This window comes from Acanthopagrus latus, chromosome 18, assembly GCF_904848185.1.
Source record: "Acanthopagrus latus isolate v.2019 chromosome 18, fAcaLat1.1, whole genome shotgun sequence".
Classification (NCBI taxonomy): domain Eukaryota; kingdom Metazoa; phylum Chordata; class Actinopteri; order Spariformes; family Sparidae; genus Acanthopagrus; species Acanthopagrus latus.
This window is the reverse complement of record NC_051056.1, coordinates 1,072,538-1,215,633: the sequence shown is the minus strand read 5'-3', so window position 1 is coordinate 1,215,633 and position 143,096 is coordinate 1,072,538. Positions and strand designations below refer to the sequence as shown.

General features: G+C 43.4%; 6 protein-coding genes across 13 annotated transcripts; 3 read left to right on the top strand and 3 right to left on the bottom strand.

Moving 5' to 3' along the window:
* Positions 1–12,750: 12,750 nt before the first annotated feature.
* Positions 12,751–27,218, top strand: matr3l1.1 (matrin 3-like 1.1). Of its 5 annotated transcripts, none has more exons than XM_037076332.1 (24): positions 12,751–12,902; positions 13,255–13,468; positions 14,510–15,468; positions 15,680–15,741; positions 16,818–16,856; positions 16,978–17,054; positions 17,138–17,169; positions 17,278–17,400; positions 17,581–17,706; positions 18,564–18,680; positions 19,835–19,959; positions 20,039–20,218; positions 20,273–20,538; positions 20,896–20,992; positions 21,120–21,247; positions 22,439–22,578; positions 22,826–22,904; positions 24,581–24,606; positions 24,688–24,813; positions 25,188–25,318; positions 25,940–26,525; positions 26,605–26,686; positions 26,779–26,900; positions 26,975–27,218. In XM_037076332.1, exons 3-24 carry the CDS (start codon positions 14,539–14,541, stop codon positions 27,005–27,007), a joined length of 3,627 nt encoding a protein of 1,208 aa, XP_036932227.1. In that variant the 5' UTR covers positions 12,751–12,902; positions 13,255–13,468; positions 14,510–14,538; the 3' UTR covers positions 27,008–27,218. The 5 variants fall into 5 exon arrangements, with proteins under 5 accessions (XP_036932227.1, XP_036932225.1, XP_036932228.1 ...); XM_037076333.1 differs by having other exon boundaries at positions 12,752–12,902; positions 14,510–15,151; positions 15,254–15,468; positions 20,039–20,538; XM_037076330.1 differs by having other exon boundaries at positions 13,255–13,386; positions 20,039–20,538.
* Positions 27,219–27,286: 68 nt separating this feature from the next.
* matr3l1.2 (matrin 3-like 1.2) lies at positions 27,287–47,447 on the bottom strand. Of its 2 annotated transcripts, none has more exons than XM_037076334.1 (22): positions 47,190–47,447; positions 45,302–46,239; positions 44,195–44,256; positions 44,052–44,090; positions 43,186–43,283; positions 43,035–43,081; positions 42,815–42,931; positions 42,554–42,679; positions 42,291–42,470; positions 41,943–42,067; positions 39,601–39,970; positions 37,470–37,661; positions 37,155–37,251; positions 37,013–37,029; positions 36,775–36,897; positions 36,502–36,630; positions 31,943–32,071; positions 31,721–31,851; positions 31,349–31,631; positions 30,905–31,046; positions 28,466–28,581; positions 27,287–28,388 (listed from the first exon to the last, which is right to left on the bottom strand). In XM_037076334.1, the coding sequence occupies exons 2-22, from the start codon at positions 46,079–46,081 to the stop codon at positions 28,326–28,328; spliced, it is 3,366 nt and encodes a 1,121-aa protein (XP_036932229.1). In that variant the 5' UTR covers positions 46,082–46,239; positions 47,190–47,447; the 3' UTR covers positions 27,287–28,325. The 2 variants fall into 2 exon arrangements, with proteins under 2 accessions (XP_036932229.1, XP_036932230.1); XM_037076335.1 differs by having other exon boundaries at positions 45,302–46,236.
* A 25,758-nt stretch (positions 47,448–73,205) lies between these two features.
* On the top strand, positions 73,206–118,911 carry abca1b (ATP-binding cassette, sub-family A (ABC1), member 1B). 2 transcript variants are annotated; one of them, XM_037076834.1, is made up of 50 exons: positions 73,206–73,394; positions 76,563–76,719; positions 79,741–79,883; positions 80,733–80,826; positions 85,673–85,814; positions 86,366–86,484; positions 88,770–88,891; positions 88,998–89,201; positions 91,120–91,209; positions 93,146–93,386; positions 93,489–93,628; positions 93,711–93,827; positions 94,095–94,289; positions 94,401–94,606; positions 94,776–94,952; positions 95,139–95,361; positions 95,663–95,884; positions 95,979–96,183; positions 96,460–96,576; positions 97,554–97,728; positions 97,833–97,964; positions 98,063–98,340; positions 98,426–98,646; positions 98,892–98,967; positions 99,049–99,299; positions 99,570–99,621; positions 99,727–99,849; positions 100,086–100,234; positions 100,319–100,443; positions 100,562–100,660; positions 100,828–101,017; positions 101,254–101,348; positions 101,497–101,529; positions 101,636–101,741; positions 101,837–101,911; positions 102,091–102,260; positions 104,419–104,596; positions 105,059–105,174; positions 112,869–113,013; positions 113,090–113,213; positions 113,556–113,685; positions 113,901–114,027; positions 114,111–114,173; positions 114,254–114,360; positions 115,654–115,795; positions 115,904–116,038; positions 116,793–116,896; positions 117,003–117,095; positions 117,682–117,925; positions 118,016–118,165. In XM_037076834.1, the coding sequence occupies exons 3-50, from the start codon at positions 79,818–79,820 to the stop codon at positions 118,163–118,165; spliced, it is 6,888 nt and encodes a 2,295-aa protein (XP_036932729.1). In that variant the 5' UTR covers positions 73,206–73,394; positions 76,563–76,719; positions 79,741–79,817. The 2 variants fall into 2 exon arrangements, with proteins under 2 accessions (XP_036932729.1, XP_036932730.1); XM_037076835.1 differs by lacking the exon at positions 73,206–73,394 and having other exon boundaries at positions 76,287–76,719; positions 118,016–118,911.
* A 59-nt stretch (positions 118,912–118,970) lies between these two features.
* nipsnap3a (nipsnap homolog 3A (C. elegans)) lies at positions 118,971–121,437 on the bottom strand. Its single transcript, XM_037076840.1, has 6 exons — positions 121,279–121,437; positions 120,094–120,301; positions 119,808–119,969; positions 119,583–119,732; positions 119,407–119,493; positions 118,971–119,297 (listed from the first exon to the last, which is right to left on the bottom strand). The coding sequence occupies exons 1-6, from the start codon at positions 121,339–121,341 to the stop codon at positions 119,221–119,223; spliced, it is 747 nt and encodes a 248-aa protein (XP_036932735.1). The 5' UTR covers positions 121,342–121,437; the 3' UTR covers positions 118,971–119,220.
* Positions 121,438–121,804: 367 nt separating this feature from the next.
* On the top strand, positions 121,805–133,255 carry noa1 (nitric oxide associated 1). Of its 2 annotated transcripts, XM_037076838.1 has the most exons (10): positions 121,805–122,131; positions 123,002–123,952; positions 129,842–130,006; positions 130,096–130,209; positions 130,563–130,654; positions 130,745–130,876; positions 131,418–131,534; positions 131,743–131,860; positions 132,110–132,365; positions 132,447–133,255. In XM_037076838.1, the coding sequence occupies exons 1-9, from the start codon at positions 121,918–121,920 to the stop codon at positions 132,343–132,345; spliced, it is 2,139 nt and encodes a 712-aa protein (XP_036932733.1). In that variant the 5' UTR covers positions 121,805–121,917; the 3' UTR covers positions 132,346–132,365; positions 132,447–133,255. The 2 variants fall into 2 exon arrangements, with proteins under 2 accessions (XP_036932733.1, XP_036932732.1); XM_037076837.1 differs by having other exon boundaries at positions 121,806–122,131; positions 132,110–133,255.
* Positions 133,256–133,953: 698 nt separating this feature from the next.
* Positions 133,954–142,788, bottom strand: rest (RE1-silencing transcription factor). The gene is made up of 6 exons (XM_037076836.1): positions 142,633–142,788; positions 140,744–141,016; positions 139,856–140,440; positions 139,610–139,770; positions 138,175–138,258; positions 133,954–136,224 (listed from the first exon to the last, which is right to left on the bottom strand). The coding sequence occupies exons 2-6, from the start codon at positions 140,995–140,997 to the stop codon at positions 134,384–134,386; spliced, it is 2,925 nt and encodes a 974-aa protein (XP_036932731.1). The 5' UTR covers positions 140,998–141,016; positions 142,633–142,788; the 3' UTR covers positions 133,954–134,383.
* Positions 142,789–143,096: the final 308 nt, after the last annotated feature.

The following is a 143,096-nucleotide window of genomic DNA, read 5'->3' as shown; positions in this document are numbered from 1 at the left end:
TATGTGATTACAATATCGTGTTACAAGTATAAAGTAAGTACAAAACTTTACAAAGTAACACCAACACTGTGCAGGAACATTGTTATATTCTCCTCAGCTGCAGAACACCTGAAGCTGAATCACATGTTTCAGCTTGATGATATCTGATCAGTAGTGGAATTAATGCTTCCAAACTTCTCTACGAGGTGACGGTGTGAACTCTGTGGAGAAATGTCACAACGATGTGTCCAAACTTCTGATAACAACCAACAATGTCTACATTAACATCATCTGGTTCAATAGAGCCTGAATGATGAATGAAACATTCTTATAAAACCGTGATAATATTGATTGTTGTTTGACTAAGAACTGTCAGAACCATCATCAATCAGTTTTCTTAGTTGGACCCAATTAGAAATAAAATCAGTTCTTAGGACTTTTTCCTTCTCGAGGCCAAACGTGTTTCATAGTTGTGAAAATGTGAGTGAACCGAAGTTTGTGTCGCAATGAAGCTTAGCTGTGGACGTGACGCGCTGCTGCATATGTTCACCTCATTACAGAGACTTAAGAGAGGCGTTAATAATAATAATAATAATAATAATAATAATAATAATAATAATAATAATAATAATAATAATAATAATAACACATCACAGTTCGGTTCATCAGTCTTCTTTGTTGCCTCATGCCAAATGTTCTGCCTGCTTTCCTCTGTTGTTCTGACCTCTGTTGTTCTGACCTTGTGGGTTCTGTCTCAGGATGTCATCAGAGTCTGTGTAGAGGATCAACACTCTGACAGACGAGCATCAATGAGACCCGTTTGTCAGCTGATCTGAGAGCAGGTGAACATAATAGTTGTCCTAATGAGGGCTGATTTTATAAATAAGTGATCTTTCCTATAAGTCCTCTGCAGTTTCTGTCCTGTCGGAGTGGCTCAGATGTCGTCTTGCTGTGCGTCACGCTGCAAACAGGATAATGCTGAGCTCTTTTCACGGCAGCTCAATGTGTTTTATGTTCCGTGTGTCTGTGTGCTGAACGTGTGAGTTCACTGTGGCCAACACTCTGCGTGGATAATTGACTTTGTTGATGAAGATGAGAGACAATTCCTTGAGTTGTTTGTCGCTGATGAGACATGAGGCTGAAAACTGAGGAAACGTTTAGACTCTGAGAAGCTTCTGGATCAATACTGATGCAAACATATGGTCTCAGCTTGTTCAGTGGATAAACTCTGTAGTCTTCATCATTCATGATCACTGCAGGGCGACTGAGAGCTGCCGCTGACCTTTGACCTCTGCTCTGGGTGTCTGACGGAGGAAGCTGACCTCATCAATACTTTTACTTTTACATTTACAGATATTTACCCTCCATCTTGCCGTTTTTATATATTTATTCAACTCATTTGCAGCAGCTCAGTGGGACCTGGATCATCTGCTCGTTCAGACCACTGTACTCTTCAGATAAATCTAAAAAATGTAACATCTCAACAGGAAGTCAGACATTTTGAATTTATTTTGAAATTTTGTTGTTTTGGTCTTGTGGTTTCTTTAACTTTAACAAACTTCTCTGAAACATTCATCCAATCGCGTCACACCGGCTCATGTTTTATAAACCCGCCTCACAGCGACAAGATGTCAGAGGAATGTGGAGGTGACATCACAAACAAATAAGCATTTTTCATTTCGTAGAGCTGAACAGTTCCAGTCTGAAGGTATCCACATGCCAATACTCAGTTTAGGTCACAGCGCCATCAGCCTGTATGAGGCGTACTGGATTGACCAGAACCACATTAGATGCGGTCACAATGATTTTTAATGATGCTTATAACAGGTGTTATTGCGATGCTGATGTGGAAGATTCTGATTGATGCAGAGACGGCTCATCATCCAGACTCTGCAGCTCATGTGGATTATTGATTGTCCGTTGTCGGCTGGGCATCGGCAGAGATCAGCTGCGAGTGATTAAAGAACTCACCCAGTATTTTTTTTAAACGGACATCTTGGGCCACATGTCAGATTTGATTAACTTGCTGTGAAGCACAAACTGGAGGAGATGAGAAAAGACGCCATTTGTAGAAATACAGATCACTGAGGATGAGAATATTGTGACTGTTGAGATGTGACAGACTATTTTTACTTCATATACATAAACGGACCAAGATGAAAAGATTCAGATCAGGCTGTGATCCCTGCTTTATTTCCAGACTGTAAAACTGTCTAGTTAAAGTCTAGTTAAACGTCTGAATTGAATAACGAGCTAAGTTTAGGATTATCCTTTTGATATTTATATATTTTTTTTTGCTATATTAGAACCCTTTGTCATCACCCGTTGACGTAACACAAAACATCTTTTTCTTTTCATTTCTTTTTGTTTTAGGGAGAAAACAGAGAGCTTCATCGCTGTCAACGACCAGTTGTTCACAGGGGCGAAACATTCAAAGCAATAATGAGAATAATAAATAGTCAGTAATTATTTGTCAGTCCTGATGTCACTTTTTGTAAATCTTTGCATCCCTGTGTTAATGTGAGCTTGTGTTTACCTTTTCTCTTGCTTCTCTCTGTGTTCAGAATAGTTCTGAAAACAATGGGCCTGCAGAGGAAGGTCGAGGTCCAGTGCCTTAGGATTGTTATTATGCAGGGACAGGCGAGGGGGTCAACGGGAGGCCCAGCGCTGCTACTGGGTCCTGGTGTGTCCTCATGGATGAGGTGTTAGGACAGAGGCCTTTCAGGAGGAGGGAGGATGAAGGAGGACATGAGACTGCAGAGAGGATGGAGAGGCTCTTCTCTGCTCCAGAGGACAATCCTTACATTATATCTGTTGTTATTTAGTTCATTTATGAGTTCCTTTTAAATTATTTGTTCATAATTGTTCATTTTATAGAATCCATAAATAAAACATTGTTCTATTGTTACACAGTGTCAATTCCATTTAGTATTTACAACGTAAGTGCAATTTATTACAGCACACAGCATCAAGTGCTATTTTTCGGGGACAACAAGGGATTGAGTGTTTACTTTTATTAATAAAGGTCCCATATTATACTGTTTTTCAGCAATTTCACTCAGCTGTCTAACAGCTCTGTATTCGATATGCATTTCCCCAAACCTATCCGTGGTCCTGAATTTCAGCTGTCTACTAGTCACTCTACAGAGCTCTATTCAGAGCAGTCTGTTTCTGTGCCTGCACCTGTAAATGTTGATGAGCTCCGTTTGTCAACGCCTGCTTGAAGAGCTCTTCCTGCTAGTCACTCTCAGGGAGGGGAAGCCCATTGCGCTACTTGTAGAATGCACTAATGTTTACGGTGGATGTATCGCTACGGCTCGCAGAGATTTTTTTGTTCAACCATACCAGTTGGACCCAGAACTGGACCCAGAATGAGAGGCTCCTGAAGAAGTACAGACTCTGTGGCTGCAACAGGATGTTTCAGAATGGTTAGTGTGTCTGAATAATGTTAGTTTGTTCGTATGTGTTGTAACAGTTACTGCCATGAAGCTAATGGCTAACAGCTAACGAAAGCTGTGTTTGTCTCCAGCTCAGTCTCCAATCTCTTGGACACTGTTCGCATCATCTCTGTCTCCAGTCTGCACGTTTCCAGACTTTTTACTGTGACAACCAAGCTCCCTCATAATATTATTAACAATAAACTTGCTTCAAACTCCACTACATAGCAGACCGAAGCGGAGCTAACTAGTTTGCTGATTTCCAGCTGACTTCACCATACTCGTAGGCAACTGTAAATACTATTAAATACTATGTCACTTTTCACTGGTTGAGGTGCAGTTGCTGCGTGTTCAGTGTTGAGGCAAAACCAGCTTTAGACTGACCCACATTACTGAAGCAGTCTGATGTGAAGTGGTTAGCACACATATACAAGCTAACACGAACCGCAGCCGGCACATTGTCTTAAAATATGAAATGCAACCACTGTTCTGTAGCTGGGACAGAATATAGGCACTGATGTTGATTTTTATAACCAACAACAGAACAATTTGCGTGTCTAGCTCTGAGTGACGACATTGTGAAACACTGCTGTCTCACTGCTGGACACACCAAACTTCACTTTGGGGATGAACGCCCCCTCTCGGATATCTCCTATCACCATGCAGAGGAGGTCGGCCTATGATAATGACTCCTTTCATTACGTAACAAAAGGAGCAGAATCTTAACAGCCTATAGGAGCACTGTTTTACCAGTGGGTGGGCTGCAGAGACCATGCAGGAATTGCTTGTTTTCCTCATTCTGGGAGTTGGAGTGAGACATCATCTGGGTCGGTAATCAGGGTGTTTGGGGGTCCAGTCTCCTCTGTCCACCACGTCCACATCCATCAACTGGGTTTGCAGTTCTGACTCGACAGATGGTTGCCATGTCATTAAGAATTTGTTAAGAAGGAGGCAAGAATTATAATTTCATAATAATCTTATATTATTACAACAAACACAACTACCTACCAAACACTTTAAATAGTAATAACACCTTTAAAATAAAAATAAATCCATATGTTGCGATCAACAGTTTATATGTCTAGCATTAACGTTATGTATTGGTATGTAAATGACCTCAAACTGTATAATGATAATAATGATAAAATTACTGTGGGTTCAATAACAGGTTTACCTCGCCACGGTCCTCTCAGCCTGAGATAAACCAGAGCCGCTTCTCCTCTTCCTCCACATAGAGGAAGGAGGAATTCCTGCAGCTCAAACATATTTGACAGTCAAACTTTTACTCTTCTTGTCACTATCACGGACCTGAGCTGCAGAAATAGTGATGTACGGGTAAGGGCAGGAACAGCCTTTGCGGGCTGTGAAGGCCGGGCCCTTCGAAGGTTGCAGACCCTGAATTGAGACACAGCCACTGAGTCACCTTCTGGAAACAGGAAGTAGGATAGGTCTGACATCATCACCCAGTTTTGTCGTATATCTGGTGGTTCTCTAATCTGCTGGACCCAGGTCCTGATATTGCACAGTGAAAGGATCCTGATGATGACTGAAAGACATTATGAAGATTAAGAGTGGGAGAGACACACAGCAAAGGGCTCCACGCCAGGAGACAAACCCAGGTTTCCTGCAGTGAGGACAAAGCCTCTGTACATGAGATGCCTGCTCTACCAACTGAGCTAAACAGCACCCCTTTATGAAGCTTTTAAAGTGATGTAATGACCACAGAAACTCAGGAATCAACAGACTCACAAATCTTTACTGAATTCTAACAGATATTAAAATCATATGTCTGCTGTTGGTCTGAATGTGTCAGCAGGTTCAGTGATGTCTGCTTCTGATCAACACGTGATCAGATACGATGACTGTGAACACATCTCAACAAGAGACACTGCTGATAACATATAGATAATACTGACGCATTAGTTTTTAACAAGACTTAAGATATACTTTTCTTACAAAGTGGATCTTTGAAAGTCCAAAAATTACCCAAAAATCTCAGCAGAACTCTTGACACATTAACGTTTGTGGTGACAGTTGCAGTTCTGTTAACTTATGGTCAACGTAGATTTTTGTCTCCAGGCTGAAGGTTCTGTGTTTGTTGGATTCTGCCTGTTTGAAGGTCAAATGACTTTTAAAGCTTGAAGTGAAGGTTTGGTGTTTCTGGACAATGTAGAGTTGCAGATTCAAAGTCTAATTAATGAGGTGACTGTACTGACTGTGTCACAGTGGAAGTGAACTAACAAACGCCTCACAGCGTCCAGACTAAAAGACGAGCAGGTGACAAAGACTGTGTTTGATATTTGCTATTCACTGTTGAATTTGAGTTAAAACATTGAACTCAGGTGATGATTTCTCTGCGTTGACATTCACACTGACGTCATCAAATCAAATCAAATCAATTTTATTTATATAGCCCAAATCACAATCAGTCAATCACTTTGCCTCAATCCTCAATGGGCTTTACAATCGGTACAGTGAACAACATCCTCTGTCCATAGACCCTCTGTTTGAGTGAGGAGAAACTTCACATGTTGATGAAAAAAAAAAACCCTTTTAACAGGGTTAAAAAAAAAAAAAAAAAAAAAAACAATGGAAGAACGCTCAGGAAGAGCCACAGAGGAGGGATCCCTCTTCCAGGATGGACAGACATGCAATAGATGTCGCGTGTACAGAAAAGTGCAACAAATCACAGTTTACAAGTTACATTAACAGAAAGTCTGATACAAGTTATATGTAAAGTGAGTGGATCCAGGAGACAACTGAGCAGGACGAGGCATCACCAAGTGATGCCCGAGCCACAGAAGAGGGCAAGCCACACAAGATAATTAGTAAATAGACAGAGAGAGGCATCAAGATTTACAGAAATATTGATATGAGGAGATAGTAAAGCAGAGGAGAGCAATGATCCAGCAGAGCCCAGGGTGTGACGATCTAGATCAGTCAGTTATGACGGTCACGTTGCTGATATCCAGATGTTTTTGACATCGACAAACACGTCTGCTGGTACTGAGATGGGACAGGAAGGAGCTGGCATGAGGAAAGTGAGCGAGGGAGTTTTTAGCAGTTTGTGACGAGATTCTTCTCAGTCTGATTCCGGTTCAGGAGCAGCTCTGGACTGAGTCGTTGTATGCAAAGTGTTACATGAATATAAATTAAGTAATGAATATTTAACTTTAATTTCACTTAGCAGCACTGTCTTTGAGAAGGGGACAGGATGCGATGTCTGCCGTGCTAACATTTTAATGACAAAACAAACTGCCGCTCAGACAAAACACCAGATTTAAACTTTAATGCTGCTACAGATGTATATCCAGGAGGAGGAGGAGGAGGAGGGCCGGGAAATGGGGCAGAAACCTGAAGGAGGAGCTCATCAAGTTCACAAAGACTAAGTGCTCGGATGAACATCGTCCCAACAAAACAGCCATACATAATGCAGAGACATCCATTTGTCATCTGTGAGTGTGTGTGTGACAGACAGCATACACACTCACACTCACACACACATGCACACACACATCAGCCCATCAGTCAGAGGTGAAATCTGAAGGGAAGTCAGATTTTAGGAGGATTATTCCTTTAAGTAAATCCCTCACCTGCTGGTCTCACAGCAGCGTGAGAGGTGCAGTTAATAAATGCAGTTAGAGATGAGTCACATTAACTCTGCAGCAGCAGCAGCTTCTTAATTATCCCCTCAGGACCACGTTGGACACCCATCAGCTGATTAAAGACAGAAACAACTTTTAATCACTTGATGGACGAGTGTCTGAATCCATATCAGACGCTTCGCTCTGAAGGTTTGTCCCGTCCAGATCCGTCCGTCCGTCCCTCCATCCGTCCCTTCGTCTTTTCATCTGAGAAGTTCTGGGGGACTTCAGGTTGTCTTCTCTGTCACTCGAACTGTTCTGGTTCATTTTAGTTAAGTCCTGTAACAAAATACCAACAAAACAGAAAAATGAGCTAACATCTCGTCAACAAGCAACGCCACAGAGATTCATGACGTAACTAGCTGCTGTAAAAACATCATGATGTGTTGAAATGATTCTACAATAATAATCACATCTTCTGTAAAGAAAAGGACATAAAACATAAGAAAATAATTAAAAATAATTATGGTACTACTGTAACTGAACTTTTGACAGATCAAGATGTTGACCTGATTGTTACAACAGGTAGGATGTTAGCTTGAGAAAATGATGTGTCAGGACCAAAATAAAAATATTCTAATTATATGAGTTAAAATCTTATACCTCATATCATACGTTTTCAACAAACAGAAAAGGTGTGACAGTAGCTCATATATGTATCCAAATTGAATGGAACATCTACATTTTGTTTAGAAAACAGTTTATGGGAGAAAATTTTGATACACAGCTAGTAAAACACAAAGCTAATGAAACATTAGCGTGGCTCAGTTTAGTTTTCTGACTTTTTCAAAAAGACCAAAATGTAAAATTTTCAAATTAAAAAAAAAACTTTCAAAAATAAAAACTCTTTAGAATATTTCATATCACAAGACGGATATTTAAAATCTAATAGAGCTAAGCTATCAGAGCTAATTGCAGCATTATGTTAAAACCTACCTTTTTCCGAAAAAAATGTAGGAACACAGAAAGCTTGTGAAACACAAAGCCAACGAAAAATTAGCATGGCTAGGTTTACTTTTTTGACCTTGGAGCTTTATCACAGGTTCATTCATCTGCTTCTGACAAGGCTAAGCTAACAGGGATTGTACGCTAGCAAACACTAAGATTTCAGAAACAAACAGATGCTATGTAAGCTTTAGGTATCCAAATTCAGCAGAACATTATATAGAGAAATGTTTGAGAAAACAAAACTGTTGTGACTGGAAATGCTAACGGAGCACAAATATAAACCAGGACCCAGCTCCAGGTGATCCAACATCAGCTAACAGAGCACAGCGCTAACGTTAGTTTAATGTCAGCTGGAGATACAAGACATTGTGTGTGAGGACGACACAGCTGATCTGTCTGTTACACTCAGGCCTCTTTACATCAGCAGCCCGTTCTCTGAAGCGTTTACTGGTTTTAACCATCAGCAGGGCTCTGATGGAGCCTGTGGGACCAGATCCCCATCCAGAGCCCGCCAGAACAAACCATACGTCCAAAATTAAACTTTCAGCCACCTCGACTCTGACATGAAACACAAAGTACGCTCAGGCCAACAGATCCAGATTCAGCTGATGTCATGATTCATCAGCAGACATGTGGCTCAACGGACTCACATGTTTAACTGCAGGTAGATAACAAGTTAATAACACACGAGGCTGCGCATCACTGAACAGACAACATGATTTTGCTTTAACTCCTAAATAAGCAAAAGATAAAGTAACTCTACTGAAATAAAAACAATAACATAAATTGTGATTTATTACAAAACAACCAAGAGAATTTATTTTAGCTCTTCTAAATTTCAGATTTTGGAAAATAAGTCAAAATGATCAACCTGCATGTTTTCTGTCATATTTTACTCTGTCGACTGTTTTTAAGATCATCACATTTAATGTGTGTTTTATTAACAACACGTGGCTCGAACATGTCATGTGGCGTTCAGGTGACGCACCTGTCCGACTGACTCTCACTGGCAACTCACTTCATGAGTCTGGAGACATTTTATTTATTATTTACATATATATTTTCTTCATTTTTCATATTTAACATGATTGTTTGTGTGAAGCTGAGTTATAAACATGAAGATTGTGTTTGAGAGATAAATTAAACTGAATATGTTTCTGTCTCAAGTGATGATAATGTAAAATACATTTTGTTGAACAATGATTATTATTCTCCTTGTTTCCATTCACACTATAGTGTACAGTAAATCTGGACACATGTGATTTAGGTGACGTTTTTACTAAAAGTATTTTTAGTTTCCGTGCAATTAAATTAATTCAGTCAAATTTAAATCAGCTGATTTTTTCGTTTCATGATTCTATTTTTTTTATTTTTTATAATTTCTCTTCCACAGACTTTATGGCTTTGTTTTAAATTATCTGTCTCAGTCAGGACACCTGTGATTTATTGATTTGATTTGATTTGATTTGATTTGATTTGATTTGATTTGATTTGATTTGATTTGATTTGATTTATTGTTCAATCATTTCTGCAGCAGGTTATGGACGTTTCTACACTTTCTGTCATCTTCATATTTTATTTGACTGTTTTAAAGCTATAATTATATTATCAGTGTTTGTGTTACAATAAACTGGATGTGGTTCTGTATTTTCCTCAAACGCAAGCACGGTTTTTATTTGAATCATGTTTTATTTTTGTAATTTTATTTAAATGAGGCTGAAAAATGCGCATCAGAGCGCCTGTCGTTGGATTCAACAAAGACAGAATAAATATTCTTTTCAACAATAAAAACATGATGAACTGTTTCAGACTGAGCAGAATTTATGTAAAATATCATAAACCGTATTTTATCATCTTATTTCCACAAACTCATCAGAGTGAAATAGACGGACGCTGACCTGTTTACCGTGTGGTCTGTGGCGCCGCCTGCTGCTTCACCACCACCAACACCACCTACCTGCTGACGTTTGAGTGCAGGGCGGAAACAGCACGGACAGTGAAAGAGAAACGTTTGATTCAGTTACATGTTGATGTTGTTACTTTATGTTTTTACGTGTCTCCTCATTTGTTCTTCTCTTTGTTAAATGCATCCTGTGTTTTATCTGAGTGTATTTCTGAAGCATGTCATCGAGGATTTAAGGCCAACGTGAACGAGAAGACTCTAAAATGTCATGATAAAGTCCAGGCGACAGTACAGAAAGCCTGTCAATTGACGGTGACATGAGATCAACAGCTATATTTCTAATAATTTATTTTGACCGGATGGATAAACTTCTTATTTTCATCTAATCATAATATAAAAAAAAAAAATCGCATTGAAAGTCAAATCAACTCAATCATTAAAAGTCATATCAAACAATCTTTGTTAAAAATTGTTTTACATTAAATGTTTTCATCTGTAAAACTATCTCTATAAAATTACGCACAATAAAGTGAACATGAAGACCATCTGAGATATATATAATACAGGGTTATATAATAATATAGACTGTTGATGCTGGAAGCTTTGGTTTTGTTCTAGAGGCCAGAAAGAGAAAACTAAAAGTCATTTTGTGCATGGAAATTGACTTTAAGCGAACAGTTTGATTATTATAAAGTTGCGTGGAGCAGTGAAGCGGTCGTGCTGGATGTGTCTGAGTCCTGCTGATTTCTGTTTTCATTCGGCAGATTTGAATCACTGGCTGATGAAGGAGATGAGGTCAGTGTGTCTGCAACTATGGACGGTGTTTGGTTTGAAAACTGTCCTACAGCGCATCCCTACGGTCAAAACATCATATGACATGAGACACTCAGGCCCCTGTCTGAGAAATATACATATATATATATATATATATATATATATATATATATATATATATATATATATATATATATATATATATATATATATATATATACAATGTCTACCACATAAGTATGTAAAGTTAATTGTATGTATTTCTTTATCTATCTTTGTCAGACAACCGTTAGATATAGATACTTAAATATAAACCTTGATTTATTCATGTTTTCTGTATCTTATCTATTCATATTTTATTTATTTTATTTTGTTTATTTTAATTGGTATTAATTTTTTCATGGTTTTCTTTTATTATTTATTTATTTTATTATTTAATTAACATGTCATTTGTTTTTACAGTTTTTTTTGGATTGCATAAACACTAAAATCAAAAGTCGTACACAATTATAAAAAACTTACACTCAAGGAGCAAAACTCCAGACCAGATCAGCACAGCTATAAGCACAATGTCAGCTTCACACTGTTTGCAAATGACTGCACACAGTAAAATTGCAAAACACTAAACACACTTGTATACATTAGACACAGATGCATATCATGATGTCACTTCCTTGCAAATTCCAAAGCGATGACTTTCAAATGACCACACTCATTATCTAATTGGTTAAACACAACACTCAGGTGCACCAACACATGATTGCGTAATTGTAGACACACAAATCAGGTTCAAGCACTACAAAAAGGCAGCAGGTGAGTTCACCTGTCTTCTACCACAATGGAACGAGTGAGATGAGGAAGAGTCAGAATGAGAGGAGGAATTCAAAGAGAAGGAGAAGGAGGTGAAGGCAGAGGCCATGCCAGAGGTCAAGGCGGAGGTGGAGGTAGAGGAAGAGGAAGAGGACGAGGACGAGGCAGAGGAAGACCGGAAGCAGGAATACATGCCCTAAGAAGGAGAGGACCAAAATGAAATTTGGGCAACATTAGTTGACCATGTGGTGAACCACGGACTGACGCTGAGGGAGGCTGGACTGAGAGTTCAGCCAAATCTTAGCAGAGATACAGTGGCATCTGTGATCAGGACATTTAGACAAGAAAACAGGTTAGGTTAACAAATCTTTCTACAAAAGTTATCAACTGCATAGTATTTACCATATCAGCACTGTTCATGCTGGTTCCTGTGAGATCCTATGTATTTCTTTCCACATAGGATTCAGGTTCGAGAGCAACAAGGAGGGAGGGGGCCTGTTTTCACACAAGAACAAGAAAGAGCAATCACAAACATGATTCTGGCCAATAATGCAATCTCAGAGAAATGCACGGCGGTTCTTCCCTCGTCGTCTTGCTAATGAAGATATCGCCTGTGATGACGATGAAATTCTCTGGCCTGATCCAGCTTGGCGAAGAGATAATCCCTAATATTTTCCCTGCTGGATTTTCTTTTCTTTTCTTTTCTTTTTTTTTTTGATTGGGTGTGTATTTTATTTTTTGGTGTTATGCACAGTACCGTTGTAGCATGAACATCTTTTGTTGAAATTTTGACTGATTTAGATAAATAACGTATATTTTCATCACTCTTCAGCATTGGTCTTGTGTTGTATTTGGTGAATTTTTAGTATTGTATATTTGCACTTTCTCTGTGTACTTCACTTACATTACTCAAATAACTAATGAGTAGAATTGCTAAAAGTGTTTTTAGGTTAAGCGCAGCAGTGTGTAACTGGTTCAGACAGAATTAAGTCATATGAAACGTGTGTGTTTTCATATGGTAAGAAAATATCATTTTTATAAAGTAGTGTATAGTTTTTACAAGAGCGTTTCATTTTGCAAGGTGTTCTGCTAATTGTGTGTATGGTTGTGCTAATTGTGTGTCGTGTTTTGAAAAACCGAGCCCTCTATTCGAAATCGTGCCTAAGCAATTGAAAAAATCGCAGTGAGTTGTCCACAGCAGCAGGGGGTGGTGGTTCAGCCTAGTTTGGTCTGAAGACCGTCATAGTCGTAGAAGAAGAATCCCTCTAGCCTGTAAGTTTGCTAGCTATTAGCTGTTAGCTCCTTTTTAATGCAACTGTCTGCAGTTAAAACAAAGTCGTCCCTTGTTGCTTCCTGTCTTAATGAACGACTCGGAGCTGTGTTAAGGAGTCCGGTGTTTCTCTTGAGGTAAGCTCGCTGCTCAGCTCATCTCTGTTGTAAGATAACCGTGATGATGCTCGGAAAGCTAACGCTGTTAGCATGTTGAAATAACGTCTGGTCTCATACAGATGAATGTAAACTGAATCCACACATAAGCTCTGAGACTCAACAGGACGCTGACCAACATGTCATTCACCAGCTTGGCTATTATCTTCAGTAGCATTAGCTTATAAACAGTTATATTCACACGAAAGTGGCTACGTATCTCTGAATGTTCTGTGTTTCTGTTCTGATGAGTCTTCATGTTCTGCTATAACTACTCTGTCTGCTGGTACGGTTCTGTAGTGGTTCTGAACAACTCTTATCTCTTCTGCCTCAGGTTCACTGGCTCCTCCTCTTTTCGTCACAAACAGCTGGGAGAACACTTTCAGTCCTAAGCATGATGAATGCATAGTGGTATACAGTAAAACACAGAAGAGCCTCACAGTAGAGACTCTGACACCAGTGTTCGGTATTATTGACTTCTTATTGATCAGATCAGATAATCCATCGTTGATCCCAGAGCAGGAAACTCACGTGTTACAGCAGCACAGGTACACAAAGATGTAGAACCTATATAACAGTTAAAGCAACACTTTGTCATTGTTTCACCTTAAAGCAGCTCTGCATAGTTTTGTAGATCACCTCATTAGTATTAATGGAGTATTAGATATAAACCTATTTCTACAAGAAAAGAAGGCCCCAGAACAGTGTGAAGCTAGAAAGGTGGCAGGGTGGCATTTCTGCATAATGTTGCTTTAAACGTATTGTATGTAAAATAATAGACTAAACAAGAGCAACAAAGCTCAAAGTTACACACAGTAGCAGTAGACATTACCAACAGTTGGTGTACTGTGAGTAATACTGCAGTAGTGTTGAGATTCATAGCAGTACAGAATCTGTCAGATGTAACCGGGTACACCAGTGTTTTACAGGATGTTACATCATACTTCTGAGTTAGTGTCTAATCAGAGCTTTGTTTGTTTGTTTTATTCAAACACTGGACCCTGCACGTTAATTAACATGAGCACTAAAGTCTTCATCCTGGCGATGTGTCATTAAAATGACAGCAGGTTTGGTTTGTCTGCAGATGGAAGGAGACGTATGATTGGCTGCAGATAATAAAGTAAACGCAGTTTCATCAGTCTGTAAGAACATCCAGATATGTTTCTGATGATAAATACTGTAACATACATGGATTTGACATATTTTTAGAACAAGACATATTTTCTGTGGCAGAAACACATGAGATCTTTTTTAATGAATATCTTTTACATGTATATACAACAAGAAAGTGTTTCCTGTGAGAATTTGAAAGATCTTTCTCCTGAGAGTGAAACACATTTGTTACTCTGCAGCAACAAATCATCTGAAGCTGTGAATTAGTTGCTGAGCCCAGCGCCTGCAGATGGAGCGCCATCTGTTTCTGTATCTGAGCCTTGTTTCATGTACATCAGTCCTCAGGTGTCTGCTCTGAGATCTGAACTGCTCATCTTGCTCAGTGAATTGCTTTCAGGATGAACAGTCTTCAACCTTTCCGTCACTGTAAGTCACATTTGACATCTCCTGTCTTCCCTGACACCTTCTGTCTGCAGGAAACGCCGCAAGCGTTTCTTCTCCCATCATGTCTCACAACTACCCATACAGACGACCGCCACTCGACTCTGATCTCAGACCTGGGCCCTACAGTTCGTCTGACCGCCGTCATGCCCCGCCAGACCACGACTTTTACAGGCCACCTCAGGAGTCCTGCTCCTCGTCCTTCCCGTCCTCCTCCTCCTCATCCTCCAGAGGAGTTCAGTGGTCACAGGACGGCGCCCTCAGCATCCTGAGCAGCTGTGGTCTGGAGCCTGCTGACCTGGCTCTGCTCGCCAAGCTGCCCGAAGATGTCCTCAACGTCGAGTCTCTTCCTCATGTCCTCCAACAGATCAAAGGGAAGAGGGGTCCAATCGCACCTCTCGCTCCCAGTGTTCTTTCCTCCTCCTCCTCATCTTGCTCCTCTTATCCTCGCAGCTCTGCAGGTCTACCAGCCGTAAACTTATCTGCCACTGACTGGGATCATCACCACAGCCCGCCGCTCCAGTGCCTGTTGGACCAGGTCACCAGTCCTCTTTCATCTGACCTGGATCGCTGGGGCAACCCCAGGACCACTGGCTCTGTCAGGCTCCATCCACCATCATCCTCCTCCTCTGGCTCCGTGGTGGACTACCACCACAGACTGGGACCCTCTGAGTATGGTAAGGTGGGCAGAGGTGCCAGTCCGGGTCCCTCTCAGGACCTAAACGCTTTCAGCTCGGCAGGAGCCAAAAGAACTCAAGCTTCCCGTTTCTCTGGGTCAGGATCAGCTGATCACAGGTCAGCTCCTCCGCTTGAGCAGCTCCATCAGAAACCCCGTGGGGGACGCCACCAGTCTGAGACCTCTTCCATGAGAAGTAGCAGTCGACCAGCTGCCAACATGCCCTCAGAACTGGAAGCTCTAGACTTCCAGGGGACGACTCCTCCGTGGTACCCGTACTCGTGCTCTCTGTGTGACATCACTGTGATGTCAGAGAGGGTAAGTACTCCTCCTCCTCCTGTGTGGCCGGTTAGTGTTGTAAAAGTACTGCTGTAGACATGTTTGAATAAAGGAGGTTAAAGGTCAGAGTTTTCCTCGACTCTCTCTGTCTGATGGGTTGGGGGGTGATTATCAGACCTCTTGCTGCAGAGCATGATGGGCCATCAGGTGGAGACAGTGATGATTTGTTTTTCTGCTTTTTGTGTTCCAGGTGTGGATCAAACACATAAACGGCGCTCAGCATGCAGACGGACAGCTCGGTCTGCTGCAGCGGTCAGTCTTTTAAACGTCTGTCCTCTGATGTCATGTAGAACAGTCATGTCACTGCATGTCGGGATGTTCCAGGTGTTTTTTTTTACTGTTTTTTTATTTCCTGGAGACTTACCTGAACCAGGACATCTGTCATGATGATTTGTTGTCCACTTGCTTTAGCCGTTCTTCAGGTGTGTCCTGTGGTAGGAAAGTGACTGATGACTGTGGTTTGTATTCCCTCACCTTCTCCCATGTAGCAGGTTCCTTCACTTTGTGCTGAGCATCATAACTCCAGGCTCAGTTACTATGACAGCTCATGCTTGAAATTGACCCAGTCCGTAGCCTCTGCCCGTCAGTCTGAACCTGAGCTGTTTCTCTAACACTTACCTGACAGAAAAGCAAAGACTTTTCCAGTGAGCACCAGTCAGAAAAATTCATGTTTTTAGTCAATCGAGTCAAATAAAGACAATGAGTTAAATAATGATACAATGATACATGTAATGGTGTGTGTTGGGGGTAGGACGGCGACATGAGGCCATACGATAAAATGAACTGTGTAAACATCTTTTAACGTTCAGTGTTGATGTCCAGTGACGGCCTCAGATGTTCGCCTGTAGAATCATTGAACAGGTGAACCTACGTCCCCGCTGACAGCTCAGTCTCAGTACACTGGATCAGACTCAGCTGAGCTGCCCAAAGTACAGTTTCACAGTTGAAGTTAGTTCCTGTTCACAAAGTCAGTCTGTCAGCCTTTCTACACTTTTGTCAATTTACAATTTTGTCTCTGGCAGCTGTGTTCATTTGTTGTTTTGTGTTCATTTTGTGATTAGATGTTTTAATTCTTTGGAGGTTTCCAGAAGTGAGCACCACTGTTTGGCACAGTGGATCAGTTTGATGAGTGTTCGACTTCATGGTCTGATGTACCTTTATGGCTTTTGTACATAGGACAGCTCTGATTGGATAAAAGTTTTAGGTCACACAGGATTAGTTGAATGTGTGTTAATTGTAGTGCTCGTGACTCCCTGGAGGGATGGACTGTGTGTGAATTAAACATCTAAAGTTTAAACTTAATTTCTAACTGTTGTGTCTATCTGCAGTTTTCCTAACTGGGACTGTCGCATGGAGACAGTCGGCAGGTCAGTGTCACGCGTCAGCAATCAATACTCTGGGTTCATGTCTGTAAGGACCCTGGACATTATTTAGTTATCAGGTTTAATTAGGAGAAACTCACGTTACAAACTTGTCCTCTTATTTAAGGACCGACAACCAATCAGAGAAGAGGAAGGATGAAGACAAACCAGGCCAGCAGCCTCAGACAGCCAATCAGGACTCCAGTAAATGATCCTTACTGTTTCTTACATGTTGGTCGCGTCCCCTCATCGCCAAGCTCACATCTGTTGTTTTCTGTGTTTGACAGAGCTGCCGGCCGATAAGAAGTCTCAGAAAAAGGTAGAGACTCTAAAGACGCTTTGCAGTCAAGCTGCACCTGTATGAAGTCATCAGTAATAATTAACACGGTGTGTGTGTGTGTGTGTGTGTGTGTGTGTACACTGTCAGACTTCTGACAAAGGTAAAGTGGTGTGTGTGAAGTTTCCAGCCAACTCCGTGGACGAGGCGTACCTGAGGAAACTGACCGAGCCGTTCGGGAAGATCATCAAGATCATCATGTTTCCATCTTTAGTGAGTTCACGAGCTTCATCACACTCAGGATGAACAAAGCAGGAGTGATCATCTGGCTCTTCTCTCCTGCAGCCAGACATTTAAGGATGCTAAATGAAATAAATGACGTTACAGTGTTGACAAATCCACATGTTGTAGACTTCAGCAGAACCACTTAAGTATTATGTTGGACCTCTGCAGGCGTTCGTGGAGCTTGGCTCCATCGATCAGGCTAAAGACTTGGTGAAGTTCCACGTCAGCTATCCTCCAACTGTGAACGGACAGCAGATGGAGTTCAGGATCAGCAACACCTTCACCTTCCTCCAGGTAGATAATCATCCAAACAGCAGCTCCCACTGAAGGAACACCGAGGGTTGCTGCTTTCCATCTCTCTGTCTGTCTGTTAGGTGTTGAGAGCAGAGAGAGGTTTCAATCCTTGCAGGTGACTGATGGAGCTGCTGACAAAACTAATGATGATTGAATTGATTAGTTGTTACAGTGTCGGCTGTCTGATGTCACCTTGTTAAATGTGAATACTTTCTGGTTTCTTTCCTCTGACAGTAAACTGAAGATCAGAACAAGACAATTCATGAAGTCAGTAATTAGCAATTAAAACAATCCTTGCAGCCTTTGACCATATTTGAGGAGAGATACAGTAAAATTAAATCAGATATTTTATTTATTATTGTTAGTCAGCTGCTTCTGCCTGCAGGTTGGTGTTTGAGTGTTCACAACACGACTGAAGAAACGTCTCAACGTGTGACTGGCTAAGCCTGTATTTATTATTTATTATTTATTATTATTTATTATCACCATGTACTTTAACGTGGAAAATCCTCATCGGGTATCTGACTGAAGTTTATAAAGAGCTCTCACTCTCGTGATCACAAACATTGATCTGGAGTCCTGAGGCTCTTCTGTAAAAAGTTTTATAATTAACAAAACAACACTTAAGTCCAGCCCACTGCAGTCTGCCTGCTCTATTCAAATCATGCCGCAGTGTAAAACTGCTACTTTGGTTCCTGAAAGTCACATCAACATATTTTTCTAGGACACACCTGTAAATGTGGAAACGTGCGCTCATTGCAGCTGTAACTTGATTTCCATCTGACACACAGCAGTCGAGCTGCCCGCTGAACAACCAGATGAAGTGTTGGATGTTTGACTTGATTGTGTCTCTTCAGAGCTCTCGAGTGGTGAGTTTTGCTCCGGCTCCGACAGAAGAGAATGGCCAATCAGATCTGATGAGTGTGGTCAAACGCTTCGGCCCACCGCTATACACTCTGTTCCTGCCGTCCATGGTGAGACTCGTCAGTCTGTTCTGCTTCTCTTCATGAAATGTGAATGTCCTGATGAGGTCGACTGACGTGAGGACAGAGAAAGACAAGTTTTTTTCTGATTGTTGTATTCAGATGCTCAGCCACACGTTACAGTCCTGCTGGACCCAAATATTCAGCTATCAGGACACAGCTTTCAGTTTTTAGGCTGGTTGATTAAAAAGTATTTTTATTCGAACAAACAACAACGTGTCCGACCAGTTATTCCCACTCTGAGTCCCTGAACTCTAGAGTGAAGGAAAAGATAGTAGGACAGTCGTACTTTACAGGAAATCTACTAAATGCAGAATCTTCCAGCTTGTTTGCCATTATTTCTGATGTCTCCACGGCAGCGATAGTTGGGACCAGAGGCATGAGGTTTTGTGGTTGTCTGTTTGTACATATTTCTGTGAACGCATCTCAGTGAAATGACTCCAGGATTTTAAAGAACCAGACTGATCAGATTTTGGTGGTCACAGGTTACTGTGACCTCGCAAAACATGGTTTTGTCCTTAATTCAAGAGTTCATACAATAATTATGACAACAGACTTTATAAACTGATGAAGTGATGACACTTATATACAAAAGGTTAAAGGTCTACCTCATCCTGTTAGTCAGCACTGTAAGAGGACAGACTGTGAGCAGAGTTCATATTTGGTCCAAACTAAATAAGTGAGACATTTCTGCCAGAATCGGACTGAATGACATGTCACGCCTGCAGATACCTGTGTGGACATGTGTGTACCTAAACTGGAACCCCCTCTTTCTAGTTTAATTGAGATTTGATATTATGATCATTTAAATGTATTAATTAATTCATTTAGGCAAAAAGGACGAGGGCTGTCTCTGGCCTGTTCCAGTCGAGTCAGCTGGTTGTGTAAAGTCACTCCTTTTATTTATCATTTAATAATCATTTCACATCTCGTGGGATGATGAGAAAAATCAGCTCACAATAAAAAAAACAAATCAGAATCAATAGTCATCAGAAATCAACTGAAAGAGAAACAAGCAGCTTTTATTAATGACACACCAGTCTGACAAACACCTGATTTAAATGTTTGAGTATCAGTATGTATCAGTAGTATCAGTACCACACAGTTCTGCAGTACTTTACTGTAACATCAGTTATGTTTTTCAGGCATTTGTGGAGATGAAAAACACCCCTGACGCTCAGAAACTAGTGGATTATTATTCCTCCAACACTCTGAGGATCAACAACGACAGCATCAAAGTCTCCTTCTCTGGAGAATACAAGAGCCTCATGTGAGTACCACACCTGACAGAACCATCAGCTCATTCTGATCCACTGATTATTGATCAGAATTGATTCTTAATCCTGCAGGCGGGTGGCATCGGCTAAAAGGTACGAAGAGGAAACGACAAAGAGGACGAGGAGCTCGAGCCGAGAGAAAGAGGACAAGATTACAGAGAGAAAGAAGAGGAGGACTACAGACCAGGAGGAGTCCAGCACCAGATCCAGAGAAAGGTCCACAAAAGAGAAAAGGTCCAGATCCAGAGAAAGGTCCACAAAAGAGAAAAGGTCCAGATCCAGAGAAAGGTCCACAAAAGAGAAAAGGTCCAGATCCAGAGAAAGGTCCACTAGAGAAGAAAATTCCAGATCCAGAAAGAGGAAAACCAGAACCAGGTCCCCAGAAAAGTCTACTGAAGAGAAAAGGTCCAGATCCAGAGAAAGGCCCACTAAAAAGGAAACAGAAAGTTCCAGGTCCACAGATAAATCCAGCAGAGACGAGAGGACCAGAACAAGGTCTAAGTCCAGAGAAAAGTCCAGTAGCGAGAAGAGGTCCGGGTCGTCTGTGGTCACGGTGAAGACTGAGCTAACTGGTGAGAAAACGCTTTAACTGAAAAGATACATCAGAATGTTTTCACACATCAGGATCTGAGGAGAGTTGAAGTTTCAGTTAAGTCCTGCTGGTTACTATGACAACCCTGTAATGTACACTATGTAATCTATGAAGAAGGACTCCAGTCAGTGTTTTCATATTATTGAATTAATAATTGAATTATAACCTTTATTTAAACATCATAACATAAAGTTCTACAGTTCTTTTCAGTCGAACCCGGATTCAAACAGGATCCGAACACCTGGAGCGATGAGCGATGTGCTACAGCAGGGACATGATGGACAGTGGCATCTAAACCATCAGCTGACATGATGATTCACTTATTTACTCTTCACAGTCACTGAGTCCAGGACCGACCCAGATCCGGACCTTCATCCTGTCAGAGAGTCCAAACCTGAGGCTGAGGAGAAGCAGCAGACTGAGGAGGAGGCGGAGTGAGTGTCTCCTGTCTTTAACATCACAACTAACGTCAATGTTGTTGTACAGTCAGTGAGTCTTGAATAAAAGAGTGAAAGTTTTAATCTTGAAAAGAAACTAAAGCAGGAAGTGAACATGTTGCAGGTCTTCTGCAGAGGAGAGCGACCTCGAGGGGATGGAGGTGATCGGAGAGGACGATGTGGAAACTCTGGATGATGCTGAATTAGAGGATGAAGATGATGAAGCTGCAGAGAAAAACTCACCTGACGAAGGTAGGAACCACGGAAGCTCTGAGGGGCAAGTGAGAAAAGATTTTTTCCTGGTGATTCATTTTCAAAGTCTGAATTGTTTTCTCTCATGTTTGTCATGTACGGCATTCAGGAGGTGACACGGATGTGCTTAAAAAACAAACATGCACATGATTCACTCGTATTTCTCTTGAGGGTGATGCTTCAGCTCTTCAGTCAGCTCTCGCCAGTTGACTGCATTTTGGAGTTTCAGGAGGAAGAAGAAGGAAGTTAACGTGTTGTTTGTCTCTTATTCTTTCCAAAATTAAAACAAGAACAAATAATCAGATGGTCTTGATCCACGATACCAGGCCGGTGTTAACTGACTGCCACTGTTTTTATTTCCCACGCACAGATGTTCAGTTTTTGGGCACATGTGTTATATGAGTTTTTCACTGGTCAAAATCCCACTTAAACTCGCTAAACTGTGCCACGCAGAGTGATGACATGTTATTAATATCAAGTGGTGACACACAAATAAAGAAGGAATTTTGGAAGTGGTCTGTTGGAGATATTTCATCACTGGACACAGTGTTGGAGGTGGAGCCCGATTCAGTCCTATGAAGCTGCTCAGTGATGTTCTAAAGACAAAAAAGCTCAACTTCCCAACTGTGAAAACATCTAGATCACCATCTGAGCCTGTTACTTCCTGTTTAATGCCCAGCTAAGTTGAATAGAGATAAAATAATACAGTCTGTTCTGTAACAATGTGACATCACTGATGTAGAATGTGATGATTTACCTGCTACAGGTGGGAATGAGGTCACGTTGGCCCGCATTTAAAAAAGTTGTAGAAATTAAATACAAACAAATGACATGTGTTAACAAAAATACATCCATGTCACCTCACAGGCTGTATAGACTTGTGATCTGGTGGGAAAAAAGTTTTGTCTCGAAACACAACAAATAAGGAGAAAACATTTGTGTGAATTTTCTTTGAGATTGTCTATTTTCTGTGTGTAGAACTGATTTCTGAAATTCAAGAGGAGAAAGTTCCATGTGGGAAAAAGTAAAAAGATAAAAATCTATTTTAGGAGAACTTAATAATACTTTATCATGGCACCAGATCAGAAGTCAAAAAATAAATTAAATCAGATTCATAAAATCCCCATGTCTCTCAAGGCTTCTGTGATGAACACAAGCTGTGACGGATTTAAAGAAACTCTTGTTTTTCAGATGAAGAGGAGAAGGTGAAGGATGAGGAGGAGAAAGAGGGTGATGAGGAGATGGTAGAGAAACAGGAAGCCATCAGTGAAAGGGGCCGAGAGGAGGAGCAGACATCAGAGACTGCAGAGACTCAGCTAGAGGACGATGAGGTGGAGTTGTTTTTGGTTTTAATATAAATTTCTGGTTTTGATCATAATTGTATTTTGAACCAGTTTGATCCTGAATGATTGATCATTGTTACGTGAGCACAGCAGCAGACTGGCATTCGATCAGTCAAAGCACTTTTGGCCCAAAGTTCAGTGCGAGTTTTGTTTCTCCAAACTGAATCTCTGATATCAGGTCAATAAACACAAGATCTTTGTCTAACTGGACTCTGTCCTGTGTGTTGGTCTGCAGGAGGAACCAGACCTCCCAGTGAACCTAAAGAACTGCATCACTCTGGATGAAGTGGGACAAGAGCAGACTGAAAACCGAGGTGAACCCAGAGCTGAAACTTATGAAACATACTGATTCTGCTTGACTGCCAGTAGCATTTCCGTATTACGTGTTACGTGTTTACTCCCATGTGCCGAGTGTGTAAGTTTTCAATTTGGATTCATCTGGTTTTAAGTTTTTCTGAGAAACAGTGACACAGCGCAAAAATTTGTTTAAGTCAGGACAGAATACTCCTGACTCCCGACATCAATTCGCTAACGTTAGCGAACAGCCACCCAGCTAGCCACAGGTAGCTGTGGGAGCTGCTTACCAGACACCGAATCTCCTCACCGGCTGCAGGCATGCTGGCGGTGTGTGAATCCTGCCTCCCCACCCTCTCAAAACTGAGGAACAGCGTCTCTGGTCTTAAGGCTGACCTCAAACAGAAGGACAGAATCCTTATGGATTTCTCCACTATCGCAACGAACCAGGCGAAGCTGATCTCCCGCCTGAGGACATCCGGCGCTGGTGACCGGAGCATGACGACCATGGCACTGGGGCTCATCGATCAATTTGACATCCTAAGCTTGCAGGACCTGCCCATCCAACTGGTCGTGGCTCTCACCAGCCCAGGATCCGGGGTCCACCAGTCCAGCTCGATCCCTCCCCTCCATCTCGGCCAGGAGAAACCGCAGCCCGGCGCCATAAACCTGAACCTCAGGCTCCATCCAGCGTCGCCCCATCCCGCCGCACCTCCAGGCAGCCAGTGGAGCGGTGCACCCCCTCTGTGCTGGTTGTCGGGACCTCCATGGTCAGGCACGTGCCAGCTCAGTGCCACCCTGAAGCCAGCGTAAATGAGGTCGCATCCTCTGCCCTCACGCTGAGCGCACAGCACAGTGCGGCCTCCACGCTGGTCCTGGAGGCCGGCATCAACAACCTCAAAATCCAGCAGTCAGAGGTACTAAAACGGGATTACGTCTCCTTCGTGGATCCCCTTCTGGACACGGGGAAGTGGCTAATTATCGCCGGCCCGCCCCCCCACCTCGGTATGGTGACGTCACGTCAGCTGTGGCTTCAGGGGTACTGCCTGACAAAAAGTATCCTGTTTGTTGACACTTTTGCAGTGTTTTTAAACGTACAGCACAGACATTAAAAAGCCTGTGCTGAGCGCACGCTCTCTTTTAAACAAATCACTTATCATAAATGATGTAATTTTAGACAATAATTTAGACAGCATTCTCCTTACAGAGACATGGCTTGGCACTGATGCACCTGTTGTTCTCTCTGACGCTTCCCCACCAAATTTTAACTTTTTATTTTCTACAAGAGGGGGACAAGTGGCCTTGGACTGGGATCTCTCCCAGTGTGCTTGGCCCCCCAAAGGTAGCTTCCTCCACGCAACAGGTCTCGCTGCCCAGCCATGTCTCTTTAATGACAGCTACTGTATGTGTGAGTGTGAGTGTGTGTGTCTGTGTGTCTGCGTGCGTGTGTGAGTGTGTGTATGAGTGTGTATGTCTCTGTGCATGTCTGTAGGGGTTGGAGGGTTGTGTTCTTTTGATTTTTGATATTTCTTGTCTTGATTTTATTTTGCTGTTTCTCATTTTCTGCTGTTGTTTGTAAATTTCTGAGGTACTCTGAGATACTTTTTTGAAAAGCGCCATATAAATAAAGATTGATTTGAGTTGATTCATGTTTTAAGTCCTTCAGTTTGAGCTGAATGTTGTTTGTTTGTTGCAGATGAAGACGACCCAGATGAACCCAAGGTAAGGAGGAATTATTTAAGACTGTTAATCAACAGTTGAGTCATTCAGACCTGTTGTTGATCATATTTTGTTGGTTTCCAGTCTCTGTCCAACCGAGTGATCTACTTCAGAAACCTCCCGCAGCATCCCTACACTGACCAGGAGTTCCTGAACCTGGTCAAAGATTTTGGGACACCGGTGCGGTACTTCCACAGGACCCAATGTGACGTGAGTTCATCTGCTTCATTTCTTCTTTTCCCAGTTCATCCTGAAGCTTGTTAAAATCCTCCAACTGAAATCGAATTGCCTTATCTGCAGTCAATCATGTCAATGATTGTATCATCACCATCATATTCAACCAAGTGAAGAATGGTGGAGGTATTCGTGTTTGAAAATGACTTCCTGTTATTAATGTGAGGATTGTGAAGTTCTGGTCTCTGTGATGTTTGGGTAATCAGAGTACAGCTGGAGGATTTTATACCTGTATATAATAATATATATATAAAATCATGTTCTGTCTGGAGGTGAGTTGGTTCTGCAGTAGATGTTGGTAAATTTAGCCTCTCGTCACTTCATCTGCATTGTTTGTTTGTGTGTTTCAGGGTTTCATCGAGATGTTGACGTCTACAGAGGCTCAAAGAGCCGTCAAGGAGCTGGGCATCAAACATGTGACATTAAAGGGCTCCAAACTCGTCGTCCAGATGTCCACCAAATACAAAAGACTCAGCTACGAGTCAGTGTCTCCAAACTGTCTCCATTCAGTCCTGTTCACTCATCACACATCTGTGGTCACTAGCCCCTTTTAGATTAGAAAATGTGGTACATTTGCAGCAAGGTACAGGCTGCAATGTGCCACCTTGACTATTCTTTTCTTTTCCAAAAAGCCGCCACTGGGGTAGGCGTAAACACGTGACATGTATCACAAAGTTGGCCCTGAATAGTGAAGTAGGTCGGATTTGTCTTCAAAGTAAGAGCTTTACATTGTACCTCATTGGAGTTTAGAACTGGGTTCTTAGCGGGGGTCTTTTAGTTAGAAAGTAGCAACCGTTAGTCACTTGCCGCTACAACAACAAGCGGACAACGAAGACAGCTACAGAGACCGAGGAGACGCTGCATCTCCTGGATCTCAGCAGCTGTCCAGTTGCTCATCTTGATGTCCGCAGATGAAGTGATGGACTGACTGCTGTGATCAGCTGTTTCCTGGTTTTAAAACTCACCAGCTATGGGTCGCACAACAGTGCAGGTCATCGACACCTCCGCCCATCTCACGCAGAGGCCGGCACATCCACGGCTCGGATTTAGGTAGCTGGTTTTACTATTACTAACTGAATCCCTGTCCATCCTGTTCTCACAGATTTTCTGACGCTCTGGTGGTCGAGGAGAAGGGCGAGCGCAGGAGTTGGAGCAGTGGGAGGAGCGAGAGACTAAACAAGGACGAGTCCAACAGGAAGTCTGAGGGGAGGGAGGAGTGCTCAAAGAAAGAGTCAACACCCGAGAAGACTCCAGAGAAAGAGTCAAAATCTAAAAAGAATCAAAAGAAGAAGTCCAAAACGGCAAGTAAGAATTCTTCAGAGTCCAGAAGATCTCCAGAAAAGGAATCAATTTGCAAATACACATCCGAAGAGACCTCTAGAGCTCCAGAAAACAAGTCGGCCAATAAAGAGACTTCAGAGGAAGAGTCAGTATTCAGAAAAAGTCCAGAGGAGGAGTCACATGACTCATCAGAAAAATCCTGCAGAACAAAGACAGAAGAGAAGGACTTGACAGCTGAAAAGACTCCAGAAACTGAGTCATTCGCTGAAACAAGTGAAGAAAACAAGATGTCAGAGAGAAAGACTGATGAGAACAACTCTGTGCCTGGGGACAATGAGGAGAGTCACAAGACAGAAGATAAGATGGAGATTGAGGAGGAGGAGACACCAGGACCACAAACTGACCAGGTACACACACTTGAATGTTGAATGTTGGAAGCTCTGGAACACAATCAGAGCTCACTAATGATCAGAGGTCTGTTTTTAGGAACCTGCTGCAGATCGGCCACAACAACAGTCTGAATCTGCAGGGGGTGCTGCGGAGCTGCAGGAACTAACCAAACCTGTTGGTGAGGAAATACACTTCAACTGTTTGTGATTGGACCAGCAGCAGTGACGTATTCACAGTCACCTCATCATGTTGTTTTTTTCTCTCCTGCAGGAACCGAGTTTGTTCGACCGGTCGTCGGTTACTTCTGTAACTTGTGTCAGGTGATCTATGCTGACGAGGAGGAAGCCAAACAGCAGCACTGCAGCAGCCTGACGCACTACAGGAAGTACCAGGTGAGTGTTCAGTTTCCTGTCGGCCCGCTTAGCCGTCTGCTGCCGATTGTTAACAGAACGTTTGTGTTTTCCAGGAGAAGACGGGTAAAGACCCATGGACGAGCTGAACCCAACGAGAACCACCTTGTTCTTGGATTTTTATTTTACTCACATCTAGAGGAGGAATAGTAGAAGGATCAAAACTTGAAACAAGCTTCTGTTGGTTTCATTTTATTTCTATGGTTCAAAACCTGATGTTGTTGAGTGACTGTCGACTGTAAAATGAGCTGGAACTGAAAAGTTGTAAATTCTACAATAAAACTGTGACTTTGTACTTAACAATGTTGAGTTTTCTTCTTTTATGGTTAAAAAAATAAAATCACATTTCAGTTGTGTAAAATCCTTCATCATATTTGAGGAAACTTGTTTATTTTAGAAAACATCGTTAACAGAAACATTCAGGCATAAAAACAAGGAACACATTCAGTTTGTTCTCCGTGACGATCAGAAGACTACATCAGAAACAAAAACAACTTTAAATCTGGTCATTAATTTAACTTAAAAGAAACAAATGTTAAAACCAGTCTGTGGGTTTTGGAACTCATGTATCCATCCGCCCAGCACTTCTTGTCACTTGGCAGATGGAATCACTGTTTGTCATGAAATAGTTCCAGGATTTCAGACAGACTGACACCACAAATTCGTTCAGTCATACAAAACCAGGCTAGCTGTTTCCCCTCTATATCCAGTCTTTATGCTAACCTAGGCTAACCAGACTAAATTCAGACTGGATCCTGAAATGCTGAACTATTCCTTTAATCCAACACGCACATGTCTGTCCCAAACATCATGACTACTGAATGCAGTGTTTCAGCTTCAGATTGATGATTTCCTGAATATTAATACTTGATTCACCTGTTTGTCGCTTACTTGACTGATCATTTCTCCCAAACACAATGTTACATCATCAGATGAGCTTCATCCGTCCAAAATCAAAACATGTTTAGTTTCAAGTTTCAATAAATCAAATATTTAAAGCAACAGAACAAAAACTCAAATATTCCCAATCATTTCTTTTGTTGTCATTTTAAGACTTTTTCACAAAGTTCTGATGATTATGGACCCATATGATTCATGAAAATAATTCTGAGTTGAAGCTCGCTTACAGCTAACGTCCATCCAAAAACACAAACCGTTTCCATGGAAACAGACATGCAAGAGTTGGACGGTGACCAGAGTCTTGTTCAACGTTTCCATTTATTTTGTTTTCACAGTCCGGCTGCTGCAGCTAGTCATTCACATCGCAGACCGACGCGCTTCACCACCATCTGAGTCGTCACCATGGCAACAGTTCACATTGTCTACGTCAGATTTTAACAAACTAAAATCAAAATCAAATTTTAAAAGATCCCACTCGTCTTCCTGTGCTGGATGAAATCAGTGTTCTCACGCCGTTGTCTTCTTCCCCTTCTTCTTTTCTGCTTTGGTCTGCTCCTTCTCAAGATATTTCTGAAACAAGGAAACGATGGGTTACTTTCACTTGTCTGTGGCAGGTGTGGTGCCGTGTGGGTGGAGCCGAGTCTCACCTGCAGCTTGTCATAGTGCGCCTGGCTGCTGCAGTGTGTCTTCTTCGCTGTCTCTTCGTTGGAGTAAAACAGGAAGCAGACACGGCAGTAATAACCCATCTTCACATGTTCAACACCTGCACAAACACAATGTTAATAAAGTGTTTCCTGATGACGAAGATTATTTGTTTATTCTTCAGGTTTTCACACAGACAGAAGACAAAACAAAAAAAAACTCGTAAAGCTAAAATCAAGTAACTAAAAAGAGAAACTCACAGCAGTGAATTATTCTAACTGCTGAAAAGTTTATTTTTTTCTGTTCAGAACTTCTGATGTAAAGAACTTTAGTGACTTTTATGATCACTTGTTGAAGTGAAACTCTCACCAAAATGCAACCTAGGCTTTTTTTGTTAATGTATATGAGTCAAACCTTATTTGAAAAGCATAATTACGATGAAGGAGGCACTTTTAAGATTTACCCTATTTTAATTTTGGGTCACACTTGCTATTTTTAAAACACTGAGAAGGCTCGAGACAACACGAAACTTGTGGTATCACCAGGGTCTTTACACATGAACACGAGCACTGACAACATTGTTTGTGTACACAGAGTTTACTGAAAAGACAGTTTTTGGACAACTCACCTTAGTAGATGTTAATCTTAACTGTCCTCCAGGTTACGTCGCATTCGGAGATCGATACTTCTCGGCTGCCATGATGGCGGCTAGCGGAACAAGCAGCTGCTAAAGTTCAAAAACTTTCTTTTTAGCAAACTGTGTACGCAATGTTCTCAATGCTCATGTTCATGTGTAGAGACCCTGGTGATACTATGAGCAAAGTTTTATGTTGTGTCGAGCCTTAGTGTTTTAAAAATAGTGATTTTGATGCTATCGCCAATTTGCCCCTAGCACTCCCATTTAAAAGGTGTTTGACCTGAAAAGGATAATACAGTAAATCTTAAAGTCTGTGTAAAGCAAATTCAGCCATTTTCTTCTAAACACATTAAATAGGTCATAAATGTATTTCCTTAAAACATGTAAAATGCCATTCAGCCATTTAGAATTTAATTTTGGAGCTAGGCTCAAACTGTGTCTCATGAGTTCTGTATTCAGGATTTATTAATGATGCCATGATTTGCATAAACCCGGCCCTGCTGCAGAGGCCGTGTAAATACATTCGGGCATTAGCTTCGGAGTTTTTCCGCTTGCTCTCCAGTCTTGGATAGCATCTCTTAGAATAGTTTGCAGCTAGCTAACCAGTCAGCTAAACAGTCATGTCTCCTCCACATCGCTCCTGCATCTTGCCTGGATGCCACAGTGTGCAGAGTTACGGCGCCGTTAGCTTATTTAAGTTTACTAAGGACGACAATGTAAGGAAACGGTGGATCAATTTTGTGAAGAGGAGCTACTGTGGAGAGTTCAAAATCACCACCAACAGTATAATCACTCGTCTCTGCAGTGTCCACCTTACACCAACTGTCACCAGGTAAAGTCTGGGTATCTGTAGAGTCCGTTGATGCTGGTCAGTGGGGCCAAACCAACCCGTCCCCGGCTTGCATCCTCCCGTCCCGCCGACAGCGCATGCTCTCATCTCCGCCAGCATTATGTGCCCGCCTGCGACCGTCCCGCCAACAACAGGTGCTCTCACCCCCAACCTGAACCGGACCACGGGCCGGGTCGGGCCGATATCTCCCGTCAATATCCTTGTAATGTTAGCAAGTGTTATTGCATTCAATCATGACATGATTTGGCCTCATTCACTGAGCGGAGTCCATCTGACAGTACAATGATAATCCACAGGTAATATTTTATGTGCACCAATATAGCTATGACAAGGAATTATATGTAGACTGGGGTGTTATGTTTGTGTGTAATGTTAAACATGGACTGTGAGGAACGAGGCTGAGCACTATCAGTGTCTGACTCAGAGTCAGTTTCTGGCTCTGATGGCTCAAACAGGTCGGGCTGGGTCCATCCGATGCTGCTGCTAGCTTACATTGTAACTGTAGGTTATGTCCTTGTACAGTACACGGAGGCTCCCCTCCTGCGCGTGGGCATGGTTCCAGCGCCTCTATCTGACACGCCCCCAGCGTTTCACAGCAGAGAGAAGTGCTTGTTTTTCCATGATTTTGAGACCTAATTTTACATACTTGGCAATTTTTTTAATCTTTCAAATTTGGCTCAGTGGTCAATGACACATGTTTCTGTGGTATGACAAACTCATTACAAACTTATTTCTGCTTTACACGGACTTTAAAAGTGCCCCTTTCATCGTAATTACACTTTTACATAAAGGTTTGACTCATACATTGACAATAAAAGCCTAAATTGCGTTTCGGTGCGAGATTCACTTTAATACGACTCCTGAATGCTGAATGAGTTAATAAAGTTATTAAATTGGCTTTGTCTCCTCCTCAGACTTAAAACAGATCAGAGACATGTATGTCAGATGTTTTCTCACCGATGGGGCTGTCGGGGTCAAAGGGCGGCAGCGGCAGAGACGCCACGCTGGGCTTGTTGTCAGCCAGTGGGGGAGCTTCCATCTGTCCGTTGTGAGTGCTCAATATCTCCATGAAATTGAGCTGCTCCTCCTGTTTCACCTCCTGAAATCCAGAGAAGCAGAAATCAGCTGACTCTAGATCAGTTGGAATCATTTCAGCGCTACACATTTGGCCTCATCTGTTTAATGTGAGCATGCTAATGCCCTAAAATAAGATGTTAGCCTCACACTGCTGCTAACATGACCATCAGCTCTGTTATAAAGTAAGCTGAATGAGCTGTTAGCAACTTCTGTCTGTAGTGTACTCATGGATGTAATGGATTACTTTGAAACATGAAGACTGTCAGGAGAGGGCGGCTGTGGATCAGAGGTAAAGCCTCGTTAGGAAGTGATCATGTGACTCACCTCCTGGCATCTCTTCAGGTTCTGATCACAATCTTCAGGAATCTTCTCTATTTTCTCTTCTCTCTTCTCATAGATGCCGCTCACATCAGAACTCTGCACCTCTTCCTCTTTCTTCTTCTCCCCCTCCTCTTTCTCTTCTTCCTCCTTTAGTTTGACCTCTTCTCCTCCCTCCTCCTCCACTTCTTCCTCTTTGGGTTTCTTGGCTGGAGGTTCTTCGGGGTGTGTGGAGGGTTTCGGTGACATGCAGCTGGTCTCTCTCTTGGCAGTGGTCAGACAGCGATGCCTGAACAAACAACACCAACAGTTTCATACGTGCATAACTCTGAAAAAGTAGGACTCTGAAAAGAGCTCACCACAGAAAAAGAAACCCACCCGTGTTTGAGCTGTCGGTACTTCCTGCTGACGTAGACGGTCAGACGTTTCCCATTTAACTTTGGTGGATTTCCTTTACAGTGTTCGGCCATTTTCTCTGCTTCCTCTGCGTTCTCCATCTCTATGAAACACTGGAGGCAGAAAACATGAGTCTGACACAACACGCACAGTGCAGTCCTGGTTCTGTTTGGTACTCAGTTAGTCCTGGTTCTTGTTCTGTACCTCTCTCTTCAGCCTGTTGGTGAAATACTTCTTGACTCTCCCGAACGGCTCAGCCAGTTTCAGGATGGCGTCATCTGAGAATTTACTGGTGGGGATCTGCCCGACGTAGACCACCTTACTGGACCCGCACTGAACCACAAACAGAGAGGAGATGTCAGGACAGACTGAGACCATCATCTCACCATCGATGACTTTCTGGACACATCGATCAGTTATTTAAATGTTCTGATTTGCCCTCAACTCAAAGATCTTGGCTTTAGGCCGGCCTTTAAGCTGGCTTTAGGAGTCTTTGTGTTGAGCGAAAAGCTGCAAACTTTTATTAATTAATTGTCAGATGTCAAATTTATCACCGACTGTTCTGATAACTGATCTGATCAATGAGTATTTTTTTTTCTAATAACATGGCTCCTGTTAGTTTATCTTATATCTTAAGGGGGGTACACACATAATGATAATTGGGCTGATTTTGCTCCGATTTTACCCCTTCCTGACCACGGAAGATTATCTTCTGTCTTATAAGATTATCCTATACGATTATCCTGTGGTCTGTGGTGTTTTAAGAGTCAATTTGTCCTGATAATTTGTTCAGAAACGGATCGCGGCTGACAATCGTAAATGTTAAACTTGTTCAATATTTATGACGAAAAATCTTTGTGTGTGGGGAAAGCCGACGACTCCTGAGTCACTACTCCGTGAAATGGGATGAGAAACGCATTGTATTCTGTGGCAGATTGCACTATTAAAGTTGTGCTGTTGTGCATTTCATGAGAGAAGTTGTAATTTGAACATGTATAGATAGATACTTTATTATACATTCATACTGTCTTGTAACTCTGCTTGATGTTACAGTCCATCACTTCATCTGCAGACATCAAGATGAGCAACTGGACAGCCACTGAGACCGAGGAGATGCTATTTGGCCTCTGTAGCTGTCTTTGTTGTCCGCTTGTTGTTGTAGCGGCAAGCTACGAATGGTCGCTACTTTCAAATTAAAAGCCCCCCACTAAGAACCCAGTTCTAAACTCAAATGGGGGACCACGACCTGCCAGTGACCCTTACGGCTAACCTGTGGGCTTTACTGGAGAAAATAATCACTGTTCTGGCACCATTTGAAGAACTAACCAGACAGATTATCTCCTCCACTTCATCTGCAGCTGAATTCATCCCCTCGATCACAGTGCTGAAACGCCTGCTTGCTCTGGAGAACAAGGTGGACATGGGTATCAAAACCATGAAAACAACCCTTCTTGAGGCTGTCCAGAAAAGATTCAAGACCATCGAGAATGAGTCCCTGTACGTAGTTGCCACTATTTTTTAGCTTGGTCGACTATTTGGTGGCAGCCCTAGTAGCCACCACAGTCACGTGCGCACCAGAGCCAATCACTGCAGAGCTCACTTCTATGACATACCTTAAGAAACAAGCGGATTTATACCTGCAGCCACGTGACCTGGACCGGGATTTTGCCGTCTGTCCCGTTCTGTGCATCTAAACTGACTGTTGTGGATTAATGAGCCTAAACGAGTCCGGACAACAAAGTGGAATCGGAATCTGTGGATGTTCGTGTGTAGCTAGTTGCTAGCCCAACCCCACGGCCCACCTCCCGAGTCAACGGACGCACCGGCAGGTCCAAAACCAGACTTGGGGTAAATAATGTCCGCCATGCTTTTTCACAAACATTGCCGTCTTGTTTGCTGTGGGTCTGGTGCAGGAAGAAACGGTAAAAACGGGCTTTTGTCGCGAAAGCGTCCACAAGCAGCAAGTTTGGTTGCTGAGGAACTGGGGAAGTTATGTGAGGGACGCCGGCGGTAATACAGACAGCGACAGAGATGGCGAGTTTTGAGAGTTGAGAGATTTGTGACATATAGCGTGTTTGGAGTGTACAGTATGTTATATAGTGTTCAGTGTAGTATGTTTAGTGTGCAGTGTAGTCGTTTTTTGTGCTGTGAGTCAAAACAAGGAGGAGACTGCTGAATGTCGAACAGGCAGTAATGAACTGAGGAGCCCTGAGCCGGCATTGCCTGCATTTAAACAGTTACATATAACTTTGTAAATTTCAAAACCTTACGCACAAATTTCGCAAACAATTTATATTTGCATTACTAAGGCACTTGGTTCAATGAACATATTTGTGGTATTCACAGTAAAAAATCACTTTTTCCTACTCTGATTTTATGTTATTTTGGGTTAGGGTTTTGATTTTAGGTCCATGGTGTTAATATAGCATGTCAAAATGAACAAATAAATGTACACTCAGTCATGTGAGGTTGTGGTGAAAATAATGACACCAAACAAGGTAAGGTAAATAGTTAAGGTGAAATATATTGGTAAAATCAAAAGTAGTCAAAAACAGCCAATTATATCCCTGACGTCCCACCTTCAAACACAACCTCATTTGGCCATGCATGAAAAAGCTACTTGCCCTCCCACTTTTCTACAGGAATACATGCTTCCTACGGGCAATGCACAATTACTGCAAAACCACTGCCCCCAAACTCTGACCATAATACTGTCCAGTTAATCCCAATATACAAGACTGTTTTTAAAAGGAGTAAACCAAACTAAGTCAGTGACAGTGTGGGATAAGGACAGCATAGAAACAATCAAAGGATCCTTCCTCTGCACAGACTGAGACATATTCTCTAATCTGGAGATGATGAGGCTACAGAAATAATAACAGACTACATAGGGTTGTGTCAGCTCCCCAATCCTTTTTACACTTTATACTAATGATTGTATAAACAGCCACCCAGGGAACCTTGTTTTTAAATTTTCTGATGATACTGCCATCCTCAGTCTACTACACAAAGATTCTAGCACCTCAGCCTATTTTTTCTGAAAAAGAAAACTTTGTGCAATGGTGTGATGCTCCCCACCTCATTATTAATGTTAAAAAAAACTAAAGAGATGGTCTTAGACCCAAGATCAGTAGGGGACCATAATCCTGTTGTCATACATGACTCACCCAATGAGCAGGTCAGCTCATACAAGTATCTCGGAGTTCACTTAGATGACACTTTTAATTGGTATGTGCATGTTGAAAGTTTGTGCTCTCATTTAATCTAGTATCTTGTTTTTAATATTACAGTATCATTGCATGTGGCCTGACCGACTTCAATACATGGACCTTTGAGTCATTGAAAAAAATTTTTTGTGGCCCTTTAAGATTTGTATTTGAGTACCCCTCGTCTAGGCTATAAGAAGATTGCCAACACCCTGAAACTGAGCTGCAGCGTGGTGGCCAAGAACATAAAGCAGTTTAACAGGACAGGTTCCACTCAGAACAGGCCACGCCACAGACCAAAGAAGCTGAGTGCATGTGCTCAACGTCATATCCAGAGGTTGTTAAAAACAGACGTATGAGTGCTGCCAGCATTGCTGCAGAGGTTAAAGGGGTAGGGGGGCAGCCTGTCAGTGCTCAGACCATACGCCGCACACTGCATCAAATTGGTCTGCATGGCTGTCTTAACAGAAGGAAGCCTCTTCTAAAGATTGATGCACAAGAAAGCCCGCAAACAGTTTGCTGAAGACAAGCAGACTAAGGTCATGGATTACGAGAATGATGTCCTGTGGTCTGATGAGACCAAGACAAGATTATCTGGTTTAGATGGTATCAAGAGTGTGTGGCGGAAATGAGGTGAGGAATACGGAGATTAGTGTGTCTTGCCTACAGTCAAGCATGGTGGTGGGGGTGTCATGGTCTGGGACTGCACGAGTGCTTCCGGTACTGGGGAGCTACAGTTCATTGATGGAACCATGAATGCCAACATGTACTGTGACATACAGAGCATGATCCCCTCCCTTCGGAAACTGGGCCGTAGGGCAGCATTCCAACATGATAACGACGCCAAACACACCTCCAAGACGACCACTGCCTTGCTAAAGAAGCTGAGGGTAAAGGTGATGGACGGGCCAAGCACGTCTCCAGACCTAAACCTTATTGAACATCTGTAGGGAATCCTCAAATGGAATGTGGATGAGGATTCCAGTAGCAACCTGTGAAGCTCTGGTGAACTCCATGCCAGAGAGGGTTAAGGCAGTGCTGGAAAATAATGGTGGCCACACAAATATTGACACTTTGGGCACAATTTGGACATTTTCACTAGGGGTGTACTAACTTTTGTTGCCAGCAATTTAGACATTAATGGCTGTATGTTGAGTTAATTTGAGGGGACAGCAAATGTACACTGTTATACAAGCTGTACAGTCACTACTTTACATTGTATCAAAGTTTCATTTCTTCAGTGTTGCACTATGAAACGATATAACCACACCACCACATATTTGCAGAGATATGAGGGGTGTACTCACTTTTGTGAGATACTGCATTTACTGTCAGTGTCAGTCAGAAGGTCGTCGGCCATTTCTCTACTTCAATATAATTTCTGTGCCATGTGTATGAAATGTGATAGCTTTGTTTGACACTTCTGAAAGCACAGAAGCTGGAAACTTCTGATTTGTATGAAGTTTATAACCTTCAGACGGTAGAATAAAACCTGCTACCATCAGAGAGAGTCGTCACATGAGTTCTGATCTGAAGTCAGTGAGCTGGTGTTTTCACCTGGATGGTGGGGTAGCTCATGGAGTGACTGATCCTGACTGGGCGGCCGCACACAGATGCCGTGATGTTATTGCTGTAAAACTTGGCCATCGCTTGTGCTTCTTCTTCTGTCTCGAACTGAAGGTACGCCTGCTCAGGAGGAGAGACAGGTGAACATGACAGATTCATGTCAGACAACAAATAACTCAGAAAGTTGTTTGTGAGCAGTTCTGCCTCCACCCTGCAGCAGGTGGTGCCCCTGATGGAGGATATTAATCCTACAGTCCTGTGTACCTCAGGTCTCAGGTCCAGCACCAGGTGTTTGACCACCTTCCCAAAAGGTTTAGCGAGTCCCAGCAGCTCGTTCAGGAAGTTGTAACCTCGTCTGAACCCGACGATGTTGATCACCCTCATCCCCTGAAAACAACAACGCACTCAGTTTCTCTCCATCACTCACAGCCTTTAATGACAAACAGTCCACTCAGTCAGGACTCTGAGTATTTTAAAGAACAGTCATGTGATGGTTACTTACCCCTTTCCTGGTGTTGTCTGCACAGAACCAGAGACACAAATACATAATGTTTTATCTGAAGTATCACCACAAGCCAAAAACAAGATTTAAATGTTAAACAAATTCATGCTGAAAGAAAAAATCACTTCAGTAATATAGGTACCGATGATGTCCGACTGTCCACCTGCTTCATCCTCGTCCTCAGCCAGTTCGTCCAGCGTTACAAAGTCCTCCATGTTCTCCAGGAAGTCCTGATCAAACTGCACGATAACAGACATCATCATTAACATCCAGAGGTGTTCAGCTGGACAGAATCATGACAGGAAGCAACAAAAATACAACATCCTTAAAAACAAAGCTTAAAAACATATAAATCTAATGTGGAGCTTTAAACCATCAAAGACATAAACTGTATAAGCTCAAGAGACGTTGGAGCCTTCATGTCATCAGTAAACTGTTTTTATATATTAAAGCTCACCTCGTCTGCAGGCGGATCTCCCTCCACAGCCTCTGAACTCTCTCCTGGTTCTGCGTTCGGTTCTTCTTTTTTCTCATGTTGTTCAGTCTCTGTCGGTTCTGTTTGTCCCTCTGACTCCGCCCCCTCCATGACCCCATCATCTGCCCCACCCACAGCTCCAGGAATGTTGTCAGTGACATCATCATGAGGAACCTGTGTATACATGCAAAATATGTTCAGTATATTTAATAGAAAAACACATCAGAAACAGTCAGAGGAGGCATTAAGGCAGGCCCGCATTAACCCCATTTGGTGCCCCAGCTTCACTCACACACACTGTGATGTCTTCTCCCAGAAGGATTGGGAATATTTTGTCTTGTTGGAGGGTGAGGAAGTCAGGGATTTTTTCATCAAATTTGGGAAATAGTTCTTCTCTAATTTCTTTGTATTTGTGACAATTTATGAGAAAGTCCATTTCTGGGTCTACTTCTCCAGTGTCACAGTGGACACAGGTTAATTTTGTTCTTTCTAGCCATTCTCCTTTATGGCAAGTTTATGGTCACCGGGTTAAATATTGGGCTAATTGGAATTCTCTGCCTAGTAAATTGTAACATTCTAATTTATTGATTGAGTTTCTGTTTACCATTGTTTGCAATATTTTTGTTTACTATCTTTGTCTATTTGTTTTATTTGTGAGTATGGAATCATTTTGTAGTGTCATTCTGACTTGTCAATCTGATTTCCTCATGATTATTATTGTTATTTTTTTAAATTAATGTTCATAAATGATTAATGTATGGTCTTTCAACAATTTCCAGTGAATAACATAAAAATTTACATAAAACATTTTTGAAGCTTGTATCATGAGGTGCTGGTTGTCAATGGCTGGTATGCCTGGGCACTTGCCCAATCCAGTCTATGGACAATACAGCCTTGCATTAAGGACACGTTAAAGGATCATTTCACCCAAAAAAATGAACATTAAGTCATTATCTGCTGACCCATGATCACAGTCTCCAGAATCTGCACTCCTGCAGACTGTGATCACAGCAGGCGAGCTGTATGGAGACATCTGATATTTCTTTGGTCGTTTATCTGTTTTAAATTAAGTCTCCAGTTACTTCAGGTGCGTAGCAGGCAGAGGTGGGGGACTCGAGTCACATGACTTGACTCGAGTCGGACCCGAGTCGCAAATCTGAGGACTTTACTTGACTAACACTGATGAAAGACTCGACATTCATAACTTGAGACTTAGACTTGACACAGATGACTCGAAAGTCTTGGCTTTTCTTTCTTTCTTTTTTTTGCGCATATTGAGCCCTCAGCCACTGTATGACGCAGTGCGTGCAAGCCTGGGTGATTTTGGCCGTCGTCTTGGTTAAAGCGTGTGTGTGTTTCAGATATAGCATCTTCAGTACGCACAAAGCCATTATTTTAAATGTAGACACACATTATGTACGCTCACAACCCAACACGACGCTGTACTGGCACACATTCGGTGCGACACACTTGTTTTTTCATGCACGTCCGTGGCGGACCTGCTTCTCCCTCAGGTGTTGTGTCTGTGTCTCTCCTGCTGTTTCTCACAGAGCTCTGCCCCGTTTGAAAGGAGAAGGGGCCGTATGTGTAAAGACGTCGCCTGACAGTGACAAAAGCATGCGCTGGTGTACTGATTTATTTTGTCCAGTGGGGCGCGCAGAGCTCAGCCAGAGACTTTGGCTCAGCTAACATTTCAGTGAAGTCCCTCCCCCTCTCTACACCACAAAACCTCCTGACCACCTGACCAGTCAGCCGATCAGCCAGCGGACTTTTCCTCCTTTTCCACAAGCCACGGTAAATTAGTTCATGAAATAAGTAACTGTAAACATTAAAACGTCATGGAACAACAATTATAGGCCACATTTCATTGCCCCTTTTCAAAAGTGTCCCTGGCCAAGATCTCCCATGTAATTAATAACTTGCATATCAGCTATCGGTGATTGCAACCCCTCTAATATCGGCTATCGTTATAGGGCCAAAAAATCCCACCGGTCGGACACTACTATTAAATCATGCTTTGCGCTTTTAATCAAAAACTTATATCTATGTAATGTAATTCTTATTTTGATTATTTCTAACTTTAGGAGTAACAATATATTTCCATGTTTCTCACCTCCGCCTGCGTGATGTCCTCAGACTCCACCATCTCCTTCATAGACTCTGCTCTCTCTGCCCCCCCCGCTTCTGCATCTCTGTCATCTCCCTGCTCCTCCCCCACCTCCTCTCCTCTGTCCTCCCCCTCCATCACTCCTGAGACCTCCTCCTCCTCCTCCTCCTCCTCCACTGCAGGCTTTACTTTGATCTCCTCCTCCTTCTTCTTCTCCTCTCTGCTCCTGGAGCCAGACGAGGATTTGGACGAGGAGGCTCTGACGGAGCTGGAGAAGGTCCTGGCTCCAGAGCCGGAGGAGGAGGAGGTTGTGTTCGCTCCCCGATTCCTGGAGGCTCGACTGTCTCCAGCAGCACCGGCCTGTCTGCGGTTCACACTGAAACCCAGCCAGGAGAATTTAATGTGAGCAAGGTTTCTGCAGCTGGATGTCAGAATGTTTGAGCTCATTTTAAAACAAGTATGAATGATTCAACTTAGATGAACATAAACATGCATCATGTAGACGTCATATCTACATGATGCATGTTTATGTTTCTCTGTTAGCTGCAAAGTTTGTTTGTGTTTCTGTAAAGACAGCAGATTGACCCATTTATTTCAGCATCTCAAGCAGATGCAGGCATCACAGTGGGACGCTTGTTGTTCACCAAGAGATGTACAAGACCGCAGCAGCCCACAAACACCCGCTATAAAGCAGGCAACATTAGCGAAATCATTTAATCATTGTGTCTCGTATGAGAAGAAAGGGTCCCGGTGGACAGCTTTTACGGATGCAGGCACGGTGCATATTGCTAAAGATATAGTGTCCGTATTTACAGTGGAAAAGACAGAGGTTCATCCACATGCTGAAACTTTCAACCCCAAGTTTGTGCTATGAAGCCACAACGGGGCATGCCTCAAGCCAGAGGTAGTAGACAGGCTCATCTTCCTGGCCAAAAATGTGTAAAATAGACAGTAAGCACACACCTCATGTCCTGTACATCTACCTACATGTGATGTTCACTATGCAGCATGCAGATGTTTAATTTAGTTTACATATCTTCAGGGATATAAAATACTGTTTGTAAACAAAGAACGTATTAAAAAAATGTATCTGATCAAAGTTATGTTCACTATCAGTCCCAATAGGGAAACTAATCTGTTTTTATAAAACCATGCAATAAGACATGTTAAATGTATGTTTCCAAAAGCATTTTATCCAAAAAGGACACATTTTTTTCAAGTGAGTTTGAAGGTGCACTGTTTAAAATGGCAGGGCAATTTTGTTTAAAATAAAACAGTCCCTCCAGAAAAACATGATTATGCAATCACATAACTCAATGCATAATCAGCCAAGTCCGCATATTTATGCAGGGGCCACATTTTTTTCAAATACACCGCATTAATTGCAGATTTCCGCGCAAAATATGCGGGCTTGCACGATTTCATAATCCCTGCATTTTTGTTGCAAAAAAGTCACATATATCTTAGCAGAAAGTTGAAAAATGTTGCGTTTACTTCACACAAGAGCAGCCATTTTCCCCTGTTGCCATGGGAACGTTATGAAGTGATGTAATTACGTGACATGAACATCATCAAAAAGCTGCAAACCCCACAATGAAGCCATGATGAAGCTCGCAAATCTGTCTGATTTGCCAACAAACAAATCACAATAGTTTCAAAAACCTTACAGTTGTTACACAGTTATGTAAATTTACGTTTCAGTAGAGACTGCACTTTGTGCATTGGTAGCACTTATTTTAACAGAAGATGTCTGTTTTGTATAACTACCTCTGTAAAACAAAAAGCACATTATTTATTTTTACAGAAGTGGTAGCATATTCCTTTTGTAAAACTACAGAACTTGACTCATCAATGTCTTGTAAGTTTGAATGTTTTGTAAGAATTTATTAAGGTCTGAAATAAAACAAGATGAGAAATTAAAAATTCCCAGCACTCTCTGCGATGTAGTATGCTTGCTTATCATAGGAAGTAATAAGAAATTACTCTATACATTAAGGTAGTAGCCTAGTGAGAACAGGGTGTTTAGGGAATCACTTTTTTTTCTCTTTTTCATCAAACCGCAGTTTTTGAAAGTTCCAGCAATTTTTCATCACATAAAATTGCATAAATACCCTGCATATTCCATCGCATTTTTAAAGAAAATGTGCAGCATAATCAAGGATTTTTGCCGGCAACAATCACAAAAAAACTCCACATTTTTCTGGAATGACTGATAAAAGCATTAAAATAAAAATAATGCTTTTAAATAAATAAATAAATATACATATATACGTACGTACATACATACATACATACATATATAAAAATAACCAGGTGACTGGAGGTGTGGCCTGACACTCTGTACTCACTTCAAGGTCTTGTACTTTGTGCAGATGTTGAGGCGGATCGGTCGTCCTTTGATGTTGAGCGGGTTCACACTGTAATACTTTACCAGCATCTCAGCATCCTCTGGAGTCCCCAGCTGGACGAACGCCTGGACAGACGGAGACAGACAGACAGACAGACAGACAGACAAACTCAGCAGCGTGTTCAAATCCATCATTCTGAGAAAAACTACTGGAAAAACAAAAAGTGAACATCCCCCAACTGTTAAAAACTCTCCAGATCAACACGAGTCACCTGGCTGACATTAAAATCTGCCCATTTTTACTCAGATGAGAAACAGGAAGTGTCTGATTAAAGGTCTCCCAGCTCACCTGGTCTGTTAAGAAGAGGTGTTTCTCCACGATGCCGAAGCGTCCAGCAATGGTCAGCAGCTCCTTCTTCTTCTCTTCTTCTCTGGGCAGGTTGGAGAAGAAAACCACCTGGCTGCCTTGACCTTTGACAGGTCTGTCCATTGATCTGTCCATCGGCCTGTCTGTCAACCGATCATCTTTCTGAAGGTCAAACATAAAGACTATCAGTGTCAGAGGCTGGTGACGTGGTCACACAGCGAGAGGATGATGGTGGCGGCTGTTACCTCGATGACTAGCAGTCTCTTGGACAGGTAGAAGGTGAGTGGTTTGCTGTACAGAGATGCTGGGTGCTGCTCGTAGTAGGTGACCATGTCCAGAGCTTCCTCGTGACTGTTCATCTCTAGGAAGGCCTGACAGAGACAAATAGGTTGGGATATTATCAGTGAACTTTGTCAATTTGAACTTTGACTACCAGTGATGAACATGAAGACTTGACAACAAAGTGAGGTTGTAGCTCAGCTGTGGATGTTAAACCTGTTCTCCACCTTGTTCTTGAGGACCAGGTGCTCTCTAAGGCAGCCAAACGGCTCAGTAAAGGCGAACAGAGTCTTGTTGCTCAGGGGCTTTCTGTCATACTTCACCACCACCACTCTGCTCCTCATCTGAGGGGACAAGATGTTCAATTTGAGGACAAACACATGACAGCTCAGATATTAAGACATGTAATAACTGTGCTTTGACCTGAAGATAGGACAACAAACTAACCTGATTATGTCCAGACTGGTTCTTTCCTGACAGACCAGGACCTCCAACTGACACACAAACACACTTAACATCACACACTGTACAGAGAAGCTAATGTTATAAATACATGCTGAGGAGGAGGATATGAAGAGGAGTGTGTGTAGTGTCTCACCCCAGCTGGAGGACATCCCACCTGATGTCTGGACTGAAGACAAGGGGGCTGGTCCCAGCAGCCCGGCAGACAGGTTGGGGGTGTCCAGAAGACCTCCACTGAAACAGAGACCAGCTGACAGTCAGACAACAAACAGCTGCTTCAAACCAAACTGACAACATTGAGGACTAATGTGTAACAAAGCTGATGAGTCACTTCACTGTAATGTCAACCAACACTAGAGCTGCAATATATCGTTTGAGCATTGTCATTGCGATGTACATGTGCGCAATAGTCACATCGCAGGGCCTGAGATGTAGGAGGAAAATGAACTCATCTAATTTCAAGGGTACCTGACACACACTGAGCATGCAGACTCCACTGCGATCCACCAATCACATTAGTTGTTAATCAGTGTGCCGAAGCAGAGCACACCCCTGCACATGGAGTAAGTGGCTGGTAACAACATTGAAAAATGAGCAACAAACAAGATAAAATCGTGAGAACAAAGACTTGGTGCCAAAAAGAAAAGTAACATCAGTTATCTGGAATAATTTCGGCCACAAGAAGGATGATATTGACCAAACACGTGTTCTGTGTCGACAGCGTCTTGCATCTGTTGCCACCATGAGAGGTAACAAAACTAATCTGTTTGACCATTGATGTCAGTACCACACAGCTCGGTATGACAAAAAGAGGTGAGATCAGTGCAGGTTTATTGTCCACAAGATAGCAGCAGTGCAACCTAACAAAGTGCTATTCAGGTCATCTGATGAAAATTCCTATATTTTTTCATATCGCAGGGTTAAAAAAAATAAATCACAATGTCAGTTTTTTCCACTATTGTGCAGCCCTAACTAACACAATCAATCACATCTTAAACTCACCCTCTGCCTGAGGACATCCCAGGCTCCCACTCTGGATACCTGAAACATTTACACAACATTACATTTCCAACAGGTACCCCGTGTGTGTGTGTGTGTGTGTGTGTGTGTGTGTGTGTGTGTGTGTGTGTGTGTTTCTGACTCACATGTTGAGCAGTAGCCGTCTGTTCTCAGCATGCTTAAGTCCATTTAGGTGTTGGTTCCACTCCTACAGATTCAGACAGTAATTGACGTTCAACAAACTCATCCTCTCACGTTAAAGGGACAGTTCACCCAAATATTAAGGCATTAGTCGCAACCTTCATTATGCTCACACAGAATGTAAGACCTGAATTGAAAGTCTGATTGTTACAGTATAATCAGCTTTATCACAACTGCAGGAAAGAATCAGAGAAACTAATGTGGAGATGATCGGATCGATCTTTAACTGCTGGATGTGACTTCCACTGTAAACATGCACTCCATTGAAAATTAGCTTGCCCAAAAACGATAAATCTTAGAAGCGCCACTTTTGTCGTAATTATGCTTTTTCACAAAGGTTTGACTCATGCTCAATCACAAATTAAGCCTCGGTTGCATTTTGGCGAGCATTTCACTTTAAGCTGTTTGGTCTCTAAAATGTTAGATAATGGTGAAAAAAAGGTGGCTCAGTGTCTGTTCTTCAAATGTCTCACAGATACTCAGTTTACCTTTATAGAGGAAAAGGAAAAGAAACCAGATAATATTCACATTTCACAAGCTGACAGCAGAGAATGAGACAGTTTTATTACAAAATTACTCAAATCAATTAATTGGTTTTTAAAATTGTTGGCATTTAAATAAAAGATTGACAACTAAGCAATTAATCACTGCTGCTCGACACATCATATCCGTTAAGATTAGCTTATTCTGATGAAGATGAGCTGGTTCCATTTTTGAGTGAGTGTGTGTGTCTGTGTGTGTGTTATGCTATGACATATCTGCGTCACACAGGTAGAAATGCGTCATAAATTAATTATTTAGCTGAGGGATGCTGAGACAAGGGTGAACAGATAAGAGAATTGATGACTGAAGAGAACCTGACTGACGCTGCAGAGCTCCAGCTGTAAGATCATGAGGACATGAGACATGCTGTAAGGTGATTTAAACAAGGAAACTGGTGCTCCAGTTTGACTGAAGTGGAGCAAAGACCTGAGTCAAGCTCAGTTTTCCTGAACTGAAACATTTAACGTTAGTCCGAGAGGAAAAGAGGAAGGAGGCTGGACGGTACTCACCATGGTGGAGTGAACATCAAAGTCACAAAGAGAGCACACGTGGGGGAACATGGAGGGCATGACTCCCAAGAAGTCTTGGACTTTTCCGTTGGATGGGGAACCCATCTTCCTCTGCATAAAGACGGTGTCGGAGGTGGGCGGCCCCATGCTCAGCCCGCTGTAGGAGTCATGGTGGGAGAGCTCAGAGTACGGCCTCTCTCTGCCTCCTCTGCCACTGCTGCCGCTGTTGTAATTTAAACCATATCCCCCGCTGGAAGAGACGTGCTGCATAGAACTTAACCCAAAGTCTGCAGAGGGCTGACCCCGGGCCGAACCCTGACCCAGAGAAGGACCGCCCATCCTGCCTACAGGCATGTCATCCCAGCTGTCCCTTCCACCTCGGTACGCAGCTTCAGAGGACATGGAGGATGCCAACCGCCGCTCTCCCGTGTCTCCCTTGCGGCTCTTGAGCTGCCTGATGATGTGCGGCAGCGTATCCACGCTGATGTCTTCTTCAGGGATCTCTGCCAGAGCATCCAGGTCAGAGGGCGACAGCCCCAAACTGGCAAAAAGCTTCATGGTGCTGCCAAGATTGCCGCTGCCACGCCGGGACATCTGGGAGGCCCCATCCTGACCCTCCATGCCACCACCACCACCCACCCCCACACTTGAGGACACACCCCCCATCTGCCGGCTGGATCGCTGTTCATTCATGCTGAAGTTCAAGGTCTCTGCGGCGGCGAGGAGCCCCCGACCCACGGCAAAGTGTTTCTGAGCATCTGACTGCGGCTTCTGAGACATGACGTCACAAAGAGGAGCTGCTCTCCGGCTTCAAATGTCTCAAGACAAGAATGAAGCAGGTGGCAAAACAATGTCTGTGTTTGAAGGACGGGGGAAGTTTATGTCAGTTAATGCCTTGTGCTAAAGTGAAGGGGACTCCTCTTCTCTGTCTGATTCTGCTGAAACACAATGAGGCAGAGACATTCTTGAGACGCTGCCTCCACTAAGAAACAGGAACCAGTGGAGAGGAGCATGAACAGCAGAGGAAGAACATGACTGAGTGATTAGCAGCCACCTAAGCAGATGAAAGCTGTGAGGCAGTTAAAGAAGGCTAGGAAAGGAGGCAGAACAGACTATAAAGACTCAAATTCACCTCAGACCAGGAGGGAGGAAATGACCTGATGTGAACAGAGTGATGGAAACATCCTCATTGAGAGCCAGTGTCAAATATCACAGAGGTGTGATTAATAAAAAGCCTCTAGAGGAATATAAACGTTCTGTTTGAAACGTAAAGGAATAAAGAGTCTCCAATTACAACGAAAGAAAGGGAAGAACTGCATCCAAACATAACGATATTTTACCTCGTAGCTCTCATAACCAGACATAGGGAATCAACTACATGAGCATTTTAACAGTTTAACTCTCTGACCAGTGAACATCTGAGGAGGCTGCAGTCGAGTGAAACCTGGTGACACAAGTTTTAGTGGATGACAGAGCGAGGAGCTACTGTAAGCTAATGGGGCTAACTGGCTAAAACTGCAACCTCTATTAAGTTATCGTTCCAATTTACAAAATACTGACGTGTTTTGTCTTCTTTTTTTTAAAATTTCAGGGTCACTTATGTATAAATCAATACATGAAGGAATGACTGAATACGATGGCAAGAAAACATAAATAATAATAATTACTTAAAGGGACACATGAAGCTAAAGGCCGTCCCGCACAGTGGAAGCTAAGTTTTCTATACATCCATTGCTAACATCATTACCCTGCGTTGGGCTAGTTTGCTCCTGCTAATACTAGCGGTTAGTCAGCTAATGAAAGTATAGTTTATAACTTAACTCAAGATTCAATTTTCTCGTGTACAAGTTTTACATACGGCTCTGTTAATAAATATATACACCCTTACCTTAACGTTTTCTTACATGCGATGTTAGCTGATAGCTAGCTAGCTCGCGCTGCCTGCGCAAACAGAAGCGTCAGACCCGTATATTATGTCTAGGGTCAGACCTCCCTCTTTACTTGTTTCACGGCGGCCATCTTAGTAATGCGCGACCGCCATCCTCTGCTCCGGAGTATGAACAACACCATAGACATATAAAGAGTAGACGCCTCGTCGAACGCTGCTGCCTGTTGGCGCTGATGAGAATTGGGGCGGCCATCTTGGGGGGGTCACCCGTTCCACTCAGTGTAATCTGTTCAGCAGGCGCGATTAGGTGTCAGCGCATTTAATCAATCGCAACTCTGATATAGAAACTGATTTTCACGCGGTTTTTTTTTGCTGTAAACGTCATACATTATAGGTATGACACAGGACACATGGGCCGGCGTATTTTATTCATTATAAATGGATTAACAGTAATAGAATATTCTGATGTATGATATATGTTATGTATGATAGGTATTTTGCAAACACTATAAACACAACAGAAATCATATAGGCTCTCTCTCTCTCTATACACACATATATATATATATATATCTATATATATATATATATATATATATATATAGATATAGATATAGATATTTACACACACACACACACACACATATTATAGATACTTTTATATATCAGAGAAAATTAAAAATATATAAATCATGTAGAGTATCAATATGTTCATATATATATTATATATACATTTATATATCAGAGAATATGAAAAAATATATAAATCATATATATCTATCCATATATGTAATAGATACATTTATATATCAGATAAAATGAAAAATATATAAATCATGTAGAGTATCAATATGATTCATATATAATATATTATATATATACATTTATATATCAGAGAAAATTAAAAATAGATAAATCATGTAGAGTATCAATATGATTCATATATATATATATATATATATATATATATATATATATATATATATATATATATATATTATATATATATATATGTACATTTATATATCAGAGAATATGAAAAAAATATCAATCATATATATCTATCCATATATGTAATAGATACATTTATATATCAGAGAAAATGAAAAATATATAAATCATGTAGAGTATCAATATGATTCATATATATTATATATATATATATATATATATATATATATATATATATGTACATTTATATATCAGAGAATATGAAAAAAATATCAATCATATATATCTATCCATATATGTAATAGATACATTTATATGTCAGAGAAAATGAAAAATATATAAATCATGTAGAGTATCAATATGATTCATATATAATATATTATATATATACATTTATATATCAGAGAAAATTAAAAATAGATAAATCATGTAGAGTATCAATATGATTCATATATATAATATATATATATATATATATATATATATATATATATATATATATATATATATATTATCTATCTATCTATCTATCTAGATAGATAGATACATTTATATATCAGAGAATATGAAAATATATATAAATCATATATAGAGTATCAATATAACTCATATCAGGTCAATGAGTGAGAAATGAGAGAGAGAGAATCATGAGTGACTAAAACAAAACCTGGATAACAAATGGGGATGGGAAGGAAGTGGAATGCCTCTTTCTTCGTTCTTCTTAGTAGCCTACATTCATTCAACTCGGAGTAGAATGACCGCCCCAAGATGGCCGCCGCATTTCTCCCTGCCCGGCAGCCGTTGCGGCGTCTACTCTTTATATGTCTATGAACAACACTCCACACACAAGCTGGCGGCTGCATTGACACAATATACGTTGACGCCTCATAGACTGACGCTGCCTATTGGAGCTGACGTAGCAGCGCGGCCGCCATGTTGGATGGATCTCCAATGCGACCCCCTTACATTTATTTTTACTGAGGAAGGTGTATCCACAACGAAAATAATCATAACCACTGTCACGGACCTGAGCTGCAGAAATAGTGAGGAGACCCAACCAAGATAGCGGCGACGCGGGATTACGTTCCAGCACGCCATTAGACGTCTACATATATTATGTCTATGCTCCTCACTGTAGGCTAGCACCAAAGTCAACTGGAATCAGAGTCAATTGGACCGTATTTTGTGAAGTTTATGGTTGCAATAACCAGCGCAGTATTGCTACCAGATCTTGGGGGATTACCTTTTGACAAGTACGATTTTTTTAAAATAATTTTTGTGACAGCGCCCTGTATCATAACTAAATCTCTGCCGTTTGTAACCGTGTGAAAATCCGGTAAAAATTCGGGAGGTTGTGATTATTGTAGTTGTGGATACACCTTCCTCAGTAGAAATGAATGCAGGGGGTGACATTGGAGACCCATCCAAGATTGTGGCCGCACTGATACATTAGCTCCAATAGGCAGCGTCAGTCTATGAGGCGTCTACGTATATTTTGTCTATGGTGAGGAGACCCAACCAAGAAGGCAGGGTAGCAGGATTACATTCCAGCACGCTATGAGGCGTCTACGTATATTATGTCTATGGCTGGCTATGTCCCAAGTCAGGGTCTGCACACTTCAAGGACCCGCCCTTTGCGGTCTTCCCGAAGGTGTGTACTTTGGTGCACCCTTCAGGCCGCATCAACCATTGTTAAATGGGACAGTCTACCCTTCGGAGCATTTCCTGATAATATATAGATAATATGTTTGAGCTGCAGGAATTCCTAATTTCCTTGTCAATCAACCTCCATGTGGAGGTTGAAAGAGGAAAGGCGGCTCTAGTTTATCTAGGGCTGAGAGGACTGTGGAGCGGTACACCTGTTATTGCTGTGGATCAGTGGGTAGAGCAGGTTGACTAGTGATTGGGAGGTTGCTGGTTCATATCCCGGGAAGGGCTTAGCTATGGGCATAGAATACTGAATAAAACATTCGCGTGCGCAAATTAAACATCTGTGAGGCACGTTTTTCCCCTGAGCCTTTTCCATGCACTTGCGAGCTATTTTTTATCCGCAATATTGTGGCCTGCCAGGAGAAAAACAGCTCGAGCGTGTGCAGAGTCCGCTCGCAATACTTTCCCCTGCTTGCGCGCGCAGACTGCTCGCTTGCGAAAGCCTCCTCTCCTCGCTCTGTAAACTGAGAACAGGTGCGAGTGATTTTTTTTAGTGGGCGGTTTTTGTCAGTAAGGGGGCGGATCTGGGGGCATGCCAATCACCACTGTATCCCCGAATATAATTGTTTGAACGTATTCGCCAATCGGACAGCAGGGTTCATTCAACACCACTAGGACAAACCACACAGCCCTGAATGCCTGAATGACATGTATTTTGATTTGGTGTCTTGACTTGAATGTTTGCAAAATGCCACACAGAGCAATGAACTTCAGTATGTTTGTCTGAGTGCTGTCTTTTCTTTCCTCCATAATTGACATTAATCTGATAAAATGCTAATCATTTTTTATAACTTGGACCCTGTTGCAAACAGACATTTTTCATTTTGGTAAAACAGTTTTGTTCATATTCTCGATCTAGGCTACTTCTTTCTCCCTGAAAATTATAAACGTAATATTAAAACAATAATAATAATAATAATAATAATAATAATAATAATGACGGTAAAGATATAAGACCTGCAGTTAATAATAGGCATCAGCAACTCTCGATATGAGAGCAGCACATCAGGCGCGTCGTTACACCTGCATACGGGGCTATAGAACTCCAGGCCATAAGCGTCATTTGGACCGCTGGATTTTGAACACTATAATCTCTCATGTAAATACCCAGTTGAGTGATGAATGCATTCATTGTGTCATTTTTTTATCTTTTTTTTTAAAAACGAAATAACAATAAAATGTACATTTTCACAAGTTTAATTATAGCTATACTCATATCATCGCACATAGTAAACCATAATTATTGCATATATTTACACAAGATTTCAATGGAGAAAACTCAGTTAACAATCAAAAATAACTTATTTGATGATGAAACTTTATATAATTCATATATAATTTATAAAATATATATTTTAAAAAAATCGAAAAAGCTGGAAACGAGCTTATCTAAAACAAAAACAAAGAGCTGTTGTGATCCCTGGTCACAGTCTCGGCAGATTACCTCCGCTCTCCTCGCACAATTACCACACACGGCTTGTGGCATTTCAAGTGTCCGACGTTTGGTTCCATTTGCAGCTCTTTCGGACCGGCACTGCCTCAGTGTCTGCTGCTGTTGCGGTGGTTGCTTCCGCTGCTGCCCACCTTGAGCCGCCTGCTGCGGCTCCTTTCCCCTCCATGTATTCTGCCCTCAGCTCGTCTGCCAGCTGCTGCAGGACTTTCCTCCGGGCTCTCCTGCTGCTGCTGCTCCTTGAATAAGATGCGGGCATTGATCCCAGCCAGGTCGAGGATGTTATAGAAGACACTGGCCATCTTCGGGTACAGCCTTTGACGGAGTACGCCCTCACCATCTGGTCCGGAACATCCTCGCTGTACTTGGTGTTGTTGTAGTACATCACAGACTCTGGTTTTGCCTTCGCCCCACTAAAGGTGTCCACACCTGCGCACACGGTGCTCAGGATGCAGACATTGTTCCTTGGCTTTCCCTGATACACAGTCAGAGTCACCTCAGCACCTTGAACAGCTCCGCATGCTGTTTCACGGAGGTGGGAACTCCAGTTCGTGTTTGCCCATGGTGCCAACCAGGCTATATAATGCAACTCTATAATAATTAACTTACAAATAAATTTACAAATAAGCACAAAAAATATAACAATGAAACCCTGTGAGATGATGTGCGGTCATGACCGCTTATGGCCGAAATGGGTAAAACATATATTTTCTTTGTCTTTTATGTACTTTATATAAAAACTATTCTAGATTAAAATACAGTCAAAGTTATTGCACATATATATTTGAAAACAGTCAAAATGACCGTCTTGGCCGCTCTCGTGCTGACAAACCTTCACTTGGACCCTGCTAACTGCTCTGAGCTGAGCCGGCCGTATATATGCAAAGCCTAAGCAAGCCGTTTTAACATTTAATAGCTAGACTGTATATGCATTGCAGATATCTGTAATTCAGTTCTTCCTAGTCAAAAAGAACATTTCAGATTTCCACAATGACATTCTTCCTATCCACAACTGTCATTTCAGATATCCACAATGACATTCTTCCTAGGACAAATAACGTCACTTTTGCCATTCATGTGTATTGGGTTTTCAATTTCAGATATCCACAATTACATTCTGGATATCTAGAATGAACATTCTGGATAGCCGGATGACTTCTTCGATCCACGTTCTTCTTAACCCGGTCTCCCTGACGGATCAGCACCTGTTGAGCGGCTGCCCAGATGCGCCGGCAACATCGAACCATGGCATAGGCTGAGGGAACCGACGCTTCCTTCTCATTGTCTGGGAACAGTGGGGGTTGGTAACCTAGGGCACAATGAAAAGGAGAAAGGCCAGTAGCAGAGGTGGGCAACGAATTGTGAGCATACTCTACCCAGACCAGGTGTTTGCTCCATGTTGAGGGGTTCTGGTGTACCACGCATCGGAGGCCGGTTTCTTATTGCTGGTTGAGGCGTTCGGTCTGGCCGTTAGCTTCCGGGTGATATCCAGATGTTAGGCTGGCTTTGGCTCCGATTAGTCTGCAGAATTCCTTCCAGAATCTGGGCACAAACTGGGGGCCCCGGTCTGAAACAATGTCTTTCGGGAACCCATGGATTCAGAAGATCTGGTTCATCATTATGTCAGCTGTTTCTTTGGCGGATGGTAACTTGGTAACGCGATGAATCGCACCATCTTGGAGAACCGGTCGACCACTGTGAGGACGGTGGTGTTTCCCTGGGAGACCAGGAGCCCTGTGACAAAGTCCATTGAAATGTCTGACCACGGTCTGGATGGAATGGGGAGCGGTTGAAGCAGTCCTGTGCGAGCCTTGGAGGACGTCTTGTTATGTGCGCAGACCGAACAAGCCTCGATGTACTCCCGTACCTCTGGCCCCATAGCGGGCCACCAAAACCTCCGGGAGATGACAAACATGGTTCTTTTGAGTCCCGGATGACAAGAAAGCAGCGAGGTGTGAGCCCAATGAATCACCTGTGGCCGTCACTCAGCGGGGACAAACAGGCGGTTGTTGGGACAGCCACGAGGTGAGGGGATTCCACCATTAGCTTGCTTAACCTCATTTTCTATAGGCCAAGTCACCAATCCAACCACACAGTTAAGTAGAAGGATAGTTTTGGCTTGCTTGGTCTTAGGCTCGGGATCAAATAGTCACGATAGGACATCAGGCTTGACATTTTGGGATCACGGCCTGTAAGACAAAGTGAAAGAGAAGCGGTTAAAGAACAAAGCCCACCTGGCCTGGCGAGTCTCTTGGCCTTTCTAATGAACTCAAGATTTTTGTGATCAGTCCAGACAATGAATGGTTGTTGACACTCTAACCAGTGTTGCCATTCTTCCAACGCCAGTTTCACTGCCAGTAGTTCTCGGTTGCCGATGTCGTAGTTACGTTCCACTTGGGACAACCGTCTCGACAGGAAGGCGCAGGGATGCATCTTGCCATCCTTCTCTGACCACTGGGACAGTATTGTTCCTACTCCATCGTTGGATGCACCTACCTCCACCACAAATTGTCGCTGGGGATCAGGCAAGGTGAGGATAGGGGCCGTGGTAAACCGATGTTTGAGCTCCTGGAATGCCTTTTCAGCCTCGGGGTTCCAGTGAAACGGGACCTGGGTGGAGGTAAGAGCATGGAGAGGAGCAACTATTGCGCTGAAACCCCTGACAAACCGCCTGTAAAAGTTTGCAAATCCTAGGAATTGCTGAACATTTTTGCGGCTGTCTGGAGTAGGCCAATCTGCCACAGCGCTCACTTCAGCCGGATCCATCTGTACTCTTCCAGGGGCTACAATGAAGATAGAGATAGATAGATAGATAGATAGATAGATAGATAGATAGATAGATAGATAGATAGATAGATACTTTACTGATCCCGGAGGAAATTCAAGCATCCAGTAGCAATAACAAACATTGAACATACATTGAACATACATGCAATATCAAAGAAACAGTAGAAATAAAAATGTGGAATAAAAATGTTATAAAAATGTTTTGTACAACTGTAGTAAAAATGAGGAATAAAAATGTTTTGTACAACTGTAACTATTTACATAAAGTGACTGTAGAAGTTTAAGTGTTTTATACATGTAATGAAGCGCAGAAACGAGACAGTATCGGCATGAAAGACTCTTTTCTGCTTTGACATATAGATGATGTTCAAGAAGTCATTTCAGAACCTGGTTTACATGATCTTGGTGAGTGGCAAGGTTAGGTGAGTATATCAAAATGTCATCATATCACTTCCGGCGCTGTGTCGAGCGGCAGCCAGCAACAGTAGCTCTCTCTCTTTTCTGCACTTTTAGCTAATTATCTTTATTTATAGTTTTTATTACCATTTTTTTCCTTTGTAAAGTGTTGTGCTAACCAAGCCAACTATGTTAGGGAACTTTCTTTCTTGTTTTCTGACCATGTGTCTCATTCTTCGGACAATTTTTTCCCTGACCGCGTCTCCGTCTGGGCACAACAATGCGGCGGCCCTATTGTTTACACCCGGGATCAGCTGTTGTTGCTACAACCAACGGCGCTGATACGGGAGAGGCCTGAAATTCCCAGAGAGCTGAGGAGGAAGTACAGGGGACGTAAGGCTGGTCGTAAACAACGGGAGAAGAGGCGCAGATATAAACCATATCTCCCTTCCATCACCATGGGGAACGTGAGGTCGCTAGTGAACAAGATCGACAAGCTGGCGGGCTTGGTGAGGACTCAGCGGGTGTATCGTGAGAGCAGCGTTATGTGTTTCACGGAGACGTGGCTCCATGAGGACATCCCGGACTCTAACGTCACGCTGGACGGCTTTCAGACTGTTCGGGCGGACAGGAGACACCATGAGAGTGGCAAGAAGAAAGGTGGGGGACTTGCTATTCTTATTAACAACAAGTGGTGTCATCCTGGGCATGTTACGATTAAGGAGCGTGTGTGCAGCCCAGACATTGAACTGCGGCCATATTATCTGCCGCGAGAGTTCTCACACGTGATCTTCCTGGTTGCTTACATCCCTCCGATTGCAAATGCTGCGCTCGCGTGTCACGTCACACACACCGTCATCGCGGGACTACAGACACGACACCCAGACGCATTCATCGCGATATCTGGGGACCTCAACCATGTCACTCTGGCTGCAACACTGCCCACCTTCAAGCAGTTTGTGGATTGTCCCACCAGGGAAAACACTGCCACTGCCCTTCTTCCACTTGGAAGGTCAGATCACAACCTCATCCATCTGCAACCCCTGTATAAGCCTCAAGTTCAGCGGCTGCCTGTGACCACCAGGACTGTTAGGAGATGGTCACAGGAGACCACTGAGGATTTGCAGGGCTGCTTTGAACAAACTAACTGGGAGTTGCTCTGTGATTTGCATGGGGAGGACCTTGATGATCTCGTGGACTGCATAACAGGGTACATCAACTTCTGTGTGGACACTGTTGTTCCTACAGTGACCTTGCGCTGTTTCCCCAACAACAAGCCGTGGGTCACCAGAGACATTAAGGTCCTGCTGAATGGGAAGAAGAGGGCCTTCAGAGAGGGTGACAGGGAGCAGATGAGGCGGGTCCAGGGGGAGCTTAAGGAGAGGATCCAGGGGCGCTGTTGGGCTGGCAATGGAGTAAGACGTGTTTGATTGAGCTCCCGTCGAACTTCTTTTTTTATTTTAAGTTAATAAGCGCGCAGTATATTAAAAAATCGACTAACCTGCTCTGAAAATATTTCCGAAGTTGAGAGAAAGTCTTCATTTGAGTTAATGGCAACGAACCTGCAAAAATTTCAATACAGTGGAGCAGCGAACACGAGGCCCAACACCACCCGGAGCCAGACTGCTACTACCACCGCGCTAAGAGCATCTCCACCACAGCTACGGTCAGCTAGCACTAAACCAGAGATGGACGCCAAGTCCTTGAAGTCGGAGATTCTTCTCTCGCTGAAAACTGAAATTTCGGCGGTGATAAAATCAGAAATGAAAAACGTACTTGCCGACGACTTCGACTTCCTTAAAAATGAGCTACAGGCATTAAAAGCAGAAGTTAAAAATAACACGGCGGCGATTCACTCCGAGATCGACCAAGTGAAAACCACAATCCGAGACATGGAGACTGGATTGTCAGCATGGTCAGACAAGGTGGTGACTTTGCAGACCACGGTGAACACCCTGAAGACGGAGGTGGCGGAGCTCCGAGACAAATGCGAGGACATGGAGGGGAGAGCGCGGCGGTGTAACATCAGAATACTGGGGGTGCCTGAGACGCCTGGATCGAGCTCCACGACATCGGTCTCAAAGCTGCTGCGAGAGGCGCTGCAGCTGGACAAGGATGTGCTCATTGATCGCTCACACAGAAGCCCGGCCCCAAGGAAACCCGGCGGGAAACCACGAGTGATAGTAGCCAAACTTCACTATTTCCAAGACTGTGTTGAGGTACTGAACCGGGCGCGCACTCGTGCTCCGCTTCGGTACAACGGAGAGTCACTTGCTATCTTCCCGGATTATACTACAAGAGTCGCCAGAGCCAGAGCCAAGTTCACCGAGGTCAGAAAGCTGCTCCACAACCGCCAGAACGTCCGGTTTGGCATACTGTTCCCAGCCCGTCTCCGTGTCACATACAACGGGGAAGAAAAGGAGTTCACCGACGCAGAAAAAGCTATGACCTACGTGAGGAACCACATCGTCCCCGCAGAGGAGCGTGAGTGAGGCTGTTTTCGTGTTTTCAACTATTCTGACAATACTTTATCTGTCAAGGCAGCTGAACTGGCTGCACCCAGTGGACTTATGTCACTGTTGTTAAGACTGTCAATATTTAGAGTGGAAACAAATGAAAGATGACTGGATTAAGAGACCCCTTCTCTCTCTCCTTTCTTTGTCAATGCTGATTACCTATATTCATAGGCTTACTGTAATAGTTATGTGTTTCTGTTTTTCTTACAATTTAAAGGTTGCCTTATAATGAAAAGGTTTGTCTGATTGAACATATTTCTGTTGATTACAAAATTTAATTTTATATGACGTGGCTAATCCACAGTGTTTAATTCTAACACATTTAAACGATTGATCCCATAAGAGATATGGGGTTTTATGCCCCCCCCCCTTTTTTTTCCCCCTCCTTTCTCTTACTTGAGCAAATAGCAGATGTTACAATGCTACAATAACAATGCGCTGAATCGGTTTTCTTGAAATGTTCGATGGGAGCCTGATCAGTTGGCTCTATAGAGTTCCCCAACACAAGCACATATGTGTGGATTTGTCCTTGAGGGGTACTACGTTCGCCTTGTTTCTCTAGGCACTAGGTGGTGTGGGGGAGGGTGGGATTATACCAGACTTGTTCATTTCTTGGATTTATTCTCTATATATCTTTTTTTCCTTTCTATTTGCTCAGCCAGATGTGAATTTCAAATGCACGACATCTCTTACTCAGTAGGCTATGACTGATCCTAATTCTACTAGAGGGCTGGATGGACTCTCATCAGTGAACTTTGTGAGTTGGAACGTGAAGTCACTTAACCATCCAACTAAGCGAAAAAAGGTATTTACACACTTAAAACAACTTAAAGCCGATATTGCGTTTCTTCAGGAGATGCACTTGTGCACAACGGACCTGTTCCGAATTAAAAGAGGATGGTCAGGACAAGTTTATCATTCTAATTTCCACACAAAGACTAGGGGGGCAGCCATCCTCATTGATAAAAATATACCATTTACAATGACTAATGTCGATTCTGATTCTGCAGGGCGTTACCTTATTGTGACAGGGCAACTTTTTTCACTTCCGGTCATCCTGGCCAATATTTATGCACCAAACTGGGACAATCCAGAAATTTTTTCAAATTTTTTTTCTTGTCTACCAAACATGACATCACATTATCTTATCCTTGGTGGCGATACAAATTGTGTACTTTCCCCTACCTTAGATCGCAGTTCCTCCAAAAAGACGTCCTTGTCTAAATCAGCACACACAATCCAGCTTTTTCTTAAAACATATGGTGTAGTGGATGTATGGCGATTTCGTAATCCCACTGCTAGAGCATACTCCTTTTTCTCCCCAGTGCACAAGAGCTAGAGGTTCTGGCACGCCAACTGGAAGGTGTTCTTCCCTCCATTGTATCACCTGACCAAACAGGTTTTATTAAGAATCGTTACTCTTTTTTCAACGTCAGGCGCCTTTTTAACATCCTTTATAGCCCCTCTCTACCTGATGTGCCAGAGGTCGTCCTCTCTCTTGATGCTGAAAAAGCGTTCGACAGGGTGTACTTTTCAGTACACTGGAGAGGTTTGGATTTGGCAATAAATTCATATCATGGATCAGACTTCTATATACTTCTCCAGTGACTGCTGTTCGTACTAATAATAATTTGTCCCCTTTTTTCGAGCTTAAACGTGGTGCAAGACAGGGATGCCCCATGTCACCGCTTCTTTTTGCGGTTGCAATGGAACCACTAGCTCTAGCTCTGAGGCAAAATACTGATATCAGAGGAATTAACCGAGCAGGAGTGGAGCACAAAGTCTCGCTTTATGCGGACGATATGCTACTATATATATCATAGCCCCTTTTGAGTCTTCCTAAACTAATGGTCTTACTAACAAAATTTGGCAAATTATCCGGCTACAGGGTCAACATTCAAAAAAGTGAGCTGATGCCAGTTGGTACGAGTAATGATGGGACATCCTTAAACTCACTTCCCTTTAAAATTAGCCCCAAAAAATTCAAATACCTCGGCATATGGGTTACAGATAAACATAAAGATCTCTATGCTGCTAATTATCAGCCCCTGTTATCAAACTTAAATCAGGATATCGAACGATGGGATCCCCTGCCTCTCTCTCTAGGTGGAAGAATTAATACAGTAAAAATGAATATATTGCCCAAGTTTTTATATATATTTCAGTGCCTTCCCATCTTTCTAACTAAGTCTTTTTTTACCAAATTAAATAATCAGATATCAAGTTTCATTTGGAACAAAAAACCGCCCCGAATAAAAAGAAGTGTACTTCAGAGACCTTGCTCAATGGGAGGGATGGCACTCCCTAATTTCTTGTATTACTATTGGGCGGTTAACATTCGAGCATTATTATATTGGATGGATAACGATAATGATAACACAGACTCTGAATGGCTAAGTTTGGAGGGGGCATCTATAAATTCCACTTCTTTGAAAACCTTACTGTGTTCCAAGTTGCCACTTACACAGCCCATGTCTAACTTTACCTCTAACCCGGTTGTTTTGCATTCAATCAAGATCTGGAACCAATTTAGAAGATCATTTGCACTTACAGATCTATCTCAGGCTGCACCAGTTACAATGAATCACATGTTTGTCCCATCATTAATAGATGGGGTCTTTGATATGTGGTCCAGAAAGGGTATGGTATCACTGTCTGATCTGTATATTGATGGCAGCTTTGCCTCCTTTGAACAGTTGGTACAAAAATACCACATTTCCAAATCACATTTTTATCGATACCTGCAACTTCGAAATTTTGTATTCTCAAACTTTACATGTTCTCCCCTACGTCCTCCAACTGACCTGTTGGACTCAATTTTTGATTGTAAACAAGTCACAAAACGAACTATTAGCACAATTTACGAAATACTATACTCTCATAACTTGACGCCTTTGGACCTCCTCAAAAATAAATGGGAGACAGATTTAAGTGAACAAATCACAGATGACACTTGGCACAAAATAATACAGAAGACTGATATTATTGAAATGGAAAGACCCAGCCCCTCCAACATACAGTCATTGGGTTAGGGAAATCATGTACCATATCAAGTTGGAGAAGATTAGACACACAATCAGGGGGTCTACTAGAACATTTTATAACATATGGCAGCCTTTCTTAATGTTTGTTGAAGATATGGAGGCAGACAATATAGTACTGTAAATTGTTGTCCTTAGTCATCTGTATTATTGTATTTCTTTTTTAAAAAAATTTTTTTTTTTTTAATCATCTGGTTATGTGGGCTATGTGAGTTCTGTATTTTGAACTATGTATTTCATACTGTGAACTCTGTATGTCTGGTATTTGGGGGCGGGGGCGTTACGTTCTGTTGGACCTATGTTAAATTGTAAACTATAACTTGTAAAACTAAATAAAAATACCTTGATCAAAAAAAAAAAGGAGAGGATCCAACAGGGTAAAGACAGCTACAAGAGGAAGCTGGAACGGCACGAGGAGCATCACTGGCTACAAACCACCTGGAAGCCAGACAACAGGGGGGGGTATTGAACGTGCCAACGAGCTGAATCTGTTCTTTAATAGATTTGACGAGAGGGCTCCGAACTACCCCTCCCCCAGCTTCTCCACATCCACCTACCCCCAAACCTCTGGCCCTGCTGTCCCCCCTCCCACACAGCTCTTTCCGGACTTCACCCTACCTGTCCTCTCTACCCCACCATCATCTCCCCCCACCCCCACCAACACACATGGCACACTGACGTTCACAGTAGAGCAGGTGAGGAAGGAGCTGTGCAGACTCTGCCCAGGCAAGGCAGCAGGTCCCGACGGTCAGCCCAAGGGTCCTCAAAGCGTGTGCATCCCAGCTGAGTGGAGTCCTGCAGCACATCTTCAACCTGAGCCTGAGTCTGCAGAGGGTCCTTGTGCTGTGGAAGACATCCTGCCTGGTTCCGGTACCGAAGAAGATGCGTCCCAGCACCCCCAGCGACTACAGACTAGTGGCACTGACGTCCCACCTGATGAAGTCTCTGGAGAGGCTGATCCTCTCACTTCTTTGGCCCCTGGTCAGCTCGTCACTGGACCCTCTTCAATTCGCCTACCAGCAGAAACTAGGAGTGGAGGACGCCATCATTTTCCTGCTCCACCGCGCCAGTACCCATCTTGACAGATCGGGAAGCACTGTGAGAATCATGTTTTTTTGACTTCTCCAGTGCGTTCAACACCATCCGGCCTGCCCTGCTCGGGAGCAAACTGATGGCGATGCGGGTGGACCCTCACCTAGTGTCCTGGATCACAGACTATTTGACAGGTTGACCACAGTATGTCAGACTGCAGGATGGTGTGTCTGACACTGTGGTCAGCAGCACCGGGGCACCACAGGGAACTGTTCTCTCACCATTTCTGTTCACCCTGTACACCTCGGACTTTCAGTTCCGCTCTGAGACCTGCCACCTGCAGAAGTTCTCGGACGACTCTGCAATTGTTGGCTGTATCAGTGAGGAGAAGGAGGAGGAGTACAGGGGCGGTGTGGACTCCTTCGTCGATTGGTGTAAGAATAACCATCTGCATCTTAACACCACTAAAACAAAGGAGCTGGTGGTGGACTTCCGCAGGAGGAAAGCCGCACACACACCTGTCTCCATCAACGGTGTGACTGTTGAGGTGGTCCAGGATTACAAATACCTTGGAGTCCACCTGGATAACAAACTGGACTGGGCCAAGAACACAGAGGCTGTGTACAAGAAGGGCCAGAGCCGACTCTATTTCCTGAGGAGACTCAGGTCCTTCAGTGTCTGCAACATCATGCTGAGCGTGTTCTACCAGTCGGTGGTAGCCAGTGCCATCTTTTATGGGGTTGTGTGCTGGGGCAGCAGGCTGAGGGCAGCGGACGCCAACAAGATCAGTAGGATCATCAGGAAGGCTGGCTCCGTCCTGGGGGTCCAACTAGACTCTTTGGTGGTGGTGGCTGAGAGGAGGATGCTGTGCAAACTGCATAGTATCCTGGACAACAACATTCACCCTCTCCACCAGGTGCTAATCTCACACAGCAGCACCTTCAGCAGCAGACTCATCCCACCCCGATGTAACACTGAGCGCCTAAGGAAGTCTTTTCTCCCTCAGGCCATCAGACTGTTTAATGCATCCACCTCTGGTCGCGGGAGGGATAGTGGAGACACTGTCACCTGAGCCAAATCAAATCAATATCATTCCCTATCACTTCCATCACTTATTGAGTGTGCACTGGACCTTGTAAATCTCCCGCACTGGACTTAGTAAATTGCTGCTATTTCATGCTGCTGCTAAATTTATTATTATTCTTTTTTTTTATTTATTTTTTTTATCACCTTATACCACTTGTCACTTTATTCAATCATTCAATTATTGTGTACTTTTATTTCAGTTTTATGCTGCTCACTGTTGGTTTACATTCTGTGTACTTAGTAACTTGTTTAGTAACTTGTTTATTTATTACTTTACTATATTTATTACTTTTGTATTCATTTCTCACTTTGTTTTACTACTGTTGCACTACAATTTCCCTCGGGATAAATAAAGTTTTCTTGAATCTTGAATCTTGAATCCAAATATACATACACAAAATGGTGCATTACGCAATACTCGTAGTGGCCACTGGGGGTGTTGAAACCGGTCTTCCACTCATCTCCCTCTCTGATGCGAACCAGATGATAGGCATTACGGAGATCGAGTTTTGTGAAGATTTTAGCCCGTTGGAGCTGGTCAAAAACGGAGGTCATAAGTGGGAGTGGGTACCAGTTCTTGATGGTGATGTCGTTGAGTGTTCACTGTAATCGATGCAGGATCATAGTGATCCATCTTTTTCCCCACAGAGAAAAACCCGGCTCCAGCTGGTGATGATGAAGGACGAATTAATCCTGCTTTCAGGGAAGCGGAGATGTAGTCATTCATGGTGGCTCTTTCTGGTCCTGAAATGGAGTAGAGATGCCCCTTGGGAATGTACACCTCTTTGAGATGATGGTAACAGGGTGGAACCGTGGTTAGGTCCGGATATTCTGAGTCTGTGACAGGGTTAGCAGAAAATAGGTTTATCTCAGCAACATGGTCCGAAAAACAGTGCTCAGAACAGTCCTCCCCCCACTCCCTGATTTGCCCGCTCTTCCAGTTGATGTGTGAGTTGTGAAGAAAGAGCCACGGTTGTCCCAGAATCAGAGAGTGGGAAGTGGAGGTGAATAGATGAAACTGAATGTTCTCATGGTGATCTCCAATGGTCAATTTAACAGGTCTACTTAGGTGCGGGATAGCAAAAATTTCTGTCCCATTAAGGGAGCGGGCTCGAATGGGTCTGGCCAGGGGTTCACTATCAATTTGTAATGTGGGGGTTAGAGAAACGCGAGAACGCGAAAAGCGGTCTTGGAGACCTGGTTTGAACTCACCACTGGAGATTTCTTGGCTGGGCAGGAGCTGACAAGGTGGCCGGTGCCCCCACAGTAAAAACACCTTCTTTCCTGATGTCGTCTCTGGCGTTCTTCTTGGGTCAGCCGAGCTCGGCCCAGTTGTGTGGCCCAAATGTTTTGGTTAACGCCGTCTGAAACCCTGCGATCATCTGCTCCATTCGGCTGAAGCCCAAGGTTTGGCCCGCTGTGCCAGGTGGGATATCATGAAGGCTACCTTAGCTTGCTCGGTGGGAAAGGCTTGTGGCATGAGCTCGAAGTGAATCGAGCAGTCAATCAGAAATGTTCTGCAGAGTCCGGGTTCACCGGTGCACTGGGTTGGCGGCGCCAGCTTGCATGAGGCTCCTCCGGAGTGAGTTAGCGTTTCCGGGGAAGCTGGAGAAGGCGGAGTCAGGGGAGCGGGGCTTGATCGACAGAGTTGACCCAGTAGCTCTTGTATCTGCGAGGAGATCTAACCCATATTGGCTGCCATGGCGATTTGAAACTCCTCCTGGCGGTTCAGACAAGCTTCCTGGGTCAGAATCTCTGAAAGTCGTTCTGCCTCTGCAGAGTCCATGTCTGGCCAAAGTATACTGTCAGACTTGGACAAAAGAGAGGACTCAGATGCAGAAATGGCAGAAGTAATGTCAGGTTTTATTATCTGATTTGCAACTCTTCAGACAGAATGACAAATAAATATAGCTACAAAACTCTGACGGACAGACAAGACGAATAAGACATGAAACACAAAAGAAACAGAAAACGCTCCCAAAGGAGGAAAACCTACTCTATGATAAATTCTTGAATATGAAAATTAAGTAAACAAAAATCACTCTGAAGAGGAAAGCACACAGGCTATGAAACTTAACTACTCTCACTATATTCAAAAGGTACAACAAAAAGCGCTACACAAGGACGAAAACAAAAGGCTATGAAAAAATGATAAACTGAAAATCAAAATCCTAACCAGAAAAATTATTAAATCAAAATCACTCTGGAATACGCCACAATAAATAATTACATGTATTTATTAGGGCTGTCAGGCGATTAAAAAAATTAATCTAATTAATTACAGGATTTGTAATTAATTAATCTACTTAATCGCATTTTAATCCAACCCAAATAAAGAATTCGAATTCTAGGACATTACAAAATTGTATTGCATGACTAATCAATTGAATACACACTTTTTGGCAAAGTGCATTTCATAAATGAAATTTAAAAGAAAATGGTCAAGCACATCCTAGCAAACCAATTATTCCAGGTGCATTATTCAAAAATGCAATACGATTACACTTAAATAAATAAAATTCTGAAATAAAATAAGGCTGAGTCTCAAACAGGCACTTAAGCAGACTCTCAATTCAAAATGAGTACTAAAGCTGACTCAATACAGCAATTCAAAATGAATACCAAAGCTGACTGAATATGGAAATTCAAAATGAATAGTAGAAGTATAAGGCTGTGAACAGTGACATAGAAGTTGTCTTCAAAATAAGAGCTTTACATTGCACCCCATTTAGAACTTCTTAACGGGGATGAAGTGATGGACTGACTGCTGTGATCAGCTGTTTCTTGGTTTTAAAACTCCCTGGCTGTGGGTTACATAACAGTGCAGGTCAGTGACACCTCCGCCCACCTCACTCAGAGGCCGGCACATTTCTGCCTCACTTTTAGATAGCAGGTGCGGCGGAAATAAATGTACCCCGGGAGGCGGAAAATCGGCGGACCAAAACAGAGCTGTCTGGCTAAAACCACGGACCAAGCCGCCAAAAGGACGGGCAAATTGGTGACTTGGTGCTCTGTCTAAAAACAGCTCATGTCTGTTGTCACCCTGCTTTGACTAGCGACGCAGGTGGGAGGTGACGAACACGTCCCGACAAGTTCCTTGGTGCTAGTGCTACCATGACGTGCCACTGCCAAGTAACCTACGGGTCATTCAATGGGCCAAACTTAAAATGCTCGCGCATTGAATTGCCGCTCAGAATCTCAGAATTAATTGCGTTAATTTGCAGTGTAATCAATTAATTTAACGCGTTAAACTGACAGCCCTAGTATTAATGCAGGTGATAACTGGTAAGAAATTATTTACTTATTTCAATTAATCTGTGGTATAATTGTAAACATACTTTTAAAAACTATAAATTGTTGTACATCACTTGAAAAAGGGGTATGACATCAAAGATATTCTTTTATCAGCCTGCCTATATAGAAACACAACAACACCGCTCAAAAAAATGTAAATAATAATGTGACTGTGTGTCTATATCTAGTTAACAACATTTGTGTTACTGTAACTCATTTTGAATTAATGTCATTTTTTGAATTTTGATTTTGAAATGAACTCTGACTCCAGGTACAGCACTGGCTTCAGTTATGAGAGTCTAGTGGTGCTTTCATATCAGGTCAAGAATTTTTGACATTTAATCTAATTATGATGTGTACATATTCAATTTAAGAAAATAAAATAAAAACTTACACGGTGCAAAACTCTAATTAAATGTACAGTCACAAGTAAGATCACATCATTTGGATGGAGGTGCTCAATGTGGTGGTGATGTTGATGTGCATGATGTTTGACACGTTTTACGCATGTCACGTGGGTGTGGGCAGGGAGTAGTGATTGAGTGACTGAATGAATGACTACATATTCACCTGATGCTGGCGGCAGCATGGAGAGGGGGTGAGTTGGGAGAATATATTTTTTGTTGACCACTAAAAACCAACTGCAAACCAAGTATCACGAACATCTTGCCGTGCCTTGCCTTGTCTGGTGTGTTATGCTGTTTGGAAAATAAATACGAAAGCAATCGCCAACATGGAAAAGGCTTCTTTGTTTGAGTAGCGAGTCATCTGTACAATGCTCCCTTACTTAGCCTCTCAGTGACTTCGTCTTTTGTTTGGAGTCGCTATACATTGGAAAAGGTTGCTGAGATATACATTTTGAAAACTTGAAATTACTTGACAAGTTAATGCACTCAAGGTATCAATCGTTATTTTTTCTTACAAAGAATATAACTGATTTTGCATGTCTTGATTATATCAAATAAGTGGTTATGCCGCATATCTTCTTTATGTCTGTAGTACTACATTGATAAAACATATAACTATTCTGTAGCTTATGTAGGCTGTTTTATTCTTCACAGATGAAAAAGGAACAACTCATTCAAAGGGCAGGAACACAAAGGAAAGGAACCCTCACAAGGAGCCTTCTGTGGGCACTTATCCATGTTCAAACTGCAGTTCAACATTCAATGCACCAAATAATTTACAAAAGCACCAAAGAGAAGTGCATAACTTGAACATCATGCCCATGGTGTGTGTCGACAGTCAGAAGGGAATCTCTGTTACACCACAACACCGCAAATCGACTGTGAAGTAACAAACTGCCAGCAGTTAATGATGACAGGAGGATCATCAGGAAACCCAGGCAAGGAGTCCATCTGGAGAGGACACCACATGCAGAGGCCTACACACCACCTGCCAGCCTGACCGTCCAGTCATTGCAGGCAATGAAAGACAAGGGTCTAATTTCAAAGGAATGGTCTGACCAGTGTGAGAGCATGCATAAAGCTGCATTGGAAAATCTAGTGGACACAGTATACCCCATCTTTTGTGGTGATATGGGATTCTCTAAAAGATGGGTGTTCTTTTCTATATACACTGAACAACATATAACTGGTGCAAGTTTGGGCAAACCAGAGAAACCTTTGACTCAGTGTCATGAAAATGAAACTGTCAGTGCAGGGGCTGGGAAATCCCATTGTTGTCTCCACCACATGCTGGCAATGTGGTGGATATTTCAGGAATCCCCAGATCTTCTTCTGCCTAATTCAGACATTGTCGTACATGACATAGACGATCTGGAAACAGAAATATATATGAATATGAAGTCTGAAACTGAAATGTCATCTTATGCTGAAAATGACTGAAAAGTATGTCAAATGACCAATTATTTGCATACAAAAAAGAAAATCCCACCACCTCAGGAGCTACAAGTGGATCTGAGGAGCAAAGAGAAGGATCCCCCAATGTTTTCATACCAGAAGAGAACACATATTGCCCAGGACCCACACCACCAGATCTACTGCCATACAACATAATAACAACTCAGGCAACTGTTTATGGCTACACATACATTAAAATTGTTGATAATTTAAAAATCAAGCATCTGTTTGTCTGTCTGTCTGTCTGTCTGTCACTCATGATGCCACACACACACTGTACATATTCACTCTTCATCTTTGTATGTTTGTTATTTTGTGTTCATTTTACCCTTATTGTTCTACTGGTATCTCTGTGGCCATCAAACAGTGTCCCATATGCAAAACCCATGTGCGTTTTTAGGAGGAGTCTGGGTTCCAAAATTTCAATGACTGTGTCTTCCTGACCCTCCAATTATGTGAGCTTCTGCTTTCTGCATTGACCGTAAGTGTTATTATTTTGAGTGAAAATCTTTGTTCAATGGAATTTTACTGCTCTACATTTGTCATGCAAATAATGATGAACTACTGCCAGGGGCCTTTGGTCTTTATTTTCAGGAACTTTTCATTGAAATCAGACACTATAAAATTATTGACATGTTATGACATCATTAAATGTACGTAATCACTATTTTAATTGGTTGTTGAGGTTAATGGTAACAGAAAAGTAATGTGTCAGGACTTGTGTGTGACAATAGCACATATTTTTTGGACTCAGGTTTTTATGTATTTCTCAGAACAAAACTGCTCCTGGACGAATGCTCTCGACATAATTCATTTGATATAAAACATGCATACAGATCACAGTCATCAATCCACAGCAGTGAAGCCCTACAATTCTAATCATGAATGCTTCCAGTACAGTTTTTGCAGTAAACTGTAATTTGAAATCAGCCCAATTTCATATTTTGTAGCCAGGACTGTGAGTGAGCTACAGAAAAAAAATCTGTTATTCAGAGTAACAAAGAATACAGTATGATTTGTTTTTGTTTTGGCAGTTTGGTTTTACATATCATGCGCATTATACAGGCCTGCATGTTAATGAAACTTATGGTTATCATTTTAAAATATCCCTAGGTACATCAACTACAAACCCATATGAGTCCAAGGCATCGTACCTGACACTGGCTCCTTGGATGGGAGAGGATGTAAGAAAGGAGGACACGCTTCCAAAGACAGAGGCAAAGAAAGGCATGAAAAAGAGAAAAGAGGACCCAAAAGTGCCAGCCAGAAAGTTGGATGAGGACACCATTCTGTCCATGCTTGAGTTGAAGAAGGTGTGTTTTATTGAAAATGTTAGTAGTTATTGCTGTCATCTATATTGTGTAAAGATTTTCATTCAAAAAAACATACTGTCCAAAACATCCACAGCCTAAAAAAAAAAGACCTGCAGGAGGCCTGTCATGCGCTTGGTGTCAGTGATGAGGGATCCATCACTGACCTAGTGAATAGGTTGGAGGAGCTCGTCAACTTCAAGGAGCTGTATCTAAAGCTTTTTCTGAAGCTCCAAAAGACTGGAGGTTAGACTTCAAAATGAGATGTCTATAAAATAATATGTCTTGTTGGTCTTTTTTCTATGCTTATGCTTTCTTTTATTATTTACAGGTGGTGTGTTGCATTTCTCTTGCCCTCGTGGAGTAGTTTACTATTTAAATTTTCTGTTTCTGGACTGAGTCTGCCAGGGACCATGTTAATGGTTTGCTGAGGTTTAAAGCATTCCCAGCATGCTTTATCTTGGATGTGTCAGGACAAGTTGCCAGACACATGAACAGTCGAAGCCAGCAATTGTTCTTTCAGCCAAATGACAGTCACTAATTCTGAATGAACAGCTCTAGTGACAGCGCAGGTGAAAAGTGCAATATAAACTTTGTCTTGAGATTTACAACACAAAGGTCCAGCAAAATCTACTCCTGTAATTTCAAAAGGAGGCTCTTCTTCGATGCGCTGTACAGGTGAGAGAGCTGAAATCTGTTGAGCTGGTTTTACTTTGTATTTACAACAGATTACACATGCATGTGCAATTTTTTCCCTCATTTGTTTTCCTTTTATTATTCGGAATCTCTCTCACACTTGATTAAGGGTGTTGGTGATATTTTATGACTGTCAACTCAGAAAATGTTGCATTTGCAGGAAGAATACAGGGATGCTTTTGTTCAAAGTTCCAGTTTGTCATCTGTAATCCGCCTCCCACTCTTAGTATGCCTTTATCATCCAAAAAAGGGCTGAGAGACTGAATTTGAGACTGGGAATTTAGTTCTTTGCCTCTTTGCAACAGAGAGATTTCTTCAAGGAAACTTGGCTTCTGTGTTGCTTGAATCCAATGAAACTCTGCTTCAGATATTTCCTCAGTTGACAATGCTCCAGCTTGTTTTGGATTACCTCTGGCATTGTGAATGAACCTTCTGACCCAAGCAGTTACACTTAACACCCGGTTGAGGTCACTATAGTTTTTCAATTCCAGTACAGTGGAACCCCGACTTACGAAATGAATTCGTTCCAGAGGGTCTTTCGTAAGTCAAAATTTTCGTAAGTCGAAGCACCTTTTTCCCTAGAAATAGCCTAATTCGTTCCAGGACCCCTACCAGTTGTGTATTTCTTCTACAAATATGACTTAATATGTGAAAAAAACACTAAGAATATTCCAAAATACAATCTGAAATGAAGAAAATAATTCATAAATGATAAATGTATTAATAAATATCAGTAAAATAAATTATGTATGTACATTTTGAGTGAGGCAATGCTGGCTGAAGACGAAGTTCTTGGTGGAGGAGGAGGTGGCGGAGGTGGCGGAGGCTGAAGAAAGCATACATATGCATGCATACATACGTACGTGTACATGTAAATAACATTATGGAATTTAATTCTAAACATTAAAACTAAAACTTACATTTACGTTAATAACTGTACGTACGTACACTATGCAATGATATTTTTTAACATTTTTTTAAACTTATAATTTTTTTTTTAATTTTCTGTTTTATAATTTTTTTTAAATTTTCTATTTTCTATTTTTTTGTGCATTTTTATGTTTTTTTAACTGATCACTACTGCTACTTTCATCGCTTTTCGCCTTCTTAGGTGCACTTTCACCTGAAGGTTGACTTGTTGCTGGCCTCTTTGTGAAAAATCTATCTAAAGACGTCTGTCTCTGTCTACTTTTCAAAATGGATCTGAAGTGGGAGAGGCAGACGTCACTAAAATGCTCTATAGCACGAACGGTAAAGTTCTTTTCAGGGTGATTTTTATCGACAAAATCAGCCACCCTCTGAAAATCGCGGAGAATGTCCTTGATATCGGCCGATGGTATGACGGCCTCCTCCTCCTCCGCCTAGCTGAATTGTTGCTGTACTGATGAGTGCTGCATCGCCTCCAACTCTTGCAGCTCTGCCGTTGACAGCTCCTCTTGATGTTCATGCACAAGCTCGTCAACCTCCAGTCCCAGGGCGGTGCCAAGATTTACGATCTCCTCAACCTCGACTTCAGGTTGAGGTTCCCCCTCCTCCTCCTCCCCCCCTTCCTCAAAGCCTTCAAAATCTCGAGGGGCAACAGCATCAGGCCACAGCTTCCTCCAAGCAGAATTTAGCGTTCGACGACTCACCTCCCCCCATGCCAAAGAAATCAACTTGAGGCATGCCACGATGTCGAAATGATTTTTCCAAAACTCCCTGAGTGTCAGCTGCGTACTCTCTGTTATGTCGGAACACCATTTGAACATGTGTTTCGTGTACAGTTTCTTAAAATTAGAGATCACTTGCTGGTCCATGGGCTGGAGGAGAGGGGTCGTGTTGGGAGGGAGGAACAGAACCTTGATGAACGAGAACTCCTCCAGGATGTCGTCCTTGAGGCCAGAGGGGTGGGCGGGGGCGTTATCGATGATCAGCAGGCACTTCATGGGGAGATCGTTCTCCTCGAGGAACTTCTTGACAGCAGGGCCAAAGACCAAGTTGACCCATTCGACAAAGAACTGTCGGGTCACCCAGGCCTTGGGGTTGGACCTCCACATAACCTCGAGCCTCTCCTTTAAAATTTTGTGTTGCTTGAAGGCACGCAGATTTTCTGAGTGGTAGACTAGGAGTGGCTTGACCTTACATTCCCCACTGGCATTAGCACACAGGGCGAGGGTAAGACGGTCCTTCATGGGCTTGTGGCCTGGCATCTTTTTTTCCTCCACGGTGATGTACGTACGCCGCGGCATTTTTTTCCAGAAGAGGCCGGTCTCGTCACAGTTGAATACCTGCTGGGGGATGTAGCCTTCTTGATTTATGAGTTCCTCGAATTTTTTAACAAATTCTTCTGCCGCCTTTTGATCGGAACTCGCTGCCTCACCGTGACGCACAATGGAGTGGATGCCAGTCCTCTTCTTGAACCGATCAAACCACCCATGCAATGCCCTGAAGCAAGGACGTCGATGCCGTTGGCTGCTCATCAGAAGCTGCCTTACTTACTAAATCATTATAAATTGAGGACGCCTTCTCGCAAATGATCGTCTCTGTGAGGGTATCACCAGTCCTTTCCTTGTCTTTAATCCAAACAAGGAGAAGCCTTTCCATCTCGTCGTGTATGGGGGTTCTCCTTTTGGACATGACGGTGGTGCCCATTGAAGGTTTAGCTGCTTTGATGACTTCTTTTTGTTTTAGAATTGTTCCCATGGTCAAAGGATTTCGGCCATACTCACGTGCAATATCATTAAGTTTCACACCTCGCTCATATTTATCAATAATTTCTCTCTTTGTTTCCATCGAGAGCACTTTACGCTTCTTCTTTTCACTCGAATCACTTGCAGAAAGTTTTTTCGGCCCCATTATGAATGAACGATGTAGCGCACTGCAACAACAATACATCTTTGGTGGTGGGTGGGGCCTCTCATAGGAACAGCCAGACGCCGGGATGCTGCCCGGGGAGACGAGAGATGCATGCCACGGGCGAGGGAAATGGCGGTCGCACGGGAAATTTGAAATTACGTAACGTGAATTTTCCTGTATTTGTGGGATTTCGTTACGCGGGCATTTTGCCGTACCACGGGCAAAAATATTGCTGTTAAGTGCCTTCGTAACTTGAATTTTTCGTTAAATGGGGTGTTCGTAAGCCGGGGTTCCACTGTAACTCACTTTTTGTTGTATTTTCAGAACTTGTCATACTTGTTGATTCCACAACAGCCAGATTTTTTTTACATCATCATCATTTGCAGGTTGTTCACAGTAATTTCCACAGCAATTCATTTCTCTGTCTTTGAGCCACATTGGACCTGTCCATCACAGTGAATTTCCTCTTAATTTGTTGACACTTATTCTACAGGTTGCAGCATCTGCTGGATTTTCACTTCCACTGCAGTGGTTCCACTGTGTAGGTTCAGTTAAGCTCTGTATCTCTCTCTTAGTAGTTCAATTCTGGGTAATGTAACTTTCTTAAGGGGCACTACTCTGGTTTAAGATGTTATAAGAGTTATTGTACACTCACCATCTTGTGGAACAGTTTGTGGATACGCAGCAGCACAGAATGCACTTTCACTGGCATCACTGAAGACGTGTACTTCTCTTTTCATAGGTGTGTCCTTGTCCTTGAGCGCTGCATGATAATATCTGGAGATAGTTATATTTCTGATATCAGGCAACTCTGTGCACCACTAATTCCACAGATTCAGAAGGTTCTCTGGAAGATTGTCATCCCATTCAAGACCACGTTCCCAAATTTTCTGAAAAAGACACTTCACTCTGATGGTAAAAGGAGAAAGAAACCCAATAGGACCTAATATACATGCAGCAGCTTGTAACACGCCTCTTTTTGTGTTTTTTTTTATCCTTCAAAAAATCCATCAGATTCCTCAGATCAAAGATGAAGTCACCCTGCTCCATTCTCCATGTCAATCCAAGAACAATCCACAGTGTTGTTCACTTAAACATTTCCACTTACTGTGTCTTCCATCGTTTCAGAGTCAATGTCCACCCTGTGTCATGGTGCTCCTCTTCAGCTGGGATGCTAGAGACAGTTGGAGGGTCTGTTTCAACCGCGTGCAGAGGAGAGGTGTTTTCTCTCACCAACAGGTATTTAAATGCTTGGAAACTGTCCTGGAAAGGCTTGAGATACCACTGTACCATGACTTTACCACTTTTATAAACATTGACAGTTGTCATTATGCTGTCAAAGTCGTCTGGGTCCCTGATCTTCAACTGCCAGTACTCCTTGTTGGCTTTTTTTTTTTTGCCACTGAAGGGTGATGGTCGATAATGGCCTTGTGCCAGGCTACACGTCTTTCAGTATAGAAGATGAAATGACTAATTTCTCCACTTTTAAAAAGATAAGCAAAAAGGGTTTCTGTCTGTCCCTTAAGAAGCTCCTGTTTGAATGTGCTTCTCCCGGTGTCATTCTTGATGTTTGGTGGGTAGTGTATATGGATGATGTCAGTCATGCTCTGCTCTGGACAGTGAGGGAGGGTTGACTGCTGTACAGGATGGCTCATTGGTTAGGTTTCTTTGAATAAATGTTGAATAAAAAAGATGGAACAAGATGGCTGTTTTCCAACTGCTACTTTTAGCATCCACTGTTAGCTTCCAACTGCCATATTTAGCTGCCACTAGTTCCAACTGCCAGTTTTGAGTTCCAAATGTTATTGTTTGACCACAGCTCCAAGTGTTTATGTGGATTATTCTTAGTAATCTCTTTGTAACCCTTAAACAAACAACTATAAATTTAAGTTGTCAACAGTCCAGTGGTGTTTCTTCTGTTAGTTGTATGTAGGCCTACTCACTCCCTTTTGATAATCTGTTGTTTGTTGATTTTGTTGATTGTCTTCCTGTTTCCTGTCTCCTAGCAACAAGCTCCTACAGACTCCTGTTAGCTCCTGCTAACTAATGCTAGTTCTGTCACTTTTTCTTTGGGGATCTTTCTTGTTTTCCCTTGTTTTTCCTCTTTTGCAGTTCGACTTTTCTGTTGTCCTTGATCTTATCTTTAAGTTGTTCAAATTTAACTTGCTCTTCTCAGTTTGACATGACAAAAACACATGCATATCTAGGAGCTCGAGTAGTACATGTCCTCCTGCTTTGGAATCTCTCTCTCTCAGACTCACTCAAATTCAGCCTCAGACTTCGACTCAGTGAAATACATGACTCAGCCTCAGACTCATTCAGACTCAGCCTCAGATTCAGACTCACTCACCCTCAGACTCAGTCTCATATATCTGCACCTGATCAACAACATCAAACATCTGGTCCACACTCTGCACAGCCCAAAGAACAGTGGACCTGGAGTACTGTAGATCAGGTGTTTGTCCACTAGAGGTCAGTCCAACCCAACTGAAGACGCTGTCCATCCTCTGTCCTCATCAGTGTCTCTGTGTCCAACATTAAAACTTATCGCACAGCTGATCTTAAGTCAGAGACAAAGTGACTCTGTCAGGGAGCAGCACCTCAGAAACATGACGTCATGTCTCATCATCCACACTTCACTGCGCCTGGGATTTAAACCAGCAATCTTCTCACAGAGCTGAACAGTGCTGAGAAGGGTTCTCCTGAAACATCTGTTTTCAGTACATCTTTTCTTAAAACAGGAAGTCAGATGCTGAGGAGAGTCCTGGTTCTGTTCATGTTCCACAGAACAAACAAAAACCAACAGGAGGGTTTTTTCTTGTTCTCTTAAGAGCTGAATCAACACGACATCCTGACGTGACTCTATGGTGCCTCTGTAGCCCGTAGAAAAATAAATGGCTTCTTACGAGATTCTCACAGTTGAACCAATTCCAAACCACCACTTTCTGTTGGAAAGAGGGGAGAACTGTCACAGAACCAACAAAGAACCTTCGGACAGCAGCTGGAGGAATAAAGAGGAAAACGTCCTGAAGCTGGAACATTAAACTGATGTAAATCTGCATAAAAAACACATGTTTGTATTTTACTGGGAAATTCTCTTAAAACACAAAAACCAGTGAGGAGGACACAGATGACTAGTATCAGAGCCATGAGTACTGTCAGTTGTAGTATTAGTAGTAAAGTACTAGTACATATTTGTAGTATTTGCCTGTGGTTCATATTCTGTCTGATCTCAGATCAGTTGAGTGGAAAGTCTTTTACTGTGAAACATCTGCTGGCTGGTCTTTTATTATGAAACCCAAAGCCCTGCTGCTCAGTGACCAATAGTAACCCCAGTGTCCGCTCACTGAGACCGGAAGCTGTATCAGAGTTCACCTTACATAATAAAAGTGAAGTCTTGATGAGTGATTATAATCTGCTGAGCTGATTCAGACCAGCGTCAGAGATGTTTCTGCAGTCATGAAACCTGATGACAGTAGCACACCTGACAATGTTCAGCCACATGTTGGCGATAGAGGTGAAGCCCCGCCCCTTCCGGTTCCTCTCCTGGACCTAATTTATCAAATCTTTATCTGTAGTGACTGAAGAGAGGCAGATTAAGTATTGATCCTGTTTGAATTGTGTCATGAATCACATACTTTATGTTTTTCAGTCTGTCATAAAACTAATGAAATATCAGACTGTAAAAATATGTTAAAAGACATCACAGTCAACAGTGACACACTTGTTCATCTTGTTTAGAACCTTATTTGACCAAGTTGGCTCCATGTTGGTGCTGGTGACATGTTGATGAGACAGTATAGTTCACTGAGCTTTAACACAAAACTACACAAGGTTTGACTTTGATTAAAACAAACTGACAAATGTGTGAGATTTATGACACATGATCAGTACTTTATCTGTGTCTGTAATATCTTTATGATATAACTGAAACAATGGATGGACACTGGAGGTCAGTTGTGGCCGTTTACTGGGGCACTTTTCAGTAACAGGAACAAGAGGTCACCAACATACCAGCGGTGGTGCTATAGCCTCTGACTACTGAGTAAACAACATGTGGCCTTGGCTATGCCGCCACCTAGAGGACATCACTCAACATAACACGACATTCTCAATCCTCTACAGTGTCTTTATTGAAAAGAGTTCCGTGAGACCGACCGGACGGGGACGTAGCTTTAGTTACTAGCTCACACAGCTAAGCTACAATAAGCTATGGACAGGTTAGCTCGGTGGCTAAGTATAAAATGTGCCAAATCTAGACACTAAAACCTAAATACATTCGAAGACGAATACATCAATAAAATAATCACGTCGCAACAACAGGACACGGTCAGCAGCGACTTCCACAGGGACAAAGTCCTAGTCATTTGTTGTATTAATTACAGGGGTCGGTGTTTTATTTTGAAGGACGTGAACGGAAGCTGTGCGGGTGATTGTTGAGACTCCAGCGAGTGTTTGTCCAGCAGCTGCGGCTCGGTGCGGGATCAGAGGCAGCTGAGAGAAGCAGGAGGAGGGTTGGAGAGTCTGCGACTGAACCACATCCACACCGGACCGGACCGGACCGGTATTTACCCTGAAACTCAGATCTTCTTCTCTTCATCTCCCTTCAGCCCTGTTTCAGATCTCTGACCTCAGAATTCTCTTTATCCTGTTTCAGCTCGTGTCTCTTCACAAACACTGAGCGAGCTTCACACAGTTCACTTCATAATTATATCAGCTGCTTCTCCTCCTTCTTCTCCTCCCTCCTCCTCCTCCTCCTCTTCTTCTTCTTCTTCTTCTTCTTCTTCTTCTTCTTCTTCTTCTTCTTCTTCTTCTTCTTCAACTTCTACTCATTCAGCTTCTTCTCCCTCAACTTTTCTTTTTATTCTTCCACTTCTTCCCCATCTTCTTCTTCTTCTCTTTCTTCTCTTTCTTCTTCTTCTTCTTCTTCTTCTTCTTCTTCTTCTTCTTCTTCTTCTTCTTCTTCTCCTCCTTCTGCGAATTAAATTGTGTGTAAAGTTTTTCATGCATGACAGATGTGTTGAGTACTGGTTGAGGACAGGGACATGAGGGACGGTTGTGTTAAAGTGTACAGATGTGATGTGTTAGTTTGTTGAGCTGCAGCTCGTGTGTTGGCTGCTGGGTGCGCTGCACAAGCTCATCACTGTGATTCAATCAGGTGATTAAACAACAGAGGACACATTAAAAGACTTGAATGAGCTGAGAGGACCAGTGTCTCCATCTCTGTCTTTGTCCCTCAGACAGCAGAGATGATGTCTACAAGAAGAGTCACATTAGTCTGACTGATGATCTGATTTCATGCAGCAACTGTTCGTCCTCTGCCATCCTCAGTGTTTCCAAGATCAATCTGAACTACTGACAACAGTTATAAGAACACATTCACAGACAGACACACACACACACACAGACAGGTCAGTAACAGACAGATAGACAGACAAACACACACACACACAGACAGGTCAGTAACAGACAGACAAACACACACACACAGAGAAAGAGGGACAGACACAGACAGACAGACAGACAGACAGACAGAGAAAGACACACACACACACACACACACACACACACACACACACACACACACACACACCCAGAGAAAAAGAGACACACAGACAGAGAGACAGATGAAAGAGGACACATTAACACTTGTGTCTGTAAGCTGCAGGTCAGACCACAGTCAGCTGCTGTGAGTCTGAGACACAGTTAGACATTTAAACTCTGAAGAACTGCTCACTCGTCTGACAACACACACCATATTATATTATATTATATTATATTATATTATATTATATCTGAATCATAGAGTGAAGACAGACCTGTTGTCACTAAAGTTTTGACAATCAAAAAGATCTCATGTTGACATGGACAGACAGACAGACAGACAGACAGACAGACAGACAGCAGTGGCCGATCAGTGAATCAGGTTTTAAACCAGGTCTTTGATTCTGATTCTGATCAAACAGCTGATTTCATCATCATCATCATCACTACAGCTTCTCAGTCAGAGTTTAAGTGTGTTCTGTGTGTGTGTGTGTGTGTGTGTGTGTGTGTGTGTGTCTCCTTCCCCCCAGTCATTATTCAGAGTGTTTCCTGTGAACGATGGGCTGCAGCTCTCTCTCATCAAAGTGTAAACGAGTCTGAGTGCTTTTACACTTGCTAATGCACCCAGACAACCTATCATCATCATCATCATCAATGTTTTCCTCCTCTCACCCCTGACACACACACACACACACACACACACACACACAAAATCTGAAGTAACAGATTACAAGTGTAATCTCTGCTGTAACTGCATCAGAGTCACATACACACTTTGAATGTGTTCACATTATCAACATTATATATATTATCATGTTTTTCATGATGATAATGATATACATTTAATATACATATACATATGACATCATAGTGACATCATACAGCAACAACAAACATGGCTGTTCCTGGTGGAGGAGAACCTGCTGTAAAGGAGCACTATGTAGTTTACTTTTTGTGTGAACAGACTGAATAATCAAACTCTCTTTGTTTCCATGACTGAATAAACTGAATTAACACACTGACTTTAAAGGAGCTTTACTGTGTTTATGTGGGCGACCCTGCCACCTTTCTAGCTTCAAACAGTGTTGTGGGACCTTATTGGAAACTGGAAACAGTTTGTATTATTAGTTAATAAATATTGGAAATATTAAAAGTGCCACATTGAATTTCTTCTGCAAAACTACACAGAGCTGCTTTAATGAGCAAACATCAGCTCCAAACAGACCAGAGGAGACTGGAACAACAACATAAACCAGGCTCTCAGCAGAAAGGGGAGGAAATACTCTGAGATCTGGTGAACGTGTTTTTGGGTCACGTCGGTCAACACACAACAGGCAATATAAGTACATGTCAAATTGATTAATTTTAAGTTTGTGCTTCACTGTGACAGGAAGTCAAAGTGTCCGACAGTCATATGACTGCGGCTCAGGAAACAGGGAAGTTTGGTTTTTGCAACAGCTGTGAGGAAACTGGAGGATTTGATTTATTATTGAATAATGAAAGTGAGTTTGTGTTGTTGGTGACAAATATCTGATGTCTGCATGTTTCAAGATGTTTAAAAGATTAATTCTGTGGAGAATATCAAACCCTATCACTAATATTAGACTATAAAATAACAAGTGTGAGTAAAGACAGCTGATATGGTATTTAATCAGTTAACACATCTGCTTACATCAGTCTTTAATGTTGAATTAAAGGAGCACTACAAAATGTTTCCATCAGTGAAAATAACAGCGTCTCTCAGAGGAAACTAAGGTCCCACAACACTGTTTGAAGCTAGACAAGTATAAACACGCTAAAGTTCCTTTAAGGTAAGTGTGTTCATTCATTTCATTTAGTATTAATTAATTAATAACTAATATAATTAATATGTGGTGTTTGTGTGGTAAACAGGCTGCACACAGGGAGAAAGGTGTGTGTGTGTGTGTGATTATGTTGTGACAGGTGTTGAGTGTGAGGAGGAGTCTGTACCTGCTGTGACCTTTCACCTCTGCACCTTTGGTCCGTGAGCTGTTTCATCCCATCTGTCTGTCTAACACAGAGCGAGCGAGCAGTGGAGACACTCATCAGACGGACAGAAAGAGAGAGAGAGAGCGAGAGAGAGAGAGAGAGAGAGACATGTCTGTCTCCACACAGCTTGGCCTGTTGCTGTGGAAGAACTTCACCTACAGACGACGACAGACGGTCAGTCACACCTGTACCTGTACCCGTACCCATTGCTGTACCTGTATCATTACCTTTTTTCTGATTCATAAAAATGATCTGATGGAAACTGATCTTCATTTGTGGAAAAAAAAGCTGCAGGAATCTGAAATGAGAGGAGGGTGATCCAAAGTAATCTATAGTGATTTATGGTGATCTGTCGGGAACTATAGCGGTCTGTGGTTATTGCTAGTGATCTAAGTTATGTGGTGATCTAAAAAGTTCTGTCATGATCAATAGTAATATTTGAAGATCTACAGAGATCTGTGGAGATCTACAGAGATCTGCGTAGATCTACAGAGATCTGTGGGTATCTACAGAGATCTAAATGGAGATCTAAATTGAAAACGTACCTTTTCTCATTGGCTTTTAATTCAAGTTAAACCTTGCCTCAACATACTGTTGTTGTGTGTGCCCTGTTTGTTTGATGTTATATCTGTTTATTGTTGATTCTTGAGCCTGTGAAGCACTTTAGTTGTTTTTTACATGTGCTATTGAAATAAACTTGACCTTGATAATTAGTGATCTGTAGTGAACTACAGTAATCTGTGAGGATCTATAGTCAGTATGTGCTGTGCCATGCCATGCTGTCTGTTGTTGAGGGTCTGAAGTCGATCAATCGATGGCTCTTCATGAATTTTGAATGACTTCTAATAATAACGACAGGAAGCTGCTTCACACAGAGATACTATATGAGCCTCGTGAGAGGATCACCGTGTGTGTGTGTGTGTGTGTGTGTGTGTGTGTGTGTGTGTTACTGTGTCTCTGTGTGTTGTGTTGTGTTGTGTGGTATCTGCTGACAGTCCTGGTCTCTTCCTGTCCATCCCTCAGCTTCAGCTACTGGTCGAGATCATCTGGCCGCTGCTGATCTTCTTCATCCTCATCGCTGTGCGGCTGAACTACCCTCCCTACGAGCAGCATGAGTGTGAGTTCACAAAGCTTTATTGACACGTTGCTGTGTTTAATCTTAAGTGATGTGCCTTGCCCATGGGCACAATCAGCTGCTCTGGCAGGCTCAGGCTTTAGATCAGATCAATGAAAACTGTCAGCTGTCTAATCAACTGAAGCCAGAGGGACATCCTCATGTCTTAGTGACCCACAGTCCAAACATTCACCTGTCTGTCTCTCTCCTCATCTATCCACCTCTGTCCTCACCTGTCTGTCTCTGTCCTCACCTGTCTAATGTGTTCTGTCCATGAGACAGACAGCTGAAGTCTTCCTGCAGTCTGTGTTTGTGAAGAGGTCACCTCAGGTGCTGCAGGTGGGTCAGTGGGAGCCAGGTACATGCTGGGAGTTCGAGTGCAGGTACTCAGAGCCGATGTGAAGGTGCAGCTGCTACTCATTATCAGATCTTTATCAGCTGCAGAGTTGGACCCTTGTACCTTTAAGGACACTCTGACATCAGCTGACAGTGCGACTGCCAGTTCTTGATTGATTCCTGATCAGAGGGTATTGATCGATTATTGGACAGGTGTGTGGGTGTGGCGCGGCTGAGGTTGGTTGGTTGCTGCGGCAGGATTTAAATGAAGCGTCCTGAGGGTGAATGAAGCTGGTTGAAACTCCTCATAGTGATTATCAGAGCAGTTTACAGCTTTTTATCACTGGCTGTACCCGACAATATCACATCAGTGAAGGTCATAAAGCTGCGATCACGATCAATATACTCCTGATACAGTTATATTATCACACACTGACCTGTTAATCAGTTGGAGGAGCTCTGAACCTCCAGGCTAGCTGTTTCCCCATGTGTCTAATCTTGATGCTAAGCTAGGCTAAATTAGGCTATAGCTGTGGAGTGCAGCGTTCAGAAGATGGTGAAAGTTTTCTGTCAACATGTTACAACAGATATTAAAGGTTATACGGTCTTCAGGACTGACACGCATGCAGCTGATGACATGAAGAGAAGGAGTAAAGGCTCCGGTGTTTAATGTCAATGTTGCTCAGCTGCAGGATTAATGCTTGCAGCTTCAGGCAACGTTTTTTATTAGAGGATCAAAACCCAACCGACGGGAAACAAACAGTCCTCCTCCTCTTCTTAGGCTGGCTGAATTGTGTCGAGGGAAACCTGACAAACTCGGATCACTTCACACTGAAGCTCCTCTCTCCTCACCAGACCTCGCTGGACTGAGCTGCAGGAAGTGTCTCTGTTTCCCTGTGAAAGCAGAAGTGGTGTGAGCTGAAGCGCTCTCAGTTCTGCAGCAGGAATATTTGTGCTGTGATTCACGCGGCATGTGAGCTCAGGCGTGTTGAAACTTGTCAGTGTGAAGCCACTCTGAGGAGCTCACACAGGAGATTTCATTAAGACTTTAAGATCCTCATTTACGTGACATCAGCAGCTCTTTCCACTTCCTTAAAGTTCAGATTTTCTTCGTTTGTTCACATGTCGAGGATCATCTACTGATAACGCCTCAGTTATGTGACCCCGAAACAAACCGCTGCTGAAACACTCATGATGTGTCAGTGCAGCGGCCACGTCATGTTCAGGTGGGACCACGACATGTTCAGGTGGGACCACGACATGTTCAGGTGGGACCACGTCATGTTTCAGGTCGGAGCTCCTCTTCAGACAGGAAACATAGAATAAAACACTCTAATGCAGTGGTCTCAAACTGATCCAGTAAAGGGCGAGTCAGGTGTGTTCTTGCTTGGTTGAAATGAAAAGCTGTAGCCACAGTGGCCCTTCACTGCATCAGTTTGAGACCACTGCTCTAACGTGTTTCAGCATCAAAACTCCATCAGCCTTCAGTTTTACTCCTGATGGAGGTTTGATGCTGAAACAATGCGATGAACAGGCTGTGACCATGAAGATGTTTCAACTATCATAAAGTTTATAACTAAATGTTTTTGGACCGGAGGAACCAGAGAACACAGATCTGACCCAAAGGTTCAGGGACTTCACAGGCGGAGTTTGGAGGGATGATGTTTCTCTGTTTGGTCGAACACAGACAGGAAATGTTGTTCAGTAACTTTTATTTAAAGTTCACATGTTTTCTATGGTCTCTCTCTCTCTCTCTCTCTCTCTCTCTCTCTCTCTCTCTCTCTCTCCCTCCCTGAGCCTGCCAACTCCCAGAATGAGGAAAACAAGTGATTCCTGCATGGTCTCTGCAGCCCACCCACTGGTAACACGGCGCTCCTACAGGCTGTTCAGAATCTGCTCCTTTCGTTACGTAATGGAAGGAGTCATTATCATAGGCCGACCTCCTCTGTGCAGTGATAGGACATATCTGAGAGGGGAACGTTCATCCCCGAGGTGTTTGGTGTGTCCAGCAGTGAGACAGCAGTGTTTCACAATGTCGTCACTCAGAGCTAGACATGCAAATTGTTCTGTTGTTGGTTGTAAAAATCAACATCAGTGCCTATATTCTGTCCCAGCTACAGAACAACAGAAGAGACAGTAGTTGTGTTTCATTTTTAACGACAACGTGCCGGCTGCGGTTCGTGTAAGTTTGTTTGTGTGTGCTAATCACTTCACATCAGACTGCTTCAGTAACGAGGGTCAGTACAAAGCTGGCTTTGCCTCGACACTGACCCTCGTAAAAGGATCAGTCCCAACCATACTGGACCCAGCAACTGCACCCAAGCCACCAGTAAGTGTTGTTGCGGTTTGATAGTATTTACAGTTGTCTGCGAGTATGGTGAAGTCAGCTGGAAACTAGTTCCACTTCGGTCTGCTATGCAATGGCGTTTTAAGTTAGTTTAATGTTAATAACATTGCGATGGAGCTTGGTCATCACAGTAAAAAGTCTGGAAGCAGGCAGCAGGCAAGGCAGGCGTTGACAGACGGAGCTCATTAGCATTTCAAGGTGCAGAAAAGATAAACAAAACTCAGCTCTCCAGCTGCAGGCTTGTTGCGGGGAAGCCCTGTTAGTCGATTACAGAGTGCTGTAGAGTTCCGCAGCTCAGGGAATATCATTACTGCGGGACTGTACTGCGCATCGGTAATCGACTCGCAGGGCTTCCCCACAACAAGGAGGCTTCTCGGGTGGTGAGATTTGTTTCTGAGGATGCTAAAACTACGTAAGCTAGCGGTCCGCAAACTTTATTTCTCAAGAATATCCCTTTATCCCCCACACACCGCCCAGACGTCCAAGTGCCTTATCCGACCACTCTCCAACCAATCCGTTGCCTCTTGTCTGACCCCTTCGGCAGAAAAGTTGCATTGAAACACACCGCTTCGACATGCTGCCTACGAACACAAATTCATTCGTTCTGAACGGATATAACAACTAGTCTCGTGCCAGTACTGCAAAGCATGAAAACGGGGAATGATGGAATGGAGTGCGTAGAAAATCAATGCGCACACAGTATTCCGCCCCTCCCACACATCACGCTGATTCGCTAGCACACCGCCAATCAGAGAACCCAATGGCTCAGATGACCGACGGCCCTCCTCCTCAGACTTCACATGCTTGGTCTGAGCAGACAATGTCCATGCGGCTCCGAAAGCTTCCGACGCAGCTGAACACACCAAACTTATTTGTTCCCGACCTCATCCGAGTCTCTCCAAACGCTTCAGACGTCCAACGGTTGGGCCGGTGTGTTCCTGCCTTTTAAACAACACGTTACTGAAGTCAGAGTACTAATACCATACTGTGAAAATATAAATACTCCACCACAAGTAAAAACAAGATATCGATCGGTTATTAATAATCAAGCAAATGATAACTGATCACTGTAACATAAAAGTGAAAATATCTGTGCCAGAATTTGTACTTGTACGTGTACTACATTTTCTGCCACAGTAACTTATAACTAAAGCCGTCGAGGTAATATAATAGAGTAAAAAGTACAGTATTTCCTCTGACATGTGTTGGAGGAGAAGTTGACCTGAACATCATCATCACCACTGTATGTAGAGTACTTTTACTAAAGCACTCTACGTACAGTGATGATGATCAGGTCACTGTGACGGGTCACTGAAGTTTTTCTTCATGAGCGACATTAATGATTAACGGATCATTCAAATATTTGCTGCTCAGTTTGCTGTCGATCGATCGATTGATTAATTGGTGACTGGTTAAGGGAGTGGTGAACTGACGGATGGTTTCTGCTCAGCATGGCCTGTTCAGTGTTTCTGTCAGTAGCTAGTGTGAATGTCCCCTGATCGTCCTGAGGGTACGTGTCTCACGGAGTATGTCTTTATCTAATCTGTTGTGATTAGAAGGAGGCCTGTTGGCAGTTAAAGTTCTCTGATAGCAGCGTCTTCTCCATACATGAAGCTGACAGGGGTAAAGGTTGCGGCTCTGCCTGCCTCCTCCCTCACTGCTGTTGATGCTCCACTGCAGGTGATAATAAACCAATCACAGGTTATCTACTCGCAGTGTGTCCAGGTGAATGTATGGACAGTAAGTTCCAACGCAGCAGGAAGATAAAGAAGAGACATCCTCAAAGTCTTCAGTTGAACTCAGAGGGAAGCTGCTGAGTCGACACATGTGTCCTCAACACGTGCTGGAGAGACTCAAAATGTCTGAACAATGTACAACAGCGTTCATCCTCTGTGGAGAAGAATATTTTATAGAAACAGAAAGTCAAACAGAGGACCATTAGATAGGACTGTGTGAACAAACATGAAATATTATTGATCAGCAGCCTGATGTGAGCGGAGACATTGAAGAGACTTCAATTATTTATTTGTGTTTGGGACAAAACGAGACTAAATTCCTCAGATATTAAATCTGCTCCAGCTTCTGTTGTAATGATGCTTTTACTTTGGTAACAGACTTCTGTGGTGAACCTTGATTCACTTCCTGTTTTGTTATTTCTGTCCACAGGTCATTTCCCCAACAAGGCGATGCCATCAGCTGGCACGCTGCCGTGGCTTCAAGGAATCCTCTGCAACGCTAACAACCCCTGCTTCAGACACCCGACGCCGGGCGAGTCTCCGGGCGTTGTCGGCAACTTCAACGACTCCATGTAAGAGCTAAGGCTTTTATTCTGAAAAGACTGGTCATTTTTATTCTGAAATGCTGCTGCTAAAGATGCTGTATGTAAGAATCAGTCACCTGTCGATTTCATGCTCCAACAAATAGAGGAGAGCAGATCTGCTGCTGTCAGTTAGCTCAGTTAGCTGTGCAGTTAGCGGTCTTAGTCACTGGCTCCAGTCAGTCTGCCTGGACCGGCAGCTGAGAGCTCTGCTGAGAGTTGGTGGAGCTACTGAGAGAAGCTCTCAGGCCCTGCTAGCTGATTAGCATGCTAATTTTAGTCTTTGTTCATTATTCAAACGTTTTTAAACTGAAATTTGACATTCAACGCAGAAGAAGAATGTTTTCCACTTGACTGAACTAAGTGTTATTGTGGTGACTGTTGACAGAACGTGTCCCTGATGTGACGTCCTGCAGGCTGACACATGAATGCTCTGAACCCAGTCCTGTTCAGTCCCTCAGTGTTTTATCTAGAAGCTTTTAACCATTCAGCTCCATCGTGTTTCAGACTGACGTTCATCTCTTTTGTCTTTTCCTCTCCAGAATCTCTCGTCTGTTTTCGGACGCCAAGAAGATTCTTCTGTACAGTCAGAATGACAAGAACCTGGATGGATTCAAGGAGCTGGCTCAGGCTTTACAGGCGCTGCAGAACAGCCAATCAGGTAAGAAGCACTGAGTCACCGCTAACTGCTGGAGCAGCCAGTAGCTAGTTAGCTGGTTGACTCAGTTGCAATGCAGCTAGCAGTGCAGACTGGCACCGTGGAGCACTGGGATACACTGGTCGATTAATTTAGAGACATGTCCTCGGTGAAATTGTTTGACCACCTGCGCCTGAGAAATATAATAATTTCTTACAAAATGAAAATCGTAAAGACAGATTATTCATACTGCATGATTTAAAGTAATTGACCAGGAAGTAAAACTAGATAAATACGACTTGTTGAAGGGTGGACAACTCGTCACCTCAAGCTGATTCATAGACTGTTGATTTTGTTGATGAATTATTTTCATCAATAAATATTAAATATAATAATGAGGTCTTAGGCACAATGACAGAACTACGGAAACTGGGAACTGGGAATGAACCTTGAAAGATGAAAAGATGAAATATCCTGACAAATATTTTTTCAGCTGTTCTGAAGTCTGAGACAAGAAGACCAGTTGAAAGCAGAAAGCTGAGCCACCACATTTTTTGCCACTCTGGGCTTCTGTACAGAAAGATATAACATTAAGACACAAACAACAGCTGTTTGTTTGTTGGTAAATGGTCTGGCACAGTTCTGACCCTCCATGTGAAAACGATTGGTCTCTTGGTCTTTATTGTCTGTGAAGTGAAAAGTTCTCTGCAGTCCAAACATTTGTCCTCAGCTGGTTTCCTCCATCTGTTCTCTGGAGTTTCAGCCTCATTGAACAAAAAAAATGTTCTTCTTTGTGTGTTAATTTGCACTTTCTTCTCGCTGCGGGGGGTGTTTCTTTTCTCTACCTGCTCCAACCTGCTGGCCTCCTCCTCCTCCTCCCCCCTTTGATGGAGCTGCAGCATATTTCTGCTCTTTATTCCTTTAATCACTCTTCATCACACAGACCGCTTTAATTCATGAGAGTGAGCTGTGGTTGTGTGAGTGTGGGCGGAGAGACGAGCTGCAGCAGGTTTACCTTCTCAGGTGTTCTCACCTGGTCAGAGTTCATTATGTTACTGAGCCGTCCGGACTCGGAGGAAACGCGAAGACTTCAGAGCACAACCAGAGCACTCTGCCTCAGCAGGTGGAGGTCAGCGTGTCGTCTCTCTGCTCTCTCGGCGGCGACACGCTAAGCGTCATAGAGTTCAGACATGTCGCTCTGCAGCTGAATCAACTAGAGAGACTCACAAGGAAATCTGGACCTGAACCTGAAACCTCAGAGTTCGCTCACTTGCTGCAGTCACACATCAGTCAGCTGAATTGGCTTGAATAATAATAACAGGTGATCCACTCATCAGGAAATAATGGTAATAAATAATAAAAAATAATAGCTGTATGTCTGTTCACTGCTGTATTGCCTTTGAGCAAAACATCCTCTGAGAATCTCTGTTTGTCTATGGAGGCCAACAGTGTCCAGTATTCAATAAACAGGAGAGATTCAGGCGTCAAAGAGATGATTATTGTGCTGATGACTGAGGTGACAATCGCGGCGTCCTCTGCAGCAGTGCTGGCTCACAGCTGGTTGTGTTGGTGTGGTGGCTGCAGTTTGATTGCTCTGTAGTTAATGTTGAGTAAAGTCTGACGGAGGCTCCTTATTGAAGCTGACGTTTTGCTCTGCTGGAAACTCTTCCTCATTTGACCAATCATATCACTCTGAGATGCTGATGTCAGACAGCTCAGCATGTCTCCTGACCCGTCACCTCCGCTTGTCCCTGAGAGGCCTCGGTACCTCAGTCCTCTCAAACTTGTGACTGTGGTGAACTGCTCTGAAGAGTTCAGTGTGAAGGAACATGATGATGTGTTTGTGCAATCGCTACAGCTACATGTTAAAACCTGTAGAAGAAGAGTGTTTGTGTGTGTGTGTGTGTGTGTGTGTGTGTGTGTGTGTGTGTGTGTGTGCGCGTGTGTTGGCGTTTTCTTTGTGAATGTAAAATCTGTGTGTTGCGGGTTACGTGTGACAACATGCAGTAATGTACTCTGCACGTACACACTCATTTACATACAAACACGCCCACACAAGACCAAATATGGTCAACATTTCCTCTGACGCTCCTGTAGCCTCAGGTGTGTCTCACCTGGAACTTAGTTCATCAAACAGGGAGAGAAAAAAATTCACCCAGTGTTGAGTCAAGTTCACACAGAGGAGGAGGAGGTGGAGGTGGGTGGAGATGAAGCAGGAGGAAGCGGAGCAGGAGCAGGTGGAGGAGGTGAAGCAGGAGGAGGTGGAGCAGGAGAAGCTCTCTCACTGTGTCTGTGTTTGGCCCTCTCAGGCTTCCAGCTTAGACATTTCCTGCAGGACGAGGAGACGGTGTCTGACTTCCTGCGGAGTAACGCTTCATTCTCTGAGCATGATGTTCAGCAGATCAGAGACGCCGACATCAACCTGGAGAAGGTGAGCCCACTCTGCATGTGTGCAGTGCGAGCAGATCCACTCTGACAACATGGTGGACTGACTTCAATAGACTCTGAACGTGTCTATTTCTCCCCGTCCGTCTCAGGTGCTCCTGAGGGGGTTTGGGGTCCACCTGAGGGACATGTGTCCCCGCAGGGGCAGTGGACGGAGCCTGGAGGACTTTGTGATGATTTCTGACCGACAGGTGTCGATGCAGGTACAGGAAGTGATCTGTCAGGCCCCGCCCACTTGGCTGAACCACGCTGAGGAGCTCTTCCTGAGCAACCTGGACTTCTTCAAACCCATCCAGGTAAACTCACACCCGCTCACAGGACAGAGCTCTGAAAGAACAGAGGTGTTTGAGAAAACAAAAAAAACGTTCAATCTGCAGCAATGCAGTCCACGCGCGTCGGGGCATGCAGCGTACCTGGCCCCATTGCCTGAGTACTGTGCACACGTCTTTCAAATGTCCATGTTCCGGACAGTGCAGGAAGGAGTTAAATGTCATTTCCTGTGTCTAACATGTGGTGTTGTGACTGTGACTGTATATTGGCCTATATGTGGCCTATAAGGGCTGGACTCTTATCAAACATGTGAAGTTTGGTTCCAGATAGGAATGAGAAAGTTGTTCCTTTATGACCTGGTGGCCTTCTTCTACTGGTATTAAATAATGTACGCTGAAGTCAGAACAACTCTCTGCAATCTACATAAAAACAAAATGGACTACAGGTGAAAAATCCCTCAAAGGAATTTGTGGTCAGTTGTGTTTTGATTATTGATTGGCGGCAATGCAGTCGGAGGGTGTGCTCACCTTTTAGTTGCATGTCATCTTGTGGTGTATGTTATGGAGGAAAAAACCTATAAATGTCATGTAAATAGGATGTTTGTTGGATTTCCTGTGTCCAGTAGGTGGCACTATCGATATGACACAGTACTGATGCATGGAGGTATTCAGGGCGAAATCTTGTACATGTGTGATGAATTTGGTGGATGTTTTTTGTGTGTCTGGTCATCATACATATGCATGCCGAATGTCATTTATGAACATCCATGTAGGAGGTGGGGCTCATTGAACACCTTTTAGTAACTAACATCAGCTAACTGAGCGTTCATCTAAGTCTCCTGTGCTTCCTCATCTCACTGATGACGACCATCAGATGTGGTCGTCTGGCTCTCACGAAATATATACCAGATTTAATCTCACGAAAAGTTTATCTGCACCAGAACCACAATCAGACAAACAAATGTTGATATATCATGAAGTATTGTTCTCATTTAAAGGAACAGTTCATATAAAACAGTTCACTCAGTAACTCGAAGGCTTCACTGGTGAGCTAACAGTGTTACCATCAGGTAGCCCTGCTGTTGCTAACAATGTTAGCATCAGGTAGCTCTGCTGAGCTAACAGTGTTAGCATCAGCTAGTTCTGCTGATGCTCCCATATGAAGTGGCTTAATGAGCTCATCTGTACAGTTCGGGATTAAAACAGTCAGCAGTTAACGACTGAGTGACCTGCTCCTTTAAGACAACACATATCTCTAAAATTAGCATTTTATTCCAACACATAGTGACAAGTCATCAGAGAAGCCGTTGAACATCTCTGAAAACAAAGTGGACCGACGCTGCTGTTGATTGATAAATCAACGTTTTATTAATGGACACGTTCAGACAGAGGACATGTCCATGTAAACATGGCAACAACACATCAGCTCATTGAGTCGGAGCCACTTCTTGTTGTATTCTAAGGTGACTTCAGTTGTGAGTGTTGGAGGGCGTGCTCAGGTGTGTTTGCTGTGTATTCAGTGTGTAATATGTGTGTGGGAGGAGGCATGTCTTGGCCTGTTGCTGCTCTTTACAGTCTCAGTTTTTGTAGCCTGGAGACCCGTTTGGTGGTGAGAGGTTTGAAAAGCGAGCCGTACGTCAGCAATTCTTTTGTCTGAGCAAATGTACGAGCTGCCGACTGACTGTGTGAAACTCAGACTGTGTTTCTGTGTCCGTGGCAACACAGAGAGAAATCTGTAAAATGCTTCAGTCGGAGACTCGGAGAGGAGGGTTTACAGTTAGGAGGAGTAGCTGATCAATAATGATGATCAACTAATGAACAGACCACAAACCACAAGAATGCAATGTCAGAGGATTTTACATGTCTCTCACATCAAGAGACAAAATGTTGGTTTCAAGTGACTGACCCTTTGAGTAGAAAACTAAGACATATCTTTGTCTCTCAGAGGGAAGTCCGGTCCGACCCCGAGGCCGTCAAACAGGTTGCCAGGGCGACCAACAACCTCCTGGACAGCCTGGGTTCACTTGCAGTCGAGGTAAGAATCACACCTGGTCACACCTGATGTCATCCTGTTCAAACCTCCAGTCCTGCAGTTGACTGTCCTCAGTCCTCCAGCAGCAGCAGTCTGAGGCCACTGGGTTTGCTTGGCAGCGTCTCAGTGGGTCTTTGTGTCCAGATAAAAGCAGCAGAGACAGACGAGCATCCAGCTGAACAAAGATTCAAATGTCTCAGCAGGCTTTCACCTCACACAAAACTCGAGTCTGAACAAACAACAAACACTCAGCGTCCGTCTGTGTTCGTCAGTGTCCTGCCGACACACTGCACACTGCAGGTTGCGGCCATGTTCGAATGCACAGCAACACTTCGAAGACTCTAAAAGCTCCCACATCAACATTAAATAGACTGGAGACAGACTGGAGATGCACTGACAGACACACTGACAGACACACCTCTTCTTCGTTGATAAAGTTGGAGTGAAGTCAGATTGACCCAGTTTGTTGTGTTCTCACCCTGAGGTTATTTCTCACACACACACACACACACACACACACACACACACACACACACACACAGCATCAGCATCCACACAAACCAAACACCACAGTCACATGTTTTCAATTTAGCTCAGCGTGTGTGCGTGTGTGTGTGTGTGTGTGTGTGAGAGTGTGTTTTACAGGAAACTGTAAACATCTTGTTCAAATACTTTTCTTTCTTCAGTCTGAGTTTTATTTTGAAATTCTTGTTAAATGGGGGGCTTTGTGCCGATATTACATATATTTGTGTATATATGTATGTGTATATGTGTGTGTGTGTATATATGTGTGTGTGTGTGTGTGTGTGTGTGTGTATATATCAGAACATCTCTGAGTGAATCTGAATGTCACAATTTTAAAGATTCTTGTTGTTTTATGGATAAATGTTGCTAACTTCAACAGGAAGTCATGACAGACTCTCCTTCAGTGATTATTTATTGAGAGCAGAGGTCAAACTCATGTTGACTGATGATTAATTCAGAGGACAGACATCAGTTAAAGTTTCACACTTTAACATGTTGTCTCTGGTGTTTGTTTGTTGTCTCTGGTGTTTGTTTGTTGTCTCCGGTGTTTGTTTGTTGTCTATGATTCAGTTTCTGTTGTAAAGTTAAACGTCACTGGAGAGGCAGTGTGTCAATGTGTGGAAGTAGAAACAGAAGAAACTGTCCAGTGTTTCCCCCTGGTCTTACTGTGACCAACACAGTGTTGGCAACATGGCTACAGTTAGCAACATGGCTACAGTTGGTAACATGCAACAGTCAGCGGCTGTGCTACAGTTAGCAGCCTGGCAACAGTTAGCAGCTGGGCTACAGTAAGCTGCTTGGCTACAGTTAGCAACATGGCTACAGTTAGTAGCCTGGCAACAGTTAACAGCTGGGCTACTGTAAGCAGCATGGCTACAGTAAGCAACATGGCTACAGTTAAAATCTGGGCCACAGTTAGCAGCCTGGCCACAGTTAGCAACATGGCCACAGTTAGCAGTCTGACTACAGTAATCAACATGGCTACATTTAGCAACATGGCTACAGTTAGCAGTTGGGCTACAGTTAGCAGCCTGACTAGTGACTGGGAGAAAATTGTGCCTGTTCCTGTTTTGGTGCGTAGACGAACTTCCCTTGTGTTATTTGATTTTTATTTCTTTGGTTAAAATCCATCCTGAAAACATCACACTGTGACATCAGTGTTTACTGCAGACTGAGAAGACTAAGAAGTGGACTTGCTGCAGAGTTGAAGTGTCTGTTTTTCTGAACAAGTTTCTGACGGTTCTGGTTCAGGGATTGGTCTCAGGTACTGAGTCTGTCCTTCATGTGTACCTTGTAGTCTTTGGTTTCTAACAGTTCTGGTTCAGGGACTGGTTTCAGGTACTGGGTCTGTCCATCATATGCACCTGGTAGTCTTTGACCAGGCTTACCAGTACCCTCCCTGCCTGTCCTCCAGTTGGCCAGTATGAAGAGCTGGATTGACCTGAGGAACGAGATCATCTTCCTGACACAGAACGCCACGTCGTCACCCAGCACCATGTACCAGGCAGTGTCCAGGATTGTGTGTGGTCATCCTGAAGGGGGCGGACTGCAGATCAAATCCCTGAACTGGTACGAGGACAGCAACTACAAGGCACTGTTTGGAAACCATAACAGCAGCGAGGACGAACAGGCAGCGCTCTACGACAACTCGTCCAGTGAGTGATCATGTCAGACCGACTCACACAGTTTACTGTTGCAGAAGAAGAGACACTGACCCGTGTGTGTGTGTGTGTGTGTGTGTGTGTGTGTACGTGCAGCTCCATTCTGTAACAGTCTGGTGAAGAACATGGACTCCAACCCGATGTCCAGGATGATCTGGCAGGCTCTGAAGCCTCTGCTAATGGGGAAGATCCTGTACACCCCCGACACTCCCGCCACGCAGAGGGTCATCCATGAGGTATGACATCACTTCCTGTCTGCTGCCCTTCTGCAGGAGGAGCGGTCTCTCTCACCTGCACCTGTGTCTGTGCTGTGTTCAGGTGAACCGGACCTTCCAGGAGCTTGGTGTGTTCAGGGACCTGGGTGGTATGTGGGAGGAGATGAGACCCAAAGTCTGGAACTTCATGGAGAACAGCGAGCAGATGGACGTGATCAGGGTACAGAGGCTCCACCCACCAGCTCACCTGTTCTGTCTCCTCTTGTTCACTTGTTTCTTTCTTCACTACTTTTCATATTTACTCTTTATTTCTTAGCCTAGTCGGTTTAACTCCTTCTCTTAATTAGTTCATCATATTTTGGTGTCCTGTTATGAATAATCATGAATCAGTGTTTGATCAGTGATCTGCCGTCGATCAATACATTCAGTTATTCAGACTTCCTGCTGCTGTGAATTAATGAAATGGCTTCCTGCTCTGGTCATCCAGACGCTGCTGAAGAACAACATCACCGCCAGATTCTTCCATGCTCAGCTGACCGACACCGACTGGACCGTGGCCGACATCTCTAACTTCCTGTCCAAGCGGAGGGAGGACACCCGGCTGCCGGGTAGCGCCATCACCTGGAGGGAAGTGTTCAACGAGACGGACCAGGCCATCATGAGTATCTCCCGCTTCATGGAGGTGAGGGTCACAGACCACAACCAGCTGGCACATTAACAGCTGACAACACCAGAGGTAATCTGATTACATTTACCATCCGGACCTGTGTTTGTGTGTGTGTGTGTGTGTTAGTGTGTGAACCTGGACAAACTGGAGCCGGTCTCCACTGAGGAGAGACTGGTGAGCCAGTCCATGGTGCTGCTGGAGGACAGGAAGTTCTGGGCGGGGATCGTGTTTCCGGATGTTGACCCCAACACCACTGAGCTGCCGCCAAACCTCAGCTACAAGATCCGCATGGACATCGACAACGTGGAGCGGACCAATAAGATCAAAGACGCGTAAGGACACAGACACAGACACAGACACACACACACACACAGACACACACACACACACACACACACACACACACACACACACACACACACACACACACACACATATACATCAGGACTTGTGGTGTTTGAACCAGCAGGATTTCATCCTGCCGTCTATCCTCCTCTTCAGGTACTGGGATCCGGGTCCTCGTGCCGACCCATTTGAGGACATGCGGTACATCTGGGGCGGATTCACGTACCTGCAGGACGTGATTGAACATGGCATCATCAGAGCGATGACAGGAACAAAGGAGAAAACAGGCGTGTACATCCAGCAGATGCCTTACCCGTGCTACGTAGACGACATGTAGGAAGAAGAACCTGATCTGGTTTTATGTTTCTGAGACACAAAGCGACTCTCCTGTCTCCTCACCTGTCTCCTCTGTATCATCACCTGTCCTTCCCTGTCTCCTCTCTCCTCACCTGTCTCCTCTCTCCGCACCTGTCTCCTCTCTCCTCACCTGTCTCCTCTCTCCGCACCTGTCCCCCTCAGTTTCCTGCGTGTGATGAGCCGCTCCATGCCTCTCTTCATGACTCTGGCCTGGATGTACTCTGTGGCGATCATCCTGAAGAGTGTGGTGTACGAGAAGGAGGCGCGGCTGAAGGAGACCATGAGGATTATGGGATTGAATAACGGCATCTTGTGGTTCAGCTGGTTCATCAGCAGCCTGATTCCTTTGCTGATCAGTGCCGGGCTGCTGGTTCTACTGCTCAAGGTGACGACACCAACACAGATTATAATGATACACAATTACAAGTGAAGTATCGTCATAGAACAGACTCGACCTGAATTTAACCCACAGATCAATACAGGATCAGTACAGGATAAACACAGAATCAATATAGGATCAGTAAAGGATCAGAACAGATTCACCTCCTTATATTATATTCCCTCGTCTCGTCTCATCTCTTCTTGTCTTGATTGGTCACAACTGAATCTGACATCAGGAGAATCAGGAGAAGTTTAATAAATGTTTTCTGTCCTGAAACGTTGTTGTGATCTTGTGTCCTGAGCAGAAGGGGAACCTGCTGCCCTACAGCGACCCCGGCGTGGTCTTCCTCTTCCTGGGCTCCTTCGCTGTGGTAACCATCATGCAGTGTTTCCTGCTCAGCACGGCGTTTGCCCGCGCTAACCTGGCCGCTGCCTGTGGAGGAATCATCTACTTCACCCTCTACCTGCCCTACGTGCTCTGCGTTGCCTGGCAGGACTACATCGGCTTTGGGGCCAAAGTCTTTGCTGTAAGACCTCCAGACTCTGACTGGTTTGTTGTCCTGATGCTGTGTTGTGATTGGACAGACTGACATGTCAGTCCCATGTCATCCCGCCCCACAGAGCCTCCTGTCTCCGGTGGCATTCGGGTTTGGCTGTGAGTACTTTGCTCTGTTCGAGGAGCAGGGTGTCGGGATCCAGTGGAAGAACCTGGTGTCCAGTCCTCTGGAAGAGGACGACTTCAGCCTCCGCACCGCCATCACCATGATGTACCTGGACTCCTTTGTGTACGGAGTCCTCACCTGGTACATCGAGGCCGTGTTTCCAGGTGAGAGCTGACATGGTTTTTATTTCATCACCGAGTTGAACAACGAGATGTTATTATGAAACAGCTGATGGTTTCAGAGGAGAAAACAAAGAAATAATTTTATCAATAGATCTGAAGCTCTTTAACTTCATCTCACTTCATCATGTTTCTAAATCTATTTTAGGTCACGAAGGCAAAGATACAAAAGTGTGTTTAAGTGTAAATATATTAAATCCTTATTCAGAAACATTTGTCATCACTCTGAGTTTCATTAAGTCTGTTTTCTGTGTATCTCAGGTCAATACGGCATCCCGCGGCCCTGGTACTTCCCCTTCACCAAGTCCTACTGGCTCGGAGAGAAAGACACAAAGTCCAAAAACAAAGTCCCTCTGAGCCGCAAAGGAAACCCTGACGGTGAGACTGCAGTAACAATGGTGACCACAGGGGGCATCACAGAGCTGCATCTGTAACATCTGTAATCATGAAGACTAAATATAGATTTGAAAGTACAAAAAACATCTTATATCCTCCTGTACTTTTTTTATGAATTTATTTAGCAGTTTTTCATTAACAAGCATACAGCTTACAAACACAGACACAAAAAGAAAAGTACCCACCTCCCACCATCAAAAAAAATAAATAAATAAACAGAAAATTACAAAGACAAATACAAAAATAGTCAGACAGGAACTTCTCATCATATAATGGGTGAACTGAAGTTTTGATCATGTTACAAGTAGTTGTAACTATCCAGTACAACTCGTGTTAAGATGTATCATTGAAAGGGAAATTCTTCTACAAATTCTATAAAGGGACTCCAGGTCAAGGTGAAGCTTTTGCAGGCTTAACATATCTTGTATCTCAATTTCTCTAAAGGTAGAGAAGATAGTGCATCCCTGAACCACTGCAGAAATGACAGGGCTGAATTTGATTTCCAGTTAAAAACTATGAGTCTGCGAACAAGCAGGGAGGCAAATGCTAAAGCATTTGTTTGTAAATTTGAGACTTGGCAGCCTGGGGCGGTATGCCAAAGATGGCTGTGTGATAGTCAGCTATAGTCTGACCACAGATTTTTAAAATACATCGAATATCTGTCTCCAATAGTCGTTGAGGGAGGTGCATAACCAGAACATGTGTCCGATTGTGGTGGGTACATAGCTGCACCTCAGACAACCAGGATCTGCAGTGGGAAAGAGTTTGGACAATTTATCCCTTGAATAGTGCAGGTGATGGAGTAGTTTAGATTGAATTAAACCATGGTGTATACACAGTGATGAGGTATGAATACGTTCTAGACTGTATTGCCACATATCTTCAGAAAGGTCAACCCCCAAATCTTTTTCCATCGCCATTTTGGTATCATCCTGTACTACATGTGTCTGTGCTTCCAGTGGTGTGTATCGAGGAGGAGCCGGCTCACCTGGAGCTAGGCGTCTACATCGAGAACCTGGTGAAGGTTTATCGTCACGGGAAGAAGCTGGCAATAGATGGACTGACGCTCGGCTTCTACGAGGGACAAATCACGTCCTTCCTCGGACACAACGGAGCCGGAAAAACCACCACCATGTGAGTACAGGACCATACCAGTACCAGTCCTCATCCAGGTGTCAGACTCAGATACAGTTCAGACTCAGATCCAGGACCTTTTTGTCCTCCTGTCCCCACTGCAGGTCCATCCTGACAGGTCTCTTCCCTCCCACCTCGGGGACGGCCTACATCCTGGGCAAAGACATCCGGTCTGAGCTGAGTGCCATCAGACAGAGTCTGGGCGTCTGTCCTCAGCACAACGTCCTCTTCAGCATGTGAGTGTCCAGGGATATGGAATCTCTTCAGCCTCATCTGTAAATGAATCCACCTGATTCATCATGTGAGCTTGTCTGTGTCGTGGCATCTCCTGCAGGCTGACGGTGGAGGAGCACATCTGGTTCTATGGCCGGCTCAAAGGCCTGTCGGAGGAGCAAGTGAAAGGTGAGATCCAGCAAATCCTGAAGGACACTGGGCTGCCGCACAAACGGCACTCAAGGACCAGCACCCTGTCTGGCGGCATGCAGAGGAAACTATCTGTGGCTCTGGCCTTCGTCGGGGGATCAAAGGTCGTGATCCTGGACGAGCCCACCGCCGGCGTCGACCCATATGCCCGCAGAGGGATCTGGGACCTGCTGCTGAAGTACCGACAGGGTACAGAGCTGTCCCGATTGGTTGGATTAATCAGTGGTACTGTTTGTCTTCAGCAGCTGGTCTTTAATCTCCTGTTTCCTGTCAGGTCGGACCATCATCCTGTCCACGCACCACATGGACGAGGCGGACATCCTGGGAGACCGCATTGCCATCATCTCCCACGGGAAGCTGTGCTGTGTGGGTTCATCTCTGTACCTGAAGAACCAGCTGGGGACGGGCTACTACCTGACGCTGGTCAAGAAAGAACCAGAGCCGTCACTCAGCTCCTGCAGGAACTCGTCCAGCACTGTGTCCTTCACCAAGAAGGTGAGTGTCATCAGCATCATCATCGTCGTCACCATAATCACTGTGTCTCAGTACAGACTCTCTCATTTTTACTCATACAACCACAGCATGATGAAGACAGACTAAGCAGTACTTCAGCTGTTAATCTCTCTGTTATATTTCTCTGTAGTATTTGTACCCACCCTGTGCAGTATCAGTATCAGTACTCAGTCTCTGTGCAGTATTTATTGACAGAGAACTTCACCTGTGGACTTGTCCTCTCACAGGAGGAGGAGTGCGCCTCGGTCAGCAGCAGTGATGCCGGCCTCGGCAGCGAACATGAAAGTGAGGCTGCGACCATTGGTGAGCTCTCTGTTCTTGCAGAGCGTTTGATTTGTTCACCTTCAGGTGGATCTGATCTGTGTCTCACATCTCCATCCTCAGAGAACGGCCCTGCCGCATCCATCTGTGACGTCCCCTTTGTCCCGCCCGACGTGTCACTGGTGTCGGGTCTGATCCTGTGTCACGTCCCTGCCGCCCGCCTGGTGGAGGATCTGGGTCACGAGCTGACCTACATCCTGCCGTACAGCGCCGCCAAGGACGGAGCCTTCGTGGAGCTCTTCAAAGACCTGGACCTGAAGCTGCCCGACCTTGGCATCTCCAGCTATGGCGTGTCGGACACCACGCTGGAGGAGGTGACGTTGACCCGATCCATCCAAACATTAAACACACAAATATTACAACACAGAATTCAAGCTGTGCTTCAGCTGCAGACTCATCATCGAGGATCAGACGTTTCTTTGTTTCAGATTCAAGACTTATCTGAGTGAAAACATATTTAATATCCTGTTGTCGACATCCAGCTGTATATCAGATGATCAGATCATAAACAAGATTAATTAAGAACCAAACTCCTGGCCATAACGATCCAGATCCTCACTCTGATTAATTTTAATTCTCTGTAGATTTTCCTGAAAGTGGCTGAAGATAATGGAGTTGACACCGATGTTCCCTCAGGTGAGACCTGACCTCTGACCTCACACTGTGATGTCATTACAACACACTGAAGTCATCATCCTGACGTGTGTGTGTGTGTGTGTGTGTGTGTGTGTGTGTGTTCAGATGGTACACTTCCTGTTCGGAGGCGAAGGAGGACTCATGCTTTCGGAGGAGGAGATCATCAGAGCTGTCTGAGGCCGTTGACAGAGGACGACAACAACGAGAACGAGTCTGATGCAGACGCAGGTAGACTGACTTTTGCTCCAGCTGTTATTTATATCTATGACTTTATCAAGGCTAATGTTAGCTTGTTTGTTTTTGTAAATATCTTGTGTTCTTCTATTTAACTTTATGCGTATTTTTTCTGATTCTTTTTGCTGCACTGTTGAATCTTGAGCTGTTGTAACAAGTGAATTTCCCCATTGGGATAAATAAAATCAATTTTGAATCTGAAATCTTGAATCTTAAATGTGACTTGCCAGTGAGCAGGGAGACGGACTGGCTGAACTGCTCCGATGGTAAAGGTTCCTACCAGGTGAGCGGTTGGGGTCTGAAGCGGCAGCAGTTTGTGGCTCTGATGTGGAAACGATTTCTGTACGCTCGGCGCTCCAGGAAGGGCTTCTTTGCTCAGGTACGCTCACACCTGAGCTGTTGTTCAGTTGTTCGCTGTGTAGTTTTTCTTTTTGGTCTGAATCTTGAAGCGTCCGTCCTGCAGATCGTTCTCCCCGCTGTGTTTGTGTGCATCGCTCTGGTCTTCAGCCTCATCGTCCCCCCGTTTGGAAAATATCCCAGTCTGGAGCTGCAGCCCTGGATGTATGAGGACCAGGTCACCTTCATCAGGTACACACCTGTCCTTAACTGTCCTCTCCTGTTATTACACTATCAGTTCCAGCTGCAAACTGAAGTCGGAAATGAAACAATGTGATTATTAACAGTAACATAACTGTGTGTGTGTTAGTGATGACGCTCCTGCAGATTCCAACATGCAGCAGTTATTGAATGCTCTGTTGGACCCTCCGGGTTTTGGGACTCGCTGCATGGACGGATTTCCCATCCCGTAAGAAAACATCAATGATCTAATAATTGATTGATCAGGAAGAGACAATCCATAATATTGTGATGATCAAATTTAAACACAAAGCATCATCATCATACTGTCGGTGTGAGCTGCTGCTGTTGAGTCACTGTCCATATCAATACTAATCACTGCTGATCAATAATCAGAGAAGCTCCCTGTACTATGGGCGATGAGGACTGGAGGACTCCAGACGTCCCAGAGAGCGTTCAGCAGCTCTTCAGCTCCTCTAACTGGACCATGGAGGACCCGTCTCCTGCCTGCGTCTGCAGCTGCGATGGGAAGAAGAAGATGCTGCCAGACTGTCCTGCTGGAGCTGGAGGACTGCCACCACCTGAGGTCAGACACACACCTGAACACGGACCTGAACACACCTAAACACACACATGAAAACAACTTAACACACCTGAACACACACCTGAGCTCACCTGAACACACACTTGAACATGATCTTCAGCAGCAGTTTGACTCAATTAATTTTAAGATCTATTTATATTTATCACTGCTTCTCTGTTGGACCAAAGTAGTGTTTATGATGAAATCATTCAGTTGTTGTTGTTTATGTTGTTGTTCAGATGAAGCTGAGCGCCACCGACACTCTGCAGAACCTGACAGGAAGAAATATCTCAGACTATCTGGTGAAAACCTACGCTGAGATCATTGGCAAGAGGTTACACACACACACACACACACACACACACACACACACACACACACACACACACACACACACACACAGAAGATAACACAGTACAAATACACACAAGTACTGCAGGTACACAGTGAGCATTGACTTACAGTCTGAATGTTTGTTCCAGTTTGAAGAACAAAGTGTGGGTGAATGAATTCAGGTCAGTCAATTCTTCTGTTCTGCTTTTATTTTGAAAATCATAACTTCATTCCATCATTGTTTCCAGTTTTTGAAATTTTATTTTCTTCTGTTTTTTCTGTCTGCAGGTATGGAGGCTTCTCATTGGGCGCCAGGAGCACTCAGGTCCTCCCACCCGCCAATGAGATCGATGACGCCATCGAGAGAGTCCGAAAGATCTTTGAGTTACAGAAGGTCAGAGAGAGAGGAGTTCAAATGTCACTGTGTGTGTGTGGGTGTGCGTGTGTGTGTCACACACTTAGACTTGGCTGTGTGTGTGCGTGTTTCAGGGAGCTGCAGCTGATCGGTTTCTGGATAGTTTGTCTGGTTTCATCAACGGTTTGGACACAAAGAACAACGTGAAGGTGAGAAACAGATGGAACGACTAGAGGGAGTCGAGACACGTCACCAAAGGACAATAATGAAGTGATCAATGAACATTAATGAGCTGTGTGCGTGTGTGTGTGTGTGTGTGTGTGTGTGTGTGTGTGTGTGTGTGTGTGTGTGCGTGTGCGTGTGTGTGTGTGCGCGCGCATGCACTCAGATCTGGTTTAATAACAAAGGCTGGCACAGTATTGGAGCGTTTATCAACGTGATGAATAACGGCATCCTGAGAGCAAACTTACCTGAGGGACGGGACGCCAGCCAGTACGGCATCAGAGCCTTCAACCACCCTCTGAACCTGACCAAGGAGCAGCTGTCACAGGTCGCACTGTGAGTACACTCACCTGTGACGGGTTACACACCTGACAAAAAACTCAACCATCAGTGCGTTTACATGCACAGCTCAGTCAGATTACAGCCATAGTTCGACTATGCCACTCAATCAGACAACTGCAATTATCCGAGTATACATGCCGGTGAGAAAATCGGACTATGGAGCATGTCATACCCCGGTACGCTAGGTGGCACTGTACCCATTTCAACTAGTGGTAACAGAAACACCTCCGGCTGACCTCTTTATGTCACCAGCTGCCTCGGCATTTAAGAAAGATGGTGTACGAAGAGCGAGACGAAGCTACATCTTTGCACACTTCGTATATGGTGAACAAGATAATTACACAAACTAGGTGCACTATGGTGCTCTTTCTTGCAGTGATTTCGGAGGAAAGACGCTGCCACCGCCGTCCGTCTACTTCCGGCTCATGGTCCCGGGGAAAAATCTCGCACCTGCACAGAACGCAAAATCTGATCCAATCCGCTAGAACGTATACATGCAGGAGTAATGCCACTATCAATCGAATAATCTGGGTGCCTTAATTCGACTATGAGAAGTCCGATCTGGTCCAATTTTAGTCAGACTAAGGTGTATACATGCATCTTAAAGATTCAATCATAGTCGAACTGACACAGTAATTCGGTTTTCTTAAGTGTCATGTAAACGCACTGCATGACTCCACACCTGGACTACCACACCCTGGTGTCCCCATACCGACGATAATGGATTCTCTGGTCCTCATCTCTGAGGCTGTTGACACCTGAGTCAACACATGACCTGATTGATTTGACCCCTGGTGGACAGCTCTGAGTGTCCTGGTTCACACTGAAGGACCGCCTACTTAGCTGACAAAAAACACACCATCACCAGACTCCCTTAACAAATGTCTCAGTTTAGTGAGGCATTGAGATAGGAGGCACTTTATAAACTCTGTGAAACGCTGTCTCTGACTAATTCGTCATTATTTGGACCTTGTCTGTTTGACCTAGTGATGGACAGGTTTGCTCAGGGGCGTCGCTAGGAGTGTAAAACATCTGGGGCTTTAGAGTCTTTTTTTGATGGGGTCCGGGGATTTCGCAAGTGTACCCATGGTTCATAGTGGTAGTCAGTTATGCCCTTCCAGTTGAACTGGTTGAACTCTGTGTTTACGCCAGTGTAGCTGTGGTGCTCACTCTAAAAAACGTCTTTAAAAATTGGAGGTGGATACACAGTACAGATGTTTTAAAAAGTTGTGAGGACAGTTCTGTGCCCCTTGTATAAATGATTATTCAATTTGAGACATGTATTGATTATTATACTACCCACATCCATGATTACATTCTGTCTCAGACTATGTAACATCCCCTTTTTACAGTATTATATGCAATATAACATAACAGATTTGCAATTTCAGATACAATTTTCAACTTGCTCGTAGGATACTAATGAATGCAACAGTAATGATTGTAAAAAGAAATACGAGGCAACATAACATGATATAAATATTGATACTGTAGCCAAATAGCTAACATTAATGCTAATCAGCATATATGCTACCAGCTGGAAAAAAAACAGGTGGAAAACAAGAAATAACTGCAATTACAGTCCTCCCTCCTCGGCATGGTGTGCAGAGCATAGGGCACAGGGCACGGACATGTTTGTCAAAGTTGTTGATATTATCCACAAGAAGTTTTTGAAAAAAACTTAAATTTTGGGGGATTGTTGTGGCAGCCAACAATGGCACATGTTGTACCTGAGCTCATTTTAAAAACAATTTTGCATTTATCACATAATGCTAAATGTTTTGGGCTAGCTTGGCGGCAGTCATTCATGCAGTTGCAAGGCACCTGAAAACAGAAAACCGCCAGTGGAAGTAGTTATCTGTCATGGCAGCCCCCATAGGCTTCTGAAGAAAAGGGGGAATAATGAAGATAGGTAACTTGAAGATGTAAATTTAGCCTATTTAAATGGATGGAATATAGAAATGAAATCTATGAAATGTTCTGTCGTAGACTGTCCACATAATTCACCAAGTAGCTCTTTTTTTTAAGGCACAGAAATTCGGGGCTACTCCCAAAACATCCAGGGCTATAGCCTTGAATGTCTGTTTCATACAGAGCAGGACCACATCAGGCGCAGGTTAATGGCAGCTGTGAACTCCTCCTTTGTCTCCAGGGTGACAACCTCTGTGGATGTCCTGGTGTCCATCTGTGTGATCTTCGCCATGTCCTTCGTCCCGGCAAGTTTCGTGGTCTTCCTCATCCAGGAGCGCGTCAATAAAGCCAAACACATGCAGTTCATCAGTGGAGTGCAGCCACTGCTCTACTGGGTGGCCAACTTCATCTGGGACATGGTGAGACAAAAACAAGTCCTGCTCACCAGATCACTGTGTGTCTGTGTGCGTATGTCTCTGTGTGTATCAGTGTGTGTCTATGTACATATGTCTCTGTGTGTGTCTATGTGTGTATCAGTTTGTGTGTGTGTGTGTGTGTGTGTGTGTGTGTGTGTGTGTGTGTGTGTGTGTGTGTGTGTGTCTATGTGCATATGTCTCTGTGTGTGTCTATGTGCATATGTCTCTGTGTGTGTCTATGTGTGTATCAGTTTGTGTGTGTGTGTGTCTGTGTGTATCAGTGTGTGTCTATGTGCATATGTCTCTGTGTGTCTATGTGTGTATCAGTTTGTGTGTGTGTGTGTCTGTGTGTATCAGTGTGTGTGTCTATGTGTGTATCAGTTTGTGTGTGGGTGTGTGTCTGTGTGTATCAGTGTGTGTCTGTGTGTATGTTTGTGTGTTGATACTGTTTGTGTCTCTCTGCAGTGTAACTACATTGTCCCTGCTACGCTGGTTGTCATCATCTTCATCTGTTTCCAACAAAAAGCCTACGTGTCGTCCACCAACCTGCCAGTGCTCGCCCTGCTGCTGCTGCTCTACGGGTCTGACACGCAATACTCACACTACTGATACTACTATATACACTATATACTAATGTAACTGATACTACTATATACACTATATACTAATGTAACTGATACTACTATATACACTATATACTAATGTAACTGATACTACTATATACACTATATACTAATGTAACTGATACTACTATATACACTATATACTAATGTAACTGATACTACTATATACACTATATACTAATGTAACTGATACTACTATATACACTATATACCAATGTAACTGATACTACTATATACACTATATACTAATGTAACTGATACTACTATATACACCATATACTAATACAACTGATACTACTATATACACTATATACTAATGTAACTGATACTACTATATACACTATATACTAATGTAACTGATACTACTATATACACTATATACTAATGTAACTGATACTACTATATACACTATATACTAATGTAACTGATACTACTATATACACTATACACTAATGTAACTGATACTACTATATACACTATATACTAATGTAACTGATACTACTATATACACTATATACTAATGTAACTGATACTACTATATACACTATACACTAATGTAACTGATACAACTATATATACTATATACACTATATCCAACTGATACTATTATATACTACTATATACTAATACAACTGATACTACTATATACTAATACAACTGATACTACTATATATACTATATACACTATATCCAACTGATACTATTATATACTACTATATACGAATACAACTGATACTACTATATATACTATATACTAATATAACCGATACTACTATATACTGATACTACAGTGCCTTGTCTTAAAGCCTGCATCTGCTCAAGCTTGATAATATTAATAATAATGATAATAATGATAATAATAATGAACAGCAGTTTATCTGTATTCTTAACAAAATAGCCACATCAACATTTCAAAGACATGAACAAACGGCTACACATCCAAACTAAAACCAAGGGTAGACTGAGGCAACATCAAATGGTCAGATGCCTACTAGATAGTCAGTGTGATCCCTGGCCCTGCTTTGCTTGGCTGAGCTCATAGTTAGTTACTTTGAGTTGCAAACATGCCTCAGAGTGCTCTGTTGTTAACTGACTGTGGGTGGGGCTGAGCACATGTTTCATGTGTGAGAACACCTGCTCACAGAGATATGTTGACCCCAAGACTGACAGCAGCGCCAGTGCAATGTCCCGGAGACAGCTGAATTTCTCAGGTGCAGTTGCCCAGCAGGTGAGGATGTGGGCTCTGTGATCTTGCACTGGTTTGGCTTCCAACTGTTGTCTGAGCTCTGCAAACTTGATCACCCACAGTGTTGACCTCTTCAGCTCAATCAGCTGCATTTCCATGTCCTCTGTATCCATCCAGTCGAACAGAGTAGCATCCAAATCACGTCCATCAAAACGGTCGGGCTTGATCAAGAAAGAGAACGTTGGTCCGTACCTTTTAAGATCCACGAATCGTGTTGTGAACTCAGCCTCCAGCTCACGCATGTACATGGTTATTTCAGCGGTGCTGATGTTGCGCTGGGAGGACAGCTCTGTCGGGTGTCGGAAGTAGTGGAAAGTGGAGGTGGAATTGTCACCTGAGACCAGGGTCTGTACACATGAACATGAGCATTGAGAACATTGTTTGTGTACACAGAGTTTACTAAAAAGAGAGTTTTTCAACAGCTCGTGTTAGCGGTAGCTTGTTCCGCTAGCTGTCGTCATGGCAGCCCAGACGTATTCGCTGATCGACCCGTCTGGGTAGAGTGTTTGTGGTTCAGTTGAGCTATGTGTAGAGACCCTGGTGATAGTGCGAGAAAAGTTTCATGTTGTGTCGAGCCTTCTTAGTGTTTTAAAAACAGCGATTTTGATGCTAGTGTAAAAGTGTCCCATGCACTCTCACTGAAAATGAGTTTGAGCCGAAAATGAAAATACGGTCAATCTTAAAAGTGCCCTGCGATAGACTGGCGACCTGTCCAGGATGTCCCCTGCCTTCGCCCTAAGTCAGCTGGGATAGGCTCCAGCCCCCCCGCGACCCTGCAGAGGATTAAGCGGCGTACATATAATGTGTACAGATGATGGATGGATGGATGGATGGATCTTAAAAGTGCCTCTTTCATCGTAATTATGTTTTTACACTTTTAACTCCGGACCATAAAGCCATCCTTTGGTACTCTAGAAGGGGTCAATGCTCAGTTCTCTTGATGCATCATCAGGTGTCAGCCATCAGTTATGTTTGGAGTTTAAAACTCTCCACATCTGTCAGGTTGTGGATCACTGCAATCCTGTTGGCCACAAACATAAGACCTCCTGGTCTTATTCTGAAGATATTTCAACACTGATTGACTGTCAGTCAAAAAGATGAATTCCTGTAGCTCTATTTGAAGGTCAGACTGAAGGATTTTGTCCAGCCAATATAGCAGCAGTGAGTTCCAGTCTTGGTAAGGTCATTGTTTTGAGTGGTGTAACTCGTGATTTTCCCATCACAAATGCAATGTGGACCTCTCCTGTGTCATTCATAAACCTCAGATAACTGACAAAACTGTAATCCTGTTCACTGGCATCACAGAAGTTATGCAGCTATACAGTTTTCACTTGGCCAAAGTTCTTCAGCTTTACACATCTGTTAACTTGAAATCTGGCTAATTGATCCAGATCATTGAGCCAGTGTTGCCATGGTTTTGAGAATTCCACTGGAATTACTTCATCCTATCCATACTTGGCCTTGCAGAGGTGTTGGAGGATCTGCTTGGCCTTTAATGTGAAAGGGGCAAGGAGACCAAGTGGATCATACACTGCGCTGACAGTTGAAGGTATGCTCCTTCTGGTGGGGGTTCTGTTTTTAACAGTAGCACAAAAGCTGTCACTTGCAGTGTCCCAGTACAGGCCTAGGGCTCTTTCATTCGGCAACTTCTCCCTGTCCAAATCCAAGTTTTTCAGTTGTTTAGCTTTGTCATCTTCAGGGATGGTTGCTAGCACAGCTCGACTATTAGTAACCCATTTGGTCATCTTAAAGCCACCAAGAGAACAGATTTCTCTCAAATTTTTTACAAGATCTATAGTCTGTTTCTCTGTTGCTACTGGCTTGAGGCAGTCGTCGACATAGACATTGGCCTTAATTGTGTCATCCACTTCTTTATCAAATGTGTCTCTGCTGTCCTCTGCAGTCTTTCATAGACACAAGTTGGGGAAGAGAGAATCTGAGCAAGTTTACATCTTCTTTGCTAACTCGCACTTGGTGAAACATGCCCTCGATGTCAGCCATGGTAGCGATGGGCTCCTGATGGAACCTGATCAGCACACCAATAAGTGAGTTTGTCAAGTCAGGGCCCTGAAGGGAGGACCTTATTGAGTGAGGTGCCTTTATAGGGTGATGTACAATCGAAGACCACTCACATAGTCTTACATTTACGTAGACACCATGGTGGGGTATGTACCACATCTTGCCATTCTTCAGTTGAAGATCTTCTGGTGGTACTTTCTTAGCATATACTCACTTTATACTCAGCCACATAAACTTCATCCCTTTGAATTTTCGTTTCAAGGTGTAATGCTTGCTGTTTTGCTATTTGGTAGCTATTTGGCATGATGGCATTCCGATCATGAAAAGGTAGAGATAAGTAGTAACAACCGTCCTTAAAAGTCACTGAGCTGGCTATCTGCATGAACTTTCTGTCATGCAGTGACATCTCCCTTTTCTCCTTGTACTCCTTCTCTGGGAAGTCATGTGCATATTGTTTTTCCAGAAGCTTCTCGCGAACAACTGAGATTGGGTTCAGCAATGCTACAGGAGGTTCAATATCCACAGAAGTGGAAGCATTCAGTGGTCTGTTAACTACCCATCCTAACAGTCAGTGTGTTTACATGCACAGCTTAGTCAGATTACAGCTATAGTTCAGCTATGCTGCTCAATCAGACAACTGCAATTGTCTGAGTATACATGCCGGTGAGAAAATTGAATTACTAGCCGAAGCATTTCATAGTCCAGTATGATAGGTGGCGCTGTACCCATTTCAACTGGTGGTAATAGAGAGCCACCTCCAGCTGACCTCTTTACGTCAACAGATGTGTCGGCATTCGAGAAAGATGGCATATGAGGAGCGAGGAGAAGCTACATCTTTGTACATTTTGTATATGGTGTACATGATAATTACACAAACTAGATGCACAATTGCGCTTTTGCTTGCAGTTATTTTTGGAGGAAAGCCGCCACCGCCGTCACCGTCACCATCCTTCTACTTCCGGCTCACAACCCCGGTAAAAAAAAATCTAGAGCCTACGCTGAACGCAAAAATTCAATCTGATCTGATGGAGCGTATACATGCAAGAGTAAAGCGACTATCAATCGAACAATCTAGGTGTATTAATCCGACTATGAGAAATCCGATCCGGTCTGATTTTAGTCAGACTAAAGTGTATACATGCATCTTAAAAATCCGATCATAGTCAGACTAACACAGTAATTCGGTTTTCTTGTGTGTCATGTAAACGCACTGAGTGTTCTAACTGCATAGGGGTCATCTCCTTGGCTATTGACTATTCTCCATGGTTCCAGAGCTTTTGGAATATTTAATCCAATAAGCAAATCCACATCACTATCAATCTCCTCTATCTGGATTTCCTGTAGGAAGGGCCATTTTTTAAGGTCTGCCTGGGTGAGAATGTGTATAAAATGGGCAACTTCAAAATGTGCCATCTTCCACATTGCCCACTTCCAAACCAGTTGACTCAACTCTCGACAGTTTCTGTTTCCATGGTCTTTGGAAGAACTTCCATTCTCCAACCTCTTGCTTAAAGCTGCCTCATTAGCTTCTCTGTGCAGAATGTATCTGTACTGCAAGAGGGCATAGGTATGTACACTTTTATTTCCGTTGCAAAGTTTCAGCTGCACTGGCATTATAGGCACTATGCAGTCTTTACCAGCCATTGTTCCTTCCCCTTCTTCAAGTGACACAAGGGCACTGCAGATAGATTTCTCCTCAGGCTTTAACACTACAATATTCTGCTCCATCATGTAAGGTTTAGAGACGTCCAACCCCGGCTATGGAGATCTCTTAATGAGCAAAATAGTAGGATGTTTAGCTTGACAAGTTTGACATATCGTTCTTCTTTACAGCATTTGCTCAGGTGTCCCACTCGCAAACATCGAAAACATAAACCATTTTTTCTGAGGAACTCAATTTTAGCCTCAAGTTGCTGTGCATTTACCTTCAGGCATTCAGCCAAGCTGCACGAGAGCAGCTCTCTCAGTGGCAACTTTAAGGCAGGCTGAAGAAATATTAGTTGATTCTGATGATCCCAATTTTGAGTGCTTTGAGAAGTGCCTGGGTATGTTGGAAACACTTGTCCTGGGTTTGAATAAGTAGCTGAGGATCCATTTGAGATTCTTTCCATGTTTCCAAATCCTTTAGAAAATCCTTAAATGTAGACATTTTTGTCTCAAACCAATTCTTTGTCTCCTTTTCCTTTATATCCTGAAGCACCTGAACAGACTCATGAACCCCAACAAATCCAACAAGTGACCTTAGAAATAATGCAGCACCCTCTTTCACCTTGTCAACATGTCCACCATGCACAAGTAATGGTTTAATTTCATTCATCCTCCGAGTGCATACATCAAGCCTTCCCTTTGTGGATGCACTTAAGGATATGAAATTTTCCTCTGCCATGGCAGCATTAACTGTGGGATCATCCAGAGTCATTCTTTCACTTTTATCCACCTCTTTAATTCTCCATTTGCAAAGCATTAATTAATTACTCTATTCATTACTCCACAGCATGTCCACAGCATATCAATATTCAGTTTCCCATTTCATATCAGGCTCCACAAACTTTAAAATATCACTGCAGTTTAGATTTTGTTTTGTCAAACTTCCATTCATATGCGCACCCTTGGCACCCCCATAGCTTAATGTAGCGACTCTGTCCAAACTCAGAATTTCATCCAGAACTTTCTCCGGCGCACTGCCGGCTCAGTTTACTCACAGCCTTCATGCGCTCTTCTCATGCTCTTATGCGATTGATCATCAGAATTTCAGTGGAGTTGTGTGTGTGTACGTGTGTGTGCGTGTGTGTGTGTGTGCCTCATATCTCTGCAGATCAGGATCAGACTGACCTGAGATTTTCAACATGGCTGCCGCGTGGTTTAAGGGTGTGCAACGTCAGATTAGTTTGGACTACAGTGATACCGTTAATAAATTATTTCATAAATGATTTACCAACTCCGCTAGCATTGTCAACCATAGCCACCATAGACACATGCCCACCAGAGCCAATCACTGCAGAACCCACCCCCACCTCCTGAGTGGACTCACCGTTGCGTCCAAATCACTTGACCAAATTAAAAATGACGTAGCAGCAAGACGCAGCCTCCGTGAGACTCGGTTCCAACGTGTGTGTTGGTGCGGCCTTCAAACTATATACCAGTTTTTAAATGGGCCAAGTAAAATCGGACTTATGATAAAAAATGTCTGCCGCGCTTTTTTGTGAACATTGCCATCATGATTGCTGTGTGTTTGGTGCAGGAAGAAACAGTCAAAATGGGCTTTTCTCACAAAAGTGTCCGCAGGAAGTGTTTGCAAGCAATAAAAACTGTGCTACTTCCTTTCCTATTGGTGAAAAAAGGCACCACACCAACCAATCACAAAATTATATGGCAAACCACGTGATTTAGTTGCTGAGGAACAGGGGAAGCTGTGGGAGGGATGGTGGTGGAAGAGTGACAGTGTCAGCGACAGTGAGGGTGATAGAGAGCGATAGAGATAGTGAGTTTTGAGAGTTGAGAGATTTGTGACATTTAGCGTGTTTGGAGTGTATAGTTAGTGTGTTATGTAGTGTTTGGTGTAGTGTGTGTAGTGTAGTCGTTTTTTTGTTTTGTAAGTCAAAACAAGGAGGAGACTGCTGAGGGAGACCTGAGCCTGAGGCATTGCCTGCATTTAAATTGTAAATAGTCACATATAACTTTGTAAATTTCAAGAGAGACACAGAGCGAAAGATGGTTCATTAAACTTATTTGTGGTTGTGGTTGCGCTGAAAATAATGAGACCAAACAAGGCAAGGTAAATAGTTTTTAAGGTGAAATATCATGATAAAATCAAAAGTAGTCAAAAACAGCCAATCTTACCCCGGAATATCGAATTTCACTACAAAAATAAATATTCCTGACGTCCCATCTTCAAACACAGCCTCATTTGGCCATCCATGAAAAAGCTACTTAACCTCCCACTTTTCTATAGGAATACATGCTTCTTACGGGCAATGCACTAGTATCATAACAGTATAATAGAATTAATCATAATAGTAAAAAAAAAAAAAAGTAAAATGGCTGTAACACTAATACTACTAATACTATGCGACACCATTAAGCCTAGTTGGTAGAGCTGGTGTCCCATGTACAGAGGCTTTGTTCTTTCTTTGATGTTTTCTAGGGCCCTTTGCTGCGTGTCACTCCTCCTCTCTCTCTCATCCTGTCTCCTGTCATCTCTCAAACTGTCCTGTCAATAAAGCCATATAACAGCCAAATAAATAAAAATACTACTTATACTACTATATACTAAAAGTACTCATATTACTACATACTAATACTGTATATAGTCCAGGATGCTGCTTCGTACTACATTTTACTACTGTGCTGAGCTGTACTCCTGTTCCTTTAACTCCTCTGTCTCCAGCTGGTCCATCACTCCTTTGATGTACCCGGCCTCCTTCTTCTTTAAGATCCCCAGCACGGCGTACGTCGTCCTCACCAGCGTCAACATCCTCATCGGCATCAACGGCAGCATCTCCACTTTTGTCATGGAGCTGTTTGGAAACAATGTGAGTCACCACAGAGCCTTACCGTGGCTGTCATTTAAAGACCAGACTTAAACTAACTGTGTGATGTAATTTGTAGGAAATCGGAGGAATCAACGATATCTTGAAGAACGTCCTTCTCATCTTCCCTCACTTCTGTCTTGGTCGAGGTCTCATCGACATGGTGAAGAATCAGGCAATGGCCGACGCCCTCGAAAGATTTGGTAACACATTCACATATTCTGTTCCTTATTTTGAAAATCAGGTCAGCAACAGAACATCCTGAAGACTGACATGATTTATTTGGAAAAGTCTTACACTGTCATAGTTTTTAATTTTCAGAATATCAGAATGTGAGTCAGCTTATATGCAGCTGGTCTTCTTATTTGCTGCTCTAAGTCTGACTTCAGGCTCTGATTGGTCTGATTTCAGTGAGACATCATGCTTTGCTTTGTGAGTTGTTTCAGGTTTACATACATGACGTTGTATCACACTTTTATTTTGATTAGTTCCTGCTGTGTTGCCCGCTGCTGATTGGCTGCTGAGTGTTGTGTGATGTGTCTCAGGTGAGAACAGGTTCCGCTCTCCTCTGGAGTGGGACATGGTGGGTAAAAACCTGTTTGCGATGGCTGTGGAGGGCGTTGTCTTCTTCGTCATCACCATCCTCATCCAGTACAGATTCTTCATCAAACCCAGGTACACACACACACACATACACACATACTCACTCGTTACAATCTGCTGTTGAAGGATGCAAAGCTGTAGCATACCAAGAAGATCATTGTCAGAACAATATTTTTTTGTGTGTGTGTGTGTCTGTGCGTGTGTGTCTGTGTGTGCGTGGGTGTGTGTGCGTGCTGTGTGTGTCTGTGTGCGTGGGTGTCTGTGTGTGCGTGTGTGTGTGCATGCAGGTCTGTGAGTAAACTCACTAAACTGGGAGCTCTGGGTGAGGAGGATGAGGACGTTGCCCGAGAGAGGCAGAGGATCGTCCATGGCCTCGGACACGGAGACATCCTGGAGCTGAGACAGCTCACCAAGGTACAAACACACATACAGCCGGTTACGCTGTTGTTGACATGTGACATGTCAGGAAGTGAAACCTGATCTCACCTGTCCTGCAGGTGTTTAAGAGGAAGCAGAAGCCGGCAGTGGATCGACTGTGTGTGGGGATTCCACCTGGAGAGGTGAGACTCCTCCAATAATCAATAATCAATCATCATTGATGGGATCAGTAAAAAACTGAGCTGTGTGTGTGTGTCTTCAGTGTTTCGGGCTGCTCGGAGTGAATGGAGCAGGAAAGACAACAACCTTTAAGATGCTGACAGGAGACACTCTGGTGACCAGTGGAGAGGCCTTCCTGGCTGGGAAGAGGTGAGGTCAAAGGTCACACACCTGCAGACCTCAGATTGGCTGATCCACAGAGGACTTTTCACTCTGTTGTCTGTTACGCTAACAGCTGACTGAGATACATTAGTGTTGTGTCAGACACACAGTGTTGACTCAGAGTTAGTCTAAGATCAGAGCTCTATGATTCATACTGCACTTCTGTTAGCCCCAAGCTAACAGCTATATTAGCTCTAGGCTAACATGTTTTTAACGAATAGAGCCGTGTATGAACTCACAGGCAATGACGAGCCGACAGGAGAGCAGATCAGTGCTGTGTTTCTATAGCAAGACTCCAACTGAGTGTGAGTTTATGTGTGTGTGCATGTATGTGTGTGTGTCTGTCTGTCTGTCTGTGACCTGATTGCAGCACATTTAATCTGTGGATTAAAAATTGAAACAAACATTCAGTCAGTTTAAACTTTACTCTGATCTTATTTCAGTGAACACATTTAGCCTAATTTATTAATTATTTAATTTAATTTAATTATGTAATTTTTATTTATTCAGTATAGTGAGTACAGTGAGTCTATGATAATGGTTATGGATATATATACACACATATGGATGAGTTTATATGTATATGTATATATGTATGTGTATGTGTATATGTATGTATATGTATGTGTATATGTATATATATATATACACACACACATATACATATATATATATATATATATATATGTGTGTATATGTGTGTGTGTGTATATATATATATATATATATATAGATATATATATATATATATAAACTCATCCATATATATGTATGTGTGTGTATGACTGTATGTGTATATATCACAATAGAAATTGAATAATAAATGTATATTTTAATGGTGTACATGTTTTCTACTTCTCTCCAGTATAAACAGATCTGAAAATGTGTCAGATGTCACCATATGAAGTATTGATCTCCCGATGAAGTGTTGATGTGTTTTATGATAAGAGTAACGAATCATCTCTGCTCTGATACTGATCCGTTAATGTTTTATTGAGTGTAAACAATGAGCCTGACCATGTTTATAATCTTAGCACAGCAGCTCTGCTCTATTCCTCGTTAAGCTCATTAATCAACAGAAAGTGTTGCTTCATTATTTAATCTGAGAGCTGCATGAGGTTCTAAACCTGCGGCTCAGGGACCCTGCAGGGCCATCTGCCCTCCATCCAGACATCATCCTGTAACATTAAAACATCAAAACATAACAGCAAGAGTTTAGGATCTGTACTCACTACCTGTGTGTGTGTGTATGTGTGTGTGTGTGTGTGTGTGTGTGTGTAGCATCCTGAGAGAGATTGATCAGGTCCATCAGAACATGGGTTATTGTCCTCAGTTTGACTCCATCAACGAGCTGCTGACAGGCAGAGAACACCTGGAGCTGTACGCTGTCCTCAGAGGAGTCCCAGAGAAGGAAGTGTGTGATGTGAGTCTGAAAACACACACACCACTACACACTGTTCACTGCACAGGTCACATAGGAACCACAGAAGAAGAGAACAATCCAGTGATGGTGCTGATATTTGATTGGTAGGTTGCAGAGTGGGGCATCAGGAAGTTGGGCCTGGTGAAGTACGCTGACAAAGCAGCAGGAAGTTACAGCGGAGGAAACATGAGGAAGCTGTCCACAGCCATGTCTCTGATTGGAGCTCCACCTGTCGTCTTCCTGGTAACACACACACACGCACACACACACACAGAGCTAGTAAACTGTCACTGTTAGCAGCAGCTGTCTATTCTCGTGACAAATGTAGTGATTTTAAGAGTTGAGTTTAAAAAAAAAAAAAATGTTGTGAAACTCTGTCTCTGACAAATTCTAACTCATCTCTCCCTCTTGTAAATTCAGCATCATGAAGTTGTTTGTCTCCTCGTAAAAAGTCTGTACCGGCCTGTATGCTTCTGTTTGTTCTAAAGTCTTACCTGCCAACATTTAGCAGCTGTTTGAACACACTGTGAACATGAAGTTCTTTGTTTGAAACAGGTATAAGCAGGTGTGAACAGACTGCAGTGTAATCACCTCATCAACATGTCTGATTTCTTGTCCCCCATCAGGTGTTAGAGGTCATGTGACTTGTAGTTTTTTTAACAACATATTTACAGTCACAGGTGTTTAGAGTGCAGCTGTGAGTTGAAGCTAAGTTACACAACAACATCAGAGCTCTGTCAGCCAATCAGAGAGCAGTTGACGTGTTAACAGCAGGATTTGGAGGGGGGGTGGAGGTCAGTGTGGGGGGGTTATATAACACAGGATTAAAAGGAGCTGCTGCTGTTAAATGAGGAGAGTAGAAGAAAGACAGAGCAGGTCAGAGACATAAACCACAGAAGAAAGAGAGTGATGCCCCTCCTCCTACTTCTCACCTTCACCCTCTGCTTCCTGCTCCACCTGTGGGCCAACCTCAACCTGGCTGTCCTCCTCGTTACAGGACGAGCCCACGACTGGCATGGACCCCAAAGCTCGCCGCGCCCTCTGGAACTGCATACACAGCGTCATTAAAGAGGGACGCTCCGTCGTCCTCACCTCACACAGGTGAGACTCTCTGTCCTTGCCTCACACAGTTAAGACTCTGTCCTCAGTTTGAGTCTTGAATAGTCTTTGTGGACATTAACTGTGTGTCTGTGTGTCTGTGTGTCAGTATGGAGGAGTGTGAGGCTCTGTGCACCAGGATGGCCATCATGGTGAATGGCAGGTTCAGATGTCTCGGCAGCGTCCAGCACCTGAAGAACAGGTAACAGTGACACACTGTGACCACATTAGCTGATAGCTGGTGCCGCCATCACTGAGAGCAAACAAAGGTCGCTCAGCGAAGTTGCAACTCTTCTTTGTTCTGGCGCCTCAGTGGTGGACAGCAGTCACTCTCCATCTTCAGCAAAAGTCTCAAGACTCATTTGTTCAGACTTGACCTCGACCCTGCATAGCAGGACTCTCTCCCAACAAAAGAAATATGTATATGGACTTATATGTTCGTATCATTAGCACTTAAATCACGGCACTTTTTTACTTGAAGTATCTTTGACAAATAGCAGCTATGATCCTTAGATGAGGGCCTGAAAATTGTTTCTATTTTTCTTGTGACTCTATCGACAGTAACATGTTGTTTCTTTCTTGTGACATGTACTTATTGTAAGTTGCTTTGGAAAAAAGCATCTGCTGAATGCCCTAAATGTAAATATAAATGTGACCACTGGAGGGCGCCACATTCTGACAGGCCTCTAATACAAAATCTGAATATTAGTTTGAATTATTGATCTGAGACGAGAAATACAAATACTTGATATTAAGCAGCTTCTTAAATTTATTTTTCTTTGCATCAGGTTTGGTGACGGGTACACCATCATCCTGCGGGTGGCGGGACACAATCCCGACCTGCTGCCCGTCATGAAGTTCATCGAGAGCGAGCTGAGCGGCAGCATGCTGAAGGAGAAACACAGGAACATGCTGCAGTACCAGCTTCCATCATCACTTACCTCCCTCGCACACATCTTTTCCATCCTCGCCAAAAATAAAGACATGCTCAGGATCGAAGACTACTCCGTCACTCAGACCACTCTGGACCAGGTACACACCTTTCACCAGTCTGTCACTTGTCTTCTGTCGGTCTCCTGTCTCCACTGTTTGTCTGCTCACAGCTTCTGTTTCTTGCTTCAGGTGTTTGTGAACTTTGCAAAGGACCAGAGTGATGACTATCACTCCAAAGACAACTCGGTGAGACGGAGAGACGTCGCCATTGATGTTCCCACGCTGAGCTCGAGAGGAGCGGCGGAGGAGGAGGGGTCTGTGAGGGAGAGCGTCATGTGATCACGTGATCTAGAGCTTCAGCCTGGACTCGACCTGCAGCGGAGGAGACACCCCTCCTCACCTGCTGTGATGTCATACTGATCTAAATACTGTGGGCAGAGTCATCTGCTGCCTCATGCCAGTCAATGCAAATGATTTCCTGCGGTGGTGTCATGCCGCTCGCTGCCAAGACTGTTAAAGAAACCTGATTGACCGTCTTCCTGCGTTGTGATTAACTTTAGCTCTGTTTGTCCCAATCGTCTCAAGCAGCCGACGGCTCAACTGCAAACATCAATTTTTTAAAAACGTTTGATTCCGTTTATATCATGTCAGAGTTTTATTTATGTGTAGCTGAAACAGCATCACTGTTTCCTGTAGCCTTAGCAGCCAATCAGAGTGCTCCGTGCTGCACGCAGATGAACAGTTGATTGATTTTATAGTTTTTTTAAAAAAAGATGATAAAAGAGCAGATTTGTTTTGTGTTTGAGTGTGAAGAAGTGAAATACCTCATCAGCTCCTGACAGCACACTACAGTATTGAACAGTTTCATCGATGGATCAATCCTCTCTCCTTCACACTGCTGATCAGACTGAAGGAGCTTCAGCACTTTACGTGTTCACAGCGTCAGTTTGTCTTTGCACTGAATCCTCCAGACGACTGAAGCTTCAAGTCTGATCGTCAAACGTTTATTTAATGTGACAGAAAGCTGATGGACCAAGAAGAAGAGCTGTTACCTGATCAATGATCAATAAATGAAACAAATCGTCTGACTCTGCCTCATCTTTACACACACACAGTCTGTTCAATAAGGACGATGACAGCTTGATCTGTTCAGGTTTTTAATGACGTTTTAACTCTTCTGTGCCTGCAGTGATGTACAGCTCTGTGAATGGTTCAAATCAATGTTTTAATGTAAAAACTAGACAAAGCTTTAAACCAGGAACATGACAGACTTCACGTTGATCTGTGATCAGTTTACTCAGGGAGAGGGGTGGAACTTCAAGCCCTCAAGGTAAAGATGAGTTGTTACAGTGTTTGTCTCTGTTGCCGTGGAGATACAGGTGTGAGGATGGCGGTTACTTCAGCGGAGAGAAGGGACAGGGAAACATGAGTTTACTCTCCTGAGAGTCCAGATGGACGACGCTGTTTCTGACTGAGAGAGATGGATCTGTTAGTGCTGATTGATTGATTTTATGACTGAGACCTACTGCTCACTTTGCTGATCTAGTCAGTCAATAAATGTTTCATGGGTGGAGCCTCACCTGCAGCAACCACTCTGGCATCAGTGTGAGCTTTGTGTCGAACTTCAGCTCTCTGATCAGCGCTCTCAAACCACCAGAGGGCGTGAACTGACAGAGACACAGTGACATCATTGACACACACAGTTTAGTGTATTTTTTACAGTGTACCTCTGCTCAGTGTATTTTTTACAGTGTACCTCTGTTCAGCAGCCCAAACTCATTGTGGAATGCTCCCACCAGCTTGCCGTACCCAGGTGCATCATGGGCAGTGATGGCAGCCTGGAAGGCATTGCCCCACACTGCCGGACCACCGGGACGCATCAGGAAGGAAACCAGCTCATACACACCTGAAACACACCTGGTGTTATGTGATGTAATTTAAAGCAGTCATGTAGAGTTTCCAGTGTGGGTGCAGGGCTTACCGCCCTCCTGAGGTGGTCTCTTCAGGTGACTCCAGGGAACCAGGTAGGTGACCTCATTGTCCTGAGATATCAACATTGGTATCGCCTTGGAGATGTACTCTGAGGTCCAGGAGGGATCCTGGGCCAGGGCGGCCCGAACACCTGCCCGCTGAGAGAAACTCTCTGAGGAGGAGGAGCAGGAGAGAGGAGGTGGAGGATGGGGGGAATAGGACAGGAGCAGGAGTTCTCTTACACTCTTCAAACCTCAGGATGAAGAAACAAAAGAAAAAAAGAGACGCGTCCTCACCATATTTCCATATATGGAAGACCCTGTTCAAGGCGCCGTACTCAACGCTCCAGTAGCCAATCAGCTCGGAGTGCGCAGTGCGAAGGTGGATCTTCTCATTGGTCAGTTTAAGAAAAGCAGCATTCTGGTCTGGATGGATGCTGTAGGTGCGAAACTCATAAAAGGTTTGGTGTCCTTGTTGGGGACCAGTAGAAAGGCTCACACGAGGCTGCAGAGTAGAAGGAAGAGGGCAGAGTCACATCGTTCAGAGCCTGGATGTCCATCTGGACAGCAAGAAGGACTACAGACCTGACTGGACCTGGAACATCCAGACACATGTCACCAAACATGCCAGCCGACATCACTCTCACTGCTGGACACTCACCACTGGACACTGAGACTTGACACTGAAACTGGACCACTACACACACTACCACTGGACACTGGACAGTGAAACCGGATCACTGGACCACTGCTGACTCTCATTTTTGGCACATCTGAGTGTTAAAGCTTGATATTTATTGTACACATTTTCCTGTATTTTGCTGTAGTTAGATGATTTAAAGAAGGTCCTATGGAGGGAGGACCACTGGACACTGACACCGGACTGACACAGGACCACTGAACACTGACACTAGATCACTAGACTGACATGTTCAATGGCCTTGTGTAAAAGCGAGTTCTGTACAGAGAGTTCTGCACAGAGAGTAATGCAAAGAGAGCATTGTACAGAGAGTAATGCACAGAGTTGACCTTTCCCCTTAAGGTTGTTTTCTCTGCCGCTGGTTAATTTTAAACTTTTGTGTGAGCTTGGTCCAAAGATCAACAACAAACTTCAAAAACTTAAAATCTCTACAACTGCAAACTGAGTCACACAGGGTGTGTGGTTTATGTTTGTTGTTGGTCAGTGTTGATGGTCAGTTTATGTTTGTTGTTGGTCAGTTTATGTTTGTTGGAGGTTAGTTTATGTTGGTCTGTTTATGTTTGTTGGAGTTTAGTTTATGTTGGTCAGTTTATGTTTGTTGGAGTTTAGTTTATGTTGGTCTGTTTATGTTTGTTGGAGTTTAGTTTATGTTGGTCAGTTTATGTTTGTTGTTGGTCAGTTTATGTTTGTTGGAGTTTAGCTTATGTTGGTTAGTTAATGTTTGTTGATGGTCCGTTTATGTTTTTTGTTTTTGTTTTGTCAGTTGGAGGTAATAAACTCACCTGAGCGCCAGGTGTGAGCAGGGCAGCAGCTGATCTCAGTGAGGAGCTCCTGAACCTCAACATGTTGAGGGGGAAATGTCAGAAACTGACCGAGCTGCAGACACAGGAAGTTATCTTGCAGCCAGAGATCCTCTGACATTCAGATGTCTCACTGCGTAAACAAAGACTGACCTCAAAGCTACCAAATAGCAAGACACTTCGGAGCTTCACAGGGTCAGAGGAATACGTCAAAGATAACACTTTAAAATGGTCTAACTGCATTTGAAATACAACAAAAAAGACAAATTCATCAAATAAAGCACAGAGGACACGCCGTGGTTCAGTTCCTGAAACAGCTGCAGAGTGACACCTCCTGTCGACGTTTGAATGTCTTTAAATGTTTTACTTGTTGATCATTAATTGAATAATTTGATCGATTCCTCATATTATTCATGTGTTGATTGTTATTCTTAAAATATCCGGGCGAGGAATATTTGGTTTACATTCAAAATAAAATCATGTCATTGATTTAACGGAAGACGAACAAACGAAAGGTTTACGTCATATCCGTTCAGGAAGTGGTCCGTTAGCAGTGGTTGAGTCTCGTGTGCGACAGCTGAAAGGTGAGCGCGCGGTCAGGTTTTTGTGGACGAGCTGGACATGTTGAGGGTGTTCCAGGTGAGTGTCCGCCGCGCGCTGCGGAGCGGCGTTGGTTTTCCTGTCCGCCGTGTCGCCACTGCGGGCCGTACAGGGCCAGTGCTGGGCTCAGAGGCAGCCGCAGGAAGGTGTTTGACCCTACAACTCTGCAGCAGAGTCCGGAGCTGCACGGTGGACCCGAACCTGGAGGAAGAGTTCGTCTTTGTGGACTGTACAGGTGAGACCGAAGACAGTTGAGACCGAGGACAGTTGAGACAGTGTATAGTTGAGACCGTGGATAATTGAGACCGAGGACAGGTGAGGCTGAGGACAGTCACAACGAAGACAGTTCAAACTTTCCGTCTTTCAAACTTTTCCCATTGTTCTGATTTATGATTATATATTAATATATGATATTGATGTATTGATATATGAGGTGATGTTGGACCTGCTGCTTGTTCAGACTCACAAGCTGAAACTCAGTCAGCTGCAGGTTGGTTCTAGCTCTGTCTGGTTCTGTCTGAAGTGTCAGTGACAGAGTCCAGCTGCAGATTCTACCTCGGCCCTTTTAAAATCGACCCTTTTCACAGCAGCAAGAGTACAGGTGTAATAGATTACATTAATTATGGCTGCATTACATTTAGGTGAGCTGACACCCAGCAGTCATCCTTGAGTCAAAGTCTTTAAGTATGTGACACTTGGGTACTTCAGTACAAGTCAAAGTAAATCACATACATTCTGCTGATAATTGATTGGGTTGTGATGATCTGTGTGTTACGATCATATCCATTTTATAAATCTCTACTGTGCTCTGATGCAGCTGCAGTGTAACTGAGGGTATGAGATAAAAGTAGCGGAGTAAAGTACAAAGTAACTACAAGAACAGCACTCAAATAAATGTGCTCAGTGATTTTCTATCATGGGTCACTGATATGGCGGAACAGAACACCTGAGCCATCTTGAAACTTTATTAGAAACACCTGTACTTTTCACAATGTCTGCTATGACACAAGTCTGCCACACCACCTGTGTCTGTTAAAGCAGCAGTGTGTAGAAATGTTCATGATCATCATCATCATCTTTCTTCTTCTTCTACTTCTGGGTTCAGACCCAGAGGAGGACCACCATCAGGAGGAAGACTTCTCCTCCTCTGCTGCTTCTCCAGGTCTCCAGGTCTCCCCTCCTCCAGGACCTGCTGCTGATCCTCCTCAGAGACAGCTGAAGTCTCTGGAGCGACAGCTGCAGGTGTTGAGGGGTGTGGCCCAGCAGGAGGTGGAGCCAGAATATCTGATCCAGTTCCATGATGTTGACTTCCCGCTGGACGAGAGCATTGTGGCAGCGAAGAAGAAGAAGAAGAAGAAGGCAGGTAAAAGTGGGCACCAAGTCTTTGGCACCCCTGACATGGATGAACCGGTGAGTGACACCTGCTGTGCTGGCTGCGGCGCCGTCCTGCACTGCACTGCCGTCGACGTGCCCGGCTACCTGCCCAGTGAGAAGTTCAGGGTGCTGCAGCAGGAGGAGCGTCTGGGTGGAGCCACCTGCCAGCGCTGTCACTTGCTCACTCACCACCACAAGGCCCTGAACCTCCAGGTGTCCTCAGACCAGTACCGGGCCGTGGTGCAGCAGCTCCGCCCCCTCAGGGCTTTGGTGCTGCTCATTGTCGACCTAATGGACATCCCCGACTCTATTGTCCCCGACCTGCCTGCGCTGATAGGCACCAACAAACACATTGTTGTCCTAGGCAACAAGATCGACCTGCTGCCTGGAGACGCCCCCAACTACCTGCAGCGAATCAAACGGCAGCTCTCTCAGTACTGCCATAATGCCGGCTTCGGCCATCAGGTGACCGACATCCACCTTATCAGTGCTAAGACCGGCTACGGCATCGAGGGCCTAATCTCTAGCCTGCAGCGGTCCTGGAAGTACAAAGGTGATGTGTACCTTGTGGGCAGCGCCAATGCTGGGAAGTCGTCGCTCTTCAACACGCTGCTTGAGTCCGACTACTGCAAGTCCAAAGCCTCCGACCTCATCCACAAGGCCACCATATCACCATGGCCCGGTGAGCACACCACATTCCACTCACATTTCTAACAATTGTCTGTGTGGTCCAAGGGCGTAACATCGGTTTAAAAAATGGGGGGACACAAAAAAGTGGGGGTCTGATTTGAATACCATTTTATACATTTCTACATGCTTTTAATAATATTCCCAGCCACCTAAAAGCAACACATTATGATGAACATGGCTATCATGCTAGTCATAGTTGTGACTGGCAAAGGACAAAAAAGCAGGAAAATATACAGCTTCTCTTTGTGTCTCTTTACATTTACTTAGTTTGTTGTTGGCTTCAGCTAAGAAAGAAATAGTTCACCTCACACGTCCTAAATTCTTAGAACGCAGTGTTTCCCCTAGATTGTTTTGGTAACGTAGCAACACTAGGGGGGTCCAGGGGCACCCCCCCAGAAGACAGTTTTGAAAAATGACCCTTTAAATGGTGCAATTACATTTTCAGAATGGAGAGTAGAAGTTGAAACTTTTTTACCATTATTTTCTTTATTATTATAGATTTTTATGGAAACAGAATCTGTTTCAGAAGTCAGTGACATGGAAGCTATTGATTAAAAAAAATAATTTCTGCAAATAATATTCATATGAAATAGAGGAAGCACTAAAGTACAATAAAAAGAGCTGTGTCTCATTCATCCAGTTTACTAATAAAATCTGCTGCTGGTTTGGAGTCACTGGGTCACATGACATGGAAGATATTGAAAAAACTGCAATTATTTTGTATTAACATATTTATGCTAAGTAATTTAATGATGGTCCCTAAATCAGTCTCCAGTAATTCAGCGCAAGGCTCTGGGAGGTGAGGTATAGCGCCTTTCAGGGTACCCAAGGACACTTAACAATGAGGAACAAACATATGAAAACAAACAAAACAACGGAGGAAACAGCTGCACCATCGCCAACACCGCAGGGAACAGCACCCTCCGACCAGAAGCGAACTTGCGTTTGGAGGCCCTGTGTACACAGCGGAGGCGACGCAGGAGACCCAGAGATCCAGTCCCAGCAACGGAGCCCGGGTTGAAGCAACAGCCGAATTCCAGGAGCTCCTGCGCTGAACACCCGAATACCCCAACAGCAACAGCGGAGCAGTGACCATAAAACATCACTGTGAGACGATGGAGACCACAGCAGCAGAGGAGAGCGACAGTGGAACCAGGCAGTGAACAACCCAGAGGTTGTGTGGAGGGAGGACCAGCGATGGACAGCCCACAGAGCGTCGAGTATGTCTGCGCATAAGTTAGCGTTGCTATGCTAACAGCTGATTGGTGAGGCTAACAGCTGATCAGTGGAGAAAGGTGAGTCCATGGAGCCAATTCTTCAGGTGTGCAGGCTTCAAAGGTAGTAGCACAGCCTCAGAGCTTGTGAAGACAGCTTGGCTTTCTTTTTTTTTAACAGAAGAAAGATGTTTTGTCATGGATCGAGAGGCGGCGATATTCACACCAGCATCCTCTCGCATCCGGGTTGCCATGGACAAAGTAGAAAGTAATTATGAGCCCAAGACCGATTTAAACCCAACATTTTAATTCGTTAGCTGTTATAACTGACATTCTCAACTTTAATTTCAAGTTGTTTGAACTACAGAAATCTTAATGAATAATGCAATAAGTGCACTTAATGCACTCGCCAAAACCGACACATATTGTCACTGCCCACACGTTACTCTAATCTGACCACTTTTTTCAGTAACAAATAATCTAATGTGTTAATTTTTCCAAACCAGTGTTCAGATTAAAGTTACTTATTCAAATCGCGGTGCGTTAATATTATTTTTGTAATTTTCTTCAGCAAAAAATATATATATTTTTGCTTTCTTCTTGCATCTTGGGGAGTGACGTCACGTACGCAAGAAGTCAAGGACAACTCGGCAAGATGGCGGCTGAGGCGTACGGAGAACTTTTGCGCTAACCGATGGGAATGATTTTCTCACCCTAAAAGTGGACTTTGCTCATTCAGAACAGTTGCCAGCTGTTATTCTTATAGCCCTTTGGTAGAATAAGCAACCATGGACTGACTTCGACGTTTTATTCAACTTTGCCGTCAATTTGAAATTTCAGCTCATACAGGAAGAAGTGGACCTTTACACGGTAGTTGACGGCTTGATAATAATGGCGGAGAAAAGACACATCAAGGTAACAAGGCATACAAGTCGCTTTCATTCATTGAAGATTCAACCAAAAACAACATGGAAGTTGTGAAGACGGGAGACATGCACTCTTATGCCGGCGGCTCCAAGATGGAGGTGGGCGGCACCCCCGCTCCCGAACTCGGCGCCAAGTACCCCAGTTACAAAGAAAAAAAAACTGAACTGACACTCTCCGAACTACAAGACAACGTTGTGAGGTTGGTGGCCGACAGTCTTGCATTACTGATAAAGAAAAATACTGACACCATTGAGGCCCTGAAGGAGACGTCAGAGTTCCTTTTTAAATAAGTCCAAGACGTGAAAGCGGATGTTACAGTCAAGCTAGCCAGCGACGTTCATCAGAAAAGAATAATGGCCGCGGAAGACAAGATAAGATAAGATAAACGACATGGAGCGCTATCACAGGAGATGGAACCTGAGGCTGTACGGTCTGCCGGAGCAGGAAGGTGAGGACGTTAAACAGCGCATGGTAGACGTCTGCAGAGCAGTCATCCCGGATGCTGGAGGAGACCTACGCTTCCACATCGATGTGAGCCACAGGATTGGAAGAAAAGAGAGCGGCAAAACTCGACCGGTGATAACAAGATTCACATGCAGATCGACGAAAGAAATGTGGAAAGCTGCAAAGGACTCTGGCTTTCTCAAGGCTAAGAAACTGAAATTCGGAGAAGACCCAACTACAAAAGACAAAGAAATATGCAACAAGCTGTGGCCACAAATCGAAGAGGCACGTAAGCAGGGGAAAAAAACATTATTTGTTGGGGCCAAAGCCATCATTGATGGCATAGAAATTAGAGTGTGAAAGAGAAATACATATTTAACATCTAAAACAAAGAAAAAGTTAAAATTATGATACCTTGCATTACAGGTTACTCACTCCTGTTCATTTGTAATTCTATATGTTCATATGCATAGTATTACTAAGATATGGGCAATGTTAAGGTTAAAGATGCACAGTTTAATTTAGCTCATACTTGAATGTTCAGCTTACTAATATTAAAAGGTGAAGAGAGTCATTTGCATTTTGTGTGTGTGTGTGTGTCTATATATATATATATATATATATATATATATATATATATATATATATATATATATATATATATATATATATATATATATATATATAGTAAGCTGAACATTCATGTATGAGCTAAATTAAACTGTGCATCTTTAACCTTATTTATTTATTTATTTTATTTTATTTTAACTCAGAACTCCATCTAGATAACCTAGTGTTTTTTGTCTTTGTCATTTTGTTCATGTAATTTGAGGGGTATTCGAGAACAGACAAGAGGAAAGGCTGTTTTTTGTTTTGTAAAAGCTTGAAAGCAGATTTTTATTTTCTACAAGAAACGCATGCATCAGCTGCAGACAGTTTCTGGAAAAATCAATGGGGTGATAATATTTGGATGGCTTATGGTAACAGTAATTCTGCTGGTGTTGCTATATTGAACCATCTTCCAGTGTTATGAGCAATGTTTGAGGATTTTTCCTTGAAAGGATTTTCAAGGAAAAATCCTCAAACATTGCTCATAACACTGGAAGATGGTTAATTTTAGTTATTGAATTTATGAATGATATTTTCATTCTGGGAAATATATATTGGTACAATAGCAGTCAGAAACACAATCCTCTTTGAAGAATTTGAAGAAGAAATCACTGTCTTGTTAAACTCCTTCATAAATGCTAAATTGATATTGGGAGGTGACTGGAATTGCATTAATGATCCCATCTCAAATCCAGTTCACTTGGAGTAACAAATATTTATCAAAGAGATCCAGGATTGACTTTTGGCTTATTTCAAATGATTTAATAGATAAAGTAAAGGACACCAAAATAGAACCTTCAGTACTCACGGATCACAAAATAGAATTGTATAGAATTTCTTCTCAAATGTGATTTTGACATAAATAAACTCCCGATTCGGCTATCTAATTTTCACAGGCAGGTGCCTTTATGTTGGCTTCTTATATACAAACATAATTTCTCTCCCCACAAACACTTAATTTGGAATAATAAAAACGTCAGACATAAAAATAATAATAATCTTTTTTGATAATTGGGTAAGAAACAAGATTCTGTTCATATCACAATTGCTCAATGGGAACGGTCAATTACTTTTATATGCAGAATTTTTAAAGACCTTCGGTATTCCAATACTGGCACGAGAATATTGTATAGTGTTTGATGCAATACCAACATGCTTCTTAAGACTATTACAAGGCAGCAATGTGTTTTAATGAACAACCAATGTTGAAAACTGATATCCTGCTGAATGGCATCAATATTAAAGATAGAAAATGCAATAATAAATTGTTTAGACATATGTTGCAATACTCTATTCTCGTGCCAAAAGTTATTGGAATGGTCTTTTTGATGGAATTAACTGGAAATTGGTATGGATTTACTATAAAAAATCTTTGATCAACAATAAAGTGAATGACGTTCATTATAAAATGATACACGTAATTTACCCAACGAACCATTTTCTCAAAAAATACAGACCTGATGTCTCTTATTCCTGTGTATTCTGTAAAATTGAGACAAACGATTGTACATTTATTTTATGATTGTATCTATGTAAAGTTCTTCTGGATTGATGTTGAAAATATGTTTGAATCACTATGTGGGATGAAGATCAACCTGCAAAAAAGGGATATTATTTTTTACTTTGAGAAAAAAGTTATGGACCAAAGTCATTTCTCTCTGTTAAACCTTTTTATATTATTTCGACAATATTATGTACATAAATGCAAGTGGACTGAAAGAAAACCCAATATACACCAATTTAAAAAAGAAATGAGGATATATTTTGATACATTAACAGGGATAATGAACAGGAAGGCCATCCGGACTGTAGCTCTCTACAGAGCCTTGAGATCCTCATTGTGATTTTCATTTATCCACTTATATTTTTTTATTTAGTTATTTTCTCCACAATTGAGTCGAATGTATGTACCCCATGTCCAGTACTGTTTATTTGTCATTGGTGATGAATTTAAATAAAGATTGGGGGGGGGGGGAAGCACAAAGAAACCTCAGGTGTACGCACGAAGTCACATTTTCAGCACGGGGACAACTCAGGTGCAACACCACGCAGCAACACAAACACAAACAATGGAGAGAGGAGAGAGATGCGTGTTTTCTAGCTGGAAATACAGTCATTATTTTGAGTTATTAAAAAAACAAACAAATGCTTGATCAAGAGCCCGACCCGGCTGAGGACAGTGGCCTGTTGCAGCCTTTGAACGCAGCATCACACAAACTGTCAGCGACTCGCAGCGAGAGTGAGTCCACTTGATTACTAACCTGGCATACGCTGGTGTCGCATCAGCTGGGCAGAGTTTGCCACCAAATTAATGTAAAATAAGCACATTGGTATAAGCCGCGGTAGATTAATCAAGTGGACTTAATGTTTGAGTATCGGAGGCTGCGTTCTGCTGGATTGAATAAAAGTGGGGGGGGGGGACAAAAAACGGGATTTCACAAAGTGGGGGGGACATGTCGACCCTGTCCCTAGTGGATGTTACGCCTATGGTGTGGTCTGAGCTCCCACAGCATGATTCGAAATATGTTCTGAGTCTGCAGTGTCCTCACCTGAATATAATCAGCTGACGCTGAAGAGACTCACCACATCATAAAATCATGTGTAAAATCATGAACATTTAATCGTTTTATGAATAAAAAGAATCATTCAAATATTAAATGAAATATCTCCTGCCGTGGTGTGTTCAGGGACAACTCTGAACCTGCTGAAGTTTCCCATCATCAACCCAACTCCATACAGGATGTTCAGACGTCAGGAGAGACTGAAGAAAGCCGAGAGACAGACGGAGAGCGAGCTGCAGCAGGACGAGCTCCACAGACTGAAACGCTTCAGCAAGCAGGGATACTTAGTGGGTAAGATGTGGCGGTAAGATGTGGCGGTAAGATGTGGGGGGGGGGGGTGTAGTCCACCAGTCATCATGTCCAAATGTCCACCTGTTTAGGTCGTGTTGGCAGAACTTTCTGGCCTCGCATCACTTCCGGACCTGATGAGATTGAGTTTGATCCTGACATTTTGGCTTTTGGAGAAAATGAAGATGGACACATGATGACAAAAGGTAAGGAGCGACATCTGATTGGACGAGTGCTTTGTGATGTCATCAGCTGCCGGTGAAAGAACTAAAATGAATGTGATGTAATGGGACTGAGCACAAACTGTCCTGTGTGATGAAACCATTCCATTAGTTACTGTCTCTATATACTCCATTACCCATGAGCCTCAGCTGCTGTTACTATGGAGAAACTATAAATGGTAAGCTTACCATATGGATATGAAGTTCTGTAGTTGGCTGTTTGTAAGTGAAATGCATCTTGGGAGATGTTATTCTTCAGTTTTACGTTCTCACACCTCACATCAGATTTTTATATTGTGTTGTGACCATCCGTGTGACCTCTGTGTGTTTCCTGTCAGCTCGCAGCAGGTTGTCTGAAGAGTTCACCTACAATGAGCTGAAAGATGCTCACTGGCTGTTTGACACTCCTGGAATCATGAAGGAGAATGACGTGAGCCTCTTCTGTATTCTGGACAGTACGTATATTATGACCAACCAGCTGCTGGTTCTCATGCTGTCCCTCCCTCTGTCTCTGTTTCAGATCCTGAATCTGATGACAGAACAAGAAGTGATGTCAGTGGTTCCGTCTCAGGCCGTCATCCCGCGTACGTTTGTGTTGAAGCCCGGTACAACTCTGTTTGTGGGGGCTCTGGCCAGGATCGACTACCTGCAGGTAATGACTCTTCGTCCTGTTTCCTGAATGAGCAGCGTGAACATCTTCATTCTTTCATCAGTACTGTGAGCTAACTGTTAGCATGTTAGCATAGCTCCAGTCAGTGTGTGCATCTCTGGACATTACGTACCCCTTGGTGTCATCATCGGGGTCCAGTTCATGAGAACAGTGAGCTCACAGCATGCCAGCTTCATGCGTGTCCGTCCACATCCTCCTACAGCTGGATCAGTACCATGCTCGTGTGATGACATGTTAGTGTGTCATCCCGACAGTTATGAATATTATTGATTGATTGGGTCTTGGATCAGACACAGAGACACCATCAGTAAAACATCATGTGCCTCCATCACACTGTGAGGTCACAGAGCAAACAGCAGTAAGGCTGTTTCAACATGATTGTTAGCCTCATGCTAACATTAGCATCCACTGTGAGTCTGACCATCCAGTCTGAGATGTCCCACACAGGCCACTATACACACAAACCTTCTGATTAACACACATCTACTGATTATTGATCAGCTGGCATTGATCTGGTCCACAGGGAGAGAAGTCCTGTTTTTTCTCGGTGGTGGCCTCCAATCGTCTCCCAGTTCACCTCACCAGTTTGGAGAAGGCCGACAGTGTTTATGAGAAACATGCGGGACATGTCCTGTTGGGGGTGAGATGATCACATGATCACAGCTGTTTAAACACACTGAAGGCTGCAAGTCTTCAGCCGGCTCAACACCGTTAACTGTTCTCACATACAATTTCTGCTGAAGACATGTCTAGCCTGTTGTGGACTGTCACTGTGAACACCTCTTAGCTTTCGGGTTGAGGACATGCTCCTCTCAGTCACACTCGCACCTCTGTGCTGCTGCCCTCAGGTTCCTGCAGGAGGGTCAGAGCGTATGAAGGACTTTCCAGCGTTGGTTCCTCAGGAGTTCAGGCTGGAGGGTCGAGGTCACCTGGAGGCTGCTGCTGACATCAAACTGTCGTCTGCAGGTAAACATGTGATCAATACGCGATCAATACCTTTATCAATACACAAAAACATCCTAATTTATATCCAATAATCAAATGATGTGTTGAGCTCACGGTGCAGAACTGATCCAACATGTACATGAAAGTCCACACTCTGGAGCTTTGGATCAAGTCACATGTTCTTCAGCAGACAGTCTTCAGTTCTAAACATCATCTTCAGTTCAGACACGACATCATCACTTAATCTAAACTGTGTGTGTGTGTGTGCAGGTTGGGTGGCTGTAACAGCAGGTGAAGGTGAGCAGCTGGTGTTCAGGGTCCATGGTCCTGTGGCAGCAGCGTTCAGTGTGAGGATGCCACCACTGCTTCCTCATGTCGTCTCTCTGAAAGGAGAGCGTATCAGAAAATCTGCCGCCTACAAGACAGTGAAACCTGCAGGGCTGCTGGAAGCTGGACTGTCAGCCCGCGGAGCTGAGAGGCTGCAAGTGAAGAGGAAGAAGAAGTGAAGAGGGACACCTGCACACAGGTGACACATACACCAGTGAGAGGAGCTACTCTCCGTGGTGACGTCAACACCTGTCTCCACTGACCGTCTGTTTGCTGGCAGATGTTGACAGATGATGACCTGAACGACTCCATCAGTGATCATCACAGCGACTCAGTTTTACATGATGGCATCAACTTCAGTCGTCCACAGACAGGAAGCAGTGAGCCAACGGGGCGCCTCAAGGGTTATGAATGTTAAATAAACCATGATGGCTGAGGTGTGTGAACCAGGGCTTACCTGTTAGCTCCTGTTGGTACCTTTCACAATAAAAGTCTCGAGTACCAATGTACCGTGTGAAGATTCAACAGCCCTCTGATATGAACAGGCTCACAACATGGTGATAAAGTGGTGTTGTGTCTCTACGGTCCAGTGAAGCGCTCTGACAGACTGACACCAGGTCGTTGTCACCTGGAGGTTTGTTCTTGACACTGTTTACATTTTTTCATATTTTATTGCTTATTATAATTCTCAGAAGAAATCAGAGTCAGGGTGACATTTCATTTGCAGCATTGCCCACACAACACTAAGCTCCGCGTTTCTATGGAGACGTAACCTGTTTCACACCAAAGCAGAGACTGAGCTCTTCACAGTCCAGGTCTGAATATAACCTGGTCTCAGCTGTGATGCTGATAACATGTGGACAGAATCATTTTCTGTATGTTTGTTTATTTTTCTGTTGCATTCAAACACATTCATCTATTTATATACTCACACATGTGTTGACTGTTTGAAGTGAAGAGAAACAATCCATCAAGTTTAAAATATTTAATTAAAAAAGGAGGAGAGTGAAGATGATACATGTGATCCACTGAGAACACCACTGATCCATACAGGTTTATGTTTCTATACACATTTTAATGTTTCCATCAGGACCAGTGTGGTGTTGTTACTGATGGACTAACAGGAAGAGGAGGCCTCGTCCTCCTCACTAACTAAATGAACGTCTTTGGAACAGACTGATTAATGAAGGAGTCATTACAATAAGTGACAGATTAATTAGTTTTAGTCTTTATAGAAATAAAAAGCTAAACAACAGTTTAACCTTAAATGTGTCACTGCACACACACCAACTCACTCATGTACAGTATCATGAAGCAGGCAGTTGTGACTGTAACTAAAGTGATGATGTCATCGTTCTGGTTTGGTTGGTTTCTTTACTGTCATCAGTAGAAACAAGTCAGAGACATGCAGTACCCCCTACAGGAGCTCCACGTCACTTTGGCCTCTTTGTTTAAGGGTTATTGCACACAATGACTTAGATGGAAACAAGGAAAGGAGTTGTCTTCAGACGGAGCTCATCACCTGTCCGGTGTTCACCCTCCTCAGGCACCAAAACAACATCCATGTGCTTCTAAATGTGACATGAAGGAATCGAATTTCATGTTTTACAATGATCTGTTGAACCAATCAAGAGCTCAGCGATGGCAGGTTGATGTCAACAAATATTTACACTGTACATGTTTCCCCTAAAACACTCGACCGTCTCTTTGACACAAATGTTCATGAACCGTCAAAAACACTAAAGCTAAAAAGTTTTTACGTAAAAACTGATTGTCAAGGCACTGAATGTTGTTAAAAATCAATGTTTCATTGCAATTTATATTTGGACACAGTAGGTTTTAAACAACGTACAATATCTTACAACAAGGAAGTGATTCTGACTGACGGCCTCAGACTTTATTATGTTCTTATCAAACAGTCTATTAGCAGGACGATGATATCAGCTAATCCTGTCGAACATCCTGTCCTGGTCCTCAAATCATCAACACACCCAATGAACAAAGATTTTAAATTTGATCATTAGAAATGAAACGTAACGACGCTGCAGCTGACACATGATCTGATGATGTAACAGATTCACAACAAAGAAGAAAACATCCACCTACACGTTGTCTACAGAGTCATCAAGTAAACACCACCTGTGATCGATCACTGGGAGTCATCGATTCTGTCATGGAGGAAGTCTGTGAGCTCTGCACATGAGCTCTGACAGGCCCTCACTTCTGTCCCTTGGCCGTGTTATCCATGTAGTACACATTGACCAGATGGCGGTTCAGGTGACGGCGGTACTCCACCTCCAGAGGGAAGGTCCGGTCGCAGAAGATGCACATGTGACCCTTGAGCTCCGTTGGCGTTGGGATCTCGTCTGTGGGCGTCTCGGGGTCATTGGCCATTTTTCCCGACCCAGCGCCGTTACCGTTGAGGCCAGAGTCATCGCTGCCCTCGGAGGCGCTGTCGCTGATGTCACTTCCTCCTTCGTGGCTGCTGTGGATGCCCTCATCGTCCTCCGGATCAGCAGGTTTGTTTCGCTGACCCGGAAGCACCAGAGGAGGCGGTGACGTGGGTTTAACAAAGGTGGGGGTGGGGTGGCCTTCAGCTGGAAGAGGAGTGTCCTCACCTGAGATGCAGGTGGATGAAGCCTCCATCTTCTCTGCAGGTTTGACCAGAGTCTCTCCTGGTTCTGTTGAAGCTGTTTGTGTGGAGGCTTTCTCCTGTGCAGGGCTGTTTCCTGTCAGTTGGGGATCTGGGCTGGTGGTTTGTGTTGGGTCGTGAAGCTGAGCAGTTCCTCCTGGAGTGGATCCTTCCTTCTTGTCTTTAGTTTGATCCACAGGCTGTTGAAGACTGGTTGCTTGTTGCTTCTTGCTGGTGTTCCTGGTCTTCTTCTGCTTCACACTTGTCCCATTGGACTTGTTTGATGCCTGAGTGGCATCATTTATCTTTTTTGCAACTTCTGCAGCAGTTTTCTCTGCAGCTGTAGTTTTCAGCCGTCTGGTCTTGGATGGAGTCTCAGAAGAGGACCTTTTGGACAGATCCAGAGCCTCCACTGCTTTCCTCTTTGCAGCTTTCTCCTTCACCACCTTCTCCTTCTGACTCTTCTCTGGACTGTCCAATTTCTGCAGAGCTTCCTCGGCGGGTTCTGTCTTTTCTGACTTCTTTGATACAGACCTCCTTGGCTTATTGAAGCTTTTGTTCTCTTTTCCACTGCTGTCATTCTTCTGGAGGTCTTTCTCCTTCATAGGCTTCCCTTCTCTTTCCATCTCTGGTCTCTGCAGGTCAGATTTCTGTAATTGGACTTTTCCTGCTTCAGTTTTGTCGGTTTGATTCTGGACTGTTGTTTTCTCTGCCGGCAGCTTCTTGACTCGTCTCTTGGCCTTGTTGTCTGTATTTACAGCAGTGGTTGTTGTCTCTGTCTGGGGTTCTTTAACAGCTTCTTTCTCCAGACGCCTCTCATTAACTTTCTCTATCTTCTTCTGCCTTGTTGTGACCTTTTTCTCTGGCTCCACCTTGTCCTTCACCTTTGGAACTTTCTCTTTCTCAGACGGGACACTAGCTTTCTTCTGGACCCTGTCAGGTGCTTCACTCTGCACCTGTTCTGCGCTGCAGGGCCTGCTGCTCTTTCTGATGGACAGATTGATCGGATTTGAGTCCACACCCTCGTCCCCATCGTCCATGTCAAAGTCTTCCTCAACACTGGATGAGTTGTCCAGTGTGCTTGCTGTGGAGTTGTGCTCTGCAGCGCCAGGACCATTTTTTTTAATGCGCAGTTTGACCTTTGAGATGTCCATGTTCACGTTGCAGCCTGAATGCCTGGACTTGATGTGGTACTGCAGGTTGCACTTCTTGGAAGCCGCATACTTGCAGAGAGGACAGAGGAACTGACGGGGGTTCAGGTGGAGCTCCACGTGCTTCTTGAAGTTGCTGCGATCTGCCGTCTTGTACTCACAGTATGGACAGGAAAGAGGTTTGGGACCGTTATGGACCTGCCGGGCATGGCGGGTCACCTCATGTTGGTTGGCTGCCAGGTAATTACAACTCTCGCACTTGAAGGGACGCTCACCTGCACACAGGAAGGTAAACATATGTCAAAATACTGGGGAGGAGGATGTGGCAGGTAAGACAACAAAGGGTTTCATGCAGCAGGTGAGTCTGACTGATACACCTGAGCGACAGGTTATCAACTGGTATATCCAAATCATCACTTTAAGGTATTTAATTTCATTTTTTGAATAACTCTGATGAATCTGACTGAATCTGACTCTGTTCAGATATTACAGTCTGCCTGTGTATAAATGTGACTAGTTGTTTAATCACTCAGACTCAAGATAGAGGTCATCAAACGTCTCTCACAGCATCTGAGACAAAACATCATGCAGGAAGTTTGACGTCCAGAACAGAAGAAGCTGAAACAAACACTGAGTGGACGTTCAGGTAAGACAGGTGTCTTCACACTGATCTACTTCAGACAGACACAACACAACACAGCATGTAGCTCTGATGCTAATGCTAATCACTTTACCATGTCAGTCCAATGTCGGCGGCTTCAGTGAGAGCAACACAACAACAAGTTAGTCAGTGATGACAACAACAACAACAATCATAACCTTATCAACAGACATATATTTCTACTGGGAGAAATAATCCTCCACTAATGCACTGCAGTACTACTGTAGTAGAACAGTTGTAGTACTACAGTACTATGACTGTACTACTACAGTACAACAGTACTACTGAACAGTACCGTATTTTCACGACCATAAGGCGCACCTAAACGTCTCAAATTTTCTCCAAAATGTGCGGCGCGCCCTATAGTGCAGTGCGCCTAATGTGTTGTTTTTTTGTGAGGCGGATTACATGAGAACGTTGAAGGGTGAAGTGTGGGCGTTATTGTTGTTGTTGTAAGGCGGACGTAACAGAGGACTAGATGAGAACGTTAAAGGGTGAATCGTGAATTGTATGTAAAAAGGACACTAGTGCCGGTATGTGCGTCATTGTTTTGGAAAACCCTGATAATGGCAAAGAGACACGCTTACGAAGCACAGTTTAAACTGAAAGCTGTCAGTTACGCGGTGGAACATGGGAATCGAGCAGCCGCGAGGGAATACAATATCAATGAATCCATGGTTTGCAAGTGGAGGAAGATGGATTGATTGATCAATGCTTGAAAAAATAATGTGAGTATGGATATTTCAATAAAGCACAACCAAACTCAGTTTTGCTCCCGCTGCCTTTTTAAATACACACACTAGCATGTTGCTAGTTTTACCATGCCCGCGCCCTATAGTCCAGTGCGCCTTATGTATTTGTTAAATACAGAAAAAGCACGCGTAACTGAAACCGCGCCCTATGGTCGTGAAAATATGGTACTATGACTACTACAGCAGTGCTTCTACTTTACTACTGTAGTATTGCAGTACTATGACAGTACTACTACTGTAGTATTGCAGTACTATGACAGTACTACTACAGTAGTACTGCAGCTCTACAACTGTTCCATAACTGCCTAGTACTACAACTGTAATATGACAGCACAGTACTACAACAGTACTGCTACAATTGCAGCACTGTAGTAGTACTGTGCTGTAGTAGTGCAGTTGTAGTGCTGCAGTACTGAGACTGAGTCTTTCTGTCAGTTGTATGTCAGTTTTACTGGCTGTTGATTGGCTGAAGTCAGAGGTGACACCAGGTCATTCCAGGTGAGTACATGTGAGTCCAGGTGAGACCAGGTCCTGACCTCCATGATTTGAGTTTTTTGTGCCCTTCAGTCACCACTGGTGTTAAAATTAACACTAAAACACTAAAACTAAAGTGAAGTTTCTTTGTGTTCAGATTGAAGTGAGACCGGGTGAGTCACAGCTCTGACTGTCAGCCTCCAGTAGTCAATATTAGAGTCAGGAAACATCTCTGGATCTATAGGTGAAGCTTCATCCAGCAGTAGAACAACTCTACTACACCACCTGTAACACCTGTATGACGACAAACTGTGCTGAGTTCAGAGGGGACCACTGACCAGAATGAGTCCTCATGTGACGGGTCAGGTGAGTCTTCTGTGAGCTGGAGTAGTCACAGTACAGACACTGGAACGGACGGACACCTGAACAGCAGAGGAAACACACCATATACATGACATCATATAGATTACATCATACGCATCATGTCTTGAAAAAAAAAAAAACAGACTGTTCACTCTGTCACTTTTACACGTTTGTCTACAGCAGTGTGTGTGTGTGTATGTGTGTGTGTGTGTGCGTAACCCCTGTGTGTGTGGATGTGTGTGTTACCTCTGTGTTTGTGTGTGTGTGTAAAACCTCTGTCTGTGCGTATGTGTGTGCGTGTAACCTCTGTGTGCATGTGTTAGGGATGGGCGATTAATTGAATTTCGATTTCAATTTTGGCTTCCCTCGATCACGAAAACAAGATAATTGTAATAAACATTCTGCCACACGCCATGCCTTGTGTGGTAAATGAAGCGAACCCTTCCATATTCACTTGTGCACTCCGCCCCGCCCGAAAATTTTCGCTTTCAGCCACGCTAGTGCGTATTGCCAGTGGGTGTTCAGAAAAAACGTGTAGAAGAAGACGGTAGAAGATGGCAGAAAGGCAGCCTTTGGAAAAAGGAAGCAAATTCTGTGGTGTGGAAACACTTCGGTTTCGAAGAGTCTGAATCGGAACAAAGATATTGTGCAAGATATGTCATGCGATGGTGTCTGCACCTCAAGGGAGCACGACCAACTTATTTAACCATTTAAAGTCCACACACAGAGTAATACATGACCAAGTAGTGAAGGAACAAACAAACTCAAAAATGAAAAGCTCCTCGACTCCGGCCTCCGCCACACAGTCCTCAATTAAGGACACACTTTACAGTGCCACTGCATATCCACCCAGCTCCCACAGGCATAAAGAAATAACAGATGCCATCACATACATGGCATACTAAACATTCTAATTTTGGCCAAAAGGGTGTGTCTCTACCTCAAAATATAGTGTTAACATGTTAACTGTTATATCATTGATATACTGATTATTACTACAGTGTTTTTTGCAGTACTAGGTAAGGTTGTTGTAGCAAGTGCATTACACCATAATTGGAGTTGGGTTTTTTATGGTAAAGATGTAAAGGTGTTTAGTGTATAGTACTTTAAGTCTGGGACAGTGTGTATTTTGTATTTTTACATATTATTTAATTCATTTTATTAATATATTTTTCTCTTATTCATTTGCATTTTTCTAATTGAAAAGTTCAATAAATGCTTGTTCTCAAATCAATGACTAATCGTCTTTAATAATCATGATTATGATTTTTGCCATAATCGAGCAGCCCTAGCATGTGTGTGTGTAACCTCTGTGTGTGTGTGTGTCTGTGTTACCTGTGTGTGTGTGTAACCTCTGTGTGTCTAGATGTGCGTGTTACCTGTACGTGTGTGTGTGCTTGCGTGCATTACCTGTGTGTGTGCGGATGTGCTGGATGTAGTTGCTCTTGCGGTCAGAGAAGTAGGAACATTGGCTGCAGGTGTGCAGTTTGCTGGGGAAATGGTTCCTCAGGTGTTTCCTCCAGTGGTACTGACTGACTGTGGTGTACGGGCACAGTGTGCACTTAAACACCCTGAACAACACACACATTAAACATTGATCAATCACTGCAACTGGGATGAACTCAGGTGAGAACGCTGTAGGTGAGACGGGTGTACCTGTGGTCGTCACCCTCCTTGCTGTGGTGCTTCAGGTGGGCGATATAGTGGTCGTATCTGTTGGTGTTGTAGCCACACCGTTCACACCTGATCAGTCCTTTGATGTCCCCTGCTGTCCCCGTGGTGTCCCCGCCGCCCTCTGCCTCCCCGCTGGGCGGAGCCTGGAACTCCGGTGTGTCCCTCTCCTTGGTCCTGGTCTTGCTGCGGCCCTCCACCTTGTTCACCACCATCATCTTACTGATGCTGTGCGTACTGAGGTGTTGAACGAACTCCTGCTCATTCTCAGCCTGGAAGTGACACGGCTTACAGTGGAACGTCTTCTTCTTCTTCTTGGCTCTCTCCATGGCAGCAGCAGCTACGGCAGCCTCAGAGATGGGGGGGACATCTTTGCGTTTGACGCCCTGCTCGGGTGTTTTAGTTGCGGCAGGGGGGCAAGACTGAGTGCACCGGGACAGGTCTTCAGCTCTGTCCTCTCTCAGCTCCTCTGCGTTGTTCCCTACGACCACAGCATTGATGTTGGGGCCTGGGGACTCGGGGTACTCGATGATGCAGAACTCTCTTTGGTTCTGGTTGTCGTAACTGTACCTGAACAGACACATAGGTGAGTTAGTACACAATAACAAGGAGAAAAACATTTGGTACATGTGAAGCATCTTTGTCTTCACTGTCAACATTGGAAAGATGACTTAGGGGAATGTGAGCTCTTTATTTTCTGTATACATAATGTTTATTTAATGTTTAGAGGTGAGCTGAGTTGTCAGTGACCAGCTCTCTTGAGGCTGCACCACCTGTTACTAATACTAAAATTGTTACTGAATGACTCCTGAAAACCACTGAATACAAAACACTAAACTGATCTGTTTATTGATGCTGCAAGTGCAGACAGACCTGATGATGCTGTCGTCCTCACTGTCCGAGTAGTTACATCCCACCGTCTTCAGCTCCATCATCTCCTTCTCGTCTGCCGCGCTGCCTTCGCCGCTGCCGCCCTCCCCAGTCGTCACTGCTGCCACATTGGCCAGCATTACCAGCTGAGGGGCGGGCAGCGTGTTCCCAGGCATGTCGCTGAGACTCTGAGCATCCTCCATCAGAGACACGCCCACAGGAAACATCCCCACAGAGAACACAGTCTGAGCCGCCATGTTGTTTTCAGCTGTTTGCCTGAGTGAAAACGTGGAGGATTAAAGGTGAGTGAAAGAACAGACACAGGGCTGCTGCAGTCAAAGCTGTATGGAGACCTGCCATGTGTCATTGTTTAACAACAAGACTGCAGAGTTTCATCACTGTCACAAACCGTAAACAACTGTTCTGCAGATCAAACTCAGAATTATGTCTGTTTCCATCAGCGGAAACAAACTGTTCTCAGAGGACACACTGTTTGGAGCTAGAGAGGTGGCAGGGTCCTCAACATATAAACACAGTAAAACAGTATAAAGGGTGTTGTCCTTTAAGGTCAGTTGTTTATTCTGTTTGTCTCATTCACTTAAGATCTTTCTCTTGTCATAACATTTCTACAAACTGCTCTTTAGCAGCACTCTGTAGACTGCTCCTTTAAATAATTTGATACAGAAAAATACTTTTAAGAGAAAAAAATAGAGGATTTCTGGATTCAGGACTTCTGATTTCTTTTTAAATGTAATATAAGTCTAATGTTTAATGATAGTTGCATTACTGCATGATGATGATGACACACTAACAAAAGTGACAGTACAGTCTGTGATGACCTCATTGATCATCAACGTTTTTGTTCATACTGCAACGCAGTACACACCAACCAGGCCTCACCTCTCAGTCACTACTGTGCTCCCATTGGTGGATATTAAATATATATTTTGTATGTTATATACAGTTTAAGTTTTTGTCATAACTTGATTCAGACTTAAATGGAGTGAATATCCTGCAGGGCACAGGAGTTTTAAAGAGACACAGTGTGACGTCATACTGTGCTGCTGCTGCTGCAGGCTCACCGTGTCTGTCGGCCATTTTGAAACAGCACCACAGCTCAGTCGACAGCGACATAAGTGCGTTCAGAAGTTCCTCTGGAAAACTACAACTTTTACTCTTTACCCTGAGGAGATTGACGGAAAAACCCGCCGGTGGTTTAATGTGAACACGTCCACATGAGACGACAGTTTGATAGTCAGGAGTTAAAATGTCCAGAAGAACAAGTAAACACACTTTCTGCACATTTGATTCAGTCTTTAACACGTTAAACTTGAATGGACGTTTGGTAAACGCAGGCTGAAGGTAAAAGTGCTTTACAGAGCCAGTGAGTAGTAAAAATGATCCCGTTCCAACTCGAAAAGTCGGTGATAAATTAGTTTAAATGTGAAGTCGTTCAAAAATCGGGCAGCCTGCAAATGGTTGAGAGGATTAACACATAAGACTGCAGTTAGGTTCTGATGTGAGCTGAACCCGTCCGGTGTTCAGTCTCTTGTCTCCGTCTGTGATTATCACGTTAAAGTTTGCGGAAGAGCGCAAGTCGAGTCAAACAGCGACAATTTGTCAAACACGTTTTAAGTTAATATAAAGTGTGGGAGGACTTTTCTCTGTGCTATGGGTGAAGTAAAGTGTGGGTGGATGTGTGTAAAGTTGGGTGGAGGTGTCGGAGTGTTAGCCATGGTCCTGATCAGCCCCGGACAGCGCCTTCTTCACCACCCCACCGCCTCCATTTTCCTCCAAACTGCCACCAACTTTGAGCGGCCGTGTCTCCGTTAACAACCCGCCAGCAGCTCGGCTCGGTCCGCCATGTTCGAACAAGCAACACACAAACTCACCGACTCTTCCCGTCCGGACTTCGCTCCACTTTTCCTCACTTTTTGCAGCTTTGTCACTTTTTTCTTCGACGAGCAGCGCACAGAGAAAACAGAGGACAAGTTTCCGCACATTCCTCCACAGCCACGTAGGGCGGGTGACGTCAACACGTCGCCCAGAGCTGATGGAAGTTTGAGGAGAAAAAATAAAAGTAATAAAATAAAATACATAATCAAACGTGCGTTATAATCACAGTTGATTATTAAACAAGCTGGACACACGAGCATGTAGCGGTGGAATGTAACGAAGCACATTTACTCAAGTAAAGCCACTCACACTTCTACTCAGTGTTGGTAAAGTTCACTTTACATAAACTACTTCAAAGTTCAGTTGACAGATTTTAAAATGAACTAGTTCAGTTCATAGTTCTTAATTCCAAATTTTGAAATAAGTTCACAGTTCCAAAAATTCCCAAAAAGTTCATTGT

What these genes read in the sequence shown, in the direction of transcription:
- matr3l1.1 (XM_037076330.1), top strand. Translation starts at nt 14,539, where the DNA reads ATGTCTCACAACTACCCATACAGACGACCGCCACTCGACTCTGATCTC. An exon ending in AGAGCAGACTGAAAACCGAG is followed by an intron (nt 22,905 to 24,580) that starts GTGAACCCAGAG and finishes TGTTTGTTGCAG; the next exon opens with ATGAAGACGACCCAGATGAA. An exon ending in ACGACCCAGATGAACCCAAG is followed by an intron (nt 24,607 to 24,687) that starts GTAAGGAGGAAT and finishes GTTGGTTTCCAG; the next exon opens with TCTCTGTCCAACCGAGTGAT.
- matr3l1.2 (XM_037076334.1), bottom strand. Translation starts at nt 46,081, where the DNA reads ATGTCTCAGAAGCCGCAGTCAGATGCTCAGAAACACTTTGCCGTGGGT. An exon ending in TTGATGTTCACTCCACCATG is followed by an intron (nt 44,257 to 45,301) that starts GTGAGTACCGTC and finishes CTGAATCTGTAG; the next exon opens with GAGTGGAACCAACACCTAAA. An exon ending in TGACCCCGACAGCCCCATCG is followed by an intron (nt 28,582 to 30,904) that starts GTGAGAAAACAT and finishes GTGTTTGTGCAG; the next exon opens with GTGTTGAACATGTGAAGATG.
- abca1b (XM_037076835.1), top strand. Translation starts at nt 79,818, where the DNA reads ATGTCTGTCTCCACACAGCTTGGCCTGTTGCTGTGGAAGAACTTCACC. An exon ending in ACTTCTTCAAACCCATCCAG is followed by an intron (nt 89,202 to 91,119) that starts GTAAACTCACAC and finishes TTTGTCTCTCAG; the next exon opens with AGGGAAGTCCGGTCCGACCC. An exon ending in ACACAAAGAACAACGTGAAG is followed by an intron (nt 101,912 to 102,090) that starts GTGAGAAACAGA and finishes GCATGCACTCAG; the next exon opens with ATCTGGTTTAATAACAAAGG.
- nipsnap3a (XM_037076840.1), bottom strand. Translation starts at nt 121,341, where the DNA reads ATGTTGAGGTTCAGGAGCTCCTCACTGAGATCAGCTGCTGCCCTGCTC. An exon ending in TGCTCACACCTGGCGCTCAG is followed by an intron (nt 120,302 to 121,278) that starts GTGAGTTTATTA and finishes TCTACTCTGCAG; the next exon opens with CCTCGTGTGAGCCTTTCTAC. An exon ending in CTTCCATATATGGAAATATG is followed by an intron (nt 119,970 to 120,093) that starts GTGAGGACGCGT and finishes CCTCCTCCTCAG; the next exon opens with AGAGTTTCTCTCAGCGGGCA.
- noa1 (XM_037076838.1), top strand. Translation starts at nt 121,918, where the DNA reads ATGTTGAGGGTGTTCCAGGTGAGTGTCCGCCGCGCGCTGCGGAGCGGC. An exon ending in TGGACACATGATGACAAAAG is followed by an intron (nt 130,210 to 130,562) that starts GTAAGGAGCGAC and finishes GTTTCCTGTCAG; the next exon opens with CTCGCAGCAGGTTGTCTGAA. An exon ending in CGGGACATGTCCTGTTGGGG is followed by an intron (nt 131,535 to 131,742) that starts GTGAGATGATCA and finishes TGCTGCCCTCAG; the next exon opens with GTTCCTGCAGGAGGGTCAGA.
- rest (XM_037076836.1), bottom strand. Translation starts at nt 140,997, where the DNA reads ATGGCGGCTCAGACTGTGTTCTCTGTGGGGATGTTTCCTGTGGGCGTG. An exon ending in AAGGAGGGTGACGACCACAG is followed by an intron (nt 139,771 to 139,855) that starts GTACACCCGTCT and finishes TGTGTTGTTCAG; the next exon opens with GGTGTTTAAGTGCACACTGT. An exon ending in GCACATCCGCACACACACAG is followed by an intron (nt 138,259 to 139,609) that starts GTAATGCACGCA and finishes TCTGCTGTTCAG; the next exon opens with GTGTCCGTCCGTTCCAGTGT.